The following is a 144,179-nucleotide window of genomic DNA, read 5'->3' on the forward strand; positions in this document are numbered from 1 at the left end:
AAATGGATGGCTGGAATATCAGATCTTTAGACCACAAGGCGGTTGAGGCTGAATCAACAGCACCTCTGCTGGTTGAGGCCAAGTACTTTTGCCATTACTTGTCAATCATTTGCACACAATTTATGAAATACTTCATTAGGTACTACAGTAGTCATGGAAAGTCATTACCTGCACGCTGATGATGGGGCCGCCGTTCTGATAGAGGTAAGGCTTCACCGTTGACAGGAGCTTCCCCATCCAGCTATCCACCGCTGCTATGTAGTCTGAAACAGAAAGTTATTATTAAGCATATGTAATTAGTTGTTTAGACAGAAACATGTTTATACAAGTTCAGATTGGGGTATGTCATTTCTTGATGGGGAAAGACGTAAATGTCTCTTGTATTTGTGTTACCATTGTGTTACCGCTAACTAACGTTGTCTACATCGCTAAAACAAAAATCTAAGTAAGAAAATCCCTCTGTCATCTTCCATTAGTTTTTTTTAAATATATAAATCGCCTGCTTAAATATTCCCTCTTCTCTTCTCTGACTCTCTCATCGTCATTTGGGATGGGCGTGTCTGTTGTGATTTCCCTTCCTGGTTCGATGACCCACTCTACTTTGCCTCTGATTGGGCAGTCTGTAATGTTTTGCCCTAATCTTAACCAATCATGACTCATCATTGTAAACCATGTATTTTTTTATACGTAAACCAACCAATCATTATTCATGTTTCCAGTATATTTTGTCCCTCTCCCGTGGAGTTGCTTCACTACATAGCTTAGATTTTTAAGTTAATCATTTTTAATCGAAAATTTTAATTTTTGGCAGGTATGGCAAAGAGACGGATCAAGATTTGAACACACATTGTAGATCCGAAAAAAACGGAAAAAACACATGTCTGATAAATAAACAATGAGAATAATTATATAATGTATATTTCTTTAATAAACTGTAAATACAACTGAAGTTGAAATTAAAGTACAGCTTCACCACTTTAGTCATAATTTTTGTGCTTGAAAAAATTCTTTACGACTTTAGCCCCAGACTTCTTCTGTTTGTTTGATATTGCCATTACTACCAAAAGTGTTGCAAAAGTGAATTACAACTGAGTTACATTCCTATTAACCTATCCTATTATTTTAAGAGCATACTATCTTTGTTGAGGTACTCATTGGGCTAAATCTGGGACCTCGGGTACTACATTTCCTTCCATCGCATGTGTTCTGGTATGGCAATTAAGTTCCCTGAATCCTTTTCCTGGCTTCTCACCTGGATCTGAAGACCGCAGTACAATGTCTTTCTTCTGGAGAAGCCAGGCAGGCAGCCCACCCTGGTAGCAAACACATGTGTATGATTAGTTAAATACAATGTACAAGTATTTAAAAAACACAGAATTTCTCAACTGTTGTTTGATGATCACCGTTTTTTTCAAGTTAGCTTCATGGCGCCTTGCTAACTTTATAACAATCTTTGAGACATTTTTTTCCGGCAGCTCTTTGTGTCATAGCTACAGTATAAATCTCCAGGTTACCGGTGTGCGCGCCTGTCTGTGTGTAAGTAACAGCCCGAAAAGCTCTAACTTCAAACTGGAATACGTTTTTTTGGTGAGTGTATAATCTGTAAATGATGAATTTAGAACGTTATTGTGGCCAAAATGATCACGGTGATCGTTATTATCGCGGGATTTTTAATTGTGCTCAACATTTTCAAAAACTACTTATGATACAATCTTTTAACTGAGTTTTATTAAAACAAAACAACAAACCCAAAATAATATTCTTTGTAGAAGAAACATCATTGTAGATAAAAACGCTGTTTCATGGACCTCACGTAGAAATTTAATGTGCACATGAAAACAACAAAAACATTATAAACAAAGTATCCTGGCAGAAACAATAACATAAATAGATTTTAAAAAATGTGAAAATCGGGCAAGATGGCCCCTTATGGACATAAGAAATAAACAATTAGCGATGATGCGTTGCCCGGATCATGTTTTGTTTTAGTTTAAGACTCTCTTAGTTCTGTTTCAGCACCCCTCGCTTTGTGTTTGTTGGTTGCCATGGGTGCTGATTATTTCCACCTGTCTCTGATTAGTGTGAAAGACCACCTGCTCCCAGGCACTAATCAGAGAATAATTTATTCCTGCCTTTCGCTGTTTTGTTTACTCCTGTAACAAGTTACATTAGTACTCCTTTGATTACAGTTTCTATGTTAGCTTTCCAGTGCTAGTTTTCTGCCATAGCTCATCTTGCAGTCGGCACGCTCTTCTTGTGTTTGTTTTGTATTTTTCCTGCATTTTTGTATTATGGCCTGATTTATGGAAAATAAATCATTGTCCTACCTGCACGCTGCCTCGGGAGTTCCGTCTGCATCTTGGGGAAACGATCCGCGCACAAACATGCAACCCCGGCGAAACACAATTAAAACCAATATAAGAATTTTGCAAGGTGGCACCTGAATAAGACGTAACTGCACTTTTTGTCCATATAGATAAAAATAGTGTTCATATACGAGATCTAGTTGTAAATACTTTTTTTTTTTACACCCTGAGTCTCTAAATTCAATTAAGTCACTTTGGGAAAAGGATTTAGGAGTGACCCCATCTGAAGATAGCTGGATAGAGTTTCAGTAGAGTTCATAAGTCTTCTTTTTTTGCAAAACACAGCCTCATCAAATGCAAGCTATTACATCGTACTTATTATAGCAAGGTTCGACAAGCTAAGACGTATGGCAGAATATGTGAATCGTGTGATCGGTGCCAACTGTCTCCAGCTAACTTAATACATGTGTTTGTTTTGGCTCTGCCCATCCCTGTGCAGTTATTGGACATAAATGTTTAATACTTTGATAATTTGGTAAGTGGACTATTAGAGGTAGCTCCTCTGTCATCTTCTCTCAGAAAATCCAAAAGAAATCTGGTGGCAATCACTACTTTGTTGACTAGAACAGTGGTCCACAACCACCGGGCCGTAGAAGAATTTTTTTATTAAAAAAATAATATATATATATATATATATATATATATATATATATATATATTCATTTTTTATTTTTTATTAAATCAACATAAAAAACACAATATACACTTACAATTAGTGCACCAACCACAAAAATAAAAAGGATACCCCCCCCCCCCCCCCCCATTCATATTCATATTCATTTATTTATTTTTGTTGGGGGGAAACAAAGAACATTTCTGTCAACTGTGTGTCAAAAAATGTCAATAAACAAATATTTAAAAAAAAAAAAGATAAGTTGTCCATTTTGGCTATTTTAGGGGGTCCTTCACAAAATAACTAGACCTAAAAATATTTGATTATTGCTACCAAATTTGACCCACATATGCAAGACAGATGGGTGGTGTCTAATTTAGAAAATGTTGAGGTTTTCCCATTGCATATGTAAACCAAAGCTTGATGACTCTCATGAAACTCAAAACAATAAAAAAGTGGATTTTTGATGCAGCTTTTGCACTGGATTTCTTTACATTATGCAGGCACCCCAAATAAAGTGACGAGCGAGTGTCTAATACATCCAATACATTAGGGGTGCACTATTATTATCTTTCAGATAATATTAGGAATTATGACGTCAAACCAACAAATCTGATACTACGAAATCCCAAAAAAATAGCTCCGATAACTGACAAAAAAAAAGCTCCAATAAGCAAAATATAGGGTGAACAAATCAAGCGCTCCCACCTCCTAGGACAGATCTGGGCAAATGAAGGCCCAGGGACCGCATGCGGCTCTCTGAGCTTTTCAATCTGGCCCGCCGGACATTCCCAAATAGTTGTTTTAGATGTTTAAGATGGAAAGTGTAGCTGCCATTATGATTTGCAGTGATGTTTTCCAATGACTGTAAGTCTTCAACTTTACTAAGTCTTTCAATGCTTGGAATCTGCATGATATACTAGTTACTATGGTCATCTAATTAATTACTATGGTCATATAATTAGTTACTTTGGTCACTATGAAATATCTCGCGTTCGCGTTCATATTTCACTATTTTGTTGCATTTTGGTTGTGTTTCGGTTGATTGTGAAATATGTGGTCAATATTCTGTGTTTTATCCTTCATAGTTAATATTGTAAATCCCACATTCTTTTTCATGTACATTCTGGGTGCCTCATTCAGTAAAAAAATGTCAAATTACATTCCGTTTTTTAAGGTGCTTTCAATCATTTTTGTGAGGTTTTGTATTAGTGTTCATAAAAATAGATATACCGGCCCCCAGACACACTTTTTCATCTGAATCTGGCCACCCGAGTCAAATAATTGCCCAGGCCTGTTGTAGGATGTCTTAAACGCTAGGCCCCCTCCATCGCTGTAGATACTGGACCGAGTCGGCCAGAAGACCACCTGCAGCTTCAGTTTGTACTTCTTTGCTAGCAAAATACGACAAGATCGCCACACTGATAAATGGAAATAAGGACATAAGCTTCACTATTGAGTTAAAGATGTGAAGTTAGTACTATCATACTAGTGATGGTTAGGACAAATCCACAAGGAGTTAGTCAAATCCACCTTTCTTTAAGTTATTCTTACCTCCAGGTGGGCGCTCACTACACAGTAATTCTGAATGAATTTTTTTTTATATAAATATGTTATCGGTTATTAGTGTCGGCCTTGAGAAGCAGGAAGTTATCTGTATCGACTTGAAAATACTAATACTGTGCACCCCCAAAATCAATTCAATGTCAGCGTCTCTCACCATGTCCCACTCAGCACAAATGTACGGGCCTGGTCGTAGGATAACGAGTAGTCCGATATCCTGAGTCAACTGAAGGAAATGTTCCAAATCTCTGTCCCCGCTGAAATTGTATTGACCCGGAGACTCCTCGTGGAAGTTCCAGGGAATGTACCTGCAACAGGAAATGATTGTATGATCTTAAAATAATATATATATATATATATATATATATATATATATATATATATATATATATATATCTATATATATATATATATATATATATCTATATATATATATATATATATATATATATATATATATATATATATATATATATATATATATATATCTATAGATATATATATATATATATATATATATATATACACATACACACACACACATATCATATATATATATGTATATATATATATATATATATATATATATATATATATATATATATATATATATATATACATATGTAGGTGTGGGAAAAATCACAAGACTACTTCATCTCTACAGAACTGTTTCATGAGGGGTTCCCTCAATCATCAGGAGATTTTAATGGAAGCATTCACATACAATGGTTTATATAGGGCACACAGTGGGTGGGTACAGGCAGGCGTAGGGTGTGGTGATTGGCTCATGTGTTACCTAGGAGGTGTTTCCGTCTGTGGCGGCATGTTGAAATGATTTCACTGCGCTTGTTGAGGGATGACAGGTCTGGATGATATATAATAAACAGTTTCTCTTTTAAGGATAAGTTGCATCTTTTATTACCACTGTTGTAAGGTGTGCTGGATGCAAGAATTTGCCATGTTATTGAATATTCAACATTATTGTATTTGATGTTCCAAATGTGCTTGCTGAGTTCTGTAGAATTCCGCTAAGTCTGGTTAAAATCTCCTGATGATTGAGGAACCCCTCATGAAACAGTTCTGTAGAGATGAAGTAGTCTTGTGATTTTTCCCACACCTACATATTGCGCTCTACCACGGTATTGAGCACTATTCTCTGGATAATCCAATCAAGAAATATATATAAATACATATATATTTATTACGTTCTTTACAATTATATGTAAACTTTTGATCAAAAGTCAAAAGTTTGCATTACAATTGTAAAAAAAATAATGTCATGGCTGACTTGAATGTCGAATGATTTCTACAACTCTTATTTTTTTGAGAGTGATTGGAGCACATGCTTGTTTGTTTGTCACAAAAAAACACTCATGAAGTTTGTTTCTTTTATGAATTTATTATGGGTCTACTGAAAATATGACCAAATCTGCTGGGTGAAAAGTATACATACAGCAATGTTAATATTTGGTTACATGTCCCTTGCAAAGTCTCACTGCAATAAGGTGCTTTTGGTAGCCATCCATAAGCTTCTGGCAAGCTTCCGGTTGAATTTTTGACCACTCCTCTTGACAAAATTGGTGCAGTTTAGCTAAATGTGTTGGTTTTTGGACATGGACTTGTTTCTTCAGCATTGTCCACACTTTTAAATCAGGACTTTGGGAAAGCCATTCTAAAAGCTTAATTCTAACCTGATTTAGCCATTCCTTTACCACTTTTGACGTGTATTTGGGGTCATTGTCCTGTTGGAACACCCAACTGCGCCCAAGACCCAAACTCCGGGCTGATGATTTTAGGTTGTCCTGAAGACTTTGGAGGTAATCCTCCTTTTTAATTGTCCCATTTACTCTCTGTAAAGCACCAGTTCCATTGGCAGCAAAACAAGCCCAGAGCAGAATACTACCACCACCATGCTTGACGGTAGGTGTGGTGTTCCTAGGATTAAAGGCCTCACCTTTTCTTCTCCAAACATATTGCTGGGTATTGTGGCAAAACAGCTACATTTTTGTATCATCTGATGTCACATGGACAAAGATAAGACCTTTTGGAGGAAATTTCTGTGGTCAGATCAAATAAAAACTTTGCTTTTTGACCGTAATACCTAGCGATATGTTCAGAGGCTAACTTATTTTTACATTTGTGTGACAATCAAGAACGTTACTTGGTTACGATTATTTACATTTTCTTATTTGCCTATTGAAAAAATGTATTCCAAATGACTCCACAAAGAAATCTCAGTTATGTTTTTTTACCAGAAGCAGAATTGAAAAACAAAGAGTAAACATACGTCTGAATGGCGTTCAGGCCCGCCATGTACATTTTGAGTAGCCTGTCCTTCCAGTAGGCCCTGGGGATCCTGCTGTAATGGATACTGCCCGAGATGTAGCGAAATGGTTCCCCATCTTTGCGAAAACAGTCGTTCTCGTAGTCCACGCTGAAGGAACGGGAGGCGGAGATCTGCAAACACATTTATTGACGCAAATTAGTGCTGCATGATTATGCAAAAAATGTAAATCATAATTGTTTTGCTTAAAATTGCGATTGTATGTGACTCCCCCCCCCACCCCACCCCACCCACACACACACACACAATATTCTTGGTCATGTAATTTTGAAATAAACTACAGTTTTATTATTGTTGCCATTATTTAGTGGAAATTGTGATGTATCATGTTGTATGTTTGCATGTTTGAACTAAACTCAAACTCAAACTCAATTATTATTAGACTCCTCATTGTTTTGATTTGCTTTACAGAAAATTTAAATTTTATTTAAGCCACTTTTCATGGAAGGTCCCAGAAGGACAGCAGACTAAGTAAAAAAAATAAAATATAAATAAATAAATAAACATGCATGATAGTCAGCGCGCCTCCTGGGCGAGTAGTCTCAACCACCCTGGCCGGCGAGGCTCCTCCCTGATTGTTACATAAAATGTCATTACCATTTATTATTTTTTCACTGCTGCATAATGCCAAAAAGAAAAAAAAAAAGTATGAAAAAATTTATTAAAAATACTAATTCTATTTTTTTTTAAAGATTATAACTATAGCAGAAAATGTCATATCACAGTTATTGTCACCATAACTATCATTATTACCTCATTATTGTTGATTGTGCTCATAAAGTACTCATTACAGACTTATAACTAAGTTTTATTTTAAAAATTCAAACAATAAATAAATTGCCAATTAGCAGAAGAAATATGTTATATAATAATATTATTCTGGCTACTTAAAAAACATTTTTTTGCGATTTTGAATCAGGATTTATCTGCTTCCGTTTTTATTTTTAAAGGTTTTAGTGGTAATTAAAAAATTAAGAATAAAACATGTGTTGGTGTGTCACAGCAGCTTATGTGACGTCACGCAAGTTCACTTCCTGTTGTCAAATCTACACTCCAAACATCACCAGAAAGCGCTAGTCAGGTTACTTCTAAACCTCCACCCCAGATCACACCTCATTCCTACCCACTTCTCCAAAGTGGGCTGGCTCAGGGTGGAGGACAGAGTAAAACCACTTGCACTGAGCCTAGTTTATAAAATCCGCTACACCTCCCTGATACCGAAGTACATGTCAAATTACTTCCTTAACGTAAATGACCGCCATAACCACAACACCAGGGGGAGCTCCACTAACTACGTTAAACCCAGATTCCGATCTAACGAAGGTCTTAACTAATTCACCTTCTATGCCACATCAATATGGAATGCACTCCCAACAGGTGTAAAATAAAGTGCATCTCTACCCTCCTTCAAAACCACACTAAAAGAACACCTCCGGGCAACTACAACCCTAGCCTAGCCACCTCCCCGGATTGTAAATAATCAAATGTATATACTTGTTCTTATGCATTCTGATCTCTCTATGTCCATTACTTGCTGTACATATCCTACAAAGTCAGACGTACACTGTTTCAATGTCCATTTCTCAGATGATGCAATTGTTGATGACTGAAGTGCTGATATCAACCAAACCTAACACCTCCCCCCCTCCACATCCCACCCTCCGGATTGTAAATAATGTAAATATTTCAATGTATATACTCTGATGATTAACTTGTGTGATGACTGTATTATGCTGAAAGTATATATTCTTACCATGAATTGATTCACGTGAACCCCAACGTAAAAACAAGTTGAAAAACTTATTCGGATGTCACAATTTAGTGGTCAATTGTACGGAATATGTACTGTACTGTGCAATCTACTAATAAAAGTTTCAATCAATCAATCAATCAATCAATCGTCGTATTGCTTCGAGTAGGGATCTCTCTGTCTAAGACTGTAGGTTTAATGTGCGCGATTGAATACTCTAGTTGTTGAGACAGTAATGTGTTTATACAAGTTTAGATTGACGTATGCCATTTTTTTATGTAGAACGACATTAATGTCACTTGTTTTCACGTTAGCATTTAATCTCGAGAGTGCACTTCTGCAGGGCATGAGCAGTGTCAACAGTCCGTGAGTTTATCCAAGTGTTATTAATCACGGTTTTATGATTATTTCATTTTAAAATGATAATACTAACAGTAGGAAGTTGTACCGCGGTTTATCATTACACCATTTATCGCTACATTCAGTTGATTTTGTAAAAATGACTATATGCAGTATGAAGTATGCGGACGACACGACAGTAGTGGGCCTCATCCGTGACAATAACGACATGGACTACAGGGAGGAGGTGAAACATCTGGTTGACTGGTGCAGAACCAACAACCTGGTCCTGAACGTCGACAAGACCAAGGAGATCATTGTTTACTTCAGGAAGCACCTGTCCAGCCACGCTTCACACTTCATCAACGGCACAGCGGTGGAGATGGTAAGCAGCACCAAGTTCCTGGGGGTGCAGATCACTGACAATATAACCTGGTCCCTACATACCGGAGCTCTTGTAAAAAGAGCTCAGCAGCGCATCCACTTTTTGCGTCGGGTGAAAAGAGCACAGCTCCCTCCCCCCATTCTCACTACATTCTACAGAGGCACTATAGAGAGCCTGCTGACCAACTGCATCTCTGTCTGGACTGGAGCCTGCAATGCCTCAGACTGGAAGTCTCTCCAGAGAGTGGTGAAGACAGCGGAAAAGATTATCAGGACTCCTCTTCCTCCTATCCAGGAGATCGCAAAAAGCTGCTGCCTCACCAGGGCTCAGAAAATCTGCAAAGACTCCTCCCACCCCCACCAAGGACTGTTTTCACTGCTGGACTCTATTAAGAGGTTCCGCAGCCTCCGTAGCAGAACCTCCAGGTTCTGTAACAGCTTCTTCCCTCAGGCCGTAAGACTCTTGAACGCATCATAATTAAATTATCCCCTCAACTCCCCCCTAAATGGATTAACTCGCTGGAATAAAAAAGACAATATAACATACATCCATAAACATGGATTTATGTGAAAAAGTGCAATGTATTTATCTGTACAGTAATCTATTTATTAATATCTGCACCTTATTGCTTTTTTCTTTTATCCTGCACTACCAAGAGCTAATGCAACAAAATTTGGTTCTTATTTGTACTGTATAGTTCAAATTTGAATGACAATAAAAAAGGAAGTCTAAGTCTAGTCTAAGTAAAAAGGAAATAAAGGAACATATATAACAAAGGCACGTTTGGATTAAAAAGCACTGTTCTGTACTTAAAAATTCTCAAATCTGCACTAGATTATTCCACAGACCCAGAAAAACACACAGTTTGGTAAAAATGGTAATAAAAAGGGTTGAATGTGCTTTATTGGATTTTTACAATTAGATTAACGGTTTCACAAACCATAGACTTTGTTAAAAAAATAATCTTTACAAAATATTGATATTTGTTTTTTGTCGTTATTTTTCACTAGTGACAAAATAATTCCATGATAATAAATTAAATTTTAAGTAAAAAAAAAAGAAGTTATTGGCATCTTTTTATTTAAAAGGCCTACTGAAACCCACTACTACCGACCACGCAGTCTGATAGTTTATATATCAATGATGAAATATTAACATTGCAACACATGCCAATACAGCCTTTTTAGTTTACTAAATTGCAATTTTAAATTTCCCGCGAGTTTCTTGTTGAAAACGTCGCGGAATGATGACGCGTACGCGTGATGTCACTGACTGTCAGGAAGTATTAGCAGCTGCACCACTAGCGGCTAAATGTCGTCTGCTTTAACAGCATAATTACACAGTATTCTGGACATCTGTGTTGCTGAATCTTTTGCAATTTGTTCAATTAATAATGGAGACTATAAATAACAATGCTGTTGGTGGAAAGCGGTGGATTGCAGCTGCCTTTAGCACCGAGACACAGCTGATGTTTCTTTGTTTGTTGTGAAGCGGAGCGGTCAAGCGAAGATGTTTTCTCTACGCCAACCAGCATGTTTTTGGATGGGGAAATTGTGATATATATCTTACCGGAGAAATCATTGGATTATTCGTCGTCCTGTAGCAGTGGCAGCTGTGAGCTTGGCTCCTCGGCTTCTCTCTGAGACACTTTGTGTTCACCGCAGCCACCGGACCTTGAGGTATGTCTTTACAATCTTTTACAATATTTAAAATCTCACTAAAACACTATTAAAACAATAAGCAGATAAGGGATATTCCAGAATTATCCTAGAAAATGTGTCTAATTACATCTGAAACACTCACTTTGCCGCCGCCCGGAGCCGTCGCTTTTTTTTTCTTCTAGTCCTTCACTATCAATATCCTAATTCACAAATCTTTCATCCTCGCTCAAATTAATAGGGAAATTGTCGCTTTCTCGGTCCGAATTTCTCTTACTGCTGGTGGCTCCCATTAAAAACAATGTGAACGCGTGTGGGGCCCTGCAGCTCGTGACGTCGCGCGCACATCGTCTGCTACTTCCGGTAAAGGCAAGGCATTTCTATTAGCGACCAAAAGTTGCGAACCTAATTGTTGATGTTCTCTATTAAATCATTTCAGCAAAAATATGGCATTATCGCGAAATGATCAAGTATGACACATAGAATGGACCTGCTATCCCCGTTTGAATAAGAAAATCTAATTTCAGTAGGCTTTTAATGTGCCTCAGCTGACTTGTCACGTGACCTGAGTCAGCAGTCCTAAATGTTTTATTTAGCTTTTGTGCTAACACAAGTTATCCAATAAGTATTTTAAAACATTCTGAGGACATAACTACTTTACATTTATGATGGCAAATTATGACAAATAAACCTATTCAACACCTTTAATTGTTATATGTATAAGTACAAATATAATATCCATGAAATGACAACAATACGAGCCGTTTATGCCCAGTTTTGAAGGACCTTATCCGAAATGTATTAATTTAGTGAACCAGAACGAGACAAGCGGTAGGAAATGGATGAATGGATGGCGTTATTATGGTGCAATATTCATGTAAACACAAGTTCTTACTGAGAGTCCATTGAGCAGCAGCAGGAAGCTTCCAAGTCTCAGAAAAGACATGACGACTACTCGCCCCAAACTAAATAAAATTAAAAATCCAAACAACTTTTAAAAAGATTACAAGAATCAGTTTAGATTTAGCTAAAGAAAGTCTGACGTTGCATGTCGAGATGCGGAAGTCATATCACGTGATTTTTTTTTTTTTTTTAATATACATGTGATGTAATGACGCTTGTTATCCAAAAAGTGGCAGTGTTGCTTTGGTGAGACAACGAGGAGCAGCTTTTGAAACCAACGAGGAAGAAAAGCGTCAACAAACTATCCATCCATCCATTTATTACCGCTTATTCCCTTTCGGGGTCGCTGGCGCCTATCTCAGCTACAATCGGGCGGAAGGCGGGGTACACCCTGGACAAGTCGCCACCTCATCGCAGGGCCAACACAGATAGACAGACAACATTCACTCTCACATTCACACACTAGGGCCAATTTAGTGTTGCCAATCAACCTATCCCCAGGTGCATGTCTTTGGAAGTGGGAGGAAGCCGGAGTACCCGGAGGGAACCTACGCATTCACGGGGAGAACATGCAAACTCCACACAGAAAGATCCCAAGCCTGGATTTGAACCCAGGACTGCAGGAACTTCTTATTGTGAGGCAGACGCACTAACCCCTCTGCCACCGTGATATGTATGGAGATATAACGCAATATATGTAATGATTATATTTCTGATTTGAGTTGTTAACATTGTATTTACATTCACAGACATTAGAAACAATATACTCCAATCCTAATCCACTTTACTTATATAGCACATTTAATCTTTGGAAACCTTTTTTGTGGTTTGATTTGATTGTTATTAAGAATAACTATTATCATAAAATAATCACCACAGAATAATAATTGCCATATAAATATAACTACACAATACAAAAACAAACAATACCATCAACAAGCAAACTAATTTAAAAACTCAGATAAAATATTACTTTCCCTTTAAAAAAAACAATTTACAGTCACAGAATAATAATTACTATATAAATAAAACTGCACAATACAAAACCAAACAAAATCATCAACAAGCAAACTAATTTAAAAACTCTGATAAAATATTACTTTCTTTTTAAAAAACAGTAAACAGGCTTAAAAACCAGTATTGAAAGTAAACATGTTTTTAAAAGGAAAGTACATTTTATCTGAGTTTTTACATTAGTTTGCTTGTTGATGATATTGTTTGGTTTTGTATTGTGTAGTTAAATTTATATGGTCATCATTATTCTGGGACTGTAAATTGCTTGCTTGTTTTCTTGTTAATGCTTTTGTTTTTTTACGTATTGCGTAGTTATAATTATATGCTTGTACCATACCATACCATACCAACTTGCTTTATAAAGCCCTTTAAAAACAACCATATTTGAAGAACCAATGGCTGTACACCACAAAGAAATAAAGGCAAAGGACAGACTAGAAAAATAACATTTGAAACAGAAGTAAAAAACACATTGAAATAGAAAATACAAATGACCCTAAGAACAATTTGTTGGATAAAAAGTAGTTAAAAAGTTAAAAACAGATAAAAAAGTTAAAAACAGTTTAAAGTCTCATGCTGGGTTAAAAGCCAGTGAATAAAAATGGGTTTTAAGAAGAGTCTTAAAAATAGCCAAAAAAGGGGCCTGTCTCACATGGAGAGGGAGATCGTTCCAGAGTTTGGGACCCGCAACAGAGAATGCTCTGAGCTTGCGCTTTGATTTGGGAACCTCCAGGACCAGCTGATCAGCTGACCTGAGGGACCGGGTGGGGGCATACAGGTGGAGCAGCTCAGAGAGGTAAGGTGGGGCAAGACCATGTAAGGATTTAAAAACGAGTAAGATCATTTTAAAATGGACTCTAAAAGACACAGGCAGCCAGTGGAGGGAGGCTAAAACAGGAGTAATGTTGTAATTGTATTGAGTTTGTGGACCCCAGGAAGACTAGTGGGTTGTTGTGGCAACCAGCTAATGGGGATCCTTAATAAAAATCAAATCAAATCAAACAACAAAAATGTTTCCAAAGTGCTGCACAAACATATTAAAAACAAGATTCAAACACTATCTTTAGCTCCACCAATGACTGAATAAAAATAAAATAAATAAACATAAAACCCATATAAAAATATACAAATACATATGATTAAAAACGATTTTAAAGGATAAACTGAATTAAAACAATATATAGAAATAAAAATGTAAAAACACAGAGGATCACACAACTCACGTAGTGTTGAATCCAGAGAATAAAAGTGGGTCTTAAGACGAGACTAATCAGAAGAGTTGTATGAAAACTGTAAAGTTCTATGAAAACTGTACAAGTATATCATTACCAAAATAATACATTTAGCTGTAAGAGAGGGATTCATTCAACAATATGTTGGATGTTTGCATTAGGGATTTTATTTTTTATTTTAAAGAAAAATAGATTAAATACATGATATTAAATTGCTCAAGTGTACTTGAATAAGTAGCCACTAAAGTATATGTGTGTTGTAGTCTGTATGGTATGAATATGTTTCAAAAGGTTTACTTTAAAGGTTCAGAAATTACTTACTTATGATATTTTTTTCATCTTGTTCCAAATTGAGTAACAACATTAAACAAATAAATATTTAAAATAGTTCATGAAGTGTGTCATTACGTGATTTTAAATGGAATCAAATACAAACTTTTCTAAATACTTATCCATCCACTTTTTTACTGCTTGTCTCCTTAGAGGTCACGGGGGACTGGAGCCTATCCCAGCTGCAAATAGTGTGATTAATTTATTGAGTGCAAACGTACATTTTGTCATGTAGTAATTTAATAAAGTATTTAAAAATGCAAATAATTATTTGAATATTTCAACATTACCGACTTAGATGGCTGAGTTTTTGAAATCCATGAAAGGCCATGAAATAAATCAAACATGAAATCATGACATAATGAAATCAGTAGTATATATAAATCCATCCATCCATCCATCCATCCATCATCTTCCGCTTATCCGAGGTCGGGTCGCGGGGGCAGCAGCCTAAGCAGGGAAGCCCAGACTTCCCTATCTCCAGCCACTTCGTCTAGCTCTTCCCGGGGGATCCCGAGGCGTTCCCAGGCCAGCCGGGAGACATAGTCTTCCCAACGTGTCCTGGGTCTTCCCCGTGGCCTCCTACCAGCTGGACGTGCCCTAAACACCTGCCTAGGGAGGCGTTCGGGTGGCATCCTGACCAGATGCCCGAACCACCTCATCTGGCTCCTCTCGATGTGGAGGAGCAGCGGCTTTACGTTGAGCTCCTCCCGGATGGCAGAGCTTCTCACCCTATCTCTAAGGGAGAGACCCGCCACACGGCGGAGGAAACTCATTTCGGCCGCTTGTACCCGTGATCTTATCCTTTCGGTCATGACCCAAAGCTCATGACCATAGGTGAGGGTGGGAACGTAGATCGACCGGTAAATTGAGAGCTTTGCCTTCCGGCAATATACTATATATAAATGATTAAATAATTAATTAATTAATTATTAAAACAATTAAACCATTAAACAAAATAAATGTACTTTTACACAATATACATTTATGATATATTTAAAAACACATGAATGTTTTAATTTATCCATCCATCCATCCATTTCTACCATTTGTCCCGTTCCTAGTCGCGGTGGGGTGCCGGAGCCAATTTCAGCTGTATTTGGGCGGTAGGCGGTGTACACCCTGGACAAGTCCCCGCCTCATCACAGGGCCAACACAGATAGACAGACAACATTCACACTCTATGGCCAATTCAGTGTTGCCAATCAATTTATATTCTATATCAGGGGTGTCCAACTAATTTTAGATCGGGGGCCACATGGGGAAAAAATCTACTCCTAAGTGGGCCGGTACTGGTAAAATCACTGTACGATAACTTAAAAATAAAGACACCTTCAGATTGTTGTCTTTGTTTGAAAATAGAACCAGCACCTTCTGAAATTGTACAAATCATAATGTTGTTGTGTTTTTTAGTCTTACATTTTGCATTTAATAGTATTCTATCTTTGTTTGTCGTTATTTATATTTTCTGAATATATTATGTGATAATGTTCATCAGTCATATCATTGATCTTGATTTTTAATCCATCGAGATAAAAGACTTATATCAAAATCAAATTAGAGTTTGTTATTTATGTAGTTGTATCATTTTCCTCGACTGATGTACTTAACATTGTGTGGTTTATTTTGTACATATGTAGCATCAACAAAGATACAAAGAATTGCCATTGCGACATCCAGTGGACACATTTAGAACAGCTTCATTCAAAAATTTTAGGTTAATTTTTATACTTAGCGAACTCATCCCGCGGGCCGGACAACACCTGTTCGCGGGCCTGATCCGGCCCCCGGGCCCCACGTTTGACACCCTTGTTCTATATAGTTAGTGACATGTTCAAATAATTACTGAAATGTTATTAACTAATTAATTATAATTTTGAATTAAATGAGTAACCATTGATTAATTAATTGTTTGAACGATTTAATAATTTAAGGTAAATAAAAATAATTTCCCCATCATAGCATGCTCAACTTCAGCCTATACCCTTTCGGTCTGTAAAATTGTCAATATATGAATATATGAATGAATGAATACATTAAAGTATATCCCATCCTTAATAACATAGTATTTCATTCCAATCATCATTAATAAAAGATACATTCAAGTACTTGTTAAAGGATGTATTAATTTATTTTAGAAAAATAATTAAAAGTTTAATTTGTTGTCATCCAGTCTGCCTATTCCATCTAACTCATCAAATACCCTTGCCTATTTTTATTATATCGTGTTGATAGGAAACAACCTATCGGGGCCTGCGAATACACCAGGGAAAGGCAAAATGCGGCGGTAGCCGCAACCAGATGCAAGCTTGCACTGCAGAAGCAGATCAGACAAGGAGGAATCTTAGCCAGGTTGAGCTATTGATCCCACCATTGCAACTGGTGAGAGAGAGGAGGACCAGCCTTCCCAGCAGGAGGTGCAGCAACAACAGCACAGCCCACAGCACAGTGAAACACCAAGTACAGAACCCACAAGGCACACATCAGAGAAGCATATCCGGAAAGCTAAAGTGAGGTGGCCAAAAGCCAACGACAAAGACTCTTGGAGCAGATTCGATTTAAATGTATGCCCTCCAAAGTGTGCTAAGAGGCAGTGTAACTTCCAAACTAAACATTATGGGAGACATCATCTACGAAGAAGGGAAAGAGCGATTTGGATTGATGCCACAGAGGAAGATCGTTCCCAAACAGAACGGGAGACGGGAGAGGGAAATCCTCCAGCTCGTAAAGGAACGCCGCCTCTTACGCAAGCAGTGGAGGAAAGCCAATGACCAGGAGAAAGTCGGCCTGAAGAACCTGTGGGACCAGATCAAAGCAAGACCCTCACAACTGAGGAGAGCTGAAAGGATCAGGAAACGCAGAAGCCGCAGGGAGAAAGCAAGGGCAAGTTTCTTCCGGGACCCCTTCATGCATGCTCGAAGTCTGCTAGAGGAAAATAAGAACGGGACACTCCAGACCAGTGAGAAGGAGTTGGAGGAACACATCACAGTCCAGCTCAGTGATAGCCAAAAGGAGCTCCCCCTTGTATCACCGGGGCACGTACCTCGCCCACCTGAGCCTTCCTCGCAGTTTGACGCCACCCCCCCGAGATGGGCTGAGGTTAAACAAGTGGTTGAGCGTGCAAGAACTGCTTCGGCACCCGGACCGAACGGGGTACCTTACGAGGTTTTCAAAAACTGTCCCGGACTCCTGAAGCTTTTGTGGAAGCTGATGGCCGTTGTCTGGAAAACCCAGTCCATACCATCATCATGGGGCAGAGTAATAACAACCTTTATCCCAAAGGAGAGCAACTCCTGTAACATCGACCAGTTCAGAGGCATTGCCCTACTAAATGTGGAAGGGAAGCTTTTCTTCACCGTGGTGGCGAAGCGGATGACCAACTACCTTCTGGCAAACAATTACATCAACACCAGTTGTCAGAAGGCAGGCGTTCTAGGCTTCCCTGGCTGCGTGGAGCACTCGGCCATGATCTGGGAGCAAATCCAGTCAGCCAAGCGCAACAAAGCGGACCTGCATGTGGTTTGGTTGGATCTGGCAAATGACTATGGATCGGTTCCACATCAACTCATCAGCTTTGCACTCAACTTTTTCCACATTCCATCATGCATCCAAAGTCTGGTAGTAAACTACTTTAACAACTTCGAAGTCTGCTACACGACTCAGGAGATCTCAACTGGTTGGCACCAGTTAGAGAAGGCAATAGCAATGGGTTGCTCTATTTCTCCAATACTGTTCACAACAGCCTTCGAGATCATCCTTATTGGTGGAAGACAGATGGTCCGAGGAGTGAGATCTGAGTCAGGCCAGCGACTCCCGGCGCTGCGGAGCTACATGGATGATGTTACCACCCTCCTCCAAACAGCTGCATGTACCTCCAGACTCCTGAAAAGACTTGGGGAGCTCCTAGCATGGGCACAGATGAAAATAAAACCTGCCAAGTCCCGCAGCCTCCCCTTCCGGAAAGGAGCCAGGAACGACAACATCTCATTCTCAGTGGATGGTGAATTAATCCCACGCGTGGTCGACCAACCTGTGCGGAGCCTCGGAAGGCTTTACACTGCTGACATGTCTGATAAGCACATGGCTGCCTCCGTCACTTCTCAGCTGAAGGATGGCCTGAACAAAATAGATCAAAGCTATCTTCCAGGGAAATTCAAGGTCTGGTGTTACCAGTTCACCTTATACCATTGCCTGATGTGGCCCTTGAAGTTGTGCGACATCACCTCCACAACAGTCCTCAAAATGGACTCAAAAGCCAATAACTACATCCGCAAATGGCTGGGCCTTCCCAGAAGTCTTTCCAACACGACACTGTTTGGAAGAGCCATTCTGAAGCTGCCACTGAAATCCATCAGCTTGGGCTACAAGCAGGAGAAGGTGAGGCTCGTGTTCGAGCTCAGAGACTGACCTGATCCGTCTGTCCGTAACACGAAGACCCAAGTCTGTACAGGGCGTAAGTGGAATGCTATGCAGACAGTAGACCAGGCCATCGTCCGACTGAAACACCAGGAGATGGTAGGACAGATACAGTCTGGCAGAGCCGGCTTCGGGTGGGGAACAGCATCCAAGATGTGGTCCAAAGCCTCAAGGAAGGTAAGAAAAGATCTGGTGATCTCAGAAGTGGTCAAGATGGAAGAGGAGAGCTATATGATCAAGGCGGTGGGCCAACAGCAGCAAGGGAGATGGACCAATTGGGAGGCCGTTGTCAACAGAATTGTTACGTTGGCAGATATGTGGAAGATGCCCCAGGCGAGGCTAAGTTTCCTCATCAGGGCCACGTATGATACCCTCCCCAGTCCCAGGAACTTGCATGTGTGGTACGGGGCAGAGGTGACATGCCAGCTCTGTGACTCCCAGAACCCAAGCTTGCATCACATTCTTTCTGGCTGCAAGGTGGCTTTGTCGCAGGGCCGGTATGGTTGGCGGCACGACCGCGTCCTGCGGAAGCTAGCTGAAATTCTGGAGGCATGCAGAGTGGAAGCAAATAGGGCCACTCCGGGAACAGCACAGTGGTCGATTAGGTTTGTCAAGCAAGGTGGCCAGCCTCACAGCAGCAGCAAGAGCATCCAGTCCCTCCTGTCAGCTGGCGGCGAGTGGAACATGAGGGCTGATCTAGATCGTCAGTTGAAGTTCCCTCAAGAGATTACAACAACCTTGTTACGCCCAGACATTGTTCTGTGGTCCACCTCTAGTAAAACTGTCATCATGGTAGAACTAACGGTATTATGGGAAGAGGGAATGGAGGCTGCCTTTGAAAGAAAGACGGACAATTATTCAGAGCTGGCCAGCGAGTGCGCACAAGCAGGATGGAGGCCCTTCACCTATCCAGTAGAAGTTGACAGGAGCGTCCACCCAGCGGCTTCTAAAGTCCCTCGGGATCAAAGGCTCCAATCTAAAGAAGGCCCTCAAAGCCCTGGCAGAGGAGGCAGAACAAGGGAGCTTCTGGTTGTGGCTCAGAAGAAACGACAAGGCCTGGGGAAAGCAAGGCGTGTAGACAGGAAGTAACATGGGTCTCGGGGTGCTGGAATAGCAGCACCCCGAGACCCATGTTAAGGTATGCGGTCAGGCCTACGCTTGACTCAGTGAGATGGACGTCCCTGCCATGCATAGTCCCTTAGGACTCTTTCCATATACACAACAGCAATAACACCGGGGTTGGAATGTGGGTACAGTATGGATCCTTTAGCTGGCTGCAGGGGGCGGCAGGGAGACGTCCCTGTCGCTGCTCCACCACCCAGAGATGTTCCGGGATTGAAGGAGCGAAACATCCGTGAAGGGTGGCTCCCGGCTGATGACCCTGCAGCCTGCACCACATGGCACCGTCGGAGGTGCGTCAGGCAGTAATGCCCTGCAAGTGTTGACTTGTGCTTACATCTATGCCTTGGTTTTATTGTTTAGGGCACGTCCAACCGGTAGGAGGCTACCGGGAAGACCCAGGACACGTTGGTAAGACTATGTCTCCCAGCTGGCCTGGGAATGCCTCGGGATCCCCCGGGAAGACCTGGACGAAGTGGCTGGGGAGAGAGAAGTCTGGGCTTACCTGCTTAGGCTGCTGCCCCCGCGATCCGACCTCGGATAAGCGGAAGAAGATGGATGGATAATTTCCCAACTCATATGGAAACGGTGTTTTGTGTATAGTCCATCCATCCATCATCTTCCGCTTATCCGAGGTCGGGTCGCGGGGGCAGCAGCCTAAGCAGGGAAGCCCAGACTTCCCTCTCCCCAGCCACATCGTCTAGCTCTTCCCGGGGGATCCCGAGGCGTTCCCAGGCCAGCCGGGAGACATAGTCTTCCCAACGTGTCCTGGGTCTTCCCCCGTGGCCTCCTACCAGCTGGACGTGCCCTAAACACCTCCCTAGGGAGGCGTTCAGGTGGCATCCTGACCAGATGCCCGAACCACCTCATCTGGCTCCTCTCAATGTGTATAGTGTGTATAGTGACATGTTCAAATAACTACTGAAATGTTATTAACTAATTAATTATAATTTTGAATTAAATGAGTAAACCATTGATTAGGTAATTATTTGAATGATTTAATAATTTAAGGTAAATAAAAATAATTTACCCATCATGGCATACATAAAAGTATATCCTATCCTTTATAACATAGTACTTCATTCCAATTATCATTAATAAAAGACACATTCAAGTAATTGTTAAAGAATAGATTTATTTATTTTCGGAAGATAATTAAAAGTTTAATTTGTTGTCATCCGGTCTGCCTATTCCATCTAACTCACCAAATACCTTTGCCCTATTTTTATTATATCGTGTTGTTTATTTAAATTGTACTTTATTTCATACGGATGGAAGGCGAACTTGAGTTTCCTGAAAGGCGCTAAGAAATTAAATTCATTATTATTTTTTTATAATCTCAAAAGATAGCGTCGCGTTCCTGTGCAGTTCATCCTTCCGACCGTGTGGTGGCGATAGCGAAAACACAAGTTGTTTACAATAACCGCCACTAGACGGAAGTGCTTGGCGTCTTCCGGGCCAAGCGGCGAGCACACACGTGGGTAAAAGTTTACTGCGTTGGGGAAAGATGTCGAGAAAACAAAGTTCTACTTCTTTAGCGACGGAAAAGCCGGACTCGCCGCCTATCACCGGACGGACCCGCAGCGGCCGCGCTATCCGTGCTCAACCAACGCGTCATGCCTCCGAAACTCCGGCGAAGAGTTCCAGCCGTAGGACTACCAGGAGGTCTGTCATACCGGAGGATGAGCAGAACCCCACGATAGAATGTGTAGAACCTACATTAGTGGAGCTAACCAAGGAGAAGCCCATACTAGAATGTGTAGAACCTACATTAGTGGAGCCAATGGAGGAGAAGCCCACGATAGAATGTGTAGAACCTACGTTAGTCGAGGACAAGCCCACTATAGAATGTGTAGAACCTACGTTAGTCGAAGACAAGCCCACTATAGAATGTGTAAAACCTACGTTAGTCGAGGATAAGCCCACGATAGAATGTGTAAAACCTACGTTAGTTGAGGACAAGCCCACTATAGAATGTGTAAAACCTACGTTAGTCGAGGACAAGCCCACAATAGAATGTGTAGAACCTACGTTAGTGGAGTTGGTGGAGGAGAAGCCCATGGAAGTCTGCGTGGAACCCACCCCAGCGGCGCCAAGCACAGAAGCCGTACCAGACGGCCATGTGTCCAAGCCTTCACCGGCGGGGAGAGGGGCATCGGTCCCCACATCTCAGCCCAAGAAGAAGCCTCGTCTTGGGCCAAACGAGAAGCCCAAAGCCGTCGTTATTCCTCTGGGGAAGCCCAAATCAGGAAGAGTGTGGAAGAATCGTAACAAACAGAGGTAAAGTTTTACACATTTATGTGAATCAGGAATTTATAAATGTGTTTCTTCACACATTAAAGGCCTACTGAAACCCACTACTACCCACCACGCAGTCTGATGGTTTATATAGCAATGATGAAATATTAACATTGCAACACATGCCAATACGGCCTTTTTAGTTTACTAAATTACAATTTTAAATTTCCCGGGGAGTTCGTCTTCGAAAAGTGTAATGATGACGTGTACGCAAGACGTCACAGGTTTTTAGGAAGTATGAGCGCTGCACACACACACAGCTAAAAGTCGTCTGCTTTAACGGCATAATTGCACAGTTTTTTGGACATCTGTGTTGCTGAATCTTTTGCAATTTGTTCAATTAATATTGCAGAAGTCAAAGTAGAAAGATGGAATTGAGAAGCTTTAGCCTTTAGCCACACAAACACACGGTGATTCCTTGTTTAAAATTCCTGGAGGTGAAACTTTCCTATGGATCAGAGCGCGGTCAAGAGAACATGGATCCCGACCACATGTCAACCAGCAGGTTTCGGTGAGAAAATTGTGGTTAAAAAGTCAGTTCTTACCAGAGAAAAGCTGAGCTTGTGCCGTCCATAGCTGCCGTCGACTCCCCTGAGACATTGCGCGTCAAGACACCCGTGGAGACACCCTTCCGACTATCATGTAATATTAAACTCACTAAAACACTAGCAACACAATAGAAAGATAAGGGATTTCCCAGAATTAACCTTGTAAATGTGTCTAAAAACATCTGAATCCGTCTCAATGCAATCGCGTTTATTTTTTAACTTTTTTTTTTTCTCCGTCGCTATCAATATCCTGAAACACAAATCTTTCATCCTCGCTCAAATTAATGGGGAAAATGTCGTTTTCTCGGTCCGAAAAAGCACTTTTTGTTGGAGGCTCCCATTAAAATCAATGTGAATATGTGAGGGGCCATCAAACATGTGACGTGATCGTCTGCGACTTCCGGTAGAGGCAGGGCATTTTTCTTAGTACCGAAAGTTGCGAACTTTATCGTGGATGTTCTCCTCATCCACGGTAAAATTCGCAAAAAAGAAAATCTCATTTCAGTAGGCCTTTAAAGGCCTACTGAAATGAGATTTTCTTATTCAAACGGGGATAGCAGGTCCATTCTATGTGTCATACTTGATCATTTTGCGGTATTGCCATATTTTTGCTGAAAGGATTTAGTAGAGAACATCGACGATAAAGTTCGCAACTTTTGGTTGCTGATAAAAAAGCCATGCCTTTACCGGAAGTAGCAGACAATGTGCGCGTGACGTCACGGGTTGTAGAGCTCCTCACATCCTCACATTGTTTACAATCATAGCCACCAGCAGCTAGAGCGATTCAGACCAAGAAAGCGACGATTTCCACATTAATTTGAGCGAAGATGAAACATTTGTGGATGAGGATAGTGAGAGTGAAGGACTAGAAAAGAAAAAAAAGGTTAAAAAAAAAAGGCTCATTATGGTGGTACTTGGAAACCCAGGTGCTTTCTGAGGTGGTGCCCGGTTAGAACCACTGCTTTGGACACTTTCTACTTCTCAAACAAAGACCAAGTTCTCACTCATTTTGAGTAAATAAACAGACGAATAATGAATAAAAAGTTGATGTCGACTAATATGTTTCTGGGTGTTTGCAGGTTCTCAGCGGTGGTCAGAGACTCGTCACTGTGTTCGTCCTGGGAGAAAAAGATGGCGGCCAAGCGAGAGAAGCAGCTGGTGCAGCAATATTCTTTGCAGCTGAAAGAGCAGAAAGCCAAACAGAAAGAGGTGAAACATTTGAATGCAACTGTTGGCTCATGATTGAGAAGCCCTCTCACCCTGCATGGACTCATGTGAACATGTCCGTGTGTCTACGCAGGACAAGAGGAAACGCAGAGAGGACAACTTGAAACGACGCGAGGAGAACGAGCGCAAAGCGGAGATCGTGCAAGTGGTACGTGAGCGTGGCCCTCAGATGCAGACGTTGTTTGGCAAAATAAGCAGAAAATATTACAGTATAGTTGGTATCATATTACCATGTACAGTGTTATTTACCTTTCATTTTTAAATGCCTTTTATTAATGAGTTTCATGGAAATTAAAACACATTTTAAAAAAGGTTACAGTGCAGAATAAGGTACAAATAATTTAACCCTATAAATTGTTCTTGTGATTAAAAAAAAAATGAATTGGATGAGAATATTTTAAATAAATTCCTAAAATGTTTATAATTTAATAAATATCAAATAAAATAAAAAAATAATATAATATGAATAAAATTACATGTAAACGTGTAATTTATTTCTTTATTCAAGGCTGAAATGATTGAAAGATTTTGAAAAATGCTTTAGTTTATATTTTGTTGCTTTGATTAGTTGTTTAATGAGTAATGAAAAAAAATGTAGGGAATCTAGACCGCATGTAGCGCCCAGAAACTTTAAATATGTGGACATAGTTTCCACACGGCTGCTGCATCAGAGCGAACATAAGTAGTAGTGTGAGGTACCGAGATCTGTGTGAAGGCCAACAGCAGAGATTTTAATTTTTCAAAATTTGGTTTTACAACTTTTAAGTGCAATTTCATGATTTTTTATTTCATTTATTAATGCACAAATGTTAAGTGCAATTTCATGGTTGTTTTATTGATGCATAATTGTTAAGTGCAATTTTATGATTTAACTTTTTTAATTTTTATTGATGCATAATAAAGTGCAATGTCATGATTTTCTTTATTAATGCATAACAGTTAAGTGCAATGTCATGATTTTTATTAATGCACAAATGTCAAAAGTGCAATTTCTTGATTTATTTTTTATTTTTAATAATGCACAAACATTAAATGCAATTTATTTTTTTGTTTATTGTATTTTTTTATTAATGGACAATTGTTAAGTACAATTTCATGATTTATTTTTATTAATGCACAAATGTTAAAAGTGTAATTTCATGATTTTTTTTTTTCAAGAGTGGAAAAATGTTAAAAGTCCAATTATATGATTTTTTTTTTGTTAATTTTTTTATTGATGCACAAAAGGTAAAAATGCGGTTTCATAATTATTTTTTTATTTCCATTAACACACATGCAGGTACGTTCAAAACACAATTTCAGTGTTGACGCGTATTTATTGGCGAAAAAGGAAGGTTAAAACAGAAAAATTGTGGTCTATTTAAACTATTATTCCTAAAATACACATTGAGGCTTTTAAGTGTTTTATCCAATAACTCAATTAATTGAACAAACTATTCAATAGTTTTATTTGAAGACATTCAATCACTTTACAGTATAAGAAATATTCAAATGTAACAAGAGCAATGCAGTGTAAAATTTAAATGAGTCATTTAAGATGATAATTAGTCTGCAGAGTTACAGCTGGTACTAATATTTGAACCTGAGAGAGGTAAGTAAGTTTTATTTAATCATCATGTTAGGATTATTAGGGACCGAATGTCCCATTGGGACAGAGGACCCTATTGTATCTGTAAGGTTTTATTATTCTTCATTCTTTATTATTATTCCGACGCCTCTTCGAGCTGTAATTTGACCCCCTTAACATGCTTCAAAACTCACCAAATTTTACACACACATCAGGACTGGCGAACATTGCCATCTAATTAAAAAAAAAAAAAAAAAAAAAATTGCGCTCTAGAGCCCCCTAGGAAAAAAACACCGACAAAACTGCTCCTTGAGACATAAACCAAAAACATCTATGTAGGTCTGACTTATACCTAGATTTCATAAAATGACTTCCTTCAGCAAAAATCAACAGGAAGTTGGCAAAAACCCCTTCAAAACCAAATTTTCCTAAAAAATGTAATTTTTGCCTCTTTGAGCTGTAATTTGACCCCCTAAAAATGCTTCAAAACTCACCAAACTGGACACACACATTAGGACTGGCAAAAATTACGATCTAATAAAAAAAACTCAAAATTGCGCTCCTGCTCCTAGGAAGAAAACAGACAAAACTGCTTGTAACTTTCGGTAGGAATGGCGGAGAGACATGAAACAAAAACCTCTATGTAGGTCTCACTTATACCTACATTTTAATAGACATCCTTCTCGAAAAATCAGCAGGAAGTTGGCAATTACCCCTTCAAAACAAAAGTTTTGTAAAAACCCGTCACCTTTTTTCAAACATGGGTGACAGAAAGAAGCACCAGTGTGACCCCAGGATGCAGGGAAGGTAGGTAACGTGAAGGTAAAGATATGTTGAATGAGTAAAGGCAGGAAACACCAGCAAAAGTCGGTCCCGTCCATCGCTGCTTGCAGCTTTAATTATTATTATTATAATTATAGGAGCCACCAAACTTCCTACTAAGTCGCAATGACAAACTTTTATTTTTTTTCCAAATGGCATTTAACATAATTTTGTGTTTTCAGATACGGAACACGGCGAAGATCAAGCGGATGAAGAAGAAGCACCTGAGGAAGATCGAGAAGCGAGACACGCTCTCTCTAATGGAGAACAACAAAGACAAGCAAAAGGTCAAAAGCAAACCGGCAAAGAAAAACAAGACGGAAGAGTCGACCTGAAGACTGACGTACACACACCCAAAATTCATTATTATTGAAAAACTTTTATTTTTTTTTCCAAACATATTTTGGAAAATATTCATCTATTAAGAATGGGGATTTGGATTGTTTTGTGCACCCCTACACAAATCTCATTCCTAAAACTGTTGCTGTACCTTAAAATGAATGACCTTCTATTAAAGTAATGACAAATAAATATATGTATATTTTTTTATGATATTGAAATAGCAAGTACAGATAATGAATGAGATCCTGATTCATTATTTGTTAAGAGAAGAAAACATTCCCTCCGCCACGCCTACAAATAGTATGATTTGTATATCAAAATGGTTATAAGTACACCTCTGCATAAGACTGCATCCCTATTCACATTTGTTTTTAGTCTTTCACAGAAGCCTTAAAAGTGCATGAAATAAAATGCATCCTATTTAAATTACAAACATTTTTGACCAACTTCATTTGATACTAAAAATCGAATTAAAATGAATCAGCAACATTACATCAGGTGTATCAAACACTTTACCTACAGAACAAGAACTATAGAAACAAATTGATGAATTCAGGATGAATGGCTAGAACGAGCAGGTTTTGTAGTGCACACCTTTTCACAGCCGGGTTTATAAGCATGATACTGATAAAGCACGTTTTCTGGGGTCACTGGCATCACACCACACCCCCAAGTGATGCTTCCTACATAGAGCCCCTGATCATAATTTTATTTGGAGACGCCTCAATTATTTTTGTTCTCACTTTTTAATTTAAAAATTAAACTTGAATTTAATCTGATGCATTTCAGTGTTTTTTTTACATATCGTTTTGTGGCATGGGGGTGTGCTCAATATGACGTGTAATTAGAATTTGCATACTTAGCTGTAACATGTTTTATAAAAGGCTAAAACAAAAAACATTCATATAATAGTATCGACACGTATTTTTCTTGTGACATCGTGTTGCTCAATTTGTAATTGTTGCTGCTTATTTAATGACTACAAACATTGTAATTTGTACATTTATGAGTAAAGTAAATGATTTAACGAACACTGCATGTTGAGTACTAAAATGAATTAATGGGAAATTCGGTAGTTATTTTTTTGTGTGTGCAAAATACGACATTTAACCTCTAAAGGCCTTATTGGCCACATGCGTGGACAGCACCTTTTAGCTCTTATTTCCAAAATTGTGTACACTACTGAATTGGTGACTTATGCTGCTATCTGGTGGTGTTAGAAGAGTATAACATGCAATGGAATTTGGGGGGAAAAAAATTGTAAAAATAAAATTACCATGCACTACACATGACGTACATGTTTGTGTACTTATGGACTAAGTACATCATATCAAAAGATGATTTTTAGTTTTTATTCTAATTAGGGTCCAATAAGCCCAAATAGCAAAGAGAAATTAAAAAAAAGCTTGTAAACAAACAGTTCGGGCCTTAAGAGGTTAAGACAATTAAAGCATACGTTATATATGTGTGCCATGGGCCCCAGTACATTCTATATTTTAATCAGTGACAGAGCAGGAAGTGGCTGGAAACACAGTAAAGTTTCACATGAAACGCCCTGTCATTCATTTATTGACGTTTTACATGCGCTTATTTATGCAAAACGGGGCTGCCCGCAGATTTACTGTAGCAAAATGTTTTAATGCTATAGACTCGCTTCTTTCAAACGTCCAACATTTTGCATCTGTAATACTTTTTTTTTTTTTTAATGAAATGTACAATGTTTTTCCAATAAATAAATGTTTTTTTCATAACATTCTGCCATTATTCTCATAATACTCTTTTAAAATCGTCTTTTTTGACGTGTGTTTGGGGTCAAAGTCCTGTTGGAACAGCCAACTGCGCCTAATACCCAACCTCCGGGCTGATGATTTTAGGTTGTCCTGAAGAATTTGGAGGTAATCCTCCTTTTTCATTGTCCCATTTACTCTCTGTAAAGCACCAGTTCCATTGGCAGCAAAACAGGCCCAGAGCATAATACTATCACCACCATGCTTGACTGGAGGAATGGTGGCCCTGGGATTAAAGGCCTCACCTTTTCTCCTCCAAACATATTGCTGGGTGTTGTGGCGAAACAGCAAAATTTTTGTTTCATCTGACCACAGAACTTTCCTTCAGAAGGTCTTATTTTTGTCAATGTGATGTCTGATGAAACAAAAATCAATATGTTTGGAGGAGAACAGGTGAGTCCTTTAATCCCAGGAACACCGGGCCTACCTATCGTCAAGCATGGTGGTGGTAGTATTATGCTCTGGACCTGTTTTGCTCCCAATGGAACTGGTGCTTTACGGAGAGTAAATGGGACAATGAAAAATGAGGATTACCTCCAAATTGTTCAGGACAACCTAAAATCATCAGCCTGGAGGTTGGTTCTTGGGTGCAGTTGGGTGTTCCAACAGGACTTTGACCCCAAACACACATCAAAAGTGGTGAAGGAATGGCTAAATCAGACTAGAATGGCGGTTTTAGAATGGCCTTCTTTAAGTGCTGACTTAAACATGTGGACAATGCTAAAGAAAAAAGTCCATGTCAAAAAAAAAAACTGATTTAGTTGAACTGCACCAATTTTGTCAAAAGGAGTGGTCAAAAATTCAACCTGAAGCTTGTGGATTGCTACCAAAAGCGCCTTATTGCAGTGAAACTTGCCAAGGGACATGTAACCAAATATTAACATTGCTGTATGTTGTAGAGTTTGCTTTAAGGACATAATTCACCAGACCTTTTTACTTGACTTTGTCATCATTATTCACTGTCATTGTTGTATTGTGCACATGACAATGATGTTGTTCTCGTGTAGCATTCAAATATGCAGTTAAGAGTGAGTAATTATTGTGGTCTATTTAAACTATTTTATGGCGGGGGTTGTATATATTTTCAAGCGTTTATATATACCGTATTTTTCGGAGTATAAGTCGCACCTGCCGAAAATGCATAATAAAGAAGGAAAAAAACATATATAAGTCGCACTGGAGTATAAGTCACGTTTTTGGGGGGAAATTTATTTGATAAAAACCAAAACCAATAATAGACATTTGAAAGGCAATTTAAAATAAATAAAGAATAGTGAACAACAGGCTGAATAAGTGTACGTTATATGAGGCATAAATAACCGACTGAGAAGATGCCTGGTATGTTAACGTAACATATTATGGTAAGAGTCGTTCAAATAACTATAACATATAGAACATGCTATACGTTTACCAAACAATCTGTCACTCCTAATCGATAAATGCGATGAAATCTTGTACGTCTAGTAGAGATGCGCGGATAGGCAATTATATAATCCGCAACCGCATCACTAAAGTCGTTATCCACCCGAACCAACATTTTATCAACACAGCAACCGCCCGCCACCCGCCCGTTGTTATATATCAGGGGTCGGCAACTTTTACCATTCATAGATCTAAATTGACCTGTTTCAAAGAGAATAGAAGATAATGAGAGCCGTAAACATTTTCGCGACTGTTTGCTGGTGCTTATTCAGATAACGAGATTAAAGGCGTGCTATGAAGCCATTGACTTTTGACACCTTCAACAACATGTACAAACTCTTTGCCAGTCCAGTAACATGTTGTGTGCGGCTTCCGCAGACACACGTCCATCCATCCATCCATTTTCTACCGCTTATTCCCTTTCGGGGTCGCGAGGGGCGCTGGCGTCTATTTCAGCTACAATCGGGCGGAAGGCGGGGTACACCCTGGACAAGTCGCCACCTCATCGCAGGGCCAACACAGATAGACAGACAACATTCACACACTAGGGCCAATTTTTAGTGTTGCCAATCAACCTATCCCCAGGTGCATGTCTTTGGAAGTGGGAGGAAGCTGGAGTACCCGGAGGGAACCCACGCATTCACGGGGAGAACATGCAAACTCCACACAGAAAGATCCTCAGCCTGGAATTGAACCCAGGACTGTAGGATCTTCGTATTGTGAGGCAGACGCACTAACCCCTCTGCCACCGTGAAGCCGCAGACACACGTACAAGATTGAAATGCAATACTGGGTGACACAGAGTACACTGATGGTTGTAATATCAACAACTTTAACACTTTTACTAATATGCGCCACGCTGTGAAGCCACACCAAACAAGAATGACAAACACATTTCGGGAGAACATCCTCACAGTAACACAACATAAACGCAACACAACAAATACCCAGGATCCTTTGCATCCATGAGACTTCCTGACTATATTATACTATATTATACACCCCGCTAGCACCAAACCTTGCCCACCTTACCAACGCGGGGGAGTTGGTGCTAGCGGGGTTTATAACATGTTGCTAGACTGGCATACAGTTCATACATGTTGTAGAAGGCATCAAAGGCAATGGCTTTATAGCGCGCCCTAATTCTTGTAAACTGGGTGACCGCCAGCAGCTATTCGCGAGAATGTTTGCGGCTCCTGTTGTTACTTTACTTTGTGATACGGATCAATATGGCCCTTTGAGTGTTAAAGGTTGTCGATTCCTGAACCATGTATATCAAATATTTCCGAATGGTTCAACCACCACCCGCCCGAATCTAATTAAAATCTAAATTTTCGTCATGTCATCCGCCCGACCCGCGGTATATCCGCGTACTCCGCGGATGAGACCGCAAACCGCGCATCTCTAACGTCTAGTCTCTTATGTGAATGAGCTAAATAATATTATTTGAGATTTTACGGTGGAAGAGGGGTTAGTGCGTCTGCCTCACAATACGAAGGTCCTGGGTTCAAATCCAGGCTCGGGATCTTTCTGTGTGGAGTTTGCATGTTCTCCCCGTGAATGCGTGGGTTCCCTCCGGGTACTCCGGCTTCCTCCCACTTCCAAAGACATGCACCTGGGGATAGGTTGATTGGCAACACTAAATTGGCCCTAGTGTGTGAATGTGAGTGTGAATGTTGTCTGTCTATCTGTGTTGGACCTGCGATGAGGTGGCGACTTGCCCACGGTGTACACTGCCTTCCGCCCGATTGTAGCTGAGATAAGCGCCAGCGCCCCCCGCGACCCCGAAAGGGAATAAGCGGTAGAAAATGGATGGATGAGATTTTACGGTGGCAGAGGGGTTAGTGCGTCTGCCTCACAATACGAAGGTCCTGCAGTCCTGGGTTCAAATCCAGGCTCGGGATCTTTCTGTGTGGAGTTTGCATGTTCTCCCCGTGAATGCGTGGGTTCCCTCCGGGTACTCCAGCTTCCTCCCACTTCCAAAGACATGCACCTGGGGATAGGTTGATTGGCAACACTAAATTGGCCTAGTGTGTGAATGTGAGTGTGAATGTTGTCTGTCTATCTGTGTTGGCCCTGGGACTTGTCCAGGGTGTACCCCGCCTTCCGCCCGATTGTAGCTGAGATAGGCGCCAGCGCCCCCCGCGACCCCAAAAAGGGAATAAGCGGTAGAAAATGGATGGAGGGATTTTACGGTAACGTGTTAATAATTTCACACATAAGTCGCTCCTGAGTATAAGTCGCACCCCTGGCCAAACTGAAAAAAAATGCGACTTATAGTCCGAAAAATATGGTATATATATATATACACATACACACACACATAATCCGGTTCATGAATATATCCGTTGGGCCACCGTGTTCAATGGAGAAGTCTGATCTACAAAATTTGCAGGGAGCATACCGCTTCCCCCTTCGAGCTGTCCTGGATGAACTAAAATTATTTTTTTCCAATCATTTTGGAACTTGGAAGCGTACTTCTTATTCTTACTCGTCGTCGCTGTGTCTCTTCTACGTTCTTCTGCTTCGTCTCTGTTATGTTTTTGGACATTACTACTTGCCGTAGTTTTGAAGCGATGCATGATGGGAATCCGGGTGTTGTTTGTCAGTGTATTAACGTTCCGGCCGGAATAAACGTGCTGAGAAATAGCTCATTGCCTGCCTACTTTATGGCATACTTGCCAACCCTCCTGATTTTCCCGGAAGACTCCCGAAAATCTCTCACGGCAACCATTCTACAGAATTTCTACTGTTTTCCACCCGGACACTAATATTGAGAGCGTGCATTAAAGATACTGCGTTTATTGTCTTCTACAGCCTGTCGTCACGTCCGCTTTTCCTCCATACAAGAAGCTTGCCGGCCCGGTCACATAATATATATGCGGCTTTTACACACACATAAGTGAATTCAAGGTGTACTTGGTCAACAGCCATACAGGTCACACTGAGGGTGGCCGTATAAACAACTTTAACACTCTTACTAATATGTGCCACACTGAACCCACACCAAACAAGAATGACAAACACATTTCGGGAGAACATCCGCACCGTAACACAACATATGAGGGGCGGCATGGCGTAGTGGGTAGAGCGGCTGTGCCAGAAACCTGAAGGTTGCAGGTTCGCTTCCCAGCTATTGACATCCAAATCGCTGCCGTTGTGTTCTTGGGCAGGACATTTCACCCTTGCCCCCGGTGCCGCTCACACTGGTGAATGAATGATGAATGAATGATTGGTGGTGGTCGGAGGGGCCGTAGGCGCAAACTGGCAGCCACGCTTCTGTCAGTCTACCCTAGGGCAGCTGTGGCTACAGATGTAGCTTACCACCACCAGGTGTGAATGAATGATGGGTTCCCACTTCTCTGTTAGCGCTTTGAGTATCTAACAATAGAAAAGCGCGATATAAATCTAATCCATTATTATTATTATTATTATTATATACACAACAGAACAAATACCCAGAACCCCTTGCAGCACTAACTCTCCCAGGACGCTACACAACACCCCCCCGCTACCACCAAACCCCGCCCACCTCAAACATCTCCTGAATTCGGAGGTCTCAAGGTTGGCAAGTATGCTTTTTATGGGTTATAGATAAAGCTATGGCTAACGGAGACATATATAATAGTCTACTTTTCAGGTGAGAGAGGACGCTAAAGGCAGTGCCTTTAAGACACGCCCCCAATATTGTTGTCCGGGTGGAAATCGGGAGAAATTCGGGAGAATGGTTGCCCCGAGAGATTTTCGGGAGAGGCACTGAAATTCGGGAGTCTACCGGGAAAATCGGGAGGGTTGGCAAGTATGGTGATTCGGAGCAGCCCCTTTAAGTGACCGTCAGGAGATTCTCCCAAAAGTGGGGGGTTTGTTGTGACCACCATTTTGAGTCCTTCGATGTTAGTAGTCATTTATTCTCGTCTTTTGATGAATAAGCGATACCCACGTTTTGCGTGTCAAACGATACTTCAAGTTGTCTCGCTCTCACGCTACAAGCGCAACAAACGTATACTTTTGACCCAGCAGATTTGGTCGCATTTTCACCACATCCATAATAAATTCATAAAAGAACCAAACTTCATGAATGTTTTTTGTGACCAACAAGTATGTGCTCCAATCACTCTATCAGGAAAAATAAGATCTGTAGAAATGATTTGAAACTCAAGACAGCCACACTGCAAAAAGTCAGTGTTCAAAAAGAAGAAAGAAAATACAAAAATGAGGGGTATTTTATTTGAACTAAGCAAAATTATCTGCCAATAGAACAAGAAAATTCGGCTTGTCAAGACATTCCAAAAGAAGTAAAATTAGCCAACCTCAATGAACCCCAAAATAGCTTAAAATAAGTATATTCTCACTAATAACAAGTGCACTTTTCTTGGTAGAAAAAAATGGGACCTTTTTGCTCAAAATGTTGAAACATATTCTTAAATTAAGTAAATGCTAGTGCCATTATCTTGACATTGAGATATGCGCCCGGCATCATGATTTTTTTTTTTTTTTCATGCTTGAAGTAAGAAATTATTACTTTAAAAAAGTAGTTTTATACTTGTAAGTGCATCAGTTGACATTCTAGTTTCAAGCATGTTTTACTCAATATAGGTCATCAAATCTCAGCAACAAGCTGTAATATCTTACTGAGATCTTTTAGGACCAAAACAAGTAAAATGAGCTAACAATGAACCCCAAAAATAGCTTAAAATAAGTATATTCTCACTAATAACAAGTGCACTTTTCTTGGTAGAAAAAAAAAGAGACCTTTTTGCTTAATATGTTGAAAAATATTCTTAAATTGAGTAAATGTTATTGCCATTATCTTGACATCATGATTTTTTTTTTCATGCTTGAAGTAAGAAATAATTACTTTAAAAAAGTAGTTTTATACTTGTGTGTGTTGATGACACAGCTTTGCAATGCTTGATATTCTAGTTCAGTGGTTCTTAACCTGGGTTCTATCGAACCCTAGGTGTTCGGTGAGTCGACCTCAGGGGTTCGGCGGAGGTCAAAACACACCCGACTCTTCGTGTAAATACAAACTTCTCCCTATCGGCGTATTACGGATACGGCAACAGCTGACTGATTTGCAGGAATTACCATGAATTGCTTTACGTGGACTTAAGCAAGTTGACAAACTTATTGGGGTGTTACCATTTAGTGGTCAATTGTACGGAATATGTACTGAAATGTGCAATCTACTAAGAAAAGTTTCAATCAATCAATCAAAAACAGGTGTGTATATTTGTTGTGAGTTCATGCACTGTCAATCAATCAATCAATCAATGTTTATTTATATAGCCCCAAATCACAAATGTCTCAAAGGACTGCACAAATCATTACGACTACAACATCCTCGGAAGAACCCACAAAAGGGCAAGGAAAACTCACACCCAGTGGGCAGGGAGAACTCACACCCAGTGGGACGCCAGTGACAATGCTGACTATGAGAAACCTTGGAGAGGACCTCAGATGTGGGCAACCCCCACCCCACCCCCCCCCCCCCCCCCACCCCCCCCCCCCTCTAGGGGACCGAAAGCAATGGATGTCGAGCGGGTCTAACATGATACTGTGAAAGTTCAATCCATAGTGGCTCCAACACAGCCGCGAGAGTTCAGTTCAAGCGGATCCAAGACAGCAGCGAGAGTCCCGTCCACAGGAAACCATCTCAAGCGGAGGCGGATTAGCAGCGTAGAGATGTCCCCAACCGATACAGACGAGCGGTCCATCCTGGGTCTCGACTCTGGACAGCCAGTATTTCATCCATGGTCATCGGACCGGACATCCTCCACAAGGGAGTGGGGGACATAGGAGAAAGAAAAGAAGCGGCAGATCAACTGGTCTAAAAAGGAGGTCTATTTAAAGGCTAGAGTATACAGATGAGTTTTAAGGTGAGACTTAAATGCTTCTACTGAGGTAGCATCTCGAACTGTTACCGGGAGGGCATTCCAGAGTACTGGAGCCCGAACGGAAAACGCTCTATAGCCCGCAGACTTTTTTTGGGCTCTAGGAATCACGAATAAGCCGGAGTCTTTTGAACGCAGATTTCTTGCCGGGACATATGGTACAATACAATCGGCAAGATAGGCTGGAGCTAGACCGTGTAGTATTTTATACGTAAGTAGTAAAACCTTAAAGTCACATCTTAAGTGCACAGGAAGCCAGTGCAGGTGAGCCAGTACAGGCGTAATGTGATCAAACTTTCTTGTTCTTGTCAAAATTCTAGCAGCCGCATTTTGTACCAACTGTAATTGTTGTTCGAACAAGGTGATGTTCATGCACGATTCATTTTGTGCACCAGTAAAAAAATACATAGCAACACTTTAGTATGGGGAACATACTCACCATTAATTAGTTGCTCATTAACATGCAAATTAGTAACATATTGACTCTTAATTAGTCATTATTAAGTACTTATTAATGCCTTATTCAGCATGGCCTTTTTATAACCCTAACTCTCTAACCCTGACTACAACCCAAGTATCCAAATAACTTTAAATTAAGTCTTTATTACTTAGAATATGTTCCTCTAGTGTGGGTGTCGGCAACCCGCGGCTCTTTAGCGCCGCCCCAGTGGCTCTCTGGAGCTTTTTCAAAAATATATGAAAAATGGAAAAAGATGAGGGGGGGAAAAAACATATTTTTTTGTTTTAATATGGTTTATGGAGGAGGACAAAAATGACACAAACTTCCCTAATTGTTATAAAGCACACTGTTTGTATTAAAAATGCTTCACTGATTCGAGTATTTGGCGAGCGCCGTTTTGTCCTACTAATTTAGGCGGTCCTTGAACTCACCGTAGTTAGTTTACATGTATAACTTTCTCCGACTTTCTGAGACGTGTTTTATACCACTTCTTTTTCTGTCTCATTTTGCCCACCAAACTTTTAACGTTGTGCATGATTGCACAAAGGTGAGTTTTGTTGATGTTATTGACTTGTGTGGAGTGCTAATAAGACATATTTGGTCACTGCCTGACTGCAAGCTAATCGATGCTAACATGCTATTTAAGCTAGCTGTATGTACATATTGCATCATTATGCCTCATTTGTAGCTATATTTGAGCTCATTTAGTTTCCTTTAAGTCCTCTCAATTCAATTTATATCTCATGACACACTATCTGTATGTAATATGGCTTTTATTTTTTGCGGCTCGAGACAGATTTGTTTTTGTATTTTTGGTCCAATATGGCTCTTTCAACATTTTGGGTTGCCGACCCCTGTGCTAGAGTCCAAATAACTCTAAATTAAGTCTTTGTTATTTAGAATATGTTCCCCATACTAAAGTGTTGCCAAAAACATATAACTTTGTCTGGAATTTGAAGAAAAAAAAAAAAGAAGGGTTCGGTGAATGCGCACCAGTTCGGTACCTCCAACAAGGTTAAGAACCACTGTTCTAGTTCCAAGCATGTTTTACTCAATATAGGTCATAAAATCTCAGATACAAGATGTAATATCTTACTGAGATCATTTAGGACCAAAACCCTTAAAAGAAGTAAAAATAGCGAAACTCAAAACCCCCCAAAATAGCTTAAAATAAGTATATTCTCACTAATAACAAGTGCACTTTTCTTGGTAGAAAAAAAATGAGACCTTTTTGCCTAATATGTGGAAAAATATTCTTAAATTAAGTGAATGCTAGTGCCATTATCTTGACATCATGATATGCACTCGGCATCAGGTTTTTTTTTCATGCTTAAATTAAGAAGTTATTACTTTAAAAAAGTAGTTTTTTACTTGTGAGTGTTGATGACACAGCTTTGCATCAGTTGATATTCTAGTTCCAAGCATCTTTTACTAAATATAGGTCATAAAATCTCAGCAACAAGCTGTATTACAAACCCGTTTCCATTTGAGTTGGGAAATTGTGTTAGATGTAAAAATAAACAGAATACAATGATTTTCAAATTCTTTCCAACCCATATTCAATTGAATGCACTACAAAAACAAGATATTTGATGTTCGAACTCATAAACTTTGTTTTTTTTTCAAATAATAATTAACTTAGAATTTCATGGCTGCAACATGTGCCGAAGTAGTTGGGAAAGGGCATGTTCACCACTGTGTTACATCACCTTTTCTTTTAACAACGCTCAATAAACGTTTGGGAACTGAGCAAACTAATTGTTGAAGCTTTGAAAGTGGAATTCTTTACCATTCTTGTTTTATGTAGAGCTTCAGTCGTTCAACAGTCCTGGGTCTCCGCTGTCGTATTTTACGCTTCATAATGCGCCACACTTTTTTTTGATGGGAGACAGGTCTGGACTGCAGGCGGGCCAGGAAAGTACCCGCACTCTTTTTTACAAAGCCACGCTGTTGTAACACATGCTGAATGTGGCCTGGCATTGTCTTGCTGAAATAAGCAGGGGCGTTCATGAAAATGACGGCGCTTAAATGGTAGCATATGTTGTTCCAAAACCTGTATGTACATTCCAACATTAATGGTGCCTTCACAGATGTGTAAGTTACCCATGCCTTGGGCACTAATGCACCTCCATACCATCACAGATACTGGCTTTTGAACTTTGCATCGATAACAGTCAGGATGGTTCGCTTCCCTTTGGTCTGGATACACGATGTCGAATATTTCCAAAAACAATTTGACATGTGGACTCGTCAGACCACAGAACACTTTTCCACTTTGCATCAGTCCATCTTAGATGATCTCGGGCCCAGAAAAGCCGGTGGCGTTTCTGGATGTTGTTGATAAATGGCTTTTGCTTTGCATAGTAGAGCTTTAACTTGCACTTACAGATGTAGCAACAAACTGTATTTAGTGACAGTGGTTTTCTGAAGTGTTCCTAAGCCCATGTGGTGATATCCTTTAGATATTGATGTCGGTTTTTGATACAGTGCCGTCCGAGGGATTGAAGGTCACGGTCATTCAATGTTGGTTTCCGGCCATGCCGCTTACGTGGAGTGATTTCTCCAGATTCTCTGAACCTTTTGATTATATTATGGACCAGAGATTTTGAAATCCCTAAATTTCTTGCAATTGCACTTTGAGAAACATTGTTCTTAAACTGTTTGACTATTAGCTCACGCAGTTGTGGACGAAGGGGTGTACCTCGCCCCATCCTTTCTTGTGAAAGGAAGCTGTTTTTATACCCTATCATGGCACCCACCTGTTCCCAATTAGCCTGCACACCTGTGGGATGTTCCAAATAAGTGTTTGATGAGCATTCCTCAACTTTATCAGTATTTATTACCACCTTTCCCAACTTCTTTGTCACGTGTTGCTGGCATCAAATTCTAAAATTAATAATTATTTGCAAAAAAAAATAAAATAAAGTTTATGAGTTTGAACATCAAATATCTTGTCTTTGTAGTGCAGGAGTGTCAAACTCATTTTAGATGGGGGGCCACATGGAGAAAAATCTACTCCCAAGTGGGCTGGACTGGCAAAATCACGGTACGATAACTTAAAAACAAAGACAACTTCAGATTTCACAACAAAATTAGGCACCATAATGTGTTAATTCCACAACTGTATATATCGGTATCGGTTGATATCGGAATCGGTAATTAAGACTTGGACAATATCGGCAAAAAAGCCATTATCGGACATCTCTAGTCGTTATTTATACTTTCAGTCTATCAAGATAATAAAATCCATCCATCCGTCCTTCTTCTTCCGCTTATCCGAGGTCGGGTCGCGGGGGCAGCAGCCTAAGCAGGGAAGCCCAGACTTCCCTCTCCCCAGCCACATCGTCTAGCTCTTCTCGGAGGATCCCGAGGCGTTCCCAGGCCAGCCGGGAGACATAGTCTTCCTAACGTGTCCTGGGTCTTCCCCGTGGCCTCCTACCGGTTGGACGTGCCCTAAACACCTCCCTCGGGAGGCGTTCGGGTGGCATCCTGACCAGATGCCCAAACCACCTCATCTGGCTCCTCTCGATGTGGAGGAGCAGCGGCTTTACTTTGAGTTCCTCCCGGATGGCAGAGCTTCTCACCCTATCTCTAAGGGAGAGCCCCGCCACACGGCGGAGGAAACTCATTTCGGCCGCTTGTACCCGTGATCTTATCCTTTCGGTCATGACCCAAAGCTCATGACCATAGGTGAGGATGGGAACGTACATCGACCGGTAACTTGAGAGCTTTGCCTTCCGGCTCAGCTCCTTCTTCACCACAACGGATCGGTACAACGCCCGCATTACTGAAGACGCCGCACCGATCCGCCTGTCGATCTCACGATCCACTCTTCCCCCACTCGTGAACAAGACTCCTAGGTACTTGAACTCCTCCACTTGGGGCAGGGTCTCCTCCCCAACCCGGAGATGGCACTCCACCCTTTTCCGGGAGAGAACCATGGACTCGGATTTGGAGGGGCTGATTCTCATTCCGGTCGCTTCACACTCGGCTGCGAACCGATCCAGTGAGAGCTGAAGATCCCGGCCAGATGAAGCCAACAGGACCACATCATCTGCAAAAAGCAGAGACCTAATCCCGCGGCCACAAAACCGGAACCCCTCAATGCCTTGACTGCGCCTAGAAATTCTGTCCATAAAAGTTATGAACAGAATCGGTGACAAAGGGCAGCCTTGGCGGAGTCCAACCCTCACTGGAAACGTGTCCGACTTACTGCCAGCAATGCGGACCAAGCTGTGACACTGATCGTACAGGGAGCGGACTGCCACAATAAGACAGTCCGATACCCCATACTTGCCGTTAATAATAAAATATCAACATTAAATTACAGGATTTTATTTATGTAATTTGGTAATTTTCCTCGACTGCTGCATTAACATGATGTGTTTTTTTTAGCATTATGTGCCGGCCGGCACGCAAATAGCATGGCGTGAAGGCGGGCGCGACGACATGCTTTAGAGAACGTTAAAAGCATTGACATCACAACACGCCCATAAAATAGTCATGCGGGGGAAAACCGGAGAATGTTAGCCCAGGGATATTTCTGGGAAAGGCACTGAAATCCGGACAACCTCCCGGAAAAATTTTGAGGGTCGGCAAGTATGCAGCTGAGCCGAATCAGAGTGATCAGCTCTGCTCAAGCATGCGACTCAGAACAGCCGTTTCTTTCATTCAAAAATTTCGGCTCATTTTTATATTCAGCAAACTCAAGCGGGCCGTACGTTTGACACCCCTGTTGTAGTGCATTCAATTGAATATGGGTTGAAAAGGATTTGCAAATCATTGTATTCCGTTTATATTTACATCTAACACAATTTCCCAACTCATATGGTATCTTACTGAGATAATTTAGGACCAAAACCCTTAAAACAAGTAAAGCACTCTAACATAACATCTGCTTAGTGAGAAGAATGACCTTATCAGATGGAAAATAAGCAAATATCACTCTTTTTTGAGTTATTTAATGTTACTTAGATTTCAGTTTTTGCATTGCCTGACATTATGTTCTTTTGACCACGACTGCATACTTACAAGTAGGGCTGTGAATCTTTGGGTGTCCCACGATTCGATTCAATATCGATTCTTGGGGTCACAATTCGATAATATATTGATTTTTTTCGATTAAATTCTCGATTCAAAAACGATATTTTTCCGATTCTGTATTTATTCAATACAAATGATTTCATTAGGAACTACCCCAGTCTGCTGACATGCTAGCAGAGTAGTAGATTAAAAAAAAGCTTTTATAATTGTAAAGGACAATGTTTTATCAACTGATTGCAATTATATAAATTTGTTTAAACTATTTATAACCAAAAATATGACTTATTTTATCTTTGTGAAAATATTGGACACAGTGTGTTGTCAAGCTTATGAGATGCGATGCAAGTGTAAGCCACTGTGACACTATTTTTTAATTTTTATAAATGTCTAATGACAATGTCTAAGGGATTTTTAATCACTGCTATGCTGAAATTATAACTAATATTGATACTGTTGTTGATAATATTCATTTTTGTTTCACTACTTTTTGTTTGTTCTGTGTCGTGTTTGTGTCTCCTCTCAATTACTCTGTTTATTGCAGTTCTGAGTGTTGCGGGGTCAGGTTTGGTTTTGGAATTGGATTGCATTATGGTATTGCTGTGTACTGGTTTGTTGAATTTATTAAAAAATAAATAAAAATAAAAAACACTTTTTTAAAAATGAGAATCGATTCTGAATCGCACAACTAAAAGGAGAAGTATTCCGTAAAGAGATTATTCTAGATTATACCTAATGTCATGACTGTTTTTATTGACTATTGAGTATTTTATTGATTATGAGATAAGCAGCAGAAAATGAATGGATGGATGATACTTTTTCGTCACTTATTGTTTGTCTTTGGTACACTAATGCATTGGTTCTCATCCTTTTTTCAGTGATGTACCCCCTGTGAAATATATTTTTAATTCAAGTACCCCCTAATCAGAGCAAAGCATTTTTGGTTGACAAAAAGAGGTAAAGTAATAAAATACAGCACTATGTCATCATCCATCCATCCATTTTCTACCGCTTATTCCATTTTTGGGGTCGCGGGGGGCGCTGGCGCCTATCTCAGCTACAATCGGGTGGAAGGCGGGGTACACCCTGGAGAAGTCGCCACCTACTATGTCATCAATTTCTGATTTATTAAATTGTATAACAGTGCAACATATTGCTCATTTGTAGTGGTCTTTCTTGAACTATTTGGGAAAAAAGATATAAAAATAACTAAAATCTTGTTGAAAAATAAACAAGTGATTCAATTATAAATAAACATTTCTACAAATAGATGTAATCATCAACTTAAAGTGCCCTCTTTGGGGATTGTAATAGAGATCCATCTGGATTCATGAACTTAATTCTAAACATTTTTTCCCACACAAAAAAATCTTTAACATCAATATTTATGGAATATGTCCACAAAAAATCTAGCTTGAATTGTTGCATTTCTTTTCACGGTATATGAACTTACATTCATATTTTGTTGAAGTAATATATTTATAAAGGATGTTTGAATTGATGCTATTTTTAGAATATTAAAAAAAAATTCACGTACCCTTTGGCATACCTTCAAGTACCCCCAGGGGTACGCGTACCCCCATTTGAGAATCACTGATGTACCCCCCTGTGAACATTTTTTTAATTCAAGTACCCCCTAATCAGAGCAAAGCATTTTTGGTTGAAAAAAAGAGATAAAGAAGTAAAATACAGCACTTTGTCATCAGTTTCTGATTTATTAAATTGTATAACAGTGCAAAATATTGCTCATTTGTAGTGGTCTTTCTTGAACTATTTGGAAAAAAAGATATACAAATAACTTAAAAGTGATTCATTTATAAATAAAGATTTCTACACGTAGAAGTAATCATCAACTTAAAGTGCCCTCTTTGGGGATTGTAACATAGATCCATCTGGATTCATGAACTGAATTCTAAACATTTTTTCACAAAAAAAGACATCTATAACATCAATATTTATGGAACATGTCCACAAAAATGAATATTGCAGTGTTGCATTTCTTTTCACAATTTATGAACTTACATTCATATTTTGTTGAATTACTATTCAATAAATGTATTTATAAAGGATTTTTGAATTGTTGCTATTGTTAGAATATTTTTGAAAAGTCTCACGTACCCCTTGGCATACCTTCAAGTACCCCCAGGGGTACGCGTACCCCCATTTGAGAACCACTGCATTAATGTGTATATTTTAGGCCATTGGTTCTTTGTTTTATTTGTGCAAAAAATGTATACAGTAGGGCTTCACGGTGGCAGAGGGGTTAGTGTGTCTGCCTCACAATACGAAGGTCCTGCAGTCCTGGGTTCAAATCCAGGCTCGGGATCTTTCTGTGTGGAGTTTGCATGTTCTCCCCGTGAATGCGTGGGTTCCCTCCGGGTACTCCGGCTTCCTCCCACCTCCAAAGACATGCACCTGGGGATAGGTTGATTGGCAACACTAAATTGGCCCTAGTGTGTGAATGTGAGTGTGAATGTTGTCTGTCTATCTGTGTTGGCCCTGCGATGAGATGGCGACTTGTCCAGGGTGTACCCCGCCTTCCGCCCGATTGTAGCTGAGATAGGCGCCAGCGCCCCCCGCGACCCCGAAAGGGAATAAGCGGTAGAAAATGGATGGATGGATGGATGTATACAGTATATCTATTTTTATATTGCTATTTTTATCTTTGGTATGAAAATTATTATGTAACAAAAGTTATTAGTATTTTTTGGTTCTTGCTATTTTTGTATTATGACAATTTATTATTGGATCATGTTGTACGGCATTTTAATCTTTTGTTTTGTGGTTGTGTGATGTTTTTTTGCCTGGACCCCAGGAAGAATAGTCTCCACTGCGGTGTAGACTAATGGGGATCCTTAATAAACTAAACGTATTCGAATCGATTTTTCCCCACACCTCTACTTACAAGTGTCCCGAAACTGCGATGAGGCAAATTTGACACCCCTGGCTTAGAGGTCTCACCTGTGCAACCTCCCCACCTGTGACACAGACAGCAGGTGCGGCGCCTGGAAGAAAGAAAAGGACAGAAGAGTTATGCGGACATGTCGGAGACAAAAGCGTCCACGCCTTCCCTCTCATTCCGCCGGCTTGACCTCGCTGGGACAAACAAGACACCGGTGTGTGTCACACAGTGGCGTCTTTGTGCCACCTGTTTGCGCTGGCAAATCCCAGAGAATGGGAGGGAGGACGTCACTGACAGGTGAGCAAAGAGGATGGATTGATGCCGGGCCGGCAAATAAAGAACGCCGCCCGCCGGGAGGTCAAGCAGCCGGGAGGAAGACGTGGACCAGCGTGGAGGACTTGGTAAGTAGTGTTTGACCACTTCTAATCCCTCCATCTCGTGGTTACGGTTGGAGTTTGTTTTCACGCCAACAAACGACGATGCAACTTCACCTGAGGAAAAACTACAGCGGCTTATTAGGGGACAAACGGTAGATATAAATGAGTGAATGTCAGTATGAAATGGTAACTGGGTTATACTTGCATTTCTACCTTTAAAGTATTTAAAGCGCTTTGACACTATTTCCACATTCACACACTGAGGGGGTCACCCACATCTGCGGTCCTCTCCAAGGTTTCTCATAGTCATCCACATAGACATAGTTTTTCCTTGGCCTTATGTGGGCTCTGAACCGAGGATGTCGTTGTGGCTTGTGCAGCCCTTTGAGACACTTGTGATTTAGGGCTATATACAGAGGGGCAAAAAAGTATTTAGTCAGCCACCGATTGTGCAAGTTCTCCCACTTAAAATGATGACAGAGGTCTGTAATTTTCATCATAGGTACACTTCAACTGTGAGAGACAGAATGTGAAAAAAAAAATCCAGGAATTCACATTGTAGGAATTTTAAAGAATGTATTTGTACATTAAGGTGGAAAATAAGTATTTGGTCAACCATTCAAAGCTCTCACTGATGGAAGGAGGTTTTGGCTCAAAATCTCACGATACATGGCCCCATTCATTCTTTCCTTAACACGGATCAATCGTCCTGTCCCCTTAGCAGAAAAACAGCCCCAAAGCATGACGTTTCCACCCCCATGCTTCACAGTAGGTATGGTGTTCTTGGGATGCAACTCAGTATTCTTCTTCCTCCAAACACGACGAGTTGAGTTTATACCAAAATGGATACATGGATGATACAGCAGAGGATTGGGAGAATGTCATGTGGTCAGATGAAACCAAAATATAACTTTTTTTATGTGTGTGTGTGTGTGTGTGTGTGTGTGTGTGTGTGTGTGTGTGTGTGTTTCCTGTAATATTACCACTTTGTAGCTGTGTAAAAATTGAAATAGTCTACAAAATACAAAACTAAAAATGTTACATATCACAAAATCAAAGCTAATATTAGATTAAAATAGTCATAACCTTCAAATAAAAAACTTTAAATAGGTTTGGTAAGAAACATCCAATATGATCCTGTTCTTTTCTCCTAATTTTGAAACTTTAAACTCATTTATTAAACTTGAGCTGGATTTCAGGTACTGTATGCCATCCGTGTGTACTGTACGCTATTGTCTTTTAAAATTTGTAGAAATAAACGAATAAAAAGAAAATGCGTGCACTGAAAAAAAAAAACAGGATCTCAAAGCATGTCAAAAATATTGCTTTCACAGTAAAATACTTTAATCAAAATGTGCTTACATGGCAACAAATGACCGTTAAAAATATGACACTCTTAGATTACACAGCAATGAACTATTACTTTACAGTAAAACACTGATCACAGCAAATAACTGTTAATCCTAATTGATTTGTCTATTCAGGGTTTCCGTAGACTACGTTGCAAACTCTTGTACAGTAGGTGGCGCTATGAAATCAACAATAAAATGGCAACTGTGAAGTTACAGCATTTAGTTGTAACTTTATTTTGAAATTAACCGTGTAATCTTAGCTCTACAATGACAATAAATTGCTGTGAAGATATTTCACAGTAAATGACTGCGAATGTGTCTGTGAAAGTAATGCAATTAACATCCAGTAACTTGCTGGGAATTTACAATCAACGTTTTATTGCCATTATTTGTGGTGATTAATCGCACGTGTTCATGCATTAACTTTTACAGCCCTAACATATTATTTACAGTCCATCCGGAAAGTATTCACTTTTTCCACATTTTGTTTTGTTACAGCCTTATTCCAAAATGGAATTAATTCACTTTTGTCCTAAAAATTCTACACACAATACCCACTAAATCAGTGGTTCTCAACCTTTTTTCAGTGATGTACCCCCTGTGAACATTTATTTAATTAATACCCCTTAATCAGAGCAAAGCATTTTTGGTTGGAAAAAAAAAGATAAAGAAGTAAAATACAGCACTATGTCATCAGTTTCTGATTTATTAAATTGTATAACAGTGAAAAATATTGCTCATTTGTAGTGGTCTTTCTTGAACTATTTGTAAAAAAATAAATAAAAATAACTAAAAACTTGTTGAAAAAAAAAACAAGTGATTCAATAATAATGATTTCTACACACATAAGTAATCATCAACTTAAAGTTGTGACGTCTCGCTGGCATTGTAGTGCGTGTGCGTTCTCTCGAAGTACAAGCGGAGATGGAACACAGTGTGAAGGTAAGGATGATGATTTATTTATATACTAAAGAACAAACTAAGATCAAAAATTCTTGCATGAAGGCACTATCAACAAAACCAACAGAACTAGCATGTGAGCGAGAAGGAACAAAAGACGCTAGCATGTGTGCTAGGGAAACAAACAAACAAATAGCATGGAAGCTAATCGAGTTCAAAAGGTAGTTACCACAATGCGGGATAGCGACATCACCTGTTATATGGAAAGCAAGTTTTTTCACTGCGAGAGCGAATGTCAAACAAAGGCAGGCTTAAATACAAGCAGAAATCAGGAGGCAGGTGCACGTGAAAAACAGAAGGCAGGTGACACAAATGAGTTACTATGACAACAAAAACAAATCAGGAAGTGCCACCAGGAACTAAGGACGTCAAATAACAAGACGGGATACCAAAAACAGAATATGCCATGATCCGAGCAACGGATCATGACAAAAGTGCCCTCTTTGGGGATTGTAATAGAGATCCATCTGGATTCATGAACCTAATTCTAAACATTTCGTCACAAAAAAAGACATCTTTAACATCGATATTCTTGTTTGGCGTGGGTTCACAGTGTGGTGCATATTTGTAACAGTGTTTAAGTTGTTTAAACTGGCACCCTCAGTGTGACCTGTATGGCTGTTGAACAAGAATGCCTTGCAGTCGCATGTGTGCGCCTGCAGAAGTCACATTCAACACGTGACCTGACTGGTAAGCTGTTAATACAAGTTGTGGAGGGCATTAAAGACAGTGCCATCGTAGCACGCCCTTATTTTTGTAGATTGGGTTTTACTCAGCAGACGTACGAGGAAATAGTCACTCTGTAACCCGCGAGTCTCCCAGACAAATTTGGGAGGAATTGTATGCGTGATGTTAATAAGGGACATTCATATAAAACTCACTGGCCGCGCTAAAATCAAATCTTCATATTTAATTGCGGGCTGCATGTCTGAGACCCCTGTTTTATACATAGCACAAAGCAAAAAAAAAAACTCTGTATACAGTGTTATTTCATTATGAATTTCAAGAGTCTTGTGGCTCCCATTATTTTCTTATTTTGTGAAAAGGGTCAAAATGGCTCTATGAGTGGTAAAGGTTGCCGACCCCTGTCCTATGTGGTGGTATCGTCCCTTTCCAAATCAATGTGTATCATCACACTATATAATCTTCATATTTAATTGCGGGCCGCGTGCCTGAGACCCTGTTTTATACATAGCACAAAGCAAAAAAAAACTCTGTATACAGTGTTATTCCATTATGAATTTCAAGAGTCTTGTGGCTCCCATTATTTTCTTATTTTGTGAAAAGGGTCAAAATGGCTCTTTGAGTGGTAAAGGTTGCCGACCCCTGTCCTATGTGGTGGTATCGTCCCTTTCCAAATCAATGTGTATCATCACACTATTGCTGTTTGCCATCACAAACGTGGTGACGTCTATGCCTCATCTAAACCTGAACTATTTGTTTATTTTTAGACGGGAGAAATATTCAAAAATGCTTGCGCTAATCCTGCTGCAACTCCTGATCATTGGTGAGCTCCTTAACTCGTAGCTCCATTGTCCGTTTACAGCCAAACCACTGCAGTTTGTTTCATTCTTTTCAATTGTTACCGTTGTTGTCTCAAAGCATCAGCAAACGGCCAAACGACGGCAGGGACACCCACGCCTGCGGTCACCACACCTGCGGTCACCACACCTGCGGTCACCGCGCCTAAGGCCGCGACGACCAACGCTGCCACGGCCGCCAGCAAAGGCGCAACTAGCAACGCGGCGACCACACCCGGCAAAGTGGCGGCCACCACAGCTGGCAACAACACGACGATAACAGCTGGCAACAACACAACGATAACAGCTGGCAACAACGCGACCATAACAGCCGGCAACAACGCGACGATGACGGCCGATCAGGGGAACAACACCACGGCGTCGAGGGCCGCCTCGCACACGTCGCTGAGTTACATGGGCGGCGCAGTCGTGTGCCACCTGGGTGTGGCGCTCCTTAAATACTACACTATCTAAACGACATATACACCGACTGTAATTTATTTGAAATACGATGCATGTTGATAGACTGGAACACATACCTAGATGATACAGCGTGGTTGGATATTGTAATAATAATAATAATAACAAAATTAATTAAATAATTTTGTGCCTATATTTACTGTCTTTGAAGTGTAAAAAGAAGTTAATACTTTTGTGTCTAAACCAGGGGTGTCAAATGTACGGCCCGCGGAGAACAGGTTTTATCCGGCCCGCGGGATGAGTTTGTGAAATATAAAAATGAGCCGAAATTTTTGAACAAAAGAAACCGCTTTTCTAAATGTGTCCACAAGATGTCGCAATAGCAATTCTTTGTATCTTATGCTATAAATCAGGGGTGCCCATTACGTCGATCGTGAGCTACCAGTCGACCGCGGGGGGTGTGTCAGTCGATCTCCAGCCAGGTTTTTAAAAAAAATAGACCTAAAAATTAGTGATCAGCAATCTTCACCAAGACGTCACTTAAATGACATTCACGGTACCGGAGGGTCTTGTGAGATGACGCTGGCTGCTGCAAGATCATTATTATGAAAATATGACCGAGAAGAAGGCGAGAAACACTTTATTTCAACAGACTCTCGCGCCGTACCTTCCGTCAAAACTCTAAAGGCCGAATGCACATTTCCTATCTTCACAATAAAAGCCCTGCTTCAAGCTGCCTGCGCTAACTAAATACAGAGTCTCGGAAAACTGGCGTGCACAAGCGATCCCTCAGAAAGCTGGCGTGCACATCACTTGTGCACGCTAGCTTTCCAAGACTCTTATTTTGTTAGCGCAGGCAGCATGAAGCAGGGCTTTTATTGTGAAGATAGGAAATGTGCAGTCGGCCTTTAGAGTTTTGACGGAAGGTACGGCGCGAGAGTCTGTTGAAATAAAAAGTGTTTCTCGCCTTCCTCTCTGTCATTTTTTCATAATAATGAACTGGCAGCAGCCAGCGTCATCTCACAAGACCCTCGGGTGCCGTGAATGTCAATCAAGCAAGCTACGGAATTTGCCGCCAATGTTTTTCTTGTAAAGTGTATGGAAGCTGGATGAATTAGATGCCAAAAACCAACCACTTTCATGTGGTATTGTACAGAAAGGACAACTTTTTTTCTCCTCCATTTGAAAATGTGGGCGTTATGATCATTACTGTCTGATTCCAATCAATGCAAGTCATCAGAATCAGGTAATACACCAACTTATATTCTTGTCTTTGTGAAAGAAAGACATCTATATGTGTTACACATGCTTGTATTATCATTAAACACATTTAACTTGTTTATAAAAATGTCTCTTTCATAAATAAATAAATATAAATGATATATATAAATGAGGTAGATTCCCTCGAGTTGGTCAATTGAAAAGTAGCTCGCCTGCAGAAAAAGTGTGGGCACCCCTGCTATAAATGAAAAAAAAAAGAAACCACGTCAGTGCACAAGTTGAGCAAAATGACCAAACTAAATAAATAACATCCTGTGATTTGATTTTGATATATTTTTTTTACCTTGATAGATTAAAAAATAACACCAATGAATTGACTGATGAACATTATCACATTATTTATTCAGAAAGTACAAATAACAACAAAAAAAGATATAATACTATTAACCGCAACATGTAAGTGTAAAAACAAAAATACAACACTAGGATTTGTACATTTTCACAATGTGCTTGTTCTATTTTTCAACAAAGAAAACAATCTGAAGTTGTCTTTATTTTTAAGTTATCGTGCCGGGATTTTACCAGTCTGGCCCACATGGGAGTCGACTTTGTACCGGGCAGCCAAGACAGAGACGTGCTCGCCACTTCTTCATCTTTGGTTCTATGGTTATCATCACACTTTTCCTCTTTTGTCATCAATGGGGCTCTTTTCACACACACACACACACACACACACACACACACACACACACACACACACACACATATATATAAAATTACAAGTCGGCTCAGGACAACAAACATATCGAATACTTACTTCACTGTATTAGGGGTCTTGTTGAATGATGACAGCCTTGAAAATGGTCACAATCTGACCGATGTAATTATCATCAAGTAGCTTTTGGATGAGGTGCCAATTTCCTCTCATCTAGTAGACAAAAACATTTCTGGCAGGATAGACTTTAACGCACAATGGGGAAATGATGTGGTTGCAGTGCACATACAAAAAGTCCACATAAATAAGGTAAAATCACATGAAAACAAGAGGAAAATAAAGGACATACAATACATTAAAAGGGCACACAGCTGATGCAACCAGCTGCCAGTTCAGTGGTTCCATTTGTACATACAGCTACAAAGGTAAAATTATATGTTTCAATCTTTTTCAAGTCTTTTTCTGGATATTGTTTGTTACATTGTTACAATAAACTTACCAAATATATGTTGGCTGTGCATATTTTAATCTGTACGGGGGTCAAATACTTATTTCCTCCAATGAATATACCGGTACATGTATTGTCTAAAGTTGCAATGACGCCCTAAGGCCTCACGGTGGCGCCATAGTACAAAATGGAGCTCTCCCCACCAAATTTTTTTCCCCTCTCCATTTTTGCAAAGTTTTTGTCCTTACCATACCATACCAACTTGATTTATAAAGCTCTTTAAAAACAACCACAGCATACAATCACTCAATTAAAAGACGCAATTCCTCTGAGGGAAAGTACTGACTAGCCCAAATAGATGAATAAATAAACAAAGTGCACCATTTCGGGTGGGGGTTGGGGTGGGCGGGGGGAGGTGGGGGGTGGGGAGGAAGACTCAAATCTTTTCAAAACTTGGAAACTTTTATTACAGGTCAAGTCACATGCAATTTTTTTCTCAAAAAGAATAACCATGAAATTAGCAAAAAACAAACAAACAAAAAAAACAAGTGAAGAAAAACAACATTATTAATATTATCTCCTTAAAATAGCAATATACAAAAATAGAGCTTACAATACTGTACAGCTATTATTGTTATCATCTCCAAAAATATTCTGCTGAACAATTATTAGTTTTACAAACAATGTCTGTGAAAGTGCACAAACAGTGTTAACAAATACCTCCGTAAAGGGCCTTATACTGTATGTGTATATATATATATATATATATATATATATATATATATATATATATATATATATATATATATATATATATCCTCCCACTTTCAAAGACATGCACCTGGGGATAAGTTGATTGGCAACAGTAAATTGGCCCTCGTGTGTGAATGTTGTCTGTCTATCTGTGTTGGCCCTGCGATGAGGTGGCTACTTGTCCAGGGTGTACACCGCCTTCCGCCCGGATGCAGCAAAGATAGGATGACTATATATATATTATATATATATATATATATATATATATATATATATATATACATACATACATAGTCAACAACCACACCTGTTGCTGTTGACTTTGGACTAGCGACTGCATAATACATCAAGGCCGCGGAACAGAGACACAATACGGGCTTACACGCACACACACATCCACAAAAAATATACGCCACACATGCACACCCCTTCCCCCCCAACCCAACGCCCTCGACGCAAATCCCGTTGGGGTGATGAATGGATGGTCAGCGCCTGAGAGCTGCGGCCTACCACCATGACCTTGAACTACCTTCCCTCTGTTGCTAGATATCTCGAGATGTATGTTTGCTATGGAGGTTTTTTCCCCACTCCAGACTGGGCCCCCTTAGGAGCCCAGTCTAGATTGTATTTTTTTACTCATCCTTCCCCAGCGTTTACCTTTTTCTCATCTTTTACAGGGCGCCTTATGGCGACCCATCAGCGTTCTTGTTCTGTAACCCTCTACACTGTTTGTTTGTCTAATCTTGAACAGGTTTGTGCTGAAAACAAAGTTTTGTTGTACTCGTGCAATGACAATCAAGACCTATCCTATATATATATATACATATATATATATATATATATATATATATATATATATATATATATATATATATATATATATATATATATATATATATATACACACACACACACAGTACAGGCCAATGCGTTTTTGTTATTTTCATGACTATTTACATTGTAGATTGTCACTGAAGGCATCAAAACTATGAATGAACACAAGTGGAGTTATGTATTTAAAAAAAAAAAAAAGGTGAAATATCTGAAAACATGTTTTATATTCTAGTTCCTTCAAAACAGCCACCCTTTGGTCTGATTAATTTTTTGCACGCTCTTGGCATTCTCTTAATGAGCTTGAATGAGGAGGTGTGTCCAAACTTTTGGCCTGTACTGTATATATGTGTGTTGTTATCTGTGTATTCAAGTGGGAGGGATACAACAAAGCTACAGAGAAATATTTAAATAAGGCGCGAGGTGCGGCAGTGAGAGTGTCCCATTATTTTTTTGAAACGACTTTTACGTAAAAAGTTAAGTGTAAATGTCTACCTTTTTGACGCGCAGGTGCTTATATTTATATTCATGGGGATATTTCTTTGCTGGTGAGGACTTTTGTTCGCATTTCCATTGGCACTTTATTCTCAAGTGGGACGTAAGTTAACATTTCAGATGGCAAGAAGCAGCGTTTTGACTGCACGACTAATGCGTTTACATTCTATGGTGACAAGGTTGAGGACTTGCGCGCTGTAAATACTTCACTATCAATATCCTAATTCACAAATCTTTCATCCTCGCTCAAATTAATGGGGTAATTGTTGCTTTCTTGGTCCGAATTGCTCTTACTGCTGGTGGCTCCCATTAAAAACAATGTGAATATGTGTGGAGCCCTGCAACTCGTGACGTCACGCGCACATACTTCCGGTAAAGGCAGGGCTTTTCTATTAGCGACCAAAAGTTGCAAACTTTATCGTCGATGTTCTCTACTAAATCCTTTCAGCAAAAATATGGCAATATCGTGAAATGATCAAGTATGACACATAGAATGGACCTGCTATTCCCGTTTAAATAAGAAAATCTAATTTCAGTAGGCCTTTCATACAGGCTTTTAATACTGTGTATTTGTTGTTGTTGCTGAAATGTGTCTGCTCGCATAACAGGTCAGCACTTTTCGTGAGAGCAACTAAGCAAACAAAACAAAAAGCAGCGCATAGAGGCCCAAACAAAAAGTACCATAGAGAAAGAGAGCGAGAGGCGAACACTCCAGAATGCTGCACCCTTTAAAAGAGGAACGAGTCCGTGCGTGGTGTGTGTGTGTGTGTGTGCGTGTGTGAATGGAAATGCTGCTTCATTATAACCAGTGGGCGCTGACTCAAGCAGAGGTCGTCTTAGCGTTAATTCACTCATTGGGTGCACATGTACCAAAGTAATTGACTATAAATCTCCCGTCCAAAGGCAAAACCCAGTAATTCAATTTTGGTCAAAACTGAGCTGATAATAATTTTGGAGTTCCTAGGTGATATGTTTTACATTAGTGTATGCGATATTGTAATTTGTTCCGCAAGTAAGCTGTTCCGCGCATGGCAGGACCTAGCAACTACCACGTAACCGCGTAGGTACAACAGAAAAACCTAGTATCTCAAGGGACCAATCGGAGCTTCTTTGTCAGTCGCCTTATTGTCTTTAATGAGACATTTGCACGAATGAGGGCCGACGGTCAACCTGATTATATGATATTATGGCACGAGGGGATATTTGGAAGATTGGCCCAGGACGTTGCAAGCAACTTCATTAAATGTATTGTTCTTGATTTTCCCCTTGTACACTCTTTTGGGCAGATAACTGTGGAGGTCAAAATAAAAACTGGACGCTGCCCAATGTGCAAACGCAGAATGGGGCCCACCCGAGATTGTGACCAAATATCTGGAGAAAGGGCACACGTTCATGAGAGCAGATTCAATCCATGGCTCAATCGGCAAGAAAATGAAAGCTCAAGAAGACATCTATACGTTTGATGACTTTGTAGATCTTTGTAAGACAGCATCAAGATAGATTGGTTTTCCTTTGTTTTCTGAAAATCAGCTAGAAGTGAGTTACTAGGTTTTGCCTTTGGACGGGAGAAATTAACAACTAAATTACACTCTGAATACATGTTTAGTTGGTAAGCAGGTCTCATTTATGGCTTGAAGCACATCCCAATTTTTTTTTTTAGTGTTTCTTAAACCCGAGGTCATCTTTAATACTGGTTTAAATATTCACATTATATCAACTTGTAAGTGAAAATTGTGCTTCTGACTGCGCTGATGCTATTTTTAAAGCAGTCAGATGACGTAATTAAGTCACTCAATCAAAAGACATAGTGTATGTCCTCAAAGCGTGGCCACCGCTTTAACAGACGCCACGCCCTGGATAATCGCCCGGCGCGTGGTCCATCTGACTAACTAAACCAAGCACCTCAAACAGACAAAACAGAGCAGACGTGGAATCTGTAAAGCTGGAGTTCACAGTGGAGTTTGACAATGTGCTGCTGCGTAGAGAGAATGCAGCTACTCGGAATGAATGATTTCAAGAAAAAAAACCCGTGGTTCACCCGGATGTTGAGAAAATAAAAGCGACTGTATGAGGAAGTACAATAGTTAAAAAAATAAAAATAAATAAAAATGAACAGATGAAGCTGGTTGTGTGTCATTCATTCACGTCAAAAATTAGTTTAAAGGGGACCTATAATGATTTTCTCAATGCTACAATGTAGCATAGCTGTGTTAAACGAGGCCAAAATCATACCTTTCGTGCATTTGTGCGGTTTTTGATGCGTTTTTTAAACCGGGCCATTTGTGACCTCACACATTGACTAGAACAAATTTGGACTGGCAGCAAAACTGTTACTAAAAAGACCTCTTTATTAGCGAACTTTTTGATCCACAAACTTTTAAATCGAGCCAAATACGCCTGTGTGCGTACGACAGGTGTCAAAAAATAAAGAGATTTTCGAATGAATCGCAAATCTTTTTTGTAATGATTCTTAATCAATTAAAAAAAAACTAATTAAATCAATTTAAAAAGTGTTTTCTTTTTTAATCTGTCCTGTCCAGCAACTCAGGCAACTCACATTGTTGGTGTAGATAAGTGGTCGGCAACCCGCGGCTCTTTATCGCCGCCCTAGTGGCTCCCTGGAGCTTTTTCAAAAATGTATGAAAAATGGAAAAAGATGAGGGGGAAAAAAACATATTTTTTGTATTAATAAGGTTTCTTTAGGAGGAAAACATGACACAAACCTCCCTAATTGTTATAAAGCACACAGTTTATATTAAACATGCTTCACTGATTCGAGTATTTGGAGAGCACTGTTTTGTCCGACTAATTTTGGCGGTCCATGAACTCACCGTAGTATGTTTACATGTATAACATTCTCCGACTTTCTAGGACGTGTTTTATTCCACTTCTTTTTCTGTCTCATTTTGCCCACCAAACTTAACGTGGTGCATGAATGCAGAAAGGTGAGTTTTGTTGATGTTATTGACTTGTGTGGAGTGCTAATCAGCTGAATTTGGTCACTGCATGACGGCAAGCTAATCGATGCTAACATGCTATTTCGGCTAGCTGTATGTACATATTGCATCATTATGCCTCATTCGTAGCTATTTTTGAGCTAATTTAGTTTCATTTAAGTCCTCATAATTCAATTGATATCTCATGACACACTATCTGTATGTAACATGGCTTTTAATTTTTTGCGGCTTCAGACAGATTTGTTTTTGTATTTTTGGTCCAATATGGCTCTTTCAACATTTTGGGTTGCCGACCCCTGGTGTAGATGTACAAATTTACTTTAGAAAAGAGAAGTCTGAGATAGTTTGTTTGTTGCTTCATTTGTATTTGAATTTATTAAATGTTTGCGATGAGGGGGCGACTTGTCCAGGGTGTACGCCGCCTTCCGCCCGATTGTAGCTGAGATAGGCACCAGTGGCCCCCGCGACCCCAAAAGGGAATAAGCCGCAGAAAATGGATGGATGGATGGGTAGAATTTCACTAAACAAAACCAATTTTCTTTTAAGCAATTTTTACATTTATCACAGCGGTTTATCTATTTTATGAAGGAATTGATTTAGAATTTTCCTAAATCATTTTTTTTAATTAATAACCATTTTTTTAAAACCAATTATTAAAAATATATCTTTTAGGCCATCTTCATGATTACTTGCTACGCGTATAATAGTTAGTCAGCAACCAAAAGAAAGTTTTGTAACCTGTAACCTGTTTTGAAAAGGTTTTATTATAATTACTGTACCAAATGATACATGGCGATAATCGGTTTGAATCAAAAATCGTGTGGAATAGAGAATCGATTCTGAATTGAATCGTGAGGTGTCCAAAGATTCCTCCGTTAGACAGGTTAGTGTTTTTAATGTGGATGAGAAATATCATAGGTCCCCTTTAAGTTCCCGAGATGAGTTTTCTTCAAAGCAAGTGTTAGTTTGTCCCTTGTAAGATTTCTTATCATAGCAGTCAGTGTTTACAGGTGGCTAAATGTTGAAGACGGAAGTAATAGCTAATAAGATATTTAAAAAAAAAATACCTTGCTACGACAAGCAATTAACTCTTGATTTCTCGTAAAGTGCTTATTAAAATAAAATAATATACAATAAAATAAAATACAAAATGTATGTATTATGTATTTTAGCTCATGGCTGTTGCTTTTCTTCTTTTCTGCTCTTCAAGTGGCGTCCCTCAAAAAAGTTCTTTGGTTGTGAGAAGACCATGTGTGATGTTGTTGAGTGGGCGGGGGGAAAAAAACATCAACTTTCCTGTCCATGTCCATGAAGAGAAAGAAAAGTAAGTCCAGTCGGAGCGGGTATGAGAAAAATCCTTCTATGAGCCGGTGTGAAGATTAAGAGAAGTTGGCTCAAGTGTTTGTCCCAACAAAGTGGACCTGTACAGCTGTCAGTGTTCATGTACGTGTGTGTATCATGTCACCATCATCTTGGCTTGCAGTCTACTACACCAGGTTTTCGATGCCGGGCAGAGGCTGCTGGATTGGCAGAGGCTGCTGGATTGGCACAGGCGCTTCTGTGGTGCCGGCCTGCTGGGCCAGCTGTAAGACGGGCATGTTGCACAGCGGGCACACCTTCCTCACCTCCAGCCACTTAATGAGGCACCTGTGACAAGGGGAGACAGGGAATCAATTGTGTTCCAGGGTCAAACTTTGCATCATACAGCCTTTTTTTCTTTACATAATATTTGAACTAATGCTGTAAGATAGATAGATAGATAGAAAGATAGATGGATAGATAGATAGATAGATAGATAGATAGATAGATGGATAGATAGATAGATAGGTAGGTAGTAGGACTGTGGGAAAAATCGATTCGAATACGAATCGAATCGTTTACGTTGTGCAATTCAGAATCGATTCTCATTTTTAAAAATTTGTTTTTTTGGGGGGGATTTTTTTAATTATTTTTATTTTTTTATCAATCCAACAAACCACTACACAACAATACCATAACAATGCAATCCAATTCCAAAACCAAACCTGACCCAGCAACACTCAGAACTGCAATAAACAGAGCAATTGAGGGGAGACAAACACGACACAGAACAAACCAAAAGTAGTGAAACAAAAATGAATATTATCAACAACGGTATCAATATTAGTTATAATTTCAGCATAGCAGTGATTAAAAATCCCTCATTGACATTATCATTAGACATTTATATATAAAAAAAAGAACAATAGTGTCACAGTGGCTTACACTTGCATCGCATCTCATAAGCTTGACAACACACTGTGTCCTATGTTTTCACAGAGATAAAATAATTCATATTTTTGGTTATTGCCATCAGTTCATAAAACATTGTCCTTTACAATTATAAAAGCTTTTAAAAAAATCTACTACTCTGCTTGCATGTCAGCAGACTGGGGTAGATCCATGAATACAGAATCGTTTTGAATCGGAAAAATATTGTTTTTGAATCGAGAATCGAATCGAATGGAAAAAAATCGATATATTGTCGAATCGTGACCCCAAGAATCGATATTGAATCGAATCGTGGGACACCCAAAGATTTACAGCCCTAATAGAGATAGATAGATGGATAGTACTTTATTGATTACTTCACGAGAGTTCCCTCAGGAAAATTAAAATACCAGCAGCAGTGTACCGAATTGAGATCAAATTTAAAAAGTAAATGTAAATAATGGGGGTATAAAAAGAAACGAAATAGAAAAATATTACAATAAGAATACAAATGAAAAGCAACAATGAGAATAAAAATATAACGGTAAAATAAGAATATAACAAGAGAAACTGGGCCGTAGTGACCATGTGATGGACCAAATTATACTTTTGCAAAATTCAATTGCCGTATTTCCTTGAATTGCCGCCGGGGCGCTAATTAATTTAAAACCTCTTCTCACTCCTGTGCTTACCAAAGGCATGCGGTAAAAGTAAGCATGTGCTAATTATTTTAAAACTTCTTCTCACTCCGGCACCTAACAAAGGCATGCAGTAAAAATTTGAGTGTGATGTAAGCTTGGACCTCAAATCCTACTGAACAGCTCTTAATCTTCTTCCCTTTATGCGATTTCAAATTACTGGTATGGAAATCAGCCTCCATTTTGAAAATGATGACAGGGAGAGTGTCACTCGTGACGTCACAAGTTTGACCAGGCGGTGATACTAAGCATGCGCTAACTATTTTGCGAAGCGAGTTTGACCCGGCAGTAATTCAAGGCAGGCGCATACCATATGCCCTGCGGCAATTCAAGGAAATACGGTAATCAAACTTTTAATTTACAACTATCGCAGTAGTTGCTTGCATAATTTAAAGTGTCTGAAAATTTACAGATATTTAATTTTATTTTTTAGCATATCACAAACATTTTAGATCAGACAAAAGCTTTGATTTGTATTTTATTTCTTTGATGATTCGTTCAGAGGCAGTATTGGTCATACCAATGCTGATACAGATACTGAAAATTTTAAAAGCATTTAATGAATTCATTTTTGATCACAATTATAATCAGGCAAAAACACAGGATGAAAGTGTAACAACATCAATTACATATTAAAATTATTTCCTCATTGCCCTTTATTACATACAATATTTTGATAATAACCTAATACTTTTTTCCTATGCTTTGAACACTTCGGCTTATAAGATGGTGCAGTTAATTTATGGATATTTTTCTTCGCTAACGGCCATAATGTTTTTATATTCAACAAAAAGTTTTCATCTACATCGGCAGAGACACTAAAAAGGTGTGTTATTGTTTGTGCTATTGCGCCATTTTTTTTTTAAACAAATTTGCTCACTGCAGGTGCTGCATGTTGAAAAAGTACTTCCTGTTTCGCGCCTTGAACTGCAAGTACATCCCGTTTTGTCTACCTTGCATCAAAAGCGATTCTGCTCGAAATAATTCTTCATTCTTCACTCCAAGCAACATTTGTAAGCTTTACAATACAACTTAACTATTCAAACTTACTAAACCGTCCCATGTGTGATGTATGTAGGAGTGCTTTCAGGCGTATTTGTACATGCTATCGTGAAGTAATCAAGCTAGTATCAATAGCATTAGCAAAAATGCTAACATGTTTACAAGTTATTATTGAATTACAATGACATTCTTTTTGTATTGTTTTAGTTCTGTAAATTACCAAAACATCACCGTGGACTTACTGAGTCTGTTTAGTTGATTGGAGAGAGATAGCTTCCGAAGCTCGTGGGTCTGTGACGATGACTTCTGTTTTGTTTGATGAGCCGTTTTACTGCTGTGTGACAGGCACCGTTTGGAAACAATCAAGGTATGGAAATAAATCTTTAAAAAATATTTTGCACCTGTATACTGTATATCTGCAGCCAATATATGTAAAACTATTTATTTCTTCTAAAATGTGGAGGATGCGGCTTAAATAGCGGTGCACTCTAAAGCCCGGAAACAAACAAACTTATTAAAATCATTTTTACTACTAAAGTCCTCCTGTACCCAGATCCTTGTTGACTAAGTTTGTTAACAATTACAAAAACGCCAAAAAACTATTTGGTGCTTATAAAAAATATGGATCTAATCATTGTAGTATTGACTATATAAAGATACCATACTTGATATTGTTACTGTCGATATTTGCCCACCTTTGTATATATTCAAGAGCTCCAGCTTAGCTTCTTATATCCTCCTACGGTGTGTCGTGCAGCATGTTTAGCAATTTCTCAACCTCTAGTGATAATGATACTCTTAAGAAACGCAGTTTACACACGACCACAGAGGCGAGGGTTGGCGATGACATTACATTGCTTATGGGCGTGTTTGTTGCAGCTTGTTGTTGTCAAATCTGTCAGCACACAACTTTATCGCGATATGACGATTGTATTAATATCTTTATGGTCGGACAAATTTATATCATTTATATATAGTAGATATATCGGGCAACCCGAGAGTGCACATGAGAGCAGTGAGAGACGTCTCTAAGAAAAACTAAGAAAGGAGAAAAAGGGGAAAGGACCCACATAAAATGAGAGCAGCTGTCAAAAGTTCCGCAATCATTTGAAACGGTAAAAGAAAAAATACACAATAAAACTTTTGGCATGTCACAATGACACTACATCGACGATGCAGCACATGACCCAAAAGCACCCTGCACATTTTCAGAGCAAACACACAGAAACAAGGTACAAGTCTGCTTTGGCAGCTCGCCCTATTTAAATATATTTGGCTTGCATAACAAATTATTTGTTCAGAGTGACACATGAGGACAAGCGAGCATCTACTGTTTGGATGCCAACGCTAAGATGTTTTTTCCAAAAAATAAAACACCACCTTTTAGAAAAGCGCTATATAAGTCTAATCCATTACTATTATTATAATAAATTAATGATTATTTGCAACCACAAAAAAAATATGTTTCTCAATTCGGACAATAAATATCCTGTCTTTGCAATCTATTCAATTGAATATAAGTTGAAAAGGATTTGCAAATCATTGTATTCTGTTTTTATTTACGATTTATGTACCAACTTCACTGGTTTTGGGTACATATACACAGGTATACATATATATATATATATATATATATATATATATATATGTATATACACATACATATATACATACATAGACATATATACATACATATATACACATACATACATATATACACATACACACATATATACACATACACACATATATATATACATAAACATATACATATACATATATACAGTATATATACATACATATATATATATATATATATATATATACACACACACACATACAGTGGGGCAAAAAAGTATTTAGTCAGCCACCGATTGTGCAAGTTCTCCCACTTAAAATGATGACAGAGGTCTGTAATTTTCATCATAGGTACACTTCAACTGTGAGAGACAGAATGTGGAAAAAAAATCCAGGAATTCACATTGTAGGAATGTTTAAGAATTTATTTGTAAATTATGGTGAAAAATAAGTATTTGGTCAACCATTCAAAGCTCTCACTGATGGAAGGAGGTTTTGTCTCAAAATCTCACGATACATGGCCCCATTCATTCTTTCCTTAACACGGATCAATCGTCCTGTCCCCTTAGCAGAAAAACAGCCCCAAAGCATGACGTTTCCACCCCCATGCTTCACAGTAGGTATGGTGTTCTTGGGATGCAACTCAGTATTCTTCTTCCTCCAAACACGACGAGTTGAGTTTATACCAAAATGGATACATGGATGATACAGCAGAGGATTGGGAGAATGTCATGTGGTCAGATGAAACCAAAATAGAACTTTTTGGTATAAACTCAACTCGTCGTGTTTGGAGGAAGAAGAATACTGAGTTGTGTGTATATATATATATATTTTTTTTATATGCAGTCGGCGTCGGCTCTCGATCAAATTTTTTAAGCCTAATGCAGCCCCTAAGTCAAAAAGTATGGACACCCCTAACCTAGACGTTCTAGTGAATATAATTGTCACATTTGCAGTGCAACACAACTTTGGGTTCTCTGCCTAGCCTTGCACAAATACGAGAGTTTTTACAGTGTGACAAGTCAAGCAGCAAGTTGGGAGAAAACTAGGCCAAGGGAGGTGCCATGCAGATATAAACAACTTTGTAAAAAAAAAGTGGCCAGAGTCCAGTGTGTGTGAGTATGTTTGTCAAAGTGCATGCGTGGGAGTCATACTGGCAACACGCAGGTAATCCTGTCCGAGGCAGTGATCCGTTACACATGTTTTTTTGGTACTTATAGTTTTTTTGAGACAATAGTTTACCCGTATGTACCTCACAGGTATGCACCCTCTGGGCTGTTTTGAAAGTAATTCCAGAACGGTATGGATCCACGTGTTCTTCCCTGTGTGTGTGTGCGGGTGGTTGTGTGTGTGTGTGTTTGTGTGTATTCATGAAGAATCAACAAAGCCTTGTACTTACTTTCTATGAAATGCGTGTTTGCACGGACAAATCCCCAACTCGTCTTTCTGTTTGAACTCCTCCAAGCACACCGCACATATCTGCAAGAGAGCAGGAGGAGACTTAATACACTTTCTTTTCCCAAAGACATCAAACTGCTTTTGTGTGACTGGATAAAATAATATAGCTGGAAAGAAACCTCGTGAAGAACGGACGCTAAAACTGTGCCCAAGTTCTGTTACTTGGGTGAAGTTACTGTGGTTTCCCAATTGGAGGGACTGAAATACCTTCGGACAACAACAAAAAAATCAGTCTTGCAGGTTGTCACCCCTTGTCGGTCACAACTATTTTTCTTTCTTCCACTACTCTAAAAATTACTCCTGTACAGTCTGTCACTTCGTACTTACACTTATCAACACAGCATTTATTACTGTTGACCAACTCTGTTTATTACCTCTAAGTGGCTTTGGACAAAGGGAAGTGTAATGTGACACCCACACATATTCAATGGCAGAGAAGCCATCTGGAATCCAACAATAGTTTACTGATGCTTAGAGATTTGTCACCGATTCTACACACGTGAGGAAGATTGGTTTTGTAAATTCTTCCAAAAGAATATATGAGTGGATCACAAGCCTGCAGGCTAGAAAGAATGCATTTATGTTCTGGTACCATAGATCTTGTGATGGACTGGATAGCAACACCCGCTTAATTAGATAGGCAAAATAAAAATGTACAGTGGAGAAATGGGTGGCTACTATTCCCTTACAAGAGTATTAAAACATATATGGACACAAGTGTTGAGACACTAGCTATTGCAAAAGTAAAGAAAATATTGTGTTTTGTAGGTTAACTAAAATACTTTCTCCGAGATTTGTTGTAGATTGGTCAGAAGTCACAGATGTTGAACCTGCTGGCTCGCAATCTTGGTTTGAAGGTCATTACAAAGTAGGGCTGGGCGATATGGCTGAAAACTGTATCATGATATAAGTGTTTTATATCAGTCGATATCGATGATTATTGATATTTTTGATCTAAGGAAGGGAAAGGAAATCTCAACACAACCATGGAAAAGACGTCACATTGAACACTTACCAAACACATTAAAATTAAGGGGCAAAAACAAGGAATACAGTGGGGCAAAAAAGTATTTAGTCAGCCACCGCTTGTGCAAGTTCTCCCACTTAAAATGATGACAGAGGTCTGTAATTTTCATCATAGGTACACTTCAACTGTGAGAGACAGAATGTGTGAAAAAATTCCAGGAATTCACATTGTAGGAATTTTAAAGAATTTATTTGTAAATTATGGTGGAAAATAAGTATTTGGTCAACCATGCAAAGCTCTCACTGATGGAAGGAGGTTTTGTCTCAAAATCTCACGATACATGGCCCCATTCATTCTTTCCTTAAAACGGATCAAACGTCCTGTCCCCTTAGCAGAAAAACAGCCCCAAAGCATGATGTTTCCACCACCATGCTTCACAGTAGGTGTGGTGTTCTTGGGATGCAACTCAGTATTCTTCTTCCTCCAAACACGACGAGTTGAGTTTATACCAAAATGGATACATGGATGATACAGCAAAGGATTGGGAGAATGTCATGTGGTCAGATTAAATCAAAATAGAGCTTTTTGGTATAAACTCAACTCAACCTGTTTGGAGGAAGAACAATACCGAGTTGCATCCCAAGAACACCACACCTACTGTGAAGCATGGGGATGTTAAAGAAAGAATGAATGGGGCCATGTATCGTGAGATTTTGAGCCAAAACCTCCTTCCATCAGTGAGAGCTTTCAATGGTTGACCAAATACTTATTTTCCACCAAAATTTACAAATAAATTCTTTAAAATTCCAACAATGTGAATTCCTGGATTTTTTTTTCTTATTCTGTCTCTCACAGTCGAAGTGTACCTATGATTAAAATTACAGACCTCTGTCATCATTTTAAGTGGGAGAACTTGCACAATCGGTGGCTGACTAAATATTTTTTTTGCCCCATTGTACGTAAGAAATGCTTAACAGATTTCAACTGCCAGACAACGAGATGGCACAACTAAAACTTGATAGCTGGTACTGTTACCTGATTGGCTGTTAGCGTGTCATTCCCACTGATTAGTGATTACTGTGATTAAAATCCCGTTTCTTCCGACAATTTTTTTATTGACACCAATTACATGTTTATCACGATACATATCAATATCATTTTATCGCCCAGTCCTTTTACAAGATTGATGGTTCATACACACCAAAGTCATGTCTTTATGGATGTTGCGCTGGGCACCATCATGATGGCACAGAAAAGGGTCTCTTAGAGACTGTTGATTAATTAAAATGAAAGGTATGTCTCAAATGTTTGTTCTCCATATAATGGTTGGTATATAGGAGGCATTAAATCTAATCTACAATGACTTCAACATTGTACAAATGTCCAGTCAAAATGTATATAACTACTCTTCTGTCTTCAGGGTTCTCCCCCAGCATGGGTGATGAAACTAGGTCGTCCACCACGAGGTTGCCTGTGTTTTTGTGCAAGTAAAATAAAGGTTGTAGTATCTTTTGCTGAGGTGACTCACATGAAAACAAAATACAAGTGATAACAAATAAGAAAAGCCTGAAGCTTGTTGTGACAGTTGCATACAAAGCTGATAAATTTATACAACAGCCTAATGCGGTTGAACAACATATCCTTAAAGGGCCAAGAGCTTTGGTTGTTTTGAATCCACCATTGTCAATAATAAAAGAGGCATTCCTCCTATCATACAAAGGAATCACCCTACTACCTGCTTAATCTGTCCTGCTATCTCTTTCACACTTTCGACACTGGAAGACACAGAAAACATTCTGGCAATGGTATGTTTAGATGAAAGAGCAAAACCTCAGTGGTCTGCAGATCTTGCTGGTTTCTCAGGGGCCGCAGTGGTACTCAGTTGTAATAAACCTTTCCACCACTTGCAATGACATTATCAGACAAACAAAAGAAGTCTGACAGTAAAGTCATGGAGAAGTTTCTACGATCCATCCATCCCTTTTCTAGCGCTTGTCACTCTCGGGGGTGGCTGATGCCTATTCCAGCTGCACTCGGGCGGAAGGCAATGTACACCCTGGACAAGTGGCCACTTCACCGCAGGGGCCACACACATAGAAAGACTAGCATTCCCACTCATATTCACAAACAAAAGCGCAAAAAATATGACTAAAGTGGTGAAGCTCAATTTTCATTTGCACTTTAATTTTTTTGACAGTCAAGTTCAAGGGGAACTGCACTTTTTTGGAATTTGAGAAACAAATGTCTTTTTTTTGTTAGGATTCTAAAGATGATTTAAAAAAAAAAAAACGCTTGCAAAATGCAGCTAATGGGAGTCATCATTGTAGCCTTCAAAGCCCTCTAAAACTACTTCAAAAGTGAAGTGAAGTGAATTTATATTTATATAGCGCTTTTCTCTAGTGGCTCAAAGCGCTTTTACATAGTGAAACCCAATATATAAGTTGTATTTAAACCAGTGTGGGTGGCACTGGGAGCAGGTAGGTAAAGTGTCTTGCCCAAGGACACAACGGCAGTGACTCGGATGGCGAAAGCGGGAATCGAACCTGGAACCTTCAAGTTGCTGACACGCCCACTGTACCAAGCTCGCTTGGTACAGTGGGGCTTCACGTTTGGGGCTTCATCAACGTTTTTTATACACACTGCAAGTATACACACACACACACACACACACACGTAAAGTACTAACAGACAGGTAATAAAAATATATAATTTGTATAATATTTACTGTATTTTGGTAATTTTAAGCATAACCGGAACTTTGACTCAGCGCTTTTATTTCCGTTCCCATAGGAACACACTTTCGACTTCCGGCAACAAATTTGTTCCCAAATAGGTGTGTGTTCTCATCATGGCAGAAAACAAAGCTAATATTTTTGGACAAACGAGGATTCACAAACTTATCTTTTTGAACCTGAATATACGGAAGATGAACTGCTGCTTATAGAAGCGAACACAGAGAGAGGCTAAAACGTTGGAGCAGATGGAAGCCGAAAGAGTAAGGTCGGCGTGACTTGACACAGTAAATGTGGAACTGGAGCCAAATTATGCAAACATAAAAAGCGTGCTTATCGAAAATCAACTAGAAAAAAAATGTCCCTGGCCAGGCTAGCTTACGCAGCTATTGTTGACACACTAAACCGGCAGATGCTTCTGCTTCGTCTCAAACTTGCTAAAAGTAAATTTCATCCATCCATCCATTTTTCTACCGCTTGTCCCTTTTGGGGTCGCTGGAGCCTATCTCAGCTGCATTCGGGCGGTAGGCGGAGTACACCTTGGACAAGTCGCCACCTCATCGCAGGGCCAACACAGAGAGACAGACAACATTCACACTCACATTCACATTCACACACTAGGGCCAATTTAGTGTTGCCAATCAACCTATCCCCAGGTGCATGTCTTTGGAGGTGGGAGGAAGCCGAAGTACCCGGAAGGAACCCACACAGTCACGGAGAGAACAGGCAAACTCCACACAGAATGATCTCGAGCCCGAGATTGAACTCAGGACGACTCCGGCCCTTCGTATTGTGAGGCAGATGCACTAACCCCTCTGCCACCGTAAAAGTAAATTGTAGAGTATAAATTGTGCATCTCTCACCTAGTAGTAGACAAATGTGGCCATGGACCAACAGGCCGGTCGACTTTGACATGGCAAAAAAGACACAAAAAGATCCTAGCTGCGGCAACTTTTTTAACCTTTTGTGGGGATTTTGATTGATTCTTCATCTAAATGGGATTATGTGAGCGTCTTGTCGGTCAGCATCCCAGCGAGAGTTGAAATAATAAAGTAAGTTTTAGTTTTATTATGGTTTAATACGACTTGTCCAGGGTGTTAATAAATGGTAAATTGGTTGTACTTGTATAGCGCTTTTCTACCTTCAAGATACTCAAGAGCACTTTGACACCATTTCCACATCCAACCATTAATACACACATTCCCACACTGTTGGCGGGAGCTGCCATGCAAAGCTCTAACCACGACCCATCAGGAGCAAGGGTGAAGTGTCTTGCTCAAGGACACAACGGACGTGATGATGTTGGTAGAAGGTGGGGATCGAAACAGGAATCCTCAGGTTGCTGGCACGGCCCCTCTCCCAACCGCGCCATGTCGTCCCCGCGTGTACCCCGCCTTTCCCCCGAATGCAGCTGAGATAGGCTCCAGCACCCCTGCGATCCCGAACGGGACAAGCGGTAGAAAATGGACGGATGGTTAATTTGTATGTTTAGCACCGAGCAATTCTGCTGATGCTTTAGTGCAGTGGTTCTTAACCTTGTTGGAGGTACCGAAACCCACCAGTTTCATATGCACATTCACCGAACCCTTCTATAGTGAAAAATAAAATGTGTTTTTTGTTCAAATTCAAAACAAAGTTATATGTTTTTGGTAACACTTTAGTTTGGGGAACATATTCTAAGTAACACAGACTTAATTTAGAGTTATTTGGTTAGGGTCAGGGTTAGAGAGATAGGGTTATAATAAAGACATGCAGAATAAGGCATTAAAAAGTACTTAATAATGACTAGATAAGAGTCAATATGTTACTAATTTACATGTTAATAAGCAACTAATTAATGGTGAATATGTTCCCCATACTAAAGTGTTGCCATGTTTTTTTTACTGGTGCACAAAATGAACCGTGCATGAACATCACCTTGTTCAAACAACAAAACCAACAAGGTGCATAACTTAACAACTAATTACATACCTGCAAATCAGTCAGCTGATGCCGTATCCGTAATACGCCGATAGGGAGAAATTTGTATTTACACGATGAGTCGGGTGTGTTTTGACCGAACCCCTGAGGCCGACTCTCCGAATGCCTAGGGTTCGATTGAACCCAAGTTAAGAACCACTGCTATAGTGTGTCAATAAAGCTGCATCCATTTAGTACTCCGCTTTTAAAAGTTATTGCTCACACTCTTTGTTTTCGGTCTCAAAAATGTTAAGTTGTGGATCATATTCTCCCCAAAAGTAATCGTTGTTTGCTCTCACAAAGTTTGCTTGATTAACATTGTTGTTAATGGGAAAGAGATCTGTAGTTCCTCCTGCTATGTTACGCGATCACGTGACGGGCTTGCTCTCTATCTTCTCTAAACGGCTTGGGAATCTCCGTGAGATAAATACTATTTAATCATATCTATTTACTCGCAAACTTTGGAAGTCTTTTGGTGTCATAATTCAGATATATATATCATAATAGTTTCAATGTAGAAGCAAATTGTTTTTCCCATTATACTGGTACTTTAAGTAATAATTGAATAAAAATCACAAATGCTAACATCACAAAGTTGTAATTTGTGCTCATTTTGGTGTGTGTCTGGTCAACATTAGGTTTTCATCTTTGATTTCTATATGAACTAGTGGAAAAAACACTGTAGTGATGCGCAACACAAAAGCCACATCCTCAGGGCAAAGCTTTTTTTTTTTATAAGTTATTTCTTAAAATACATACATATTAGGGCTGTGAATCTTTGGGTGTCCCACGATTCGATTCAATATCAATTCTTGGGGTCACAATTCGATAATATATCGATTTTTTGAATTCGATTCGATTCTCGATTCAAAAACGATATTTTTCCGATTCAAAACGATTCTGTATTCATTCAATACATAGGATTTCAGCAGGATCTACCCCAGTCTGCTGACATGCAAGCAGAGTAGTAGATTTAAAAAAAAAAAAAAAAAAGCTTTTATAATTGTAAAGGACAATGTTTTATCAACTGATTGCAATAATGTAAATTTGTTTTAACTATCAAACGAACCAAAAATATGACTTATTTTATCTTTGTGAAAATATTGGACACAGTGTGTTGTCAAGCTTATGAGATGCGATGCAAGTGCAAGCCACTGTGACACTATTGTTCTTTTTTATTATTTTCATAAATGTCTAATGATAATGTCAGTGAGAGATTTTTAATCACTGCTATGCTGAAATTATAACCAATATTGATACTGTTGTTGATAATATGCATTTTTGTTTCATTACTTTTGTTTTGTTCTGTGTCATGTTTATCTCCTCTCAATTGCTCTGTTTATTGCAGTTCTGAGTGTTGCTGGGTCAGGTTTGGTTTTGGAATTGAATTGCATTGTTATGGTATTGCTGTGTAGTGGTTTGTTGGATTGATTAAAAAAAAATAATAATAAATAATAATAATAATTAAAATAAAATTAAAAAAAATAGACTTTTTAAAAAATGAGAATCGATTCTGAATCGCACAACGTAAACGATTCGATTCGTATATGAATCAATTTTTTCCCACACCCCTAATACATATGAAGGTGGATCCCATTTTCTACTCGACCCTCCTACTAACCAGTACATTTGTAAGAGAAACAAACAAAAACAATACACTAAGCTTATACTGTAGCTCATTTAAATCTTAGTGATCAGTGCATGGTGAACTTGTCAGGTTACATTACAGGACGCCCTGCCCCCTGGATAGCTGCTTGAGAGTACCCATTGTTGCAGAGAAGCTCGTTGATAATATGAAAGTGTCAAGTGAGGGAGCAGAAGAAGAAAAGTGCTTACCTCATGCAAATTTAACTCTTTGACCTTTTCCTTCTGAATGACCTGAAAGACATACAATATGAATAAACATTTTAATGTCTGTCAAGAAACTTCATAAACGCTCAATATGCAGTTTATGAGCAATATAAATTATGTCATGAAACCAATATTTAATCTCAGCCCGGTTTGTTTGTTTGTGAATGTTTTAAGATACAAGTGCTCTTTTGGCTAATTAAGTTATTTAATTTAGTTTAAAAAAATCTGAGTTATGAGCCTCCCCACAGCTAGTTGGCGTCGCAATTGTTGTAAGGTCTACCTCAAAACATCTGGTCTTACTCGCTATCATTCTAGCTAGAGATCGAAATACCTTAGTTTTTTAACCATTGGTAAGGAGAAAGTGGGAGTGAACCATAGTGTTTAGAAGAAGGAGCTGAATTTTTTTTAAATCCTTTAAAACATGACTGAACGTGTAGCTGACTCTGTGAGGTAGTTCAAGAATAGCTCTGCCAGTCTTAAGCAGGGAGTCTTAACGCCGGCTAAATATGTTAAAATAATATCTAACCGGTGGACATTTATCTATGAAAATATGGAGAAGTTGCTGGCAAATGCTGTACATTATTAATACTTCTCAAAACTACTGTAGTTTTTTGTAGTCCACACGATTGTATTGTTTTTTATTACAATTTAACTTGCCTAAAGGTGTGTTTTTCTTTTTAAAAGGCATATTACATCTTAAAATTGTGGAGATTACCGTATTTCCTTGAATTGCCGCAGGGCATATAGTATGCGCCTGCTTTGAATTACTGCCGGGTCAAACTCGCTTCCCAAAATAATTAGCGCATCCTTAGTATTACCGCCTGGTCAAACTCGTGACGTCACAAGTGACACTTCCCCTGTCATCATTTTCAACATGGAGGAGGCTGATTTCAATACCGGTAATTTGAAATCGCATAAAGGGAAGAAGATTAAGAGCTATTCAGTAGGATTTAGGGTCCAAACTTACTTCACACTCAAATTTTTACTGCATACCTTTGGTAAGTGCCAGAGTGAGAAGAGGTTTTAAAATAATTAGCGCATGCGTACTTTTACCGCATGCCTTTGGTAAGCGCAGTAGTGAGAAGAGGTTTTAAATTAATTATTGCCCCGGCGGCAATTCAAGGTAATACAGTAAATAGATTTCACTTCATTCTAATGGGCAACGTTGTTTTGAGATACATGTGTTTTAAGTTACGAGCTCACGTCATAGAACCATGTAAGCTCGCAAGTTGAGTTGCTACTGTTATTTTTTTTTTTTTTGCCATTTGAGTCATACATTTTGCCACCACTGTCCCAGAATACAAATAGAAATCACTCAATCAATCAATCAATGTTTACTTATATAGCCCTAAATCACTAGTGTCTCAAAGGGCTGCACAAACCACAACACAAACCACTACGACATCCTCGGTAGGCCCACATAAGGGCAAGGAAAACTCACACCCAGTGGGACGTCGGTGATAATGATGACTATGAGAACCTTGGAGAGGACGAAAGCAATGGATGTCGAGCGGGTCTAACATTATTATTATTATTATTATTATTATGTAGAAAGCTGGAACGCAAATGGCGCACGACCAAACTTGAGGTGCACCATCAAGCATGGAGTGATAGTTTAATAACTTATAAACGCATGCTTACCTTAGCTAAAGCTAAATATTACTCAAATCTCATCCACCGTAATAAAAACGATCCAAAATTTTTGTTTAGTACGGTAGCATCGCTAACCCAACAAGGGACCCCTTCCAGTAGCTCCACCCACTCAGCAGATGACTTTATGCAATTCTTTAATAAGAAAATTGAAGTCATTAGAAAGGAGATTAAAGACAATGCGTCCCAGCTAAGACTGGGTTCTATTAACACAGATACGATTGTATATACGGCGGATACTCCCCTCTAAAATAGTTTCTCTCGTTTTGAGGAAATAACATTAGAGGAATTGTTACAACGTGTAAATGGAATAAAACAAACAACATGTTTACTTGACCCACTTCCTGGGAAACTTATCAAGGAGCTCTTTGTATTATTAGATCCATCAGTGCTAAATATTATAATCTTATCATTTTCCTCTGGCACTGTTCCCCTAGCATTCAAAAAAACGGTTATTCATCCTCTCCTAAAAAGACCTAACCTCGATCCTGACCTCATGTTAGGATCGAGGTTAGGTCTTTTAATTTCTGAGCTCTAGTTTCTTCTGTAAACCACGGGGTACGCTTTTTTGGAGCCTTTTTTAACTCTAGAAATGTTCCACCGTTTCTATTTTTTGTTGAAAAAATGCAGAAACTGCAACTTTAACTCAGTCTCATCTGTTTAATCTTAAAATTGCTTTGAAAAAAAACACATCTTAAAATTGTTCCACAGTTTTAATTTTTTTGTTACAAACGCAGAAACTGCAAATTTACCTCAAATATGCCTTCATGAATGTGACACTTAAAATAATTGCAGGGAACGGAACCTAATTGTCTGTTGCACATCGCACGTCAACGCAGAATTTCTATACTCAATATGTTTTTATGTTACCTCCAGTTGTTTAAAGTAAGTGCAATTTGTATATTTCTTAATACTTGTTTTTTGCATTGGTACCGGGACAAAAATCCTAAAGACTCCTTGAAACCTTGAATTAACAGTTGGTGTAGTTCTGTGCTCTACTGAACGCTAATCTAGTTTTGTATAGCGAATACATCTGCTGTGTGCACTGTTTTCAAAGGACTAGAGTGCTTACTTGTTTGTATGCATAGAGCTCTTTGTGTGCCTGGTGTCGTAACCTGGGAAGACGTAAAGACAAAGCATCTTCTCGATTAGTAAGTGACCGCCACATTCTCCACATCATTACAAAAGCATTTAGACATCCTGGGGAAAAGAACAGAAAAGTAGACTTGAATGCCCTTTCGCTGTCAAATACTTGCCTCGTGGCACTCAATGTGTTGTTGTGACACCGGAAGATGATGAAATATAAAGGCAATCAGTAACATCACATTGGTGCTACATTTTGCCCAAGCTCTCACAATCATGAGAGGTTAAGAAGTGCAGACACTTTAGGTTGTTTGTGTTGCCTTTGTACTGCATGACTGCATTTGTGATCATGAGACTCAGCCATGAATTAGTATAACTGGATTAAAGAATCACAGATTAAGTAAACTATAACTTTTTGCAACGGTAAAAGTTCAAGTAGCATTCTTTAATAAACAAACAGAATTGATCATTTCAGTAGGAAAAAAAAACACCAACTCAGTTACTGAAGTTCCTTTAGTCAAATTTAAGAAAAAAACAATAGCTGAATTCACAATTAACCCACAGTTTTGCTTGGGACTCGTGATGTGGTGCTTCGTAAACATAGTCAAATGGAATCAGTTGATCGAGGAGAGAACAGGTCATCTAGGCTATGAGAGTGACAACAAACATGGAGGACAAGGGGAAGAACGGGCGGAAGAGATAGGAGAAATTCATAGGTTTGTAAGATTTACCTCCATTACAAGTAACCTTAACCTCTCGCAGCAGAGTGAGAGGGATCTGTAAAACAAGCAGCACAGTCTAGGACAGAAACTGACATTTAAAAAAAAAAACGGTCAGCAGGTAAAGATGCAGAGACTCCCAATGGTAAGGGTCATTGTCAAGTGTGCGAGGGTGAGAGAGTTGCTTTTCTCCAGATGCACATTTTTAGCAAAGTTTCAACACTGACAAATAATTTGATAGTTTGAGGGGCTGATACTAAAAAAATCTAAAATGTCTGTGTTCACACACCAAGCAGAAAAGTTCAGTTTGGTTGCATAAAGATTCATAAAGAGGCACCGAAAGAGCACGGCTCGACAGCAAGGTAGGCAAATCCACAATAAATGTGACATGAATACAAATCCTTGCCTGTCAACAATGTGTGTCATTATTTCTTATCTTAGTCATATTAGTCAATAGTTTAACAGTATTGTACTGCTATGATGTCCCACTATTCAGGTAGTTTACACAACTGTCACTAACCCTGCATACACACTACGCCCAGAGTCGAAAATGTGAGCTAAAAACTTACTGCTTGGTAAATTACTAGTTTCATATTTCAACTTGTTATCAACCATTTTATGTTAATGTGAGGTGTAGACTTAGCGAAGTGCATGTATTGTAAAACAACGCACATTGGTGCTGAAGTAGAGCGGAAATAATTTGCAGGATCCGTTGTAAATGCACTGACTTTTTACTACCACCGGGGGCAGTGTAGTGTTCATTGGCAAACACGCTTTCACTTGTGTGACAATTCTGGGGGAAGAAGAGCAATATTTGTTATTTTGTAACAATTGTCCAATACATATCTTTCCAAAAGGGCAATCCCACTTATTGAATGAAAAAAAATGTGGCCACAGTAAATATCATAAACCATTCTGTCAGTAAACAAAAATTAATATAGGTAAAACTGTATAGGGATGGGCACCGTTCACATTTGAACAAATACAGTGATAACTCCTGGTACCTGGGTATCTTTACCGGTACTCAACAGTCCCAATTTCCGGTGGATTTGTGTGCAGTATTAAATATTGTTTTTGATGATAAAATCTCATGTTTTTCTTGTAATATTTAACAATGAGCTAATTATGAAAACAGCTATCCAGTTCTTATATCTTGTTTTACTATCAACATATCATTTGCAAGTATGACATCCATCCATCCATCCATTTTCTACCGCTTATTCCCTTTTGGGGTTGCGGGGGGCGCTGGCGCCTATCTCAGCTACAATCGGGCGGAAGGCGGGGTACACCCTGGACAAGTCGCCACCTCATCGCAGGGCCAGTATGACATCCATTCATCCATTTTCTACCGTTTATCCCTTTCAGGGTAACAGGAGCCTGTCTCAGGTACAATCGGGCGGAAGGCGGCGTACGCCCTGGACAAGTCGCCACCTCATCGCAGGGGGCAAGTACGACATTAAGTTGCAATTATAGTTGTAAGACATTAAATGGGAGTAGTGTACAGCTTGTGGTGGGTTTTGTTTTTGTTGTGCCCTAAAAAGTGTTAATACTGTAAGTATTGTACTTATTACACACAAACTGTTTGATTGTGACATGTATTTAGCTGTAGCTTCCATTAACACATTTGGATGTGTTAAATTTGCCATGTTAAGTCGCAAATATTAATTTGTAACATGTCTATAGCAAAACTAATGTCTATTAGCATCAAGCTACCACATTTTCAGAAAAGTAGAGCCTTATTTTACTAAGTTTGGAGCGTTGTTTTGAGTAAATTTCTTTACTGGCATTAAAAATTGCACAATTACCTAGCCGTAGTTTTGCCGAGTCTGCTCTCAGTGCTACTGGAGTGATCACCAAGTGCCGAAATGCAAAGAGCCTCGTCTGAGTCATATGGACCGTAATTTTGCACCGTTGAAATTTACGTGAGGACAAAAAAAAAAAAATCACCCGATTCGGTACCCATCCCTAACTGTATAGAACCATTCTTTAGTGCATCTGTACAGGGCCAGTAACTTTGGGAGACTGCATCTTTAGAAGCCTTTTAAACGGAGCAAACATGCTCTGCAATTTACTAGTGGTAACTTAGACTTAAGATATTTTGTATTAAATCATGGTACTGCATCAAAGTTGTGTTTTTGGCAAAATTAGAACAGGATGACTAAACCTACTTACCGTCTGTGCTGCAAAATACTGTCGTGCTTTCTGTGATTGTTTCAGGGTTAGTAAAATCCTGCCTTGGTGTGTAAAAGATGCTTTGACTGGATGAACTTAAGTCATATACAAACCCCGTTTCCATATGAGTTGGGAAATTGTGTTAGCTGTAAATATAAACGGAATACAATGATTTGCAAATCCTTTTCAACCCATATTCAGTTAAATATGTTATAAAGACAACATATTTGATGTTCAAACTGATAAACATTTTTTTTTTTGCAAATAATCATTAACGTTAGAATTTGATGCCAGCAACACGTGACAAAGAAGTTGGGAAAGGTGGCAATAAATATTGATAGAGTTGAGAAATACTCATCAAAACACTTATTTGGAACATCCAAAAGGTGAGCAGGCTAATTGGGAACAGGTGGGTGCCATGATTGGGTATAAAAGCAGCTTCCATGAAATGCTAAGTAAATCAAAAACAAGGATGGGGCGAGGGTCACCACTTTGTAAGCAAATTGTCAAACACTTTTAGAACAACATTTCTCAACGAGCTATTGCAAGGAATTTAGAGATTTTACCATCTACGGTCCGTAAAATCATCAAAAGATTCAGAGAATCTGGAGAAATCACTTCACGTAAGCGATGATATTACGGACCTTTGATCCCTCAGGCGGTACTGCATTAAGAACCGATATCAGTGTGTAAAGGATATCACCACATGGGCTCAGGAACACTTCATAAAACCACTGTCAGTATCTACAGTCGGTCGCTACATCTGTAAGTGCAATTTAAAACTCTACTATGCAAAGCAAAACCTATTTATCAACAACACCAAGGAACGTCGCTGGCTTCGCTGGGCCCGAGCTCATCTAAGATGGACTGATGCAAAGTGGAAAAGTGTTCTGTGGTCTGACGAGTCCACATTTCAAATTATATTTGGAAACTCTGGACGTGGTATCCTCCGGAACAAAGAGGAAAAGAACCATACGGATTGCTATAGGCGCAAAGTTCAAAAGCCAGCATCTGTGATGGTATGGGGGTGTATTAGTGCCCAAGGCATGGATAACTTACACATCTGTGAAGGCACTATTAATGCTGAAAGGTCCATACAGGTTTTGGAGCAACATATGTTGTCATCCAAGCAACGTTATCATGGACGCCCCTGCTTATTTCACCAAGACAAGTGTTACAACAGCGTGGCTTCGTGAAAAAAGAGTGCAGGTACTTTCCTGGCCCGCCTGCAGTCCAGACCTGTCTCCCATCGAAAATGTGTGGCGCATTATGAAGTGTAAAATACTACAGCGGAGACCCCGGGCTGTTGAACGACTAAGGCGCAACATAAAACAAGAATGGGAAAAAAATCCACTTTCAAAGCTTCAACAATTAGTTTCCTCAGTTCCCAAATGTTTATTGAGTGTTGTTAAAAGAAAAGGTGATGTAACACAGTGGTGCACATGTCCTTTCCCAACTACTTTGGCATGCGTTGCAGCCATGAAATTCTAAGTTGTTTATTATTTGCAAGAAAAAATAAAGTTTATGAGTTTGAACATCAAATATCTTGTCTTTGTAGTGCATTCAACTGAATATGGGTTGAAAAGGATTTGTAAATCATTGTATTCCGTTTATATTTACATCTAACACAATATCCCAACTCATATGGAAACGGGGTTTGTAAACACACAAATTAAATGTAAGCATATGTCAAGTAGTTGCTTACAGTGCTGCCACTGTGAGTAACCACTTTCTCAGTAAAAAAAAAGTAGCTATAATCAACCCTAAAAGTTGCTGGACAATGTCATCGCTTCATTTGCATAATTATTTCAATGGATGCTGTGGACAACAGGATTAGTCTGAGAAACTAGACAGGACAGTTAAAAAAAATTCCCACGTGTCAAATTATGGGCGCTGGCGGGCCATAGTATTGGGACACCTGGTTTAATAGTGATTTTAGTTTTTGTAACAGCCAAAGGAGCAGCATAGTAATAGTATAAACACAAATTTCTGAATGAATTAGTCATCTTTGTTAGCACATGCCTACAAATATCTAAATGTTTAAAGAAGATTGCTAAATAGCCAGTTAATAGGTTTATGCTTCATAATTTGACAAATGATGACTAGTCAACTATCAAAATAGTCGTCAGTTGCAGCCCTACTTAGCACATAAGCGTGGGGGTGTGTCTCCTCTCTGAAGCTGGGACTGTTGTGCTCGGCTGCGGTCAACCTGATTTGTTTCTAGTTGCTTTTCAGGAAATAAAGTCGCTAAAAAAAAAAGAGTTGGAAAGAAAGTGGCCAAATTGGCAACACTATCTGCTTACAGTATGCCCTCGTTTCCCTACACTGTACTTGCGCAAAACTACTTTCCTCCATTCAGGGCGGTCAAAACATTACCATGAGCAACGGTGAAAATTACGCCACGGTAAATATACATTTATTTGAGGGGAGATTGACTGCGGCAAGGAAATCGACCACTACAGCAATATGGAGACTGTGGAGCATAATGCCACATGGTGTGTTTATTTTATGTTGAAGAGGTTCATTTAGCCTACTGACGTGTATTTATAAATGGTTGATTTATACAGTATAGGCTAGTAATGTAAAGTGTTGTACCTGACAAGTTTCGGCTACCCCTCTTCTGCAGCCTTCATCAGAGATGACACCTCTGATGAAGGCTGCAGAAGCAAGGAGGCTGAAACTTGTCAGGTACAACACCTTACCTTACTAGCCTATATAAATCAACCGGTTATAAAAAAAAAATTGTGTGTTTATAGTTGTCATTACTAGTGACATTGGCAAATCTGCTCAACCAATAAGCAGTGGGAAAAAAAATACAGTATTAGTTTAGTAAAGTGCAGTGGCAAGAGCACAGAGCTCCTGCCAACAGCAGCCACTACAGCAGCGCCATCTTGGAGAAAAATGGCTGACCATATGATTGAGTGCGTTTAAGTACTTAAGAACTTCCGGTTCCGGGTCAACGTGAATGACTGCTCGCTGACTGCTCTTGTTGCAAAAAAGCTAAGTATCGTTCTATCTGTGTGATTTTAACTGTTTTGCAGCTTTATTTACAACTTATCGAACATATTTAATAGTTCAATTTAACTTGCAAATCACCCGATCTCTGTCTCACCACTCCGCCCTCAGCTAGCTAGCTGCTAAGCTAACGAGGCTAGCGGAGAAAGGCAGCGCCGGTCTGAAGGAAGCTTCTCCCCCGCCACCGTGACCACCACTTCCCGAAGACAGCTGGCACTCCACTCGGCGACGGAAAGTTTCTGTGAGTATGGCTTCCTGCGCTTCGTGCACTTTACTCATGGATAGGTTGGCTTTGCTAGAGAGCCGTGTCCGCCAGTTAGAGCAGTGTAATTTCGTAACTTTAGATGTTGCGGACACATCTGCTAGCGTTAGCTGTAGCGAGCTAACTAGCCCAGCTTGTAGCAGCCCTAATCGGCCTACAAGCTACGGTGTACCGGTTGAGACGCATAATAGATTTAGCCCTTTAGCTAGTCCTACACCCCAGTCTACCGGGCACCACACTTTAGTTATAGGGGACTCCATCACCCGAAACATAAAGCTTAGCAAACCAGCCACAATTAAGTGTATTCCCGGGGGCAGAGCACCTGACATTGAAGCTAATCTTAGGGAGCTAACTCGCAACAGGTCTAGTAAACACGTACGGCAGGCTAACCGCACCACTAGTTATGCGAATATAGTAATACACGTTGGCTCCAATGACGTTAGGATGAGACAATCAGAGATTACAAAGAGAAACATAGCCAGGGCTTGTAATCTCGCCAGAAAGATGTCCAGGCATCGAGTAATTGTCTCTGGCCCCCTGCCTGGGAGAGGCAATGATGAGAGATATAGCAGATTAGTCTCTCTTAACAGGTGGCTGGATAGCTTCTGCAGACAACAGGGATTTACGTTTATTGATAATTGGCCCTCTTTCTGGGGCAAACCTGGCTTGCTGAGGAGAGACGGCCTTCACCCTAACCAGGAAGGCGCTATCCTCTTGTCTCGGAACATAGACTTCGCATTGAGCCACATTTGACTAACTGCACTAGAGCAAGCCCGGTCACAGGCAATTACAGAGCCTGCTAGCCTGGGTATGGAGTCAGTTAAGTTAGAACTAGCCAGCGCCAGGCTGGATGATCCCTGTACACATAGCAATTTTCGTAGAATAATACACAACTCACAAAATGTTTTTTCTACTGTATCTATGACTTCGTCAGAGTTAGACATGCGTTCTACTGAGGTGGCAAATTATGATGCGTTCAGTTTATCGCAGCGCCAAGTAGACAATCTGAAAATTCCCGTCATATCAATTCCTAGATATGGTCGTAATTATTTTAAGTACACTGCGCATAATAAACGCAACATTATTAATATTGCTACTACGGATAATTTTATCAACAACTCCTTAAAACAGCCCACTACCTATAATATGGGCTTTCTAAACATCAGATCTTTGTCTCCCAAAACGTTATTAGTCAATGAGGTCATTAGAGACAACAACCTTAACATCATCGGTCTTAGCGAAACCTGGCTTAAACCAGACGACTTTTTTGCGATAAATGAGGCATCCCCTCCTAACTATACGAATGCGCATATTGCCCGTCACCTCAAAAGGGGAGGGGGTGTCGCACTAATATACAACGAAAACTTTAACTTTAGTCCTAACTTAAATAATAAATATAAATCGTTTGAGGTGCTTTCTATGAAGTCTGCCACACCTCTGCCTCTGTGCCTGGCCGTTATCTACCGCCCCCCAGGGCCCTATTCGGACTTTATTAGTGAATTCTCAGAGTTTGTTGCTGATCTAGTGACGCACGCCGATAATATAATTATAATGGGGGACTTTAATATCCATATGAATACCCCATTGGACCCACCGTGCGTGGCGCTCCAGACTATAATTGATAGCTGTGGTCTTACACAAATAATAAATGAACCGACGCATCGCAGCGGTAATACGATAGACCTAGTGCTTGTCAGAGGTATCACCGTCTCCAAAGTTATGATACTCCCGTATACTAAAGTAATGTCCGATCATTACCTTATAAAATTCGAAGTTCAGACTCATGTTCGGCAAGCTAATAATAATAATAACTGCTATAGCAGCCGCAACATTAATGCTGCCACAACGACGACTCTTGCGGACCTACTGCCCTCGGTAATGGCACCGTTCCCAAAGTATGTGGGGTCTATTGATAACCTCACTAACAACTTTAACAACGCACTGCGCGAAACCATTGATAGTATAGCACCGCTGAAGTTAAAAAAGGCTCCAAAAAGGCGTACGCCATGGTTTACTGAAGAAACTAGAGCTCAGAAATTATTATGTAGAAAGCTGGAACGCAAATGGCGCACGACTAAACTTGAGGTGCACCATCAAGCATGGAGTGATAGTTTAATAACTTATAAACGCATGCTTACCTTAGCTAAAACTAATTATTACTCAAATCTCATCCGCATTAATAAAAACGATCCAAAATTTTTGTTTAGTACAGTAGCATCGCTAACCCAACAAGGGACTCCTTCCAGTAGCTCCACCCATTCGGCAGATGACTTTATGAAGTTCTTTAATAAGAAAATTGAACTTATTAGAAAGGAGATTAAAGACAATGCGTCCCAGCTACAACGGGGTTATAGTAACACAGATACGATTGTATATACGGCGGATACTGCAAATATCCAAAATAGTTTCTCTCGTTTTGATGAAATAACATTAGAAGGATTGTTACAACGTGTAAATGGAATAAAACAAACAACATGTTTACTTGACCCACTTCCTGGGAAACTTATCAAGGAGCTTTTTGTATTATTAGGTCCATCAGTGCTAAATATTATAAACTTATCACTTTCCTCGGGCACTGTTCCCGTTGCATTCAAAAAAGCGGTTATTCATCCTCTCCTTAAAAGACCTAACCTCGATCCAGACCTCATGGTAAACTACCGACCGGTGTCTCACCTTCCCTTTATTTCGAAAATCCTCGAAAAAATTGTTGCAGAGCAGCTAAATGAGCACTTAGCGTTTAACAATCTATGTGAAACCTTTCAATCCGGTTTCAGGGCAAATCACTCGACTGAGACAGCCCTCGCAAAACTGACTAATGATCTATTGCTAACGATGGACTCTGATGCGTCATCTATGTTGCTGCTCCTCGATCTTAGCGCTGCTTTCGATACCGTCGATCATAATATTTTATTAGAGCGTATCAAAATACGAATTGGTATTTCAGACTCAGCCCTGTCATGGTTTAACTCTTATCTTACTGATAGGATGCAGTGCGTCTCCTATAACAGTGTGACCTCGGACTATGTTAAGGTAACGTGTGGAGTTCCCCAGGGTTCGGTCCTTGGCCCTGTACTCTTCAGCATCTACATGCTGCCGCTAGGTGACGTCATACGCAAATACGGTATTAGCTTTCACTGTTATGCTGATGACACCCAACTTTACATGCCCCTAAAGCTGACCAACACGCCGGACTGTAGTCAGTTGGAAGCGTGTCTTAATGAAATTAAACAATGGATGTCCGCTAACTTTTTGCAACTTAATGCCAAAAAAACGGAAATGCTGATTATCGGTCCTGCTAGACACCGACCTCTATTTAATAATACAACTTTAACATTTGACAACCAAATAATAAAACAAGGTGACTCTGTAAAAAATCTGGGTATTATCTTCGACCCAACTCTCTCCTTTGAGTCACACATTAAAAGCGTTACTAAAACGGCCTTCTTTCATCTCCGTAATATCGCTAAAATTCGCTCCATTTTGTCCACTAAAGACGCCGAGATCATTATCCATGCGTTTGTTACGTCTCGTCTCGATTACTGTAACGTATTATTTTCGGGTCTCCCAATGTCTAGCATTAAAAGATTACAGTTGGTACAAAATGCGGCTGCTAGACTTTTGACAAGAACAAGAAAGTTTGATCATATTACGCCTGTACTGGCTCACCTGCACTGGCTTCCTGTGCACTTAAGATGTGACTTTAAGGTTTTACTACTTACGTATAAAATACTACACGGTCTAGCTCCAGCCTATCTTGCCGATTGTATTGTACCGTATGTCCCGGCAAGAAATCTGCGTTCAAAAGACTCCGGCTTATTAGTGATTCCTAGAGCTCAAAAAAAGTCTGCGGGCTATAGAGCGTTTTCCGTTCGGGCTCCAGTACTCTGGAATGCCCTCCCGGTAACAGTTCGAGATGCTACCTCAGTAGAAGCATTTAAGTCTCATCTTAAAACTCATCTGTATACTCTAGCCTTTAAATAGACCTCCTTTTTAGACCAGTTGATCTGCCGCTTCTTTTCTTTCTCCTATGTCCCCCCCTCCCTTGTGGAGGGGGTCCGGTCCGATGACCATGGATGAAGTACTGGCTGTCCAGAGTCGAGACCCAGGATGGACCGCTCGTCGGGACCCAGGATGGACCGCTCGCCTGTATCGGTTGGGGACATCTCTACGCTGCTGATCCGCTCGAGATGGTTTCCTGTGGACGGGACTCTCGCGGCTGTGTTGGAGCCACTATGGATTGAACTTTCGCAGTATCATGTTGGACCCGCTCGACATCCATTGCTTTCGGTCCCCTAGAGGGGGGGGGTTGCCCACATCTGAGGTCCTCTCCAAGGTTTCTCATAGTCAGCATTGTCGCTGGCGTCCCACTGAATGTGAATTCTCCCTGCCCACTGGGTGTGAGTTTTCCTTGCCCTTTTGTGGGTTCTTCCGAGGATGTTGTAGTCGTAATGATTTGTGCAGTCCTTTGAGACATTTGTGATTTGGGGCTATATAAATAAACATTGATTGATTGATTGATTGACAATGGGCATGAGTGAGAATAAATTCCTTCTTTGACGCAAAGTGCCATGATTATCATGATGGTAGCAATCATTTTGTATATTAACATGATTTGACTTTAAATTCTGGTTATCTTATCATTCAAACGCACTTCTCCAAACTGTGCTGTTGAAATCATTTGCACCCTTGTGATTGGACTTCAAGCAGAATAAATACAAACATTTTGAACGATGATTGCATGTCTCGTCTTTTGCAATAGCTTTCTGAAATGAAGGTTTTCATTACGAGCAGGTGGGCTGCATGCTTTTCAAAACTAGACAATAATAACAGTAAAATAACGAGTTTGTATAGGTAAGTCAGTATGATTTCTATTCAACTGTTAAGGCCAACAAAACCTAGATCACAATGAATCGCTCCAAGAAAAACTATTATTGTAATGTTAAATGTTGCAATATTTGTGCAGGTGGCTGACCTTGCGGTCGCTAATGTTATCTCCTTTGCAATATTTGCTCACCTACTGTACAAAGACCTTTAGTGAGTATTTCTACAAACCATTGCGCCTGGTGTAACTAGACCCCAGAGTATGCTGGTACAGGCTAAATCTATTACATAAGACATATATTTATAAATATCATTTGGGGGAAAAGCTCAATTATGATGGAAGAAAGCCCAATATGAGAGTTTTAGTAGCCAAAGAATGAGGCATATTGCTGAGACAAATCATTATGTAGCTAAATGGCGTCATGGTGCTTACCTTATTAGGTAGCAGCAGAAGAGGAGGCTTAGGATGAAGACAAAGATAGCCGTCCCAAACACAACAATGTAGATATTAAGGGGCAGGTTCTGAAACCCTATATTTGGCATCCTGATACTGTAGTGAGGGAAATCAGGGCTCATGGATAGTCTGGAACGACAGAAGGAGAGAGAATTGACATGAATGAGGCACAGGACGATACAAAGACTGGCCCAAAAGTACATCAACAAGTCAAAGTAAAAAGCAGAAGTGACAGGTCAGTCATGTTAGTTTATTTTCAGCTTGTGGGTTTCCTTTTGAAAATACTGTAACACCGAAATGAGTGCATTATGCAAGTATCACTTTTACAATACTGTATTGTGAAACTGAAATTATCTTTTATCTACTAACGGGCAAGGAGATTAGATTGGCCAAGCACAGAGAAAAAAGTCAAATTAGTAACATTAGCTTTTTTTCCCCAAATAGGGTGAAATCAATATGGCATGGTTTAGTTCAGTGTTTGTTAACCATACAGCAAGTGCCCATTGTTGGGCCGCGAGTGCCGCCTACAGGGCTGCCAAAAATATATATTTCTCAGCTGTGGTTCGTGTGGGCTCAAGTGGTATGCCGTTGTAATACACAGTCTGGAGCTTAAGTCATACAGCATTTTCTTAAGCGCAAAAAAATATGACTAAAGTGATGAAACTATATTTTCATTTGCACTTAAATTTAATTGACATTATAGTAAAGAAACATATTCACTATTAGTTTATTTCAGCACTATATAATTGTATGTATATCATTTGTCAATAATTTAAAAGCCCCTTTTTATGCAGTATATTTGATTAGCCTGACCTAAGTCAAAGGTTTATGTGTTAAATAAATAATAATCTTTATGATTAACATATGGTTTCATATGATTTACCAATGCTGTAAACAGTAGGTAGGTTAGAAATGATTATTGAATAAGATTAAAATCAAGAGTAAGATTACTAATTCAGTGTGAGTGGGCCCCGGGCCCCTCTGTAGTTAAAAAGTTTGGCCTTGAGGTCAAATAAGTTAAGAACTCCTGGTTTAATTATTTCAGAAATGCTGAAAGGGGCTGTTTGCGATTTTTACGCAAGTGTTGTAAGCATCATACATACTCCATCCTCTTCCGGCTTTCACCACAGATTGACGTACAGTAATGTTGTTTGCTTGTAACACACACACACACACACACACACACACACACACACACACGCACACGCACACGCACATGCACATGCACAGACACAAACACACACGCACACACAACTGATTTGTGTGTGGTTAGCTAATGATAGCAATTTACCTGAATTAAGCTACTAAATGTATTTAATTCGGTCTCTTCTCTTCGTCTTTTACTGATAGTTTATTTAGACTTTATTGTTTCCATATTGACACTAGGAGTGAGAAGAAAATCGATGTGGCATTATATCGCGATATATTTTTTAACGATACAGTATCGATTAATTTTATTTTTGGGGGGAAAAATTCAAGTAGTGTTTTGGGCTGATTGAACATCAGGGACAAGTGGTGAGGAAGAAGTCAACAGCGGAACCTAGATTTATGAACACCTTCATTTGTGAACTTTTCGATTTACGAACCTTTGGATCGCGCCGAATATGCCTCTGGGTGCAAACCAGGTCTCTGTGTAAGAACACTTCAGTCATTCATTTTGTGTCCTGCTGGCGGTCAGTTTATAGAGAGATTTTAAGGCAGCTTTGTATCACAGTAAGTTTTTAATTGTGATGAGAACTCACTTAACTGGAAAAATATGCCAAAGCCGACTTGTTTCATAGCGGAGGAAAAGACTACATTAGTCTGCTCGTTTCACTCCTCTCGTGAGTAGCAGTTCACAGGCGGACCATTTGTTTATTATTGTAGCAGTTTGGTTTTTAAAATTCAGGAATTATATAATTTCTGATTGTTTGTGAGGGCGCCAAAGAGACTTCTGTGTGTGCGCGTGCATGTTGGCAGAGCAGCACATACAGGACAGTTCATCTTGGTATTGTTGTTTTAGCTTGTTAAAAAAGAGACAGTTGATTCATCACCTCCTTGTTATGTTTGTTTGATTTACAGTACTGTATAGCACTTGATCTTCAAAGTAGGGTAGGGGGATATATCGAATATACTCAATATATCGCGGGTTTGTCTCTGTGCGATATAGAAAATGACTATATCGTGATATTCAAGTCTACGTTCTCACGCAGTTGCTTTTAGCTGCGGGCATTACACTACAGGCTCTTCTTACTCTTTCTTGTCTCTCCTTCTCACAGAGATATAAAACAAGCGCACCTTCTTACATACGTCACATACAGTTGCGCGTGCAACGTCATACGGAGTGGAGAGGTAGCACTGTCGGTAACGGTAGCTGTAGTGCTAATGGTGCGGTGCGAGTGGTAATACGAGAGAGAAAGGTGCCAATCTGGTAACAAATGAAGGAATGATTAATTCCCAAGAAAAACAGCAGGGGGTCCATCGTCTGGCGCGAAAATGTGACAAACAGATATATATATATAAAATATGTAAAATATGCGGCAAAAGCGTTGCTACAAAAAATAGCAGCACTGCGAATTTGTAGTATCATTTGAAAAGTCATCCAGAATAAGGAGTGCTTGAAAATCTGCATGTCAACATCTCCAGCCGGTGCCACACCAACAAAATGCCGAGGAAACCATTTGCAGATAAACACCGTATGGAAGAACTAATCAACAACAGGAGATAACGTCCGCAAGAACCTAACACATAGTGAAAGACATACACTATTTGATTTCCTATTATGCAGCTCATTTTTATTTGACAGTTATTGAAACATCATGTGTGACATCGTGCACAAAAGTGCACTTTAGTTGTTTTAAACAATTGTAGTGGTGTTTTGTACAAGAAGTGCACTTTAATTTAGTGTCGTTTTGATATGTCATCTTAGTGACATCATGCACACAAGTGCACTAAAACCTTGTTTTAAAATGTCTCTGACAATCTTGCACAATCTGTTTTGCAAATTACTTGAATTTTTGTGCCACTGTTTAATAACTGTTAAATAAATACAGTGTTGGTAAATTGACTTAATTGTCGTTTCCCTCTCTGCATGAAAGTTTAAAATGAGCATATATTAATGCAGTATGAACAAGAATGTTTTAATGTAGACAAATAGACTCATCATACTGGTGTGATTATATGCATTTAGTGTACATTCAAGGCTAAGGCAAAATATCGAGATATATATTGTGTATCGTGACATGGCCTAAAAAAAATCGAGATATTAATAAAAGGCCATATCGCCCAGTCCTAGTTTAAAAGTATACAAAACCTTAACTAAAACAGGAACTTTTGTTGAGGCTTGAACCAATTATTCATATTTACATTGTTTCTTATGGAGAAATTAGCTTTAATACACAAACTTTTAAATTTACGAACCTTGTTCAAGAACCAATTAAGTTTATAAATCGAGGTTCCAATGTATAAGGAATGTTTTACATTTAAGTGGCAAGCAACATATGCTACTTCCCGTTGGAGTTAGATCGAGATGTCATTACACAGTAAAAGTAGTATGCTGCTTCAGGTTTAAAGGTCAAACCGCGATTTCACAATAAAAGTAGATGTAATGAAGATAAATGTTAAGGAAACAGTGTCACATATGAGACATGATGCAACAGTCATCCTGACCTTTTTTGTGTGTTTTTTTTTTGTAGACAGAAACCCCTCAGTGCTTAAATGCACAATACAAAATAACTGCTGCACTTGAAAGAGCTCTGATGTCTGACCTATTTGTGTACCTGCATCATAATTTGGTTTATCTAGGTCAGTGGTTCTTAACCTGGGTTCGATCGAACCCTAGGGGTTCGGTAAGTCGGCCTCAGGGGTTCGGCGGAGGTCAAAACACACCCGATTCTTTGTCTCAGTAAAAACTTCTACCTATCGGCGTATTATGGATACGGAAACAGCAGAAGTCACGCTGATTTGTTGTGAGTTTATGCACTGTGTTGGTTTTGTTTTTTAAACAAGGTGATGTTCATGCACGGTTCATTTTGTGCACCAGTAATAAAACATGGTAACACTTGAGTATGGGGAACGTATATTTACCATTAATTATTGTTGCTTACTAACATGCAAATTAGTAACATATTAGCTCTTAACTAGTCATTATTAAGTACTTATTAATGCCTAATTCGGCATGGCCTCATTATAACCCTAACCCTTTAACCCTAACCCTAAAACTCCAAAATAAGTCTTTGTTACTTAGAATATGTTCCCCTAGTGTCCAAAAACTTCTAAATTAAGTCGTTGTAACTTTGAATATGTTCTCCATACAAAAGTGTTACCAAAAACACATAACTTTGTCTTGAATTTGAAAAAAAAACATTTTATTTTTCACAAAGAAGGGTTTGATTAATGCGCATATGAAACTAATGGGGTTCAGTACGTCCAACAGGGTTAAGAACCACTGATCTAGGTCATTCATTATTAAATGTATTATTTTTTTCCATGTCTATTCTTAATTTTACCATCAAAAATATGTTTTACCTATTTGTCCCTAGATATCCATCCATCCATTTCCTACCGCTTATTCCCTGGAGGGTCGCGGGGGGCGCTGGTGCCTATCTCAGCTACAATCGGGCGGAAGGCGGCGTACACCCTTGACAAGTCGCCATCTCATTGCACGGCCAACACAGATAGACAACATTTGGACTCACATTCACACACTAGGGCCAATTTAGTGTTGCCAATCAACCTATCCCCAGGTGCATGTCTTTGGAGGTGGGAGGAAGCCGGAGTACTCGGAGGGAACTCACGCAGTCACGGGAGGACATGCAAACTCCACACAGAAAGACCCCGAGCTCGGGGATCGAACCCAGGACCTTGGTATTGTGAGGCACATGCACTAACCCCTGGCCGCACCGTGCTTCCCTCAAAGTCGATATGACACCTCCAAATGAGACAAGTGCAAGAAAAGAAGAAACAACAACTCCAAAGCACCGTTATTATCAGATCAATGTTAAATGTTGAAAAAGCAACATTTTATTATTGAACAATTAACATGTATTTATTTACACACCACACACAAAAGTATCGAAAATTGGTACCAGGACTTGGGAATTCAGACCATTTCATTTTAAATGATATCAAGACACGTATCGCATCGGGAAGTCCTTGCCAATACCCAGCACTAGTTGACACTTAGAATATTCAGTTTGCTTTCATTTTGTCACATATTTCCTGTGTGAAAAGAAGAGTTAGGTGTGGGAGGAAAAAAAACACAATGAGCAACATGACACTGCATAGCCGTGCTGTATGTCACAAACAACAAAGCATTCAGTAAAATATTTTTTTTTATTTAAATCAGGGGTGTCCAAACTTTTTCCATTGAGGGCCGCACACTGAAAAATCAAAGCAAGCGGGGGCCATTTATTCTAAAAAAACCATCCAATATATGTATAAAAAATATACATTTAGGCCTCCACTCAGGTTTGATCCTGGGGACCCCAAAGGGTTTTGGTAATAATAAAATGTTAAAAATGTGTCATTATTCCGTATTATTATTTATACTATTATTCAAGTTTTAAATCACTAGATCAACATTAGGTCTATCTGTCAATATGACGTTTTTAAATATTTAAGTTGTATGCTCTTTTTGTCGAAGAAAACCATATTTTTTAATGGAAAAAAATCACAAAATATGCAATATTTTCACTCAATAAAAATTTTAAATAGAATATTTGAGATTATACAATAATTGGAGCCGTGAACAACAACTCATAACACCATTGATTTTAATTCACTATTACTTTTTTGTGCAATGACACTTAAAAACATAACACACTGATCCAAAAGGGTACTACTCAGTAAAGTGTTAAAAAATAAATAATGATTTTTTTTTTTACTGTTTACTTTTAACACAATGGTCTCGAGATCAACTTCAGATCCATCCGTCAATTATAAGTTTTTTTGTTGTTTATGTTTTTTGTTTGTTCGTTTTAGGCCCTTCTTTGAAAAAAAAACAGCTCATTTTTTTATATGGCAAACACAAAATAGGCAACATTTGCCCCAAAAAATATCTCAAAGTGGAATATTTATTGTAACGTAAATGGAGCTTTGAATAGGTCAATAATTCATAATTACATTGATTTTGATTCACTTATTTTTTTTTTAAAGAAAGAAACAGCCTGCATGGCAGCTTTGTGTTATTAGAGTAAACATTGTAAAATGTTCCAGTTACAATTTACATTTGCTCTTTTATACCACGTTTTATGTGTTAATTTTTTTCAATCATATTTTTAAAAAGTGCTGTGGGGTCGTAAAAAAATGACCTGCGGGCCGCAAATGGCCCCCGGGCCGCACTTTGGACACCCCTGATTTAAATGAATGACAAAATTGGCATGGTTATTTGATTAAGACGGTAACTGGTGCTTAAATGATCATATATCATACATACGACTAAAAAGATGCCACCACATTATTCAAAGATGTTGGACAGGACAGCCGAGATAGTTTTGAGTTAAGAGGGTCTTGCGCAATCAACCAAAAGGACATGAAAGGACATGTCCACACCTACTGAGGACTAATTTTGGAAACTTGAACCCCTCCCCTTTAGCAAACATCATGATAGAAGGGAGGTTTTGTGGTGCTAAAACCTCATCTGTGACTTTCTTCATTGCAGATTTCCTGAGTTACAAATTAACAGAAGGGAGGAAAAAAATAAAACTGCAATAATATTACGGTTGCAACTATTTTGATTGTTGACTATTAACCGACTATCATAACGGTAGTCGACTAATCAGATTACAAAGTGTACACATTGTAGTTTGAGCATCAGCTTTTAAATCGAGTTTTAGATATTTTAAGCATTAGCATAAATATGACTAATTCATAAATATTTACACATACTGTAACTTTAGTGCTCATTCGGCTGTTATAAAACAAAAATAACCATTAAAATGTTGTCCATCTAAAAGCAAGGGCAGGCCAAAGAAAGTATTTACACACACAATACATACATATATATATATATATATATATATATATATATATATATATATATATATATATATATATATATATATATATATATATATATATATATATATATATATATATATATATATATATATATATATATATATATATATATATATATATATATATATATATATATATATATAAATATATATATATATATATATATATATATATATAAATATATATATATATATATATATATTCATCCATCCATGTACTACCACTTATTCCCTTTGGGGTCGCGGGGGGCGCTGGTGCCTATCTCAGCTACAATCAGGCGGAAGGCGGAGTACACCCTGGACAAGTCACCACCTCATCACAGGGCCAACACAGATAGACAGACAACATTCACACGCACATTCACACACTAGGGATCATTTACTGTTGCCAATCAACCTATCCCCAGGTGCATGTCTTTGGAAGAGGGAGGAAGCCTTTCCAGCCTTACCCTTTCCATCCTTTGTAACTGAGCTACTGTGTCAAACAATTTCCCTTGTGGATCAATAAAGTTTGTCTGAGTCTAATTATATATATATATATATATATATATATATATATATATATATATATATATATATATATATATATATATATATATATATATATATATATCTATATGCAAATACACACACACACATACATATACACATGTATATATATATATATATATATACATACATACACACACACACATAAATGCCTACATATATATATATACACATATACTGTATGTGTATATTTATACATATATACACGTATATACACATATACATACTGTATGTGTATAACAACTATTTAACTCATTCAAAAACAAGCATTTTGTGATATGTGCTGCACACAAGCATTTTAAAGATTATTAAATTACTCCTGGATTTTTAGCAATCTAATAGCCTCAATGTTTACAATTGTATCATTGATTAATTGTTAACATTTTAGCTACCTAATAGATTGGATGTTTAATCTTATGATGCCAATGCATTGGTGTCTAATTTTTCGCCTGTGTGTGTGTGATTGATGCTTTTTTTATTGTGACTTTCTCCATTGCATTGCAAATTAATGACGATTTAAAAGTACTTAAATTGATTTTGACAGAGGCGCTGTCGGACTCTGACTAAAAAGACAGTTAAATCTAGTTTTCAGACAACTTTGTATCACATTTGTTAGCGGGCTGGCAAGGTACAAGCTTACTATCTTACCTAGTTGAGAACGCATCCGCCAGATGTCCTACATTCCCCGCATTACAGATGAAGTGTCATAAAAACAAGATCTGCTTTGCAAAATGAGCAAGCTATTCATGTTTTAAAATATTTTCAGCCGCGATGTTGTTCGAGTGGCTGCGCTGACTCACGTCCCAACGGAAACTTAAGAGTGATGACGTCAAGACTGTTGTCTGTGACCAATTTTACTGTCGGTATTTGTCGACAATGTCAATGTATCAATTCACCGATAATTAATAGTACCGGAAACCCATATTTCAAAGCTTGCATCTGTTTTTACAACACATATGTCAAACACACAACCTGGTATTGTAATACTTTTTAAAATCCATCCATCCATCCATTTTGTACCGCTTGTCCCTCTCGAGGTTGCGGGGGAGCTGGAGCTTATTGATCCTAGTTTACAGATACAATGTCCAAAAACTACTGAACATCTCAATTTTGTGATTTGTACTTTTGTCATAGTTTTGTTCCATCCATCCATCTCCTACCGCTTATTCCCTTTTGGGGTGCCTATCTCAGCTACAATCGGGCAGAAGGTGGTGTACACCCTGGACAAGTCGTCAGGGCCAACACAGGCCAATTTAGTGTTGCTAATTAACCTATCCCCAAGTGCATGTCTTTGGAAGTGGGAGGAAGCCGGAGTACCCGGAGGGAACCCACGCATTCACGGGGAGGACATGCAAACTCCACACAGAAAGATCCCGAGCCTGGATTTGAACGCAGGACTGCAGGAACTTCGTATTGTGAGGCAGACGCACTAACCCCTCTGCCACCTTGAAGCCCTAGTTTTGTTCCAAAGAAGAAAAAATACCAGAGTTGACTAAATGTCAATGGATAGCTATGACAACTTTAGTCAACTTGTAAGAGCATAAAACCTCTTTCACATTTACATTTGTCTCTCATGCATATCTGTCAAACCAATGCATGTTACAGAACTCAAGACTTAATGCTAGTGTGCTGCTAGTGGGATGTGAATGTAAACACACAAGAATGCCAGTAATGTTCTAGGGAAGTGTCACTGTGATCAGATTTCTTGCCATATATAATGTTTAAGCCATGTCTGGAAAACTAAGTCAGTTTGTGAAAATAGTGCAGAACGGCTGAATGCAAGTATTCTGATAGAGATTTGACTCAATGAGCTCTTTTAAAAACAAAACACCCTTAGTGAATCGGTGTAACCATGCAATGAGTGACATCATTCATAAAACATAGCTTTTTATTCAGGTGGAGAGACACACATTGTAAAACCTAGTTGGCTTTATGTAGAGCAGGGGTCACCAAAGCGGTGCCCGCGGGCACCAGGTAGCCTGTAAGGACCAGATGAGTCGCCCGCTGGCCTATTCTAAAAATAGCTCAAATAGCAGCACTTACCAGTGAGCTGCCTCCATTTTTTTTATTGTATTTATTTACTAGCAAGCTGGTCTCGCTTTGCTCAACATTTTTAATTCTAAGAGAGACAAAACTCAAATAGAATTTGAAAATCCGAGATAATATTTTAAAGACTTTGTCTTCACTTGTTTAAATAAATTCATTCATTTTTTTACTTTGCTTCTTATAACTTTCAGAAAGACAATTTTAGAGAAAAAATACAACCTTAAAAATTATTTTGGAGATTTTTAAACACATATACATTTTTACCTTTTAAATTCCTTCCTCTTCTTTCCTGACAATTTAAATCAATGTTCAAGTAAAATTATATTTTTTAATTTTCATTTTAGCTTCTGTTTTTTTTTTAAGAAGAATATTTGTGAAATATTTATTCAAACTTATTATGATTAGAATTCAAAACAATTATTTTGGCCAAACTAGAAAATCTGTAGAATCAAATTGAAATCTTATTTCAAAGTCTTTTGAATTTCTTTTAAGATTTTTGTTCTGGAAAATCTAGAAGAAATAATGATTTGTATTTGTTAGAAATATGGCTTGGTCCAATTTGTTATATATTCTAACAAAGTGCAGATTGGATTTTAACCTATTTAAAACATGTCATCAAAATTCTAAAAATAATCTTAATCAGGAAAAATTACTAATGATGTTCCATGAATTCTTTGTTTAATTTTTTCAAAAAGATTCGAATTAGCTAGTTTTTCTCTTATTTTTTTCGGTTGAATTTTGAATTTTAAAGAGTCGAAATTGAAGATAAACTATGTTTCAAAATTTAATTTTAATTTTTTCGTGTTTTATCCTCTTTTAAACCGTTCAATTAAGTGTTTTTTTCATAACTTATTCTCTACTAAAAACCTTCCGTAGAAGGAAAAAAAAATGTACGACGGAATGATGAACAGAAATACCCTTTTTTGGGGGGAATATTTATCTGTTTCTATATTCATTTATTGTGAGAAATCATTAAGATGATCAGTGTTTCCACAAAGATAAATATCATTAATTATTAATAATAACAGAGTTAAAGGTAAATTGAGCAAATTGGCTATTTCTGGCAAGTTATTTGAGTGTGTATCAAACTGGTAGCCCTTCGCATTAATCAGTACCCAGGAAATAGCTCTTGGTTTCAAAAAGGTTGGTGACCCCTAATGTAGAGTATTTGGACAATCCTAGAGAGCAAGGGCATCAACACTTTTTATGAGCCTTGTCAGAGTTCTCCTAACTTGTTTGCCCTACCTTCACATATTTTAGAAAAGCTTTGAGGCAAAAAACACCTCTAAACTAGTTCCACCCTTTGTAAGACAGTCACTACGACTTCAATTTGCTTAATTGAACAAAGGGATGGTATAGGCTCCAGCACCCCCCACAACCCCAAAGGTACAAGCAGTAGAAAAAAATGGATAGATGGAACAAACAAAAGGTAAACCGATGAACTTTTAAGATTTAAGTATTCAACCTCTAAGACATGCCACAGATATTCAACCTGTAGATCAGCCAAAGAAATCCCAATGGAATATTTAGAAAGAGCCGGACGCCATGCCGCCAAACTATGTAGTTCCGCTTGTCCAATCACACAAACATCAGTCAAGCACTCCGCAACTGATTCCATGGTGCTGCTAAACACCCGTTTCTCTGCAGTTACACAACAGGAAAATCAGACATAACATTCCTGGCGTGACTCAGCTGGGAAAGGGGGCTAACGCCTTGATGAGATATGGAAATTTTTTTCAGCATTCTACATCATACAGTTCATCATAAATCGACACAAGCAGCAAGAGATACTGCAAGGAGTATGGGTCACTATGATGGTTTTCAAGAGGTGGTAGTTTTGTCAAGTCAGGTTCGACTTCAGGGTGCAACACGGAGGTAGAAAACTACCTACATCTAAAAATCTAACCTATCAGTAAACCACCCACATGCCTGCTTTAAGGGTCATATTGTCGACACAATTCTACAGCAATGAAACAACTTGCTTACCTTTAACATTCACAAATATTGATAGCTAAACTGAAATATAAACACATGTTGACATATATAAAAGGAATGTAATGTGTTACAGAAAAAATCTGAACTGCTCGGTTGACCTGACACAGTTCTGACCGAATATGTTGTTCGGATTAGGTTTTTCCTTGTGTTACGAATTAGTTTGGAGCGTAGAGCTCCATGATTTCCCCATTAAAAGAATGGCAGGCGGACTTGGACAACAAAAACATATTCAACTATTAATCGCGGAAAAACGTGGAAATTGAAGTAATGTGACTGAAATGCTGTCATCGTGACGACAAGGATAAATTGCAATGGTGGATTATTAGGACGGTATTCTCCGGTGTTAAAAACAACACTAATGTACACCAAACCGAAAACCGTTTCACAAAACCGTAGTAAGATCCAGGCCATGGATTTGTGACTTGTTCTACCCCTATTATACAGATACGATATTCCTATTTTGCAATTAATTTTGTTTAATTGTTAGTCTTTATAGGGCTCATGCTAGCCACTAGGGGTGTGGGAAAAAATCGATTCGAATATGAATCGAATCCGTTGTGCGATTCAGAATCGATTCTCTTTTTTTTTTTTAAATCTATTTTCATTTTTATTTTTTTAATCAATCCAACAAACCACTACACAGCAATACCATAACAATGCAATCCAATTACCAAACCAAACCTGACCCCGCAACACTCAGAACTGCAATAAACAGAGCAATTGAGAGGAGACAAACACGACACAGAACAAACCAAAAGTAGTGAAATAAAAATGAATATTATCGACAACAGTAACAATATTAGTTATGATTTCAGCGTAGCAGTGATTAAAAATCCCTCATTGACATTATCATGAGATATTTATAAAAATAAAAAAATAAAAATAGTGTCACAGCGGCTTACACTTGCATCACATCTCATAAGCTTGACAACACACTGTGTCCTATGTTTTCACAAAGATAAAATAAGTCATATTTTTGGTTTGTTTAATAGTTAAAACGAATTTACATTATTGCAATGAGTTGATAAAACATTGTCCTTTACAATTATAAAAGCTTTTTTTTTTTAATCCAATACTCTGCTAACATGTCAGCAGACTGGGGTAGATCCTGCTGAAATCCTAAGTATTGAATGAATACAGAACCATTTTGAATTGGGAAAATATTGTTTCTGAATCGAGAACTGAATAGAATCGAAAAAAATCGATATATTATCGAATCGTGACCCCAAGAATCGATATTGAATCGAATCGTGGGACACCCAAAGATTCGCAGCCCTACTAGCCACTAATGAATGCTAATTTCGTAACAGGCTTCTTGCAAAGATGTTGACTGATAAAAAAAACAAAAACTGATACTACTATGCCATGAGGCTTATCAACCCACCATGTGTATATTTCGGGGAAATGTTTCCATCCATCATCATCTACAGTGTTTATCCTGCGCAGGGTCAAGGGAATCTGGGGCCTATCCCTGCTAAATCCCTGGAAATAAATGGGATAAAAGTGCAGGGCTGATAGAGATGACACAATCATTTCATACCACAGGAATTCAGAGAAGCCATCCAACTGTCAAGAAATGAAAGTGAACCCAAATAGCATACTGATTAATCTCTTCTCAAACTGAAACTAAGCAACATCTATCTTGAGTTCGATTTGATGGTTTGAAATGTTTTTCCTTACCATCATTCCTATTATGTGTTTCTCTCACTCCAAAATCATTACACGGGGAAAGTTTATTACATGACGAGAAACAATTTGCTTGCACATCACATTTACTGGAAAAGGAGGGTAATTATCACATCTACCCCCCAAAGTCATTATGCATCCCAGCCCCCCGACTGTGACATGACAGTGTCAACTACGAGAAGGCACCCAGAAAGTCTGGACCTCTGCCAGGGTTACTTTGTTACAAACTACTCAGTCTATTCCACAAAGTGTCTAAATATAGAAACAGAGGTTGAATTACTGCAGCGACAAACCTGATAATGGTGCCAAAGGTAACGCAAGAAGACCTACCCTTTCCTGACACACTGTATAACTGTGAATAATACAATGAATACATTGCTCTCCTGTCAAGAACCTTCCTTAAGACGACAATCATGAACAACAGTGACTAATAACTATGGACTATGAATATCTGAGTTTCAAACTTTTGTTCATGTGATCTGAATGAGTCATTTTCAGAAACACTAATTATAGATAACAGTATTTATCAACTACCCCTCCAAAGACACAACTAATATTTCCACCAAACCCTGAACAGTTACATTCAAATGTTTTAGCTCCACTGAGAAGTGGAAATTTCCACTGGCAGCCCCAAACACCATGAGATTTGACATCTGAAACCCAATATGTGCAAGGACTGGCCTAAAGACCAGGTCCTTACAGGCAAAGCAAGGACATTTTCAGTACGTTTGACTGTTAATGTGATATGGTCATATGTAGACATCGGGGCTGCAAGGTGGTGTATTATCCAATACAATAACAATACAATTATAAAGGACAATGTTGTATAACTGGGAGTTTAAGGTTTTTTTCTGAAAAATTTGCATCAAAAGTCAAGCAATAGCCACCATCATGCTTATGTCACAACTTCAGATGACTGAATATCCAACACATATCAATCGCATACACAAATTTAACATACAGTACCAAGTAGATGCCAACAAAATAGATGTACTTAATAATTCTAGCAACACTCTTATCTTCAGTAACAATATTACTTTGCGAACATCTTAGTTTTGCTTTATTGTACAATTTGTTAGACGATTAAAAAAGTTAAAGGCAACAGATTGGGTCTGGAATGAATTAATAATTAAATCGTGGTGAAAATTGCTTTCGAACTTTATGTAGAAGTAAATCAGATTCAAGGAACAACAGATTTTGTTTGATATCAGTGGTTATGTCTCTAACAGCTATATCAAAACCAGTTGTAAATAAGTAGCAGAGCATGAATACGAGTCTATGACTTAGACAAATTCCAATCAAATGTTCCTTCATAACCATACAGGTTTATTTTTTAAGTTATTCCTGAGAACAACGAATGTTCTGTATTGTTGTTGGGTTAAATTTTGTTGTACCCAAACAAATCCATTCATAAGCCCAGATTTTGCAATAAAAGCCTATATTACCAATTAATCTTGAAAGAGTTTAACTGCTCCTCAAAATAGACTGGCTTGAAGCTTTAAATAGAGATGATTGCAACTCTTATGTCAAATGTATGAAAACACAAAATGTATTGGAAAAAGAGTAGCAAATAAGTGTTAGAGAAGCCTGTCAAGATTTAAAATTAACAAACGAGATTTAATAAAATGTATGACATTTTCTTAATTTGGTCTTTTGCTCAACCCGCCGGCCCCTCATAAGTGTAGCCCACCCTTTCTGCGTTGTCTCTAATGGTAATACAAGCTGACACAAACAAGAGGAACTGACACACACAGCTGTCTCGGAGAATTCCCAGCCACAGCAAGGTTTTTTTCCTACATTTTTTGTAGAAGTCAATATTTCACACAAGTATTGCCTTCAACGTGGCTCGTTCAAAGTATTAGTGATATCAGAGTGCGGATTGTAATCGCAGTTAGTTCTGAACTATGATTTTGATAGTCCAATTAAAATATTAATATTGATCATCAAGCAGGTACACAATTGTTGTAGACATACGTCTTCTGTGTTCCTTATCATTAGTTTATGTACAGCATATGTTGATTTTATGGCAAAACAGAGTGTATTGCTAGGGTTTTGATTTAAAATCTTGGGTCTTAAGCTAAAGTTGATGTTTTTTATTTTTTTAAACTTGGTTTAAATATTTCACTGTGTGTATTCGTACTCTTTGAACACATTCAACAACACTGTGATAATTTCAGTCACATTAACTGCGATATGAAATGTTTACATTGTTACATCCCTAAAAAGTAAGTAACAATAAACGGTAATACAGATAACAGCGGAAAAAGTCCCGACGGTCAGTATTAACGTATCAAATTATCGAAAAACTGCGATTGATAACAACTTAGATAAAATAATGAATGCTAACATGAAAACAAGAGACATTAACATCACTCCTTATTAAGAAACATCATACCTTAATCTAAACTTGTATATACAGTACACAATACTGTCTTTCACACCAAAGATACATTTTTCACATTGAACAAAAAGGCTGTGCGGTCTTAGCAAAAAGTGATGTTAAAACAGACAGAGGTGTCTTCAACAGAACGTAAACTTGCGTGACATCACATAGCTCGGAAGTGAAATGAAGTCATCACACAAAACAAAAAAAACAGTTTAAAACATCTGAAAATTCAAATGAAAGAAGATTAACATATATAAACACAAAAATAAAAATAATATAGCTCTTATGATGTCAGCATACTATTTAATGTTTCCTCTGCCAAGAAAGTATATTGTGTTTTAACTTGGTTAAAAGATTTCAGTGTGAGTATAAGTACTTTTTGAGCATATTCAACAATCCCGCGATAATGATAACCTTGATAATTTTGGTCAAAATCACTGTGATATAACATATTTATAGCGATACATCCCTAATCAAAACAACTAAAAACAGACTGCATTTCCAGCTAAACTTAAAAACCTGTCATTTCTGTTTGACTTAAGTTCATAAGGGGACTCCAGTAGGCACAGTAGGGGTGTGGTGAAAGTACACATTGCAAAGCCTACAAGCACCAATGCTCCAAGAGCCCTGTGGTCTGCAATTATTGTTTTGATGAACTCTCAAGCAGCCTCTAAATCTAGTTACTGTAATTGCCAAGCAATGATGGACAAATATGCTTCCTAGATTTCACCCAGTGGTGTCAAAGTGTTTTATCAAATTTAACAGTGACTTCTAATGTTGGTGAGTTGCTGGCACTTTACAGGAACCTTCTACATACCGGGGCAAACATTTGCAGTGGTCTGTTAGAAACAAAGCGTGGTCCAAGGAACGGCAGCACCTTACTGAGACACTATGTTGCACCTACATGATCCCTTGCAAAAACTACCTTGTTTAGTGTAAAAGAAAGCATTGCAATGGTGCAGAAAAGATAGAAAAAAATTAATGATATTGTGATATTCAAGACTTTGATTGATTGATTGATTGATTGATTGAAACTTTTATTAGTAGATTGCACAGTTCAGTACATATTCCGTACAATTGACCACTAAATGGTAACACCCGAATAAGTTTTTCAACTTGTTTAAGTTAATCATTAATGGATAAGGTAAGGGATGGTGTACACATCACTGTTTCATTATTCTTATTGAAAGAGCGTAGGCCCTTTTCACCGCAGAAACTTTAGCATTTGCCCTGATTAATGAAATACTCCCCTGCCTTTCCACCAAAAACTACCCACGTAAATAAAGTTCCACGGGAACTTATTTAGTGGTACTTTAAAAAGTTCCTGCAGGAACTAAAAATGGGCGGACTGTGCTGTCAAACGGCGATTGGTAAACATACAGTAGTTGGGGTGTTCCTAACACGTTGTTTTCCAAATTTCAGCGCCATTCGTGTATGCGGGATAACTTCTTTATTTATTATTTACTACCCCATACTTAAAAAAGACGAATATAAAACGACGGAAAACCTTTCATTTGCATGAACATCTGTGTGCTGAAGAACGCTGATTATTTGAACTATCTTGTAGTGTATTTAAGTTTTTACACAACCGTAGCGTTAGACCTAATTTGCTGTTTAATGCCGTTTAATTTTTATAAGCTTCATTTCGATACGCAAAGTTACGAGAAGTGGGCAGACTCTTTTAAATGCATTTACAGAGGAATATTAAGTATTCAGCCAGACTTCCAATCGGCAAAAGGGGGGCTGCTCACTATGACTCTGACACCTCGTTTTCCCAGATGAATGTGAAATAGACGAGGCAGTAAATGAGTGTAACTCAGGTAAATTACATCAAATAGTCACTATTTACTTTCTTACATCCAGTAAAAATTGTCAGCGACACTCCATTTGGGTAGATAGTTATTGGTCTCAACCAGAGTGACCGAATGCTAATGCTAACAGGCGAACGCTAAATGTATGTCTTGTCGCCGTGAGATAAGATGAGATTTGCCTCGGATGAAAAGGGCACAGCTCCCTCCCCCACTCTCACCACGTTCTACAGAGGCACTGTAGAGAGCCTACTGACCAACTGCATCTCTGTCTGGACTGGAGCCTCCAGGGTCTTCTTAGACTGGAAGTCTCTGCAGAGAGTGGTGAGGACGGCGGAAAAGATCATCAGGACTCCTCTTCCTCCTGTCCGGGAGATTGCAAAAAGCCGCTGCCTGACCAGGGCTCAGAAAATACGTAGAGACTCCTCCCACCCCCACCAAGGACTTTTTTCACTGCTGGACTCTAGAAAGAGGTTCCACAGCCTTCGTAGCAGAACCTCCAGGCTCTGTAACAGTTTCTTCCCTCAGGCCATATGACTCTTGCATGCATCATAATAATCCCATCAATTCCCCCCAAAAACAGATTAATTCGCTGGACTATAAGGACAATATAACATACATCCATGAACAAATGCAAAAGTGCAATGTATTTATGTGTACAGTAATCTATTTATATCTGTACCTTCTTTTGTAAATGCAAACCCTTTGCACCTCATTGCTCTTTTATCCTGGACTACCACAAGCAAATGCAACAACATTTTGTTCTTATCTGTACGGTCAAGTTCAAATTTGAATGACAATAAAGGAAGTCTAAGTCGGAGTCTCTAAGTCTATAAACACTGACATTTATTATTTGAGATAGGCTCCCGCAACCCCCTTGACCCCGAAAGGGACAAGCGGTAGAACATGGATGGATTTCTTATTCGTGCATTCTTATTTACAGCTGAAATGGACTCTCGTGAATTCATCATTTACAGAGAGGGTGACATTCTGACACTGGATTCTGGACAAAAAGCCTGACTTTTAATGGAAAACTTAGTACACTTTTTTTAAGTCAGTTTTTACAATTGTTGTGTTCTGTATCTTATTGTTTGTATTTAGTTTACTTACACTTTAGTAAAAGAAATATGACCTTGTAGTTTGTTTATTTACAAATATATCTATGTATATTTACAAGTATACTACACCTCTCCTCCTTACGTCATACCGATTTGCAACAAACTTGTATGAATTGCGGTGGTAACACAAACCACACAAGTCTACAGGAAACTAAAGGTTCCAGGAACTTAAAAGTTCCTAAATTTAGGAGCATACAGTGCAACACACCCAATTATGTAATAGTAAGTTGATATTGTTGGATTCATGTCTTGATGTGATGCTATGTTACGCAAAACGGCAGCTGTAAAATGCTTACGAGGCCTGTGTACGGTTACGTAATATTGTGTCTGGTCTACCTCCGTCCACATACCTCACAAGCTTTACAACATAAAGCAGTAGCTGCTGTTCCACAGAGATGTATTTTAAACTAAAGGAAGTGACTTTTTTTTTTTGGCCGTATAGACTTGTAACTGCTCAAACACAGGCAGGCACTTCAGCGAGTATTACATGCATGGCCAATAGTGCAAATTACATTACATCAATTCCGCCCATGACCCTTAAACAACCCTCAGCCACAAATAGATCGCAGTTTCTGCGTACGCACACTCGGCCATTTGTACTTGGCTGAGCTTTCCTCCTCTCTCTTCTGGCCCCGGAGGCTTGCGCTCACATTGAACATCTGTGCTTCCACCTTTTCCTCCCATAACTTCTACCTTGTTGTAGTCCTGCAATTTCTCTGACTTTGTGAATTATTTCCTGATCCTATTTCCTTATCTTATTTTGAGTTGTTGTCATTATCTACTCTGTGCACAGCAGGGGCTGTGATTGATAACTTGCAAGAAGAGCAATTACATTAATTAAATGACATGTCTATGTATTGATTGATTGGTTGATTGAAACTTTTATTAGTAGATTGCACAGTTCAGTACATATTCTGTACAATTGACCACTAAATGGTAACACCCAAACAAGTTTTTGAACTTGTTTAAGTCGGGGTCCACGTTAATCAATTCATGGTAAATGGGTAGGAACATTATATTTACTTAAGACACTTTGTGGATGAATTGTACTTGTTGAAGTAGTTTTAATGCAACATACGTTTTACATTTACTGGAGTATATTCGTGAAGAAGACATACTATTTTTACTCTGTTACATAAAAAAAATTATTGTTACATTTATGTATACTATCGTTATATTTAATCATAATCCATTGATTACTGCTTGTAAATACGTTGTTCGTCAGATAGACTTCTTCCAACGTGCACTGTCACATGATTCCGTTGCACCAATCCAACAGATTCTGGTAGTTACATGACTGCACTCGGCGGCCCCACGCTGTAAAGTGACATTAGGGCTTGCGACAAGCAGTCCGACAATCAATGTTTACATACAAACTACGAAAAATAACATTTATATGATGAGTGGTCATCTGTGTCCCAAGAAATTTTCACATTTCAGCCTACAAGAATTAGACTTCCAATTGGAGAAAACGTGTTGCGGTAAGTTGAATGGATGTGAACCCTAAAACAACTCACGATTTGATTCTGATTCTCAAGGTGACGATTTGATTCAGAGTCTATTCTCAACTCAGAGCGATTTTTGCAATATATTATTTAGTATAAAAATTATAAAACATTTCAAACTAATTGAGAAGAACTGTTCTCAAGTAACGGTGCTCCTATTTGAGAACAATTGTTGGCTGCTCTACCCACCTCTCGTCTTCGTTGAGCACACAAACGTAGATATCGCATGGGTTGGATTATTTTCAGTGTTTGTATTTTGTCCAAAAACATTCCCTTGGCTTGACTTGGCTTCATGGCATGCCTGCATGGCCACTGGCTCAGGACGAGAAATGTGTCACACTTGCTCACACTAGCCAAACATGCCATACTTTGGATGTGAAGTGTTCCCAAGCACGGGTTCAATTGGCCTTCAGTGAGTACCCCAAAAATAAATCATTGTGTAGTTGTATGCAGTGCAACTTCACTGGACCAGACTGACTGATGTAGTTATATAAAATATTACAAACAGGGCTTATTAGGGCAAACTACAACGGGAAGAAACTCTATATCAGGGGTGTCAAACTAATTTTACATCGGGGGACACATGGAGAAAAATCTACTCCGAAGTGGGCCTTTTTGGTAAAATCATGACACGATATCTTTAAAAAAAAAAGGACAACTTCAGATTGTTTACTTTGTTGAAAAATAAAACAAGAAAATTCTGAAATTGTACGAATTATAAAGGCCTACCGATATGAGATTTTCTTATTTAAACGGGGATAGCAGGTCCATTCTATGTGTCATATTTGATCATTTCGCGATATTGCCATATTTTTGCTGAAAGGATTGAGTAGAGAACATCGACGATAAAGTTTGCAACTTTTGGTCGCTAGTAAAAAAGCCTTGCCTATACCGGAAGTATGTGCGTGTGACGTCACCGGTGTGATGGCTCCTCACATCCTCACATTGTTTAGAATGTGAGCCACCAGCAGTAAGAGCAATTCGGACCGAGAAAGCGACAATTTCCCCCATTAATTTGAGCGAGGATGAAAGATTTGTGGATGAGGATATTGATAGTGAAGGACTAGAAAAAAATTTTAAAATTAAGTAAGATAAAAAGCGACGGCTACGGGCGGCGGCAGTGTGAGTGTTTCAGATGTAATTAAACACATTTACTAGGATAATTCTGGAAGACCTCTTATCTGCTTATTGTTTTAAAAGTGTTTTAGTGAGATTGTAAAGACATACCTCAAAGTCGGATGGCTGAGGTGAACACGCCAGTGTCTCTGAGAGAAGCCGAGGAGCCAAGCTCACAGCTGCCTTTTTTGACAGCTACTGCAGGAGGACGCATAATCCACTGATGTTTCCGGTAAGATATATATCACAATTTTCCCATCCAAAAACATGCTGGTTGACGTAGAGAAACATGTTCGCTTGACCGCTCTGTGTTAAAGCTTCACAACAAACAAAGAAACAACGGCTGTGTCTCGGTGCTAAAGAGAGCAGCAATCCACCGCTTTCCACCAACAGAATTCTTCTTTATAGCCTCTATTATTAATTGAACAAATTGCAAAAGATTCAGCAACACACATGTCCAAATTACTGTGTAATTATGTGATAAAAAGAGATGAATTTTAGCCATAAGTGGTGCTGAGCTGATATGTCCTCTCCAACCAATAACGTCACAAACACACGTCATCATACGCGTCATCATTCCGCAACGTTTTCAACAAGAAACTCTGCGGGAAATTTAAAATTGTAATTTAGTAAACTAAACCGGCCGTATTGGCATATGTTGCAATGTTAAGATTTCATCACTGATATATAAACTATCAGACTGCGTGGTCGGTAGTAGTGGGTTTCAGTAGGCCTTTAAGATTATGCCACATATGTAAAAATAGTTGTACTTCTGTAGCGCTTTTCTACCACTTTTTAAAGGAGCCCATTATGCAACCTCCTCCTGTAGCTGTCAAAAAGGTAGCTGTGATCTTGGCTACTCCATTGGCTTCTCTCAGAGACACTGGCGTTCACCGCACCCATGCGACTTTCAGGTATGACTTTATAATCTCACTAAAACACTATTAACACTATAAGTAGATATGGGATTTTCCAGAATTATCCTAGTAAATGTGTCTAATAACATCTGAATTGCTCACACTGCCGTCGCCTTTTTTTTTTTTTTAGTGCTTCACTCTAACTTTCCTCATCCACAAATATTTCATCCGTGCTCAAATTAATGGGGAACTCGTCGCTTTCTCGGTCCGAATTGCACTTGCTGCTGCTGGCTATGATTATAAACAATGTGAGGATGTGAGGAGCCCGACAACCCGTGACGTCACGCTTACATCGTCTGCTACTTCCAGTACAGGCAAGGCTTTTTTATTAGCGACCAAAAGTTGCGAACTTTATCGTCGATGTTCTCTACTAAATCCTTTCAGCAAAAATATGGCAATATCGCAAAATGATCAAGTATGACACATAGAATGGACCTGCTATCCCAGTTTAAATAAGAAAATCTAATTTCAGTAGGCCTGTAACTTTAACTTTAACTTTAACTTATCCGGGTGTTACCATTTAGTGGTCAGTTGTACGGAATATGTACTGAACTGTGCAATATACTCATAAAGGTTTCAATCAATCAATCAAAATTCATCGTGTGAGGCAATGAAAATTAAACAAAAAAAAAAAAAAATGGTTTGAATTGGTCCAGGTTATCAGGGACTGTTATTACTGATGGACAGGTGTCGCGGTGTGACTGCAGCCAGGCACGTAAGAAAACCCTTGTCTCTGTCACGTTCACTCCTTTGCTGCTTTTCCACTAATGCAGGGGTAAGCAACCCAGAACGTTGAAAGACCCATTTTGGACCCAAATAACAACGCTATCAAGCGCCATTCATATAAAACTTGCGGGCCACACTAAAATTAAAGGCCTACCGAAATTAGATTTTCTTATTTAAACGGGGATAGCAGGTCCATTCTATGTGTCATACTTGATCATTTCGCGATATTGCCATATTTTCGCTGAAAGGATTTAGTAGAAAACATCCACGATAAAGTTTGCAACTTTTGGTCGCTAACAGAAAAGCCCTGCCTTTACCAGAAGTCACAGACGATGACGTCATCCGTTGATGGCTCATCACATCCTCACATTGTTTTTAATGGGAGCCTCCAACAAAAAGAGCTATTCGGACCGAGAAAACGACAATTTCCCCATTAATTTGTGCGAGGATGAAAGATTTGTGTTTGAGGATATTGATAGCGACGGATTAGAAAAAAAATAAAATCAAGTTAAAAAAAAAAAAACGCGATTGCATTGGGATGGATTTCGATGTTTTTAGACACATTTACTAGGATAATTCTGGGAAATCCCTCATCTTTCTATTGTGTTGCTAGTGTTTTAGTGCGTTTAATAGTATCTGATAGTCGGAAGGGTGTGTCCACGGGTGTCTTGACGCCAGTGTCTGATGGAAGTCGACGCCAGCGGTACGGACGGCACAAGCTTAGCTGATCTCCGGTGAGTGGCGACTCTTTACCACAATTTTCTCACCGAAAACTGCTGGTTGACATTTGGTCGGGATCCATGTTCGCTTGACCGATCTGATCCATAGTAAAGTTTCACCTCCGGGAATTTTAAACAAGGAATCCCCGTGTGTTTGTGTGATTAAAGGCTAAAGCTTCCCAACTCCATCTTTCTACTTTGACTTCTCCATTATTAATTGAACAAATTGCAAAAGATTCAGCAACACAGATGTCCAAAATACTGTGTAATTATGCGATTAAAGCTGACTACTTATAGCTTGGATCGGGCTGGAAAATAATGTCCGCTACAACCCGAGACATCAAACGCGCGCGTCATCACACCCCAATGTTTTCAACAGGACACTTAACGGGAAATTTAAAATTGCAATTAATTAAACTAAAAAGGCCGTATTGGCATTTGTTGCAATGTTAAGATTTCCTCATTGATATATAAACTATCAGACTGCGTGGTCGGTAGTAGTGGGTTTTTATTAACATTGCAACACAGGCCAATACGGCCTTTTTAGTTTACTAAATTGCAATTTTGAATTTCCCGTGAGTTTTGTCTTGAAAACATCGCGTAATGATAACGTGTACGCAAGACGTCACAGGCTGTTAGGGAATATGAGCGCTGCGCACACACACAGCTAAAAGTCATCTGCTTTAACTGCATAATTACACAGTATTTTGGAGATCTGTGTTGCTGAATCCTTTGCACTTTGTTCAATTAATATTGGAGGAGTCAAAGTAGAAAGATGGAGTTGGGAAGCTTCAGCCTTTAGCCACACAAACACACGGCAATTCCTTGTTTAAATTCACAGCGGTGAAACTTTACTATGGATCACAGCAAACATGGATCCCAACCGAATGTCAACCAGCAGGTTTCGGGGAGAAAATTATGGTAAAAAGTCGCTTCTTACCGGAGATCAGCTGAGCTTGTGCCGCCCATACAGCTGACGTCGACTCCCCTGAGACACTGCGCGTCAACACACCCGTGGACGTACACATCCGACTATCAGGTTCTATTAAACTCACTAAAACACTAGCAACACATTAGAAAGATAAGGGATTTCTCAGAATTAACCTAGTAAATGTGTCTAAAAACATCAGAATCCGTCCCAATTTTTTTAACTTGTTTTTTTTTTCTAGTCTGTCGCTATCAATATCCTCAAACTTGAATCTTTCATCCTCGCTCAAATTAATGGGGAAATTGTCCTTTTCTTGGTCCGAATAGCTCTTTTTGTTGGAGGCTCCCATTGAAATCAATGTGAATATGTGAGGAGCTGTCACGCCAAATTTGTTCCCTCTACAATAACCTTCCCCCCTTCATTTACTTCCGGGGTCATGATGACACGGTCTAGCTCCAGCCTATCTTGCCGATTGTATTGTACCATATGTCCCGGCAAGAAATCTGCGTTCAAAAGACTCCGGCTTATTAGTGATTCCTAGAGCCCAAAAAAAGTCTGCGGGCTATAGAGCGTTTTCCGTTCGGGCTCCAGTACTCTGGAATGCCCTCCCGGTAACAGTTCGAGATGCTACCTCAGTAGAAGCATTTAAGTCTCACCTTAAAACTCATCTGTATACTCTAGCCTTTAAATAGACCTCCTTTTTAGACCAGTTGATCTGCCGCTTCTTTTCTTTCTCCTATGTCCCCCCCTCCCTTGTGGAGGGGGTCCGGTCCGATGACCATGGATGAAGTACTGGCTGTCCAGAGTCGAGACCCAGGATGGACCGCTCGTCGGGACCCAGGATGGACCGCTCGCCTGTATCGATTGGGGACATCTCTACGCTGCTGATCCGCCTCCGCTTGGGATGGTTTCCTGTGGATGGGACTCTCGCTGCTGTCTTGGATCCGCTTCGAACTGAACTGTCGCGGCTGTGTTGGAGCCACTATGGATTGAACTTTCACAGTATCATGTTAGACCCGCTCGACATCCATTGCTTTCAGTCCCCTAGAGGGGAAGGGTTGCCCACATCTGAGGTCCTCTCCAAGGTTTCTCATAGTCAGCATTGTCACTGGCGTCCCACTGGATGTGAATTCTCCCTGCCCACTGGGTGTGAGTTTTCCTTGGCCTTTTGTGGGTTCTTCCGAGGATGTTGTAGTCGTAATGATTTGTGCAGTCCTTTGAGACATTTGTGATTTGGGGCTATATAAATAAACATTGATTGATTGATTGATTGATTAATACAGACGTTTTGTTAACACTATATTATAAAAATATAACGCTATCTTATAAAAATACAGATGTTTTGTTAACGCTATATTATAAAAAAATTTAAAAAACAATTTACAAACACAAGCTATGGGATGACATAAGAGGAAACGTGACCCCGGAAGTGAATGCATCATCCCAGAGCTTGTGTTTGAAAATTGTTTTTTAATTTTTTTATAATATAGCGTTAACAAAACGTCTGTATTTTTATAATATAGAGTTATACCTTTATAATATAACGTTAACAAAATGTCTGTATTAATCATGACCCCGGAAGTAAATGGGGGGAGAGGGGGGGGGGCTGTAGGGGGGAAGAAATTTGGCGTGACAGAGCCAGGAAAATGTGACGTCATCGTCTGCGACTACCGGTAGAGGCAGGGCTTTTCTCTTAGCACCGAAAGTTGCGAACTTTATCGTGGATGTTCTCTACTAAATCCTTTCAGCAAAAATATGGCAATATCGCGAAATGATCAAGTATGACACATAGAATGGACCTGCTATCCCCGTTTAAATACGAAAATCTCATTTCAGTAAGCCTTTACGATGGGGGCCGCAAAATAACGTCCCGCGGGCCGCGTGTCTGAGACCCCTTTATGGCAATACACACTTTTTATTTACAAATACACTGTTGTGTTTTTCAACGTGACATTTGGCCACAACAGACAGGCACATCGCCAACATTTTGGCGTACGTCAAGGTAAGCTCGGCATCTTTAATTAGCAGCAAAGTGTCACATAGTCCTGATGTAAACTCTCCAAAAAGGACGCGAGAGCCCTCTGGGCGTATAGCTGGCAAGCTAGCTTAAAAATCCCCCGCGTGTTAAAAAAAAAAAAAAAAAGCCTACCTATACATTTATGTCCACAAATTACCACGAGGAAAATACTCACTGACGCCATTTAAAGGAATGCGTTGAGCACATGTCGGGTGTTTATTTCCCCCAAAATGTGGCTACTGTAGCATCACTGCTCGTGTGTCCAATGTTAAGTGGATGGGAGAGAAGGCGCGTCCACTCACCAAGCTAGCTGCTCTTCTGTTTACTTCACGGTCCTTTAAAAAAAAAGACACACACACACACACACACAAAAAAAAACGCGTGGACGCGTCCTTAAATCCACGAATGATGGAAAGCGGTCTTGACGATAGGCACGTTCCACACGTAAACCGGTTTCCCCCCCGCCTCCTCGATCCACACGTCGTCCTCCCACCCAGGCCAGAAGACACACACACACACAACAGTGACCGAAGCTGCAGGGTCGTGTGCGTGGGCAGTGAAGGCAGCTCTACGGAATGAGGGAGGAGGAGGAGAAGCGCTCACAAAAAGTGGACGTAGTCTGATTATCCCCTCCCTTTTTCTCATTGCCGCCAACGTTTGCCATCATTCCACATACCAGGGGTCACCAACCTTCTTGAAACCAAGACCTACTTCTTGGATACTGATTAATGCGAAGGGCTACCAGTTTGATACACACTTAAATAAATTGCCAGGAATTGCCAATTTGCTTAATTTACCTTAAAGGGGAACATTATCACAATTTCACAAGGGTTAAAACCAATAAAAATCAGTTCCCAGTGGCTTATTTTATTTTTCGAAGATTTTTTTCAAAATTTTACCCGTCCCGGAATATCCCTAAAAAAAAAGCTTTAAAGTGCCTGATTTTCGCTATCTGCGAAGCCACTGTCCATTTTCCTGTGACATCATCCAGTGATTCCAATATAAACAACATGGCGGTTACCACAGCAAGATATAGCGACATTAGCTCGGATTCAGACTCGGATTTCAGCGGCTTAAGCGATTCAACAGATTACGCATGTATTGAAACGGATGGTTGGAGTATGGAGGTAGATAGCGAAAACGAAATTGGAGAAGAAACTAAAGCTATTGAGCGAATAGCTATTGACGCTATTCAGCCATAATAATAATAATAATAATAATAATGGATTAGATTTATATCGCGCTTTTCTATTGTTAGATACTCAAAGTGCTCACAGAGAAGTGGGAACCCATCATTCATTCACAGCTGGTGGTGGTAAGCTACATCTGTAGCCACAGCTGCCCTGGGGTAGACTGACGGAAGCGCGGCTGCCAGTTTGCGCCCACGGCCCCTCCGACCACCACCAATCATTCATTCCTCATTCATTCACCAGCGTGAGTGGCACTGGGGGCAAAGTGTGAAGTGTCTTGCCCAAAGACACAACGGCAGCGATTTGGATGTTAATAGGTGGGAAGCGAACCTGCAACCCTCAGGTTTCTGGCACGGCCGCTCTACCCACTACACCATGCCGCCCCATTCCACATACCAGTGGTCACCAACCTTATTGAAACCAAGAGCTACTTTTTGGGTACTGATTAATGCGAAGGGCTACCAGTTTGATACACACTTAAATAAATTGCCAGAAATGGCCAATTTGCTCAATTTACCTTAAAGGGGAACATTGTCACAATTTCAGAAGGGTTAAAACCAATAAAAATCAGTTCCCAGTGGCTCATTTTAATTTTTGAAGTTTAAATAAGCCCGGAATATCCCTAAAAAATAGCTTTAAAGTGCCTGATTTTCGCTATCTGCGAAGCCACTGTCCATTTCCCTGTGACGTCACATAGCGATGCCAATACAAACAACCGGTGGATAGCACAGCAAGATATAGCGACATTATCTCGGATTCAGACTCGAATTTCAGCGGCTTAAGCGATTCAACAGATTACGCATGTATTGAAACGGATGGTTGGAGTATGGAGGCAGATAGCGAAAACAAAATTGAAGAACAAACTGAAGCTATTGAGCGAATAGCTATTGACGCTATTCGGGCATGTTTGCCTTAGCATCGCCGGTAAAATGTGCAGACCGACGATCGGAAGTTTCGCATCTTGTGACACTGGATAAACTTAAATCCGTCGATTGGTAAGTGTTTGTTTGGCATTAAATGTGGGTGGAAGGAAACGCTGGATGCAAATACAGCTACAAATGTACGTACAGCTAGCCTAAATAGCATGTTAGCATTGATATGCTGGCAGTCATGCCGCGACCAAATATGTCTGATTAGCACATAAGTCAATAACATCAACAAAACTCACCTTTGTGATTTCGTTGACTTTATCGTTGGGAATGCATCTGCTTGGAGTGTCGCAGGATATGCAGACATTCTTGCCATCTCTGTGCCATCTCTGTCATAGCATCGGCGGTAAAAACCAAACAAGGGACTTTCGCATCTCTTGACACTGGAGCAACTTAAATCCGTCGATTGGTAAGTGTTTGTTTGGCATTAAATGTGGGTGGAGGGGAAGGCTGGATGCATGCCGTGCTAATCGATGCACATTCTACGTAAATGAACTTAAATCCGTCCCTGATCGTGTTGTTACACCCTCCGACAACACACAGATGAGGCATGACGTCTCCAAGGTACCGGAAAACAGTCGAAAAAACGGAAAACAACAGAGCTGATTTGACTTGCTGCGTGTAATGTGGTGGAGAAAATGGCGTTGACTACCTAGGTGACGTCACGTTCTGACGTCATCGCTCCGAGAGCGATAAATAGAAAGGCGTTTAATTCGCCAAAATTCACCCATTTAGAGTTCGGAAATTGGTTAAAGAAATATATGGTCTTTTTTCTGCAACATCAAGGTATATATTGACGCTTACATAGGTCTGGTGATAATGTTCCCCTTATCTATATCTGTATAGATATAGACGGAAGGAGAAACACGGGCATGTCTGGATGACTCGCCATCATATTTCCAGTGGTTCGCTCTGAGTTACGAAAACGCTTTATTGTGAAGCTGGCTGTGGTCGTTCTGGCGTCACTTCCTCTCCGAAGTCACTTTGTAAACGATTGATGAGTCCATACAGAGCTAGGAGCTAGAGGTTCAAGAAGTACAGGGCGCACTTACCCGTGTAAAAAATTATCCAAGGAGGGGGACCTTAAATAATGGTTTATTGTGGCTGACACTGTACTTAGGCTAAATCCGGGGTGTCCAAAGTGTGGCCCGGGGGCCATTTGCGGCCCGCAGCCAATGTTTTACCGGCCCGCAGCACATCATTCTAAAAATACTAAAATATTTATATTTGTTTTAAACATTAAAAAAGTGGAATAAAAGAGCAAATAGGTGAAATGCAACGAGAAAAAGTTGCATTGTTGACTCTAATAACACCATTTTTTAAATATTTTCTCAAAAAATGATAATGAATAAAAATCAATGTTGCTATAAATTATTGATTGATTTAAGGACAAAATTGACATAAATTAAACAAATATAAAAACATGAAAAATATAAAAATTAGAAAAAAATAAATTCCATACTAATTATTTACTAATACTAATTATACAAATGATTCTATTGATTGTTTTTATAAATATACTAAACCAATTACAATATATTATCTTAAGCTGATATAGAGATTTAAGTGTTGAATGAAAAATAAAAAAAATATATAAAAAAGCATGACCTTTTTATGAATGAGGCACTTTTGGACCCCTAAGAATTTTGGTGGAATTTAATAACTGTCTTTGCTAAAAAAAAAAACTAAAAAAAAACAACAACAATAAATTCAAATACATTTTTGCTATGAATTATTGACCTATTTAGGGATCCAATTACTTCACATTAAATACTTCACTTTGAAAATCTTTTTGGGAAAAATATTGTGTATTTTGTATTTCGCCTCAAAAAATAGGGTTTTGACGAAAAGCTCGTAAAAAGTAAAACAAATAATGAAGTCGAATTAGCGATTCAAGGGTTTTATGAAAAAAAAAATATATGACTTATTTTGAACCTTGTTTAAGACTGAAACCCTTCTGGGTCCTTAAGATCTAACTTGAGGGAGCCCCAACGATTACAAAAAAAAAAAAAGTATATATTGTATTGGTTTTGAAAATGAAAAAATATCAACTTGGCCCCCGCCTGCTTTGATTTTTCGGTGTGCGGCCCTCTGTGAAAAAATTGTGGACACCCCTGGGCTAAAAAAATATTTGTTAAAGGAGTTATCCGGCTTAATGCAATGCTACCTGAATGTGACTTATTCGTCAACTTTGGGCGAGTTACGTCATTTGTGTGTGTGAGGAAAGACATAGCCTGCAAGCGGAAGTGGATATTTCATCACAACATCCGGCAAAGTCTGTTGTCAACGAACACATTTTCAGTGGATCACTAGTCAGTAGTAGGCTACGTATATGTAAAATATGAATATTTATTTTGATTCTAATGAAATAGCAATTATTTAAGCACCGGAATTGACGCTTTAGCGCAGGGGTCACCAACCTTTTTGAAACCAAGGGCTACTTCTTGGGTACTGATTAATGCGAAGGTCTACCAGTTTGATACACACTTAAATAAATTGCCAGAAATAGTCAATTTGCTCAATTTACCTTATAGAAAATGAATATATATATATATATATATATATATATATATATATATATATATATATATATATATATATATATATATATATATATATATATATATATATATATATATATATATAAAATGGGTATTTCTGTCTGTCATTCCGTCATACATTTTTTTTCCTTTTAAGGAAGGTTTTTTTTTAGAGAATAAATGATGAAAAAAACACTTAATTGAAAGGTTTAAAAGAGGAGAAAACACGAAAAAAATGAAAATTTAATCTGCAAACTGTTTATCTTCAATTTCGACTCCTTAAAATTCAAAATTTAACTGAAAAAAATAATGGAGAAAAACTAGCTCATTCGAATCTTTTCGAAAAAATTTAAAAAATAATTTATGGAACATCATTAGTAATTTTTCCTGATTAAGATTAATTTCAGAATTTTGATTACATGTTTTAAATAAGTTAAAATCCAATCTGCACTTTGTTAAAATATATAACAAATTGGACCAAGCTATATTTCTAACAAAGACAAATCATTATTTCTTCTAGATTTTCCAGAACAAAAATTTCAAAAGAAATTCAAAAGACTTTAAAATAAGATTTAAATATTATTCTACATATTTTCTAGATTTGTCAGAATAATTTATTTGAATTTTAATCATAATAAGTTTGAAGAAATATTTCACAAATATTCTTTGTCGAAAAAACAGAAGCTAAAATGAAGAATTAAATTAAAATGTATTTATTAATCTTTACAATAAAAAATAAAAAAAATACTTGAACATTGACTTGATGGATTAGATTTATATCACGCTTTTCTATTGTTATATACTCAAAGCGCTCACAGAGAAGTTGGAACCCATCATTCATTCACACCTGGTGGTGGTAAGCTACATCTGTAGCCACAGCTGCCCTGGGGTAGACTGACGGAAGTGTGGCAGCCGGTTTGCGCCTACGGCCCCTCTGACCACCACCAATCATTCATTCATCATTCATTCACCAGTGTGAGCGGCACCGGGGGCAAAGGGTGAAGTGTCCTGCCCAAGGACACAACGGCAGCGATTTGGATGTCAGTAGGTGGGAAGCGAACCTGCAACCCTAAGGTTTCTGGCACGGCCGCTCTACCCACTACGCCATGCCGCCCCGAGACTTAAATTGTTTGGAAATAAGAGGAAGGAATTTAGAAGGTAAAAAGGTATATGCGTTTCAAATCCTAAAATCATTTTAAGGTTGTATTTTTTCTCTAAAATTGTCTTTCTGAAAGTTATAAGAAGCAAAGTAAAAAAATAAATGAATTTATGTAAACAAGTGAAGACCAAGTCTTTAAAACATTTTCTTGGGTTTTTAAATTCTGTTTGAGTTTTGTCTCTCTTAGAATTAAAAATGTCGAGCAAAGCGTGACCTGCTTGTTAGTAAATAAATTAAATTTAAAAAAATAGAGGCAGCTCACAGGTAAGTGCTGCTATTTGAGCTATTTTTAGAACAGGCCAGCGGGCGACTCATCTGGTCCTTACGGGCTACCTGGTGCCCGCGGGTACCGCGCTGGTGACCCCTGCTTTAGCGTATTTGTTTACATCTGAGTTTAAAAATAAAGCTAACATAGATTCACGCTGATGTCCGTGCCTCCGCGACTGAACAGCGTTAAAAAGATTACACCATATACATCCATTCATACATTATATTACTTAAACTCATTGTCAAGGAAAAAAAACAACACACATTTTTATGGCGTTGTGACCATATCCCTCCCGTCCAAAGGCAAAACCCAGTGACTCAATTTTGGTCAAAACTGAGCTGATAATAATTTTGGAGTTACTAGGTGATATGCTTTACATTAGTGCATGCGATATTGTAATTTGTTCCAGAAGTAAGCAGCCTACTTAGTGCATGCGATATTGTAATTTGTTCCGTAAGTAAGCAGCCTACTTACGGAACAAATTACAATATCGCATACACTAATGTAAAGCATATCACCTAGTAACTCCAAAATTATTATCAGCTCAGTTTTGACCAAAATTGAGTTACTGGGTTTTGCCTTTGGACGGGAGATCTATCGTGGCGACTTTTATTTTATTTTGTAGTAGTAGTATCAACACCGGAGTCCCACAGGGATGTGTGTTGAGCCCTTTCCTGTACACACTCTACACCAATGACTGCCATAGCATCTCACCCACCACAACATACTTAAAATAGAAATGCAGCCAATATGACATACAGATAATGTGTCATGAAACATGGACAAATAAACTAAATACATAGAGGACATAAGTAAAGAAAATTAAATATACCTACAAACGAGGCATAATGATGCAATATGTACATACCTAAATAGCATGTCAGCATCGATTAGCTTGCAGGCATGCAGTGACCAAATATGCCCGATTAGTACTCTAACAAGTCAATAACCTCAACAAAGCTCACCTTTGTACATTCACGCACAGCATAAAACGTTTGGTGGACAAAATGAGACTACAAAGGAGTGGCATAAAACACGTCTTTCTGCGGCAGCGTCGGAGAAAGTTGTACATGTAAACAAACAGTCCACACAAAGGTGAGTTTAAGGGCCGCTGAAATTATTAGGACAAAACGGCGCTCGTCAAATACTCTCATCAGTGAAGCATTAACACAAACCTATTGAAGGGTGGGCTTTATAACAATTAGGAAGGTTTGTGTCATGTTTGTCCTCCTACAGAAACCATATTACAAACCCTGTTTTTATATGAATTGGGTAATTGTGTTAGATGTATATATAGACGGAATACAATGATTTGCAAATCCTTTTCAACCCATATTCAGTTGAATATGCTAAAAAGACAACATATTTCATGTTCAAACTGATAAATATAATTTTTTTGCAAATAATCATTAACTTACAATATAATGCCGGCAACACGTGACAAAGTAGTTGGGAAAGGGCATGTTCACCACTGTGTTACATCACCTTTTCTTTTAACAACACTCAATAAACGTTTGGGAACTAAAGGAAACTAATTGTTGAAGCTTCGAAAGTGGAATTCTTTACCATTCTTGCTTGATGTACAGCTTAAGTTGTTCAACAGTCCGGGGTCTCCGCTGTCGTATTTTACACTTCATAATGCGCCACATATTTTCGATGGGAGACAGATCTGGACTGCAGGCGGGCCAGGAAAGTACCTGCACTCTTTTACTACAAAGCCACGCTGTTGTAACACGTGGCTTGGCATTGTTTTGCTGTAATAAGCAGGGGCGTCCATGATAACGTTGCTTGGATAACAACATATGTTGCTCCAAAACCTGTATGGACCATTCAGCATTAATGGTCCCTTCACAGATGTGTAAGTTACCCATGCCTTGGGCACTAATACACCCCCATACCATCACAGATGCTGGCTTTTGAACTTTGCGCCTATAACAATCCGGATGGTTATTTTCCTCTTTGTTCCGGAGGACACCATGTCTACAGTTTCCAAATATAATTTGATATGTGGACTCTTCAGACTATAGAACACTTTTCCACTTTGCATCAGTCCATCTTAGATGAGCTCGGGCCCAGCGAAGCCAGCGGCGTTCCTGTGTGTTGTTGATAAATGGCTTTCACTTTGAATAGTAGAGTTTTAACTTGCACTTACACTGGGTGTAAGTGCAAGTTAAGTGCCCACTGGGTGTGAGTTTTCCTTGCCCTTTTGTGGGTTCTTCCGAGGATGTTGTAGTCGTAATGATTTGTGCAGTCCTTTGAGACATTTGTGATTTGGGGCTTTATAAATAAACATTGATTGATTGATTGATTGATACAGATGTAGCGACCAACTGTAGTTACTGACAGTGGTTTTATGAAGTGTTCCTGGGCGCATGTGGTGATATCCTTCACACGCTGATGTCGGTTTTTGATGCAGTACCGCCTGAGGGATCAAAGGTCCGTAATATCATCGCTTACATGCAGTGATTTCTCCAGATTCTCTGAACCTTTTGATGATTTTACGGACCGTAGATGGTAAAATCCCTAAATTCCTTGCAATAGCTCGTTGACAAATGTTATGAAACTGTTCCACAATTTGCTTAAAAAATGGTGACCCTCGCCCCATCCTTGTTTGTGAATTACTTAGCATTTCATCGAAGCTGCTTTTATACCCAATCGTGGCACCCACCTGTTCCCAATTAGCCTGCACACCCGTGGGATGTTCCAAGTAAGTGTTTGATGAGCATTCCTCAACTTAATCAGTATTTATTGCCACCTTTCCCAACTTCTTTGTCACGTGTTGCTGGCATCAAATTCTAAAGTTAATGATTATTTGCAAAAAAAAAAAGGTTATCAGTTTGAACATCAAATATGTTGTCTTGGTAACATATTCATTTGAATATGGGTTGAAAAGGATTTTCAAATCATTGTATTCCGTTTATATTTACATCTAACACAATTTCCCAACTCATATGCATATGGGGTTTGTATAACAAAAAACATATTTTTCACCCAATTTTTTTCCATTTCCATACATTTTTGATAAAGCTCCACGGAGCCACCAGGGCGCCGCTAAAGAGCCGCATGTGGCTCTAGAGCCGCGGGTTGCTGACCCCCGATCTAAGCCACACATCACCAAGTCCAATGCCAAGCGTGGGATGCAGTGGTGTAAAGCACGTCGCCACTGGACTCTAGAGCAGTGGGGAGGCCTTCTTTGGACTGATGAATCACGCTTTTCCATCTGGCAATCTGATGGACCAGGCTCGACTACTGCAACGTACTTCTATTCAGGATCCCCAGCAAGAACATTCAGAAGCTGCAGTACATACAAAATAGTGCTGCGAGGATCCTGATGAGAGTGCGGAAACATGACCACATCACACCAACTCTCAAATCCCTTCACTGGCTTTCTGTTCCACTCAGGATTGAATTCAAAATCTCCCTAATAACTCACTAGTGCCTCCATGGAAATGCCCCAAATCTACCTCAAGGAACTGCTCACCCCCAAATCCCCCACACGACACCTCCGCTCCATAAAGGCAGATCTCCTCCAACCTCCAAGGACAAAGCTACGAACAATTGAGACCAGGCTTTCTGCTCCGCTGCTCCCAGTCTGTGAAACGCTCTCCCTGACCACCTGAGGGCACCTCAGACTGTGGATGCTTTTAAAAAAGGCTTAAAACCCCATCTTTTTAAAGGTAAAGTTAAAGTACCAATGATTGTAACACACACACTAGGTGTGGTGGAATTTGACCCATCACCTTGATCACCCACTGGGAGGTGAGGGGAGCAGTGGGCAGCAGCAGTGCCGCGCCCGGGAATCATTTATCAATCAATCAATGTTTACTTATATAGCCCTAAATCACTAGTGTCTCAAAGGGCTGCACAAACCACAACACAAACCACTACGACATCCTCGGTAGGCCCACATAAGGGCAAGGAAAACTCACACCCAGTGGGACGTCGGTGACAATGATGACTATGAGAACCTTGGAGAGGATGAAAGCAATGGATGTTGAGCGGGTCTAACATGATACTGTGAAAGTTCAATCCATAATGGATCCAACACAGTCGCGAGAGTCCAGTCCAAAGCGGATCCAACACAGCAGCGAGAGTCCCGTTCACAGCGGAACCAGCAGGAAACCATCCCAAGCGGAGGCGGATCAGCAGCGCAGAGATGTCCCCAGCCGATACACAGGCAAGCAGTACATGGCCACCGGATCGGACCGGACCCCCGCCACAAGGGAGAGTGGGACATAGGAGAAAAAGAATAGAAACGGCAGATCAACTGGTCTAAAAAGGGAGTCTATTTAAAGGCTAGAGTATACAAATCAGTTTTAAGGTGAGACTCAAATGCTTATTTATGGTGATTCAACCCCCAATTCCAACCTTTGCTAATGAGTGCCAAGAAGGGAGGCAATGGGTCCCTTTAAAAAAGCCTTTTTATAGACATGCATGCTGGTTCTAGCTATTGGGCTGTTTCTAGTTTGTAGTTTTATATTTTATTTATCTTTATTATCTTTTTACTATTACTATTATTATTATTACTATTTTTTAAACTGTGGCACTTTGAGGTTGTTTGCTCAACGTAAAGTGCTTTTTTACGAATAAAATCTATAATTATTATTTTTATTATCACCAGTCTGGGTTTGGAGGTTTCCAGGAGAATGCTTCATTTTGGACTGCATTGTGCAGAGTGTGAAATTTGGTGGAGGAGGAATTATGGTGTCGGGTTGGTTTATCAGGAGTTAGGCTTGGCCCCTTTGTTCCAGTGAAAGGAATTTTTAATGCTCCAGGATACCAAAACATTTTGGACAATTGCATGGGATGGCACTTCAAGTTCATATGTGAGTAAAGGCAGGTTGCCAAATACGTTTGGCAATATAGTGTATAAAGACAACAATGTCATTTTTTTTGAGGACATAGAAGAATATAGTCTTATTTTTTTACAGAAACATTATTTTTCCTTCACCGATAAACCGGAGTGTTGCTCAGGCGATTTAACCGTTGAAGGTGTTGGCGGTCGCCAGCTCCCACGCATCTCACCACTTCCTACTCCAAAAATATGAATCCGGTATCCAGGAAGCCAGACTTTGGCCACCCAGCCTGCCACTTCTTTTCCTTTGAATCGAGTGGAGGAGCATGCTCGTTTCCCCCAAAATGAGCGTCACCGTGAACGCATGTCAATGAGGTGCCAGTGACAGGGGCGCCATTGTGAGATGTGTGCAGAGTGGGAGTGCCATGTGACACTCGTGAATGGGTTGCCAGGGGATGTCCAGGGGGGGAAGGATGGCAGCGACCACAAAGGTCCATTGAAGTGCAGACGAGGTACAAGACTGTCTCTGCTCTTCCTTCCCCTCCGTGGGGGAGGCTGCTGCTTGATACTGATTCAACGGAGGGATTCTTTGCAAAGAATTGGAGAGAGGAGCTCTATTGCCACCACCCTTCCTTTATTCTCTTAATGGCACTAAATGTATACTGACTGGCTTGTCCATAGTCTAATACAGGGGTGGGCAATTATTTTTTACCGGGGGCCGCAAGAGCAACCTGAGCACTGCTGGAGGGCCACATCGACAATATTGCAATTAAACTGTGCTCAATATTTTTGATATACCGTAAGATAAATAATAATAATCATAATAATAATAATTTCATTTAACCTAACTTACGGGCAGCACTGTCACGGCGCGGATTCGAACCCAAGATTCTTCCACAGCAGACTCCCACACTCCTTCTGGCAGTATGCCAGTACACGCCCCCGCACGCGCCGATCGCACCACGCCCACTCTTCTCCGCAGCTGCAGGCTGCCTGTCATCAGAGCACCTGGCAGCAATCAAGGGAACAGCATAAGATCCAGTCACTCCGTGGATCCTGTGCCGGAACGTCGTTAACTCTTGTAGTAAGCATATACGTCTCTGGCTTCCCTCTCGTTGTCCTCACCTCCTTTTGTCTCGTGCCTTTTGCCTCGATGACTTGTCCCTTGTCCTCCTTGCAGTTGCCTCCCTCGATCCTCGATCACTCGCCTGGACTCGGACCTTGTTTGCTTGCCGCCTGCCCTTGACCTGCTGCCTGTCCCCAGATCTTCCTTGAGCCTACTCTTCCTTGACCAGACAAAGGTTTCATTCAACACGCATGTACAACATTCACATGGTTAACTTCACACTTAATCCTGCAACCAACACTTAGAGTAGCATACACATCCCACACAATCATCAAAGGTTTCAATAAACCTGGTAACCTTACGTCTATCGTGGTGTCGTCTCCTTCCAGTCCTCACGTACATAATAAGCACGGTAGAACAGGGGTTAGTGCGTCTGCCTCACAATACAAAGGTCCTGAGTAGTCCTGGGTTCAATCCCGGGCTAGGATCTTTCTGTGTGGAGTTTGCATGTTCTCCCCGTGACTGCGTGGGTTCCCTCCAGATACTCCGACTTCCTCCCACCTCGAAAAACATGCACCTGGGGATAGGTTGATTGGCAACACTAAATTGGCCCTATTTTTAACACTGTTTTACACAACAATTTCTGATGTATAATACAATGCAAAAATGTCAATTTCTGCATAAGGGAAATTTCTGCCAGTTTATCCTGCATCCTCTTTAAAAGTCCAACATTTTTCTCCGTCAGATTTGGACAACCATCTGTTGTCACACCTGCCAGCTTATCCCATTTCAGTCCTAGCATGTCCAAACACGCATTTACCTCGGTGAACAAGTCATTGCCTGTGGTTGTCACTTTAATTGACTGCATGGCTGCCAGCTCCTTCGTAATTTTAAGGTCTGCAGTTAACCCACGTAAGAAGATGAGCAGCTGGTCGGTGTCACCTATGTCGCAGCTCTCAACCAAAGCCAGCGAAAAACAGTTGAAGTGGGCCGTTCTTGTTGAGCTTAAGTTCAAGGATGGACCCCGGGATGCAGAGAATGGAGGCAAGGTTGCTATGAAAAAATGAAAATATTTAATACGTTCAAAAATGGTAACTAAAGGTAATGGGGCAAAAGTGCACACCATGGGAAATGTAACAAAAGTAGTCTCTTTCAGAGGTTGGCAGAGCAAAGGCCAGGACGCACGCAGCGTGGCAAAAACTAGTCTTCTCAAATCAAGGTGGCTAGGAAACAAAAACACAACGAGGTCAAAATTACAGGAATATGCGAAGGCCACATACCAGGGAAGCAGAATCATGGAAGCACATGTCAGAGCGAAGTTCAGGAACAATAACCGGCAGGGACCAGCTGGCGGAGACGCGCTTAAATGCTACCGTGAAGTGATTAGTAGCAGGTGTGCCTCGTTGGGGAAAAAGAGACTGGGGAAAGAAACTGACAAACTAATAGAGAAGGCAGGTAGAACACAACAAACACAACAGTTCTGTTCTTCGGCTAAAGCTCCATGTTTCCAGCGATGGTCTCAACCCGCCTCGTTACAGTGCGTCGGGAGAGTGACACGTTCTCAAATGCCCCCCTCTTCTCCGGGCATATCAGCGCAACAGAGTGCAATAAGCACTCCTTAATAAACTCTCCATCAGAACACGCTTTACTTTTTCTGGCAATTTTGTGAGAAATGATGAAACTTGTCCTGACGGCTGCATCTCTGGGGGTGTGAAATTTGGCAAAAAGTCATTGTTTGCAGTTTTACCATCAAGCCTCCCTTGCACGCGCTTCATCACACATATTCCGGTATTTTTCCTCGTGCTTCGTCGTGTAGTGGCGATTCAAATTATATTTGTGTACCACAAATTAAGCACACAACTTTACCTGTCATCTCTGTAAATAAATACTTGGCAGTCCATGTCTTGTTGAAAACACGGCATTCGTCATTTTTCAGCGTGAGCTGACATCTCGGGGGTAACCGGGTATCACTTGTCGCTGTGTACCTCCACTCACAGGTTACACACGGACATACGCCCATGAATAACACTTTTCAAAATAAAAGCAGCACAGTTGTATTGCACGCACGACATATATCAGGGGTGTCAAACTCAAATACAGAGTGGGTCAAAATTTAAAACTGAACAAAGCCGCGGGCCAAGGTTGAACAAATAAACCTTTTAATAGGGACCCAAACAAGTTTTGCATTGAATATTGACCAAGCAAGGCTTATATAACTTTATAGTGACATGCATAATAATGATTCAACATATCAATGGCATGTCAAATAAAATTTAAATAAAAACTGAATGCCTCTTTTCAATTTGCAGCCTTCTGAGGTAAATATCAAAATGAAAATTTTCCACAGGCTAATAATACATTTGAAAAAAAAAATAACAATAATGAATGAATCAAACATTCAAGCCTTGAAGTAGCAAGAGAAAGTGCATGAATAAAACTTTAATTGTTGCTCAGTTTGCTACACTGATTTGCTTTAACACTGAATATGGAACAAGCAACGCTTATATAACTTAACAGTGCAAAATCAACTTTCAAAAAAAACAAAAAAACATCCATGGTATATTAAATAAAATTTTTATAAAACATTTAGTCCCTCTTTTCTATTTGCAGCCCTCTGAGTTAAATATCAACATTAACTTTTTCCACAGGCTAATAAATTTGAAAATAAAATAACAATGAGGTGGGTGGAGTTGGGGGGGCCTATATTGCAGCGTCCCAGAAGAGTTAGTGCTGCAAGGGGTTCTGGGTATTTGTTCTGTTGTGTTTATAGATAGATAGATAGTACTTTATTTATTCCGTCAGGAGAGTTCCTTCAGGAAAATTAAAATTTTCAGCACAATCCCATTCAGGTTTAGACAAACATTACAGGGAGACAGAACAGGATCGCTGACGGGTCTGCCGGCTTCCAGCGCCCCTTACAAAAAAGATGAGATAAAGGTAAACAAAGGAGGGGGATGGGGGGGGGAATAGAAGATTAAAATAAAATTTAAAAAATCGGTCTTTGCCTGGGCCCTGGAGAGGAGGTGCAGACTGAGGCCAAGGGAAAAAAACAAATAAATAAAAAAAATAAAAAAACAACTCATAACCATGGTACACATCCCTCTTCCATGTGTGTAAGAGGGAAACATCAAACATCAAAGAACACAGAGGACATTAAAGACATTAAAGCAGCAGATACAACCAGACACTTCTACATACAGCTATGAATAAAAAGTAAAAGAAACATATCCACTGTGGTGGCCTCTGCGGTGTTCCACGCCATCATCCGCTGGGGTGGAGGGAGCATGGTCAGAGACAGAAGCAGACCCAACAAAGCAACCAAGACAGCCGACTCCACTCTCGGCCAGTGTCCAGTCCGAATGGATGAGCGAGGATACGTTCAAGGTGACTGAGGTGTCCGACACCTGCTCACCCAGTCAAGACACCGCGAAGCCTCTCCGTTCCAGCGCTCAGTGCTAGCTCCGCAGCCCTGTCCCTTCATCCGCATCTCCTCCAGTACATCCAAACATACTCTGGTGTAGCAGACACCCAGCAGCTGGTCTCCATGGCCAAAAGGCTCCCGGGAGGCAGATCCAGAAGTCCACAAAAAAAGCACCACAGAGGTCACGAAAGTGCCTTGTCACACAGTCCCAAAGGGTCCCGGACCAAAAGGCAAAAAAATATAATAAGACATGAAAACAAGAGGGAAACACAAAAGGATGACACAAGAGCACAGAGCTCCTGCCTACAGCAGCCACTACAGCAGCGCCATCTTGTGCCATTTTTTATGTTGTGTTACGGTGCGGTTGTTCTCCCAAAATGTGTTTGTCGTTCTTGTTTGGTGTGGGTTCACAGTCTGGCACATATTTGTAAGTGTTAAAGTTGTTCATACGGCCATCCTTAGTGTGACCTGTATGGCTCTTGACCAAGTATGCCTTGCATTCACTTGTGTGTGTGCACAACTTGCGTATATTATGTGGCTTGGCTGGCACGCTGTTTGTATGGAGGAAAAGCGGACGTGACGACAGGATGTAGAGGACGCTAAAGAGAGTGCCTACAAGGCACGCCCCCAATATTGTTGTCTGGGTGGAAATCGGGAGAATGGTTGCCCCGGGAAATTCTCTGGAGGGGCACTGAACCTCGGGAGTCTCCGGGGAAAATCGGGAGGGTTGGCAAGTATGAGTGAATGCGGTGTTACAGCGTCACCGCCGCCTTATAATACGGGCGGGCCAGCTCTAATGTTAATTTGTTATTGCCTCAAGGGCCAAATGAAATTACACGGCGGGCCAAATTTGGCCCGCGGGTCGGAGTTTGACACCCATGACATAGATGTTTTTAAAAATGTATTTTGTCATTTGTGATTGCCGCTGTTCACATTCACTCACAATCACGCACGTACGTCCACACGGAAGTAATACAAATAACGCTTTTCAAAACAAAAGCAGCACCGTTGTATTGCACACTCGACGTAGATACTTTTTAAAATGTATTTTGTAATTTATGATTGGCCTCCCGCGGACCGGACAGGGACGCAGAATGCCCAGGTCTGGTCTAATAAGTACGTGTCTATTCAGCACTGAAGTCAGGTGCATCCAACACTTGTGTACAATATTTTTGCAATTCACTTATTATAATTGTTATTAGTCATTAGTCAATAAAGAGCAGGTTCAACCCACACTAAATCAACTTTATTAGTGGTGAATGTAAATATCATTGCTTGTTTTGTATTGAAGCTATTTTCTTGGACTGTTGTAAAAACACACCTACTTTTAATATTTACTTAATATGATCTGATATTACAGTGGGGCAAAAAAAGTATTTAGTCAGCCACCGATTGTGCAAGTTCTCCCACTTAAAATGATGACAGAGGTCTGTAATTTTCATCATAGGTACACTTCAACTGTGAGAGACAGAATGTGAAAAAAAAATCCCCGAATTCACATTGTAGGAATTTAAAAAAAATTGTTTGTAAATTATGGTGGAAAATAAGTATTTGGTCAACCATTCAAAGCTCTCACTGATGGAAGGAGGTTTTGGCTCAAAATCTCACGATACATGGCCCCATTCATTCTTTCTTTAACACGGCTCAATCGTCCTGTCCCCCTTAGCAGAAAAACAGCCCCAAAGCATGATGTTTCCACCCCCATGCTTCACAGTAGGTGTGGTGTTCTTGGGATGTAACTCAGTATTCTTCTTCCTCCAAACACGACAAGTTGAGTTTATACCAAAATGGATACATGGATGATACAGCAGAGGATTGGGAGAATGTCATGTGATCAGATGAAACCAAAACAGAACTTTTTTGCATAAACTCAACTCGTCGTGTTTGGAGGAAGAAGAATACTGAGTTGCATCCCAAGAACACCACACCTACTGTGAAGCATGGAGGTGGAAACATCATGCTTTGGGGCTGTTTTTCTGCTAAGGGGACAGGACGATTGATCCGTGTTAAGGAAAAAATGAATGGGGCCATGTATTGTGAGATTTTGAGACAAAACCTCCTTCCATCAGTGAGAGCTTCGAATGGTTGACCAAATACTTATTTTCCACAATAATTTACAAATAAATTCTTTAAAATTCCTACAATGTGAATTCCTGGATTTTTTTTCACATTCTGTCTCTCACAGTTGAAGTGTACCTATGATGAAAATTACAGACCTCTGTCATCATTTTAAGTGGGAGAACTTGCACAATCGGTGGCTGACTAAATACTTTTTTGCCCCACTGTACATTTACACCCTCTTCCCTTGTTAAAAAAACAAAACAAACAAAAAACTCTTTTACAACTTTTATTTTAATTTTCAAACGTGAAGGACTAAAATCCCTGATATGAATAAACCCTTTGTGCGGGGTAAAAAACCTGAGACTTTTGCCAGATTTCTCCATTTTGTACCATCATAATCATAGTGTCAATATTCTTAAAATATACATTACCTGTGAATATAACCAAATAACATTGATGCACAGTACAGGCCAAAAGTTTGGACTTACCTTCTCATTTCAATGTGTTTTCTTTATTTTCATGACTATTTACATTGTAGATTGTCACTGAAGCCATCGAAACTATGACACCTCCATCCATCCATCCATCCATCCATCCATCCATCCATCCATCTTCTTCCGCTTATCCGAGGTCGGGTCGCGGGGGCAGCGGCCTAAGCAGGGAAGCCCAGACTTCCCTCTCCCCAGCCACTTCGTCTAGCTCTTCCCGGGGGATCCCGATGCTTTCCCAGGCCAGCCGGGAGACATAGTCTTCCCAACGTGTCCTGGGTCTACCCCGTGGCTTCCTACCGGTTGGACGTGCCCTAAACAACTCTCTAGGGAGGCGTTCGGGTGGCATCCTGACCAGATGCCCGAACCACCTCATCTGGCTCCTCTCGATGTGGAGGAGCAGCAGCTTTACTTTGAGTTCCTCCCGGATGGCAGAGCTTCTCACCCTATTTCTAAGGGAGAGCCCCGCCACACGGCGGAGGAAACTCATTTCGGCCGCTTGTAGTGAAGTGAAGTGAATTATATTTATATAGCGCTTTTTCTCTAGTGACTCAAAGCGCTTTACATAGTGAAACCCAATATCTAAGTTACATTCAAACCAGTGTGGGTGGCACTGGAAGCAGGTGGGTAAAGTGTCTTGCCCAAGGACACAACCGCAGTGACTAGGATGGCGGAAGCGGGAATCGAACCTGCAACCCTCAAGTTGCTGGCAAGGCCACTCTACCAACCGAGCTAAACCGCTTGTACCCATGATCTTGTCCTTTCGGTCATGACCCAAAGCTCATGACCATAGGTGAGGATGGGAACGTAAATCGACCGGTAAATTGAGAGCTTTGCCTTCCGGCTCAGCTCCTTCTTCACCACAACGGATCGATACAACGTCCGCATTACTGAATACGCCGCACCAATCTGCCTGTCGATCTCACGATCCACTCTTCCAACACTTGTGAAAAAGACTCCTAGGTACTTGAACTCCTCCACTTGGGGCAGGGTCTCCTCCCCAACCCGGAGATGGCACTCCACCCTTTTCCGGGCGAGAACCATGGACTCGGACTTGGAGGTGCTGATTCTCATTCCGGTCGCTTCACTACGAGACCTACGAAGTAAAAACCCTTCCAGGTGACTGCCTATTGAAGCACATTGAGAGAATGCCAAGAGTGTGCAGAGCAGTAATCAGAACAAAGGGTGGCTATTTTGAAGAAACTAGAATACAAAACATGTTTTCAGTTACAGTTGTGATCAAAATTATTCAACCCCCACACAATTTTGGTGCTTTAGCAAGTTGGACATTTATTCCGTATTTTGTTTATAGTCATATCAAATAATGATGTGTCAAATAGACAAATGCAACTTGAATTGTAACACTGAATTTTACAAAATACCAAAAAAGGAAATTTTTCTTAATATCTCATTGACAAAATGATTCAACCCCCTACTTACATGCATCTTTAGTACTTAGTAGAACACCCTTTGGCAGTAATAACATCCTTCAAACGTGATACATAACCGGACACAAGCTTCTTGCAACCATCTACAGGTATTTTAGCCCATTCCTCTTGGGCAAAAGCCTCCATTTCATTCATATTCTTGGGCTTGCATGCTGCAACTGCCTTCTTCAAGTCCCACCACAGCTTTTCTATAGGATTTAGGTCTGGCGACTGGGAAGGCCACTCCAGAGTCTACCAGCCCTTCTTCTGCAACCACTCTGATGTTGATTTGGAGGTATGCTTGGGATCGTTGTCCTGTTGGAAGGTCCAACGTCTCCCAAGCCTCAGCTTTGTCACTGACTTCATGACAGTTGCAGCTAATATATCCTGGTAGGAAATAAAATTCATAATGCCTTGAAAGCGCTGGAGATTCCCGGTACCTGAGGCAGAGAAACAGCCCCAGAACATGATTGACCCCCCACCATGCTTAACAGTAGGCAAGGTGTTCTTCTCTTTGTAAGTTTAATTGTTTCTCCTCCAGACATAACGTTGATTCATAGGCCCAACGAGATCCAGTTTTGTCTCATCACTCCATAGAATCAATCAATCAATCAATCAATGTTTACTTATATAGCCCTAAATCACTAGTGTCTCAAAGGGCTGCACAAACCACTACGACATCCTCGGTAGGCCCACATAAGGGCAAGGAAAACTCACACCCAGTGGGGCGTCGGTGACAATAATGGCTAAGAACCTTGGAGAGGACGAAAGCAATGGATGTCGAGCAGGTCTAACATGATACTGTGAAAGTTCAATCCATAATGGATCCAACACAGTCGCGAGAGTCCTGTCCAAAGCGGAGCCAGCAGGAAAACATCCCAAGCAGAGGCGGATCAGCAGCGCAGAGATGTCCCCAGCCGATACACAGGCAAGCAGTACATGGCCACCGGATCGGACCGGACCCCCTCCATGAGGGAGAGTGGGACATAGGAGAAAAAGAAAAGAAACGGCAGATCAACTGGTCTAAAAAGGGAGTCTATTTAAAGGCTAGAGTATACAAATGAGTTTTAAGGTGAGACTTAAATGCTTCTACTGAGGTGGCATCTCGAACTGTTACCGGGAGGGCATTCCAGAGTACTGGAGCCCGAAATGAAAACGCTCTATAGCCCGCAGACTTTTTTTGGGCTTTGGGAATCACTAATAAGCCGGAGTCCTTTGAATGCAGATTTCTTGCCGGGACATATGGTACAATACAATCGGCAAAATAAGATGGAGCTAGACCATGTAGTATTTTATACGTAAGTAGTAAAACCTTAAAGTCACATCTTAAGTGCACAGGAAGCCAGTGCTGGTGAGCCAGTACAGGCGTAATATGATCAAACTTTCTTGTTCTTGTCAAAAGTCTAGCAGCCGCATTTTGTACCAACTGTAATCTTTTAATGCTAGACATGGGGAGAAAATAATACGTTACAGTAATCGAGGCGAGACGTAACAAACGCATGGATAATGATCTCAGCGTCTTTAGTGGACAGAATGGAGCGAATTTTAGCGATATTACGGAGATGAAAGAAGGCCGTTTTAGTAACGCTTTTAATGTGTGACTCAAAGGAGAGAGTTGGGTCGAAGATAATACCCAGATTCTTTACCGTGTCGCCTTGTTTAATTGTTTGGTTGTCAAATGTTAGAGTTGTATTATTAAATAGAGGTCGGTGTCTAGAAGAGTTTCCCAAAATATTTTGGGTTTGTCCAGATGATTTTTGGCATACTGGAGTCTATTTTTCTTGTGCCTGGTAGTCAGAAGTGGGGTGCGCCTGGGAGTTCTGGCATGGAGGCCTTCATCTCGTAGTGCGCGCCTTATTGTCTGGGACGAAACCTGCGTTCCCCCTTCTGCAATGTCCTGTTGTCGTTCCTCAGCTGTTACCCGGGGATTTTTCACCACTGTACGCTTCAAATACCGGACAGCAGTTGCACACAGCATCCTCTTTCTACCACGCCCAGGTAGTGTTTCCACTGTGCCTTTAGCTTTAAACTTGCGAATTATGCTCCCAACTGTGTCTCTTGGAATGTGTAATGTCTTTGCTATTTTCTTATATCCATATCCTTTCTTATGAAGAGAAATTACCTCCTCTCTTGACTTCTTTGGCCACTGCCTGGACTTCACCATGTTGCAAATACACAATTGACCATCTACAAGAAGCTGAGCGTCACAGTCTTTTTCAATCAGTTTAATTGTTGCTCGTTATGGTTCTAATCACATCTACAGGTGTTTCCAACACCTGATTGAAAAGACCTTATTCAAATTATGTTCTTAAGAGTTATGATCTTCAAGGGGTTGAATAATTTTGTCAATGAGATATTAAGAGAATTGACACTGTTTGGTATGTTACAAAATATAATGTTGTAATTCAAGTTGCATTTGTCTATTTAATGCATCTTTATTTGATATGACTATAAACAAAATACAGAATAAATATCCACCCATCCATTTTCTACCGCTTATTCCCTTTCGGGGTCGCGGGGGGCGCTGGCGCCTATCTCAGCTACAATCGGGCGTAAGGCAGGGTACACCCTGGACAAGTCGCCACCTTATCGCAGGGCCAACACAGATAGACTCACATTCACACACTAGGGCCCATTTAGTGTTGCCAATCAACCTATCCCCAGGTGCATGTCTTTGGAGGTGGGAGGGGCCTATTCCCAGGTGCATGTCTTTGGAGAATAACTATCCAACTTGCTAAAACACCAAAATTGTGTGGGGGTTGAATAATTTTGATCCCAACTGTATTTCACCTGTTTTTGTTAAGTACATAACTCCACATGTGTCCATTTGTAGTTTTGATGCCTTCAGTGACAAAAATAAAGAAAACCCATTGAATGAGAAGGTGTGTCCAACATTTTGGCCTGTACGGTATGTATTTTAAAAATGTTTTTGGGACGTTTGTGTAAATGTTTTCAGCTAAAAGTTCATAAAATCTATGACATGGATGAATGTGCTTGAGCATTCATGGTCTTACGCACACAACATTATGTGATTATGTTCTATTTTCATTTATTAGGTTAAGTTGCATTTGTTTTTTTCAAAATGCCATTCAAGCTATATTGTAATATTATATTTAAAAAAAAAAGAAGAGTCAATGAACCCAATTTTACATCACTTAATGCCTACATAGGACTTATATGGTTTTACTGCCACCTATTGGCAAAAAATATACACACTCAGGTTGACATTTTAGACAAGGTGACAAAATACAATAGTTTAAAAGCACATTTTAAACAGGTAATATAATAATAAATGGTGCACTTTATATATATAATTTTAGGTCATATACAGAATATCCAAAATACATGTTTGCTGAAAATCCTATAGGTTTATTTTACTATGATGAGTCAATGAAGTTTTAAACCAATTTTCTGTAAATGTTTTACTTCTAAATTCATTGAGAATCATACGTTGTTAATTGTTCACGTCAGAAAAGAGAGCGTATATTCACATAGCGTTAAACTAAGAAGAAATGATCGTCGACCTGAGGGGACATTATTTTCGCTGCATCCTTAAATAACCACATTTTGACCTAATTCATTTTTCTGTGCAGACTTTTGGACCGTACTGTCAATTGAAATAAATGTGGGACAATGCTGGATAGTGGTGCTTGTTTTTTTTAATGGGGAATTTCACCAATATTTGTTTTTTTTAAATCACATAAATCTTTATTGTGAGACTTCAGCTCAGTCAACATTGTAAGTATTGACGCCATGTCAACATGTGTGTCACATTTATACATGTTTGTTTTGTCTATATTGCAAGCGTGTGCCAGTTAAGACTTTAAAATGGAAAAATGTGACGATAACCATAAAACAGGAAGTGAAGCAAATTGAGCAACGTGCAGTTGAAAAGTGGTAGTCTCAGTATACTGTCTGCAAAATAGTCCCATCGTTATCTGGGTATCTATTAGGGTTGTGCAATATACCGGTACTAATGAATTAAAAACAGTACTATATTGCTTCTGAAAAATACCGGTACTTTTTTACCGTCATCATGTCGTGACATAGCGGGTAAAACGAGCAGATGCACATATTAGGAAACGCACATGCACGTAGCACTTACAAGCGGAAACAGTGTGGAGACAGAGAAGGAGGAATGGATGCATTTTGGCTTAAAAACAAACAATAAAGTTGAAGCTATAAACACTGAAGCCCTGCGCTGCAAGATATGCTTAGCTCTTGCTTTTGTTAACCGCTAGCTAGTGAGCGGCTAACGTTCCTCCGCAGTCGCCAGTGTTTTAGCTGCTTCTTAATCGCTAACCCTTGCCACCATGGCAACAAATAAACTACGTTCCTTACAGGCATCATCCCTGCAGGACGACAAAATAGCTAAACATGCTTCACTACACGCCACAGCTCGTCAATGTAAACAAATGCCGTCGACTGTAATGATACCAAGTACAAGAACCGTAAATAGTTGATACTACAATGATTGAATGATATTTTTTATTATTAAAACATCTTTTGTCTTTTTTAAATTATTTATAAATCCATGAAATACATCCCTGGGCACAGGGGAACTTTATTTATGACCAATGTATGATCCTGTAACTACTTGGTATTAGATTAGCGGGGTGTATAAAATAGTCAGGAAGTATCATGAATACAAAGGATTCTGGGTATTTGTTGTGTTGCGTTTATGTTGTGTTACTGTGAGGATGTTCTCCCGAAATGTGTTTGTCGTTCTTAATTGGTGTGGCTGCACAGCATGGCGCATATTACTAAGAGTGTTAAAATTGTTTATATCACAACCATTAGTGTACTGTGTGTCACCCAGTATGCCTTGCAGTCGTGTGCGTGTTGCCGCAGAAGCCACACACAACATGTTGCTGGACTGACAAGCAGATCGTAAATGCTGTAGAAGGCGACAAAGACAATGGCTTCATAGCACGCCCTAATACTTATTATCTGGGCGACTGCCGGCATTCATTCAAGAGAATAATAGCATCTCCTATTGTCTTCTTCGCTTTATGACACGAGTCTTGAATGGCTCTTTGAATGGCAAAAGATACCGATCCCAGAACCATGTATATCAAATATTTCCGAATGGTTCAATCGCCACCCGCCCGCATCTAATTAAAATCTATTTTTTCGTCATGTCAACCGCCCGACCCGCGGTTTATCCGCGGACTCCGCGGATGAGACCGCAAACCGCGGATCTCTAGTGTGTGTCAAAAACCAAGAGTGTGTATGGTGAAAGACTATGTGAAGTATTTAATTGGAACGTTTTACCGTAAGTGTTGGAGGTGCGTGTTGAGAGGCGCGGTGCTGTCAGACAAGGGCAAGAGAGGCAGGGTTGTCCAGGTGCGGAAACGTGGTCGAGAGGTAGGAGCTAAGCACGAGGAAGACAGGGAAGATCCGGGCGCACAAGATGCGCAGCTTGAGTCGGGGATGCACACAGGGAAGGTACAGATTACTATATTCCGGCACCGGTATGCTAAGTAGTGCAGGCTTATGAAGGCAGGTCCTTCATTACGGGCAGGTTTGGTGATTGCTGGTGAATGATCACAGCTGGCGGCTGTTGCAGGGTAGTGACGCGCGCGGCGCGTCCCAGGATGTGCGTGGCCGTGGTTGTGTCCCGAGGTGCGACACGCAGAGCGCAAGGATGAGGGCGCATTCCAATGCGCCCTGACCGTGACACTCTGATCCTGAGGCCTGATCCTTGCCCTCACTAACGAACCCCGAGCACAAAGCGCGTTACAGTGGTACACAACTGGCCGGTGGCTGGTAAACACAGGAGAAGGAAATGTCTGAGCACAACCCCCTGACGGCGCTGGGGCAGATGGACATGGTCCGCCAGCAAATGGCCCAACAAGGGCAGATCCTGTAGCCGATGGCAGGCAGGTTGGGAGCGGCACCACCAACAGGCCCTGCGGCCTCCATGCAGCGAATGGCGGAGGCCGAAGATCCGTCTTCGAGGCCACGGCGGCATCATGCAGTTGACCTGAAGAGGAGTGGGGGTTGCGTCTGATGCCGCTGCTTGCGGGCGAGGCACAGCGGGCGGCACTGAGCCTACCAGCGAGCTCCCGGGTGCAGTTCCCGGACCTGAGGCGGGCCATTTTGGACTGAGTCAGCAGCACGGCGGAAGACCACCGACGCCGCTTCCAGGCACTGAGGCTTGGCCCGGAGGAATTCCCGCAGCAATTAAGAGACGCAGCAACCCGATGGCTGAACCCGACAAGGCCCGACAGCCCCATGCTTGAACTGATCCTCCTTGAGCAATTCCTGGAGGTTATCGGCATGGGTCCGCTATCGCTGCCCACGCGACCAAACAGCGGCGGTGACGCTGGCCGAACACCACCTGGCCATGCACCGGGTAGCGCGGCGGGAGCAGGCGGCCCTGAGGAGGACCGAGCGCCCGGTACCAGCCCCGCGCCAATGACCTGTGCAGAGGGAGGAGGAGGCAACATCGATGCCGCGACACCGCCCAGCACAGGCAGCCGTGACCCGCGCACAGGTCCACACACCACACACCCCAACACAGCGCAGGATGCGCCAACAACACCCGCCGGTGGGCAACCCGGGGTTTTAGTCTCTCCTCTGCTCGTCCTCCGAGCGCTTCTGAGATGGGGCTTCCCCCGCAGACGGCGCTTCGAGCACCTGGGCAGGTGTGCTGGAGGTGCGGGCAACCCGGTCACGTACGGAGGAAGTGCCCGCTGATGGAGGTGGGACAGGTGATGTGGGTTGTCGGCCCTCCAGCGCCCTCCCCCGATCCGGGAGAGGCGTATTGCGTTCCGGTAAGAGCACAAGGGAGTACATACCGGGCAATGGTGGAGTCGGGCTGTAGGCAGTCCATGATCCACCAAAATCTGGTTCCACGGGTGAAAATTAAATGATTGTGCATGAATACCCTATTGTGCCAGTGGAAATTTGGTATTATATTATTTATTTATTTATTTACAACCCAAGAAGACAACAAAAAGAATCACTGACTCTGACCCTGAGGCCTGATCCTTCCTGTCACCAACGAACCCCGAGCACGAAGCTCATTACAAGTGTAGATAGAAGATGTTCAAACAGAAAGTAAGCAGAACAATTAGATTGATAATCCATCATAATTTTGACAAAATAATACAATGGGAAATGACATAATATGTTACTACTAAAAGAAAACGTGTCTAGTATGTTTAATCTTATTTAATACCAAAATTGTTCTTTAATTGCAATAATCAACATATGTTCTATGTATCAAAAGCTTTTCTGTGAAATAAAGCTCATAATGAAATATTGAAAACAATGGAAAAGTATCAAAATAGTATCGACATACATTTTGGTACCAAAACCAGTACCACCCTGAGAACGATAAATTGTGAGTTCAAACCCTGGTCGAGTCATACCAAAGACTATAAAAACGGGACCCATTACCTCCCTGCTTGGCACTCAGCATCAAGGGTTGGAATTGGGGGTTGAATCACCAAAAAAATGATTCCCGGCCGCGGCCACCGCTGCTGATCACTGCTCCCCTCACCTCCCAGGGTGATGGGTCAAATGCAGAGAATAATTTCACCACACGTAGTGTGTGTGTGACTGTCATTGGTACGTTAAATGTTTAACTTCAACAATATAGTAGTACCAGGACAACCCTACAATCCCTAGAATTCTTCTTTATGCCTGTAGGACAGTTGGGAATGTTAACACATGGTCAGATGTTCTACTGTACTCTATTTAATCATTAAGGACTAGGAATATACTGGGCATTAACTGTAATAGGAAACTGACCTATAGAGGGCAGTGTTGCTTTGCTGGACTACTGTGTAGTGCAGTGGTTCTCAACCTTTTTTCAATGATGTACATTGTTTTTTTATTCAAGTACCCCCTATTCAGAGCAAATCATTTTTGGTTGGAAAAAAGGAGATAAAGAAGTAAAATACAGGACTATGTCATCAGTTTCTGATTCATTAAATTGTATTGCTCATTTGTAGTGGTCTTTCTCGAACTATTTGGAAAAAACGATATAAAAATAACTAAAAACTTGTAAAAAAAAAAAAAAAGTAATTCCATTAAAAATAAAGATTTTTACACATAAAAGTAATCCTCCTCCACATCGAGAAGAGCCAGATGAGGTGGTTCGGGTATCTGGTCAGGATGCCACCCGAACGCCAATCGGTAGGAGGCCACGGGGAAGACCCAGGACACGTTGGGAAGACTATGTCTCCCGGCTGGCCTGGGAACGCCTCGGGATCCCCCGGGAAGAGCTAGACGAAGTGGCTGGGGAGAGGGAAGTCTGGGCTTCCCTGCTTAGGCTGCTGCCCCCGTGACCCGACCTCGGATAAGCGGAAGAAGATGGATGGATGGATGGACGGAAGTAATCATCAACGTAAAGTCCCCTCTTTGGGGATTGTAATAGAGATCCATCTGGATTCATGAACTTAATTCTAAACATTTCTTCACAAAAAAGGAAATCTTTAACATCAATATTTATGGAACATGTCCACAAAATATCTCGCTGTAAACACTAAATATTGTATTATTGCATTTCTTTTCACAGTTTATGAACTTACATTCATATTTTGTTGAAGTATTATTTAATAAATATATTTCTAAAGAGTTTTTGAATTTTTTAGAATATTTTTAAAAAATCTCACGTACCCCTTGGCATACCTTCAAGTACCCCCAGGGGTACACGTACCCCCATTTGAGAACCACTGGTGTAGTGGGTCCTTCTATTTTCTTGTACAGTTTGTCTTAAGTGGGGTTTCAGGTGATTTTTTTGCACACAAACAGACAACCGTTCACACATACGCACGGTTTATCATGCAGAGATTCAAACCACAACCTGGGTGTGAAGCAGGCGTGATAACCGCTCGGTCACCGCGTCTTATGTATTATCTACATCAGGGGTGTCAAACTCAAATACAGAGTGGGCCAAAATTTAAAACTGAACAAAGCAGCGGGCCAAAATTGAAAAAAATGAACCTTTTAATAGGGACCCAAAGAAGTTTTGCATTGACTATTGAACAATCAAGGCTTATATACTTTTATAGTGACATGTAAAATCCAGTTACAAACAATAAAAAATATCAATGGCATATCAAATAACATTTGAATAAAAATTGAATGACTCTATTCTATTTGCATCCTTCTGAGGTAAATATCAAAACAAACTTTTTCCGCAGGCTAATAATACATTTGAAAATAAAATAACAATGAATGAATCAAATATTCAAGCCTTTAAGTAGCAAGAGAAAGTGCATGAAAAAAAAACTTAATTATTGCTCAGTTTGCTACACTGATTTGCTTTAACACTGAATATGGAAAAAGCAACGCTTATATAACTTAATAATGCAAAATCAACTTTAAAAAAACTAACGAAAAAACATCAATGGTATAAAAACATTTTAAATGAAAAATTGAAAGCTTCTTTTCTATTTGCAGCCTTCTGAGGTAAATATCAACATTAACTTTTTCCACAGGCGAATACATTTGAAAATAAAGTAACAATGAATAAATCAACCATTCAGGGCTTTTTACTGCTCAGTTTGCGACACACGGTTGTTGGTAGCAAGCGGTGTATATTGTAGCATCCCGGAAGAGTTAGTGCTGCAAGGGTTCTGGGTATTTGTACTGTTGTGTTTATGTTGTGTTACGTTGCGGATGTTCTCCCGAAAATGTGTTTGTCATTCTTGCTTAGTGTGGGTTCACAGTGTGGTGCATATTTGTAACAGTGTTAAAGTTGTTTATACGGCCACCCTCAGTGTGACCTGTATGGCTTTTGAATAAGTATACCTTGCATTCACTTCTGTGTGTGTAAAAGCCGCATATATTATGTGAAGGAAAACCTGACGTCAGGTTGTAGAAGACGCTAAAGGCAGTGCCTTTAAGGCACGCCCCCAATATTGTTGTACGGGTAGAAATCGGGAGAAATTTGGGAGAATTGTTGCCCCGTGAGATTTTCGGGAGGGGCACTGAAATTCGGGAGTCTCCCAGGAAAATTGGGAGGGTTGGCAAGTATGAGTATTAGCGGTGAATGTGGTGTACCGGCGGGCCAGCTCTAATGTTAATTGGAAATTGCCTCAAGGGCCAAATTAAATGACATGGCGGGCCAAATTTGGCCCGCGGGCCAGAGTTTGACACCCATGATCTACATTCTATCATGTATTACCTGACTTGCAGAGGGTTCATGTTTAAATGTTCAGTTCTGTTCAGTTCAGTTTCAGTTCTCACAAAACAGTAATGATGATTGTGCTTTGTATCAAATCATATCTGAAGAAGAGAGTATTATGTGAGATGGACAAAGCGCATTCATGTGAAACCGTCGAGCCACATTGTTCTATGACCTGAGAAATTGTGCACCCGGAGCTTCTTTTTTTTTTTTTATAATCACAGAAAAAAGATACCAACAAAGACTTCCTTATTTGTTGTGCACATGTTGCAGACATTCTCTCTGTTTGTTTTTACGCATGATTTTTTTTTTTTTAATTATCTTAAAGGCCTACTGAAATGAGATTTTCTTATTTAAACGGGGATAGCAGGTCCATTCTATGTGTCATACTTGATCATTTTGCGATACTGCCATATTTTTGCTGAAAGGATTTAGTAGAGAACATCCACGATAAAGTTCGCAACTGGAGAAAAGCCATGCCTCTACCGGATGACGTCACATGTTTGATGGCTCCTCACATCTTCACATTGTTTTTAATGGGAGCCTCCAACAAAAAGTGCTATTCGGACCGAGAAAACGACAATTTCCCCATTAATTTGAGCGAGGATGAAAGATTTGTGTTTGAGGATATTGATAGCGACAGACTAGAAAACAAAACAAAAAAAAAAAAAAACGCGATTGCATTGGGACGGATTCAAATGTTTTTAGACACATTTACTAGGATAATTCTGGGAAAGCCCTTATCTTTCTATTGTGTTGCGAGTGTTTTAGTGAGTTAAATAGTACCTGATAGTCAGAGGGGTTCGTCCACGGGTGTGTTGACGCGCAGTGTCTCAGGGGAGTCGACGGCAGCTATGGACGGCACAAGCTCAGCTCATCTCCAATAAGAAGCAACTTTTTACCACAATTTTCCCACCGAAACCTGCTGATTGACATTCGGTTGGGATCTATGTTCGCTGTGATCCATTAAAGTTTCACCTCTGTGAATTTTAAACAAGGAATCACCGTGTGTTTGTGTGGCTAAAGGCTAAAGCTTCTCAACTCCATCTTTCTACTTTGACTTCTCCAATATTAATTGAACAAATTGCAAAGGATTCAGAAACACAGAGCTCCAAAATACTGTGTAATTATGCCGTTAAAGCAGACAACTTTTAGCTGTGTGTGTGTGCAGCGCTCATATTTCCTAACGCGACGTTTTCAAGAAAAAACTCCCGGGAAATTTAAAATTTAAATTTAGTAAACTAAAAAGGCCGTATTGGCATGTTTTGCAATGTTAATATTTCATCATAGGCTCCAGCACCCCCTCTGACCCCGAAAGGGACAAGCAGTAGAAAATGGATGAATGGATGAAAATAAGAATTGCGATTCTTATTTTTTGGACACCCCTGTGATTCCTCATGCTCTTCCAGCATTTCCTCAAGCATCCTGAAGAAAACATCAGTAGAAGAGGACGCAAAATAGATCACTAGATGCTTACTTTCTTTTTTTCCTTGTTTTCGAGCACCGGCTCTGCTTTTCTTTCGCTGTTTTTTGCAGATCTGTCTCCCCTCGAGGGTGATCCTGACTTTTGAGATGGCGTTTGGCTTTCCATCCATCCGTCCATTTCCACCGCTTGTCCCTTTTAGGGTCACGAGGGTCACAGCTGCATTTGGGTGGAAGGCAAGGTAAACCCTGGACAAGTTGCCACCTCATGCGTTTGGCTTTCTTTCGTTCATATTTATTACATTTTTGTTTTGGAAGTCCAACTTATTTAAATGATCGCTGCAAACTGCACCTCTCTCCCTTGGTCCTTGCCTGTTAGTGCAAGTCCATTTAACTGGAGAAGTCCAGAATAAGGAAAGAAGACCCAGGACACGTTGGGTAGACTATGTCTCCCGGCTGGCGTGGGAACGCCTCGGGATCCCGCGGGAGGAGCTGGATGAAGTGGCTTGGGAGAGGAAAGTCTGGGCTTACCTGCTTAGGCTGCTGCCCCCGCGACCCGACATCAACTAAACGGAAGAAGATGGATGGATGGATGGCAGGATCATTTTGTTCTTACGCCGCCAAATAAGATACATGTTCTTCTTTTCCTCTTTCCCTTCTGGCTCAGTGACCACAGTTTCATATTCCTCTCTGCACAGCTGGTGCATTCCTTTCAAAACAACAACAACAACAACAAACTATTATAATTGTATAGGCAGTTCAAGTGTAGTTACTCAGCAGGTGACGAATTGAAATATTAGAATACCCGACATTAACTCGCACCCCCTGCAGCCGGTGTGACATTTCCCAAATCAGCAAGTTGGTGCAGCTGCATCTTGTGTTTTGTAAGGGGAGACCACGCACGTGCGCATACCTCGGCCCGCCGCCCCGTGGAGCACGGCGGCCTCTCCGATGACAAACACGGGCCGCGGTGGAGAGAAGAGCAGTTTGAGAAGAGGTCGCTAGCAAAGTGCAAAGGTTACGCGTGAACCTAAAATATAACTTCTTTTTACACTTAAATAACGGTTGGGAATGCTACCACACCCTCTGGTTTAATTTGAACCTGTTTTTACACTTGCGCGACACTTAAAACCAGGGGTCGGGAACCTTTTTGGCTAAAAGAGCCAAGAAGCCAAATATTTTATGTATTTCCGTAAGAGCCATATAATATATATTTTTTTTAACACTGAACACAACTAAATGTGTGCATTTTAAGTAAGACCAACATTTCTAGAGTACAATAGGTCTCTTATTCTTTGTAATAACATTGTTATTCTGAAGCTAACTGTGGAGGGGCGTGGCCTGCAGGCCTGCAGCGAAGCAGGGTGTTGCCAGGACCGGCCTCGAAATCAGCGACAGGCGCATATATGGCCCACCTGGGCCTTGTTATCTAATCACCTGTCGCTCTGTTATAAGCAGCAGCCAGGAGGAGAGACAGGGTTGGAGCTGGAGCCAGAGCGCTAGCGAGAACAAAAGAGAAAAATACATCTGCTTGAAAGCAACTGAGAGACTTATTGAAAAATATAACAATATTGCAACCCTGAAACAGGCTCTCATGTCAGTGCTTGGTGGTCTGAAGAACCCCCAGGAGAGCAAGCTCCACACTAACCAATAATAAATAAATACCTTTTTACCATTAAAGCAACTTCTTGAACATAAAAAAGCATGAGAATGTT

The 144,179-nt window shown here is 39.8% G+C and overlaps 4 protein-coding genes and 1 long non-coding RNA gene across 10 annotated transcripts in view; 2 read left to right on the plus strand and 3 right to left on the minus strand.

Annotated features, from left to right (window-relative positions):
• The window catches only part of glb1 (galactosidase, beta 1), a 26,493-nt gene extending 14,388 nt beyond the window's left edge, over positions 1–12,105 (minus strand). Inside the window, exons 1-5 of one of the 2 annotated variants that reach the window (XM_061912087.1) lie at positions 11,914–12,105; positions 6,830–6,999; positions 4,700–4,850; positions 1,253–1,313; positions 169–263 (exon numbers count right to left, since the gene is read on the minus strand). In XM_061912087.1, the coding sequence (XP_061768071.1) occupies positions 169–263; positions 1,253–1,313; positions 4,700–4,850; positions 6,830–6,999; positions 11,914–11,964 (528 nt within the window). In that variant the 5' untranslated portion in view covers positions 11,965–12,105. The remainder of the gene's footprint in view (positions 1–168; positions 264–1,252; positions 1,314–4,699; positions 4,851–6,829; positions 7,000–11,913) is intronic. The other variant, XM_061912078.1, reaches the window with a different exon arrangement.
• Positions 12,106–21,442: 9,337 nt separating this feature from the next.
• Positions 21,443–27,025, plus strand: ccdc86 (coiled-coil domain containing 86). The gene is made up of 4 exons (XM_061912100.1): positions 21,443–22,312; positions 23,958–24,087; positions 24,179–24,253; positions 26,677–27,025. The coding sequence occupies exons 1-4, from the start codon at positions 21,540–21,542 to the stop codon at positions 26,827–26,829; spliced, it is 1,131 nt and encodes a 376-aa protein (XP_061768084.1). The 5' UTR covers positions 21,443–21,539; the 3' UTR covers positions 26,830–27,025.
• Positions 27,026–44,498: 17,473 nt separating this feature from the next.
• On the plus strand, positions 44,499–49,565 carry LOC133539385 (uncharacterized). Of its 3 annotated transcripts, none has more exons than XM_061881551.1 (3): positions 44,499–44,742; positions 48,482–48,537; positions 48,633–49,565. In XM_061881551.1, the coding sequence occupies exons 2-3, from the start codon at positions 48,501–48,503 to the stop codon at positions 49,022–49,024; spliced, it is 429 nt and encodes a 142-aa protein (XP_061737535.1). In that variant the 5' UTR covers positions 44,499–44,742; positions 48,482–48,500; the 3' UTR covers positions 49,025–49,565. The 3 variants fall into 3 exon arrangements, with proteins under 3 accessions (XP_061737535.1, XP_061737471.1, XP_061737422.1); XM_061881487.1 differs by lacking the exon at positions 44,499–44,742 and adding an exon at positions 44,747–44,870; XM_061881438.1 differs by lacking the exon at positions 44,499–44,742 and having other exon boundaries at positions 48,362–48,537.
• A 2,232-nt stretch (positions 49,566–51,797) lies between these two features.
• Positions 51,798–112,134, minus strand: rnf24 (ring finger protein 24). Of its 3 annotated transcripts, none has more exons than XM_061912121.1 (6): positions 111,857–112,134; positions 85,020–85,169; positions 73,587–73,629; positions 70,850–70,891; positions 63,297–63,376; positions 51,798–58,037 (listed from the first exon to the last, which is right to left on the minus strand). In XM_061912121.1, exons 2-6 carry the CDS (start codon positions 85,160–85,162, stop codon positions 57,878–57,880), a joined length of 468 nt encoding a protein of 155 aa, XP_061768105.1. In that variant the 5' UTR covers positions 85,163–85,169; positions 111,857–112,134; the 3' UTR covers positions 51,798–57,877. The 3 variants fall into 3 exon arrangements, with proteins under 3 accessions (XP_061768105.1, XP_061768097.1, XP_061768108.1); XM_061912113.1 differs by having other exon boundaries at positions 111,730–111,868; XM_061912124.1 differs by lacking the exon at positions 111,857–112,134 and adding an exon at positions 102,766–102,934.
• Positions 112,135–142,552: 30,418 nt separating this feature from the next.
• The window catches only part of LOC133539600 (uncharacterized), a 56,467-nt gene continuing 54,840 nt past the window's right edge, over positions 142,553–144,179 (minus strand). Inside the window, exon 3 of the long non-coding RNA XR_009803449.1 lies at positions 142,553–143,173. This is a non-coding gene — a long non-coding RNA (uncharacterized LOC133539600). The remainder of the gene's footprint in view (positions 143,174–144,179) is intronic.

The sequence above is a fragment of the Nerophis ophidion genome, linkage group LG01 (assembly GCF_033978795.1).
Source record: "Nerophis ophidion isolate RoL-2023_Sa linkage group LG01, RoL_Noph_v1.0, whole genome shotgun sequence".
NCBI lineage: Eukaryota > Metazoa > Chordata > Actinopteri > Syngnathiformes > Syngnathidae > Nerophis > Nerophis ophidion.

Excerpts from the sequence above, each read along its gene's own strand:
- rnf24 (XM_061912113.1), bottom strand. The coding sequence starts at position 111,761 with ATGTGCTCAACGCATTCCTTTAAATGGCGTCA. Across the intron at positions 70,892-73,586 it reads AGCTCTATGCATACAAACAA|GTCATTCAGAAGGAAAAGGT; the intron begins GTAAGCACTCTA and ends TATGTCTTTCAG. Across the intron at positions 58,038-63,296 it reads AAACACGCATTTCATAGAAA|GTGCCTCATTAAGTGGCTGG; the intron begins GTAAGTACAAGG and ends CCCTTGTCACAG.
- LOC133539385 (XM_061881438.1), top strand. The coding sequence starts at position 48,393 with ATGTGTATCATCACACTATTGCTGTTTGCCATCACAAACGTGGTGACG. Across the intron at positions 48,538-48,632 it reads GCTGCAACTCCTGATCATTG|CATCAGCAAACGGCCAAACG; the intron begins GTGAGCTCCTTA and ends GTTGTCTCAAAG.
- ccdc86 (XM_061912100.1), top strand. The coding sequence starts at position 21,540 with ATGTCGAGAAAACAAAGTTCTACTTCTTTAGCGACGGAAAAGCCGGAC. Across the intron at positions 22,313-23,957 it reads AAGAATCGTAACAAACAGAG|GTTCTCAGCGGTGGTCAGAG; the intron begins GTAAAGTTTTAC and ends GGGTGTTTGCAG. Across the intron at positions 24,088-24,178 it reads AGAAAGCCAAACAGAAAGAG|GACAAGAGGAAACGCAGAGA; the intron begins GTGAAACATTTG and ends GTGTCTACGCAG.